We start from the raw sequence: 143,406 nt of genomic DNA, 5'->3' as shown, positions 1-143,406 counted from the left end.
AAGCCTCTAATGCCTCATTCTCCCGTCCGTCCGGCGTTACATCCAGCGCCTGGGGTGACTCATCGACAAGCGCAGCTGCCAAAAGGTGACGTCATCTTCGCCGACAGGTGGAGCTGTCGGCGCGGCGTCGTCGAGCGCTGCTCCGTCGTCAGTCGGTGTGCGGCAGCTAGTGGAGGCGGATGGCTCCCAAGCGGTGCAGCGATTCCGCGCCAGGTGGTTCGGCTCAGCAGAGGAAGGGCGACTCTCCGAACACGAAACGGCGAAAGATAAACGAACTCATGCGTCAGCGGCGGCTGAACGCGTCGCCGGGCAGCAAAGCCAGGGAGGCTGAACGAAGGCGTGAACAGCGTTAAGCCGAGGCATTCGCCTAGCGCACTTTAGGCTGCCAAAGTGCCCCCATAGTTTTGTTAACTGAATACTACTCTACTCCTCACTCTACTACTCTACGCTACTCTACTCTACTCTACTGATTACTGATAACTGATTTATTAGACTTTTCTTGGCACGCTCTACAATTTGGCACTGCAATTTTAGCCGGCAACGCAATAACTGGAAATCTAGTTTTTTTAATTTATTTATTCATTCAATTCCACAAAATAATCTTACTACATGCAGTGGTCAATAGGATGGTTGAAGTTGGCTGCACGTACCATGCTACGGTGTATATTTAAACTTTGGGAAAAGTTCATATTCACGCTATCAATCAGGTGATAGAGAAATGCGCAGAATATAACCGACCCCTATATATAGCCTTCATTGATTAGGAGAAAGCATTTGACTCGGTGGAAACCTCAGCAGACATGCTCGCATTCCGGAATCAGGGTGTAGAAGAGTGTTATGTGAAAATATTGGAAGATATTTATAAGGATTGCACAGCTACCATAGTTCTCCATGAAGTCAGCAATAAAATTCCCATAAGGAAAGGTGTCAGGCAGGGAGACACGATCTCGCCTATGCTATTCACTGCCTGTTTACAGGAAGTATTCCGGGGCCTGAAAGGGGAACAGTTGGGGATAAGAGTTAATGGAGAATACCTAAGTAATTTGCGATTCGCTGATGACGTTGCCTTGCTAAGTCACTCAGGACATCAACTGCAAAGCATGATCAGTGAATTAGACAGGCAGAGACAGAACGGTGGGGCTAAAAATTAACATGCAGAAAACCAAAGTAATATTCAACAGACTCGCAAGAGAGCAGCAGTTCGCAATTGGTGGCGCGGTACAAGAAGCAGTAAGAGATCCCTCTCCGGATCATGAGAGGGAAATAACTAGAATAAGAATTGGGTGGAGCGCATAAGGCCGGTTCTCGCAGATCGTGAATGGCAGTTTACCAATATCCCTTAAGATGAAAGTATACAACAGCTGTATCTTACCGGCACTCGCCTACAGAGCAGAAACGTGGAGGCTAACAAAGAGGGTTCAGCTTAAGTTAAGGACAACGCAGCGAGCTACGGAAAGAAAAGTGATAGGTGTAACGTTAAGAGATCGTAAGTGGGCGAAGTGGGTGAAGGAACAAACGCGGGTTCATTACATCCTAGTCGAAATGAAGAGGAATAAGTGGGCTTTGGCAGGGCATGTAATGAAAGGCAAGATAACCGCTGGTCCTTAAGGGTAACGGAGTGGATTCCAAGAGAAAGCAAACGTAGCAGGGGGCGGCAGGAAGTTAAGTGGGCGGATGAGATTAAGAAGTTTGCGGAGATACAATGGCCGCAACTGGCGGACAGGGTTAATTGAAGAGACATGGTATAGGCATTTGCACTGCAGTGGGCGTAGTGAGGGTGATGATGATGATCACTCGCCGGCGCACTACGCAGCAGCTGCCGCAGACAGTCCGTGCTACATTACTCCGTTCCCGGAGCACTCTCCCTCCTCCTTCCACGGTAACCCTCCTCAGCCTTCCGGGTGGTTCCCATGGCAACCACCCTGAGCCACAACTTCCTCTTGCCACAGTTATACAGAGATGCTTGCGCGGCGTTTCCCACTTCTCTTGAAGAGAAGTTTATTGGACTCATTATTCATACAAAGGGACCATAGTCCCTCACAAAGACAAAAAACAACAAGGCAGCGACTATACTTCGTCTCACAAGATTAGAAATATTATAGCGCAAACAAAGACACGGACAAAAAAGAGAGGAAACACACACACAAGCGCTACCACACAAGCGCTATGAACTACCAACTCGCCCAACAGGAAGTTTTAATGAAGTCTCACAAGATGTTTGCAGCACTACGGAAGGTAGAGCTCTCTCGTCCAATCAGGGCTGCAGAAACGCAGAAAATAGTCCCTCGAATATTTGAGGAGTGTATGACTATTAATCAAAACAATAAGCATTACAACTAAAAACATGATTTGGACAGGTATATTTAAATGGTAGGGAGTGTTTCAATCACTGGTGAAATTACCAGACAAAGCCCGTACGGACACAGCTCTGCGGAGGCCTGCTGCGAGGTAGTGATGCGTCGCCACTTTCCAACATGGCGTCGGTCGAGTCTGTTGTGTCTCCTGTGTGCTCTACACCGACAGTGCGCTGTTTCCCCAAGCAGGCGAAGCAGGTGGCTTTAAATGTTCTTGAAGCGCTTCGCGTCGAGTGCGGGGGCAGTTGGAGTACAAATGCGCTCATCAAGAGGACGGCAAAACTCACGCAGGTGAGCGAGCGAACGCTTTACAAGTGGACAACGGAGACGTTGAGCGCGGGCCGAGTGTTGTTGAACGCGGGCCGTTTAACGTGCGTTGCCTCTCGCGCAGCACATGGGCTTGTTTTGCATTTCGCCACCATCGACACTCGGCTGCCTCGGCACGCTGGAGTAAATAAATTTATATGCACATGACTGAAATTTACTGCGACGCGACAACAGAGGAACTGATGAGAACAGGTTGCGACAAAAAAAAAAGTGTGGCTGGTCCCTTTGGAACGGGCGTCCGCCTGTCCAAAAACAAACCAAAAAAAGAATAAAAAGACATCAAGCGCCACCTGCTATAGGTAGAAAGAAGCCACCTGGACATCAGGTGGATCGAACCACAGGCGCGTAGGAACACACTAATGTAGTGCGCGCCATCCTGATTGGACGAGAGAGCTGTACCTTTCGTAGTGCTGCAAACAGCTTGTGAGACGGAGTATAGTGTCGCTCGGTACAAACAAGCTATGAAACAAGTACACAACGGCGACTGCTGTCGCCGTTCACACAATATCATTCACCGCACAGAATGTTCAAAGGGTCCATAATGTCCAGGCATCGCGGGTGGAAGACAATGCACGCCAACCAAAGCTTTGTACGAAATAGCCGCGTGTCCAGAAACCGAGGTAAATCATATTGATTTAGACTCACATATTTAGTACAGGAAGCGTTTGTAAAATCTGCGGTATTTGGGTTGATAACTAGATGTTGATCACAACCGCCGCGTAGGCACACGCTGGCCGAAAACAATAAACAAGATTCTTAGTAGTGGGCCGGTCATCTCCGGAGCGAATATCAATTTCACCAGCAAAGCAGTGCGTAGGTGCGCAAAAACGCCACATGCGAGACGCCTAACGTGTGCCTATCGAGAACCAGGATGCCCGCTGCTTGCCGATTGATTGATTGATTGCGACTGAGAGAAGGATGAAAAGGAAAGTGCACGGGCCTGCCAACTGGCTCAAGCCGAGCCACCACCGCTGCCACGTGCAGATAGAAGAGAGCTGAAAGATAAGAGGACAGAGTAAAAGACAGAGTAAAGACGCGCGCCGCAACAACCGCGTCCACCGGAACGGACGCTGGCTGAAAAATACAGATACACGGCCGCAGCCCGAAGGCTGCAAACCGAATGCCACATCTGGTTTGCAGCCTTCGGGCTGCGGCCGTGTATCTGTATTTTTCAGCCAACGTCCGTTCCGGCGGACGCGGTTGTTGCGGCGCGCGTCTTGCCGCACTGAACGTGGTCATATAAGCACAGCTTTGAAAATTGAAAATTGGCTTTTGAGGAAATGAATTGGGGCAGTAACTGTCTCACATATCTCGGTGGACACCTGAACCGTGCCGGAAGGGAAGGAAGGAAGGTGGGAGTGAAAGAAGAAAGAGAGAAAGAGGGAAGCCGCAGTGGAGGTCTCCGGAATAATTTCGACCACCTGGGGATCTTTAACGAGCACTGACATCGCAAAACACACGGGCGCCTTTTGCGTTTAAATTGGTACATTGGTAAATTGGTTTTAGAGGAAAGGAAATGGAGCTGTATCTGTCTCACATATCTGGGCGGACACCAGAACCGCGCCGTAAGGGAAGGGAGGAAGGTGGGAGTGAAAGAAAAAAGAGAGAAAGAGGTACCGTAGTGGAGGTCTCCGGAATAATTTCGACCACCTGGGGCTCTTTAACGTGTACTGACATCGCACAGCACACGGGCACCTCTTACGTTTCGCCTCCATCGAAACGCGGCCGCCGCGGTCGGGTTCGAACCCGGGTACTCCGGCTCGGTAGACGAGCGCCTTACCACTGAGCCACCGCGGCGGGTCCTTTTGCGTTTCGCCTCTATCGAAACGCGGCCGCAGCGGTCGGATTCGTACGCGGGTACTCCGGCTCGGTAAACCAGCTCCATAACCACTGAGCCACCGCGGCGAGTGACGTTACTTTCAATTTTGCCGCCAGCGTCCACTCCAAAGCAAAACCTAATATTTAGATACACAACCGCCTCACCAGCTAGCATGCACTACGCCCGTGCGTCTCTCCGTACTTCTCGCACATCGAAGAACTCACTCCGCTCGTGCTCTTTTTGTGCAAGACGGGCCTTACACGTTCCCAAGACATCTTCATCAATAAGGTTTACGCTGACTCCAAATACACCTCATCTACTGTGGCATCACCGCGGTGACATGCTCACCTCGTGGTCTGCAAGGCCGCGCGGACCTTATCCATCTACTCTGGCAGTGTACTGCATTTGAAATGGGCAGAATGGCGATACAGTCCCTCCAGCACACAGATTACCGTACCGCGCTGCTCACGGATAACGACACACAGCTCCTGTTTGCTGCATGCGGGTGTCAAAGCGGCCTGATCAGCACGGTGTAGGGGTGCCGACCAAAGTCCATCTCATCGGATCCAGCCATAGCCAAATCGACAATGCACTTACTCGGTCCTCGATTGTGAGTAACGTTCTTTCCCCGTTTCTTCGTACAGTGGCCTTGTGCCTTCCTCTCAAAATAAAGGAATAAAGGACTTTCAGTCAATAAAATTAGCATATCAAAATACTGACTGATTTATTAGAGCTGTATCTTACCGGTACTCACCTACGGGCAGAAACGTGGAGACTAGCAAAGAAGGGTTCAGCTTAAGTTCAGGACAACACAGCGAGCTATGGAAAGGAAAATGATAGGTGTAACGTTAAGAGATCGGAAGAGGGCGGAGTGGGTGAGGGAACAAACGCGGGTTAGTGACATCCTAGTCAAAATCAAGAGGAAGAAATGGGCTGGGGCAGGGCATATAATGCGCAGGCAAGATAATCGCTGGTACTTAAGGGTAACGGAAAGGATTACAAGAGAAGGCAAGCGTAGCAGGTGGCGGCAGAAAGTAAGGTGGGCGGATAAGATTAAGAAGTTTTCGGGTATGCAGTGGCCGAAACTGGCAAAGGACAGGGTTAATTGGAGAGACATGGGAAAAGCCTTTGCCCTGCAGTGGGCGTAGTGAGGCTGATGATGACGATGATGACTCCGCTTTCCGGGTAGTTCTCCTCACCACTTCACCGTTCTAGGCGCGTAGCGCCAGCGATCACCCTCTCCTCGGGCGGCGCATTTCGCAGCAGCTGCCGCAGACAGAACATGCTACATTTCTTCGTTCCTGGCGTACTCTCCCTCCTCATTTCACGGTAACCCTCCTCCTTCCAGAGCCTCCGGGTGGTTTCCATGACAACCACCCTCCACTCGCGCCTTTCACTATAGCCATACCACAGTCCACCCTTCGGTTAAGCTTTCCTGGGTCCTCGCCATGCCCGCCCCCTTGCACGGTAACCGCATTCCGGGCAGTTCTCATGGTAACCACTCTCCAGTTACACCTTCCTACACTCTCGCCTTACGCTCCTTCTTTCACGTAACCCCGCGTCCTCTTACAGGGTAACTACCTTCCGAGTGGTTCCTACGGCTACCATCCACCAGTCACGCCTTCGTACGCTCTCGGCATACCCTCCTCCTACCACGGTAACCATTCTCTGGTTTGGGATTCCTCCGCTTTCGCCGACGTCTCCTTAGTTCATGGTAACTATCCTCCTCCTTACACGGTAACTACTCTCCGGTTAGTTCATGTGGCAGCCACCCACCATTTGCGCCTTCTTACAGTCTTGCAATACCCTTGTCCTTCCATGGTGACCTTCCTCTTTTGGGGGTTCCTCCGCTCTCACGATAGCATCTTCCAGGGTAACCACCTCCTCCGGATTGTCCCGGTGGTAGCCAGCCACCTACTGGTTACGCACTCTTCCACTCATGTCGCGCCCTCCTTCCACGGTAACCACCCTCCGAGCGGTTTCCCATGGCAACGCACCCACCTGTTACGCCGATGACCATTACATACTATTGCTACTACTACTACTAGGACGACGCGAAACCCTAAGCAGCTGTCACTGTAAAAATTATTTGGTAGCAAGTTCTCGCTGTAGGTTCCTATTGGTGTTCTCTTGGAACCTTTCTAATGTTACCGTAACGACAGATGACAGCTCTAGAACGGTGTGGGCGTTAACGACACTAAGCTGCACACGGGCTGTGAGGGACACCGCAGTGGAGAGTTCTAATTTCGACCACTTGATACTTTTGCATTTGATGTGCACTGACATCACACAGCACACGGGTGTTTTTGCGTTTCGTCTCTGCAGAAATGCGGCAAGCTCCGCTTGGGTTCGATCTAGCGACCTTGCAGTTTTAGAAGCACCGTCAGTGTAAAGTTGAGTATACGTGGATCTTCCATGCCCTTCGACTGACATTTTGCCGAGCGGATTCAAGTAGAAGTTGAAAGGTATTCAATTAAACTACAAATCATCCTTGATTTTACCACGTCTCTCTCTGACCACGTCTGCAGGGCAGATGGCGTCTACGAGCATGGTGTTCCTGGCTGTGGCCATGCTGAGGGCTGCAGCGGCGATGGCAGATGAGGATGCGGAGTTCCGCGGCGGGGCCGGCTGGCAGCAAGGAGCGGGCTGGCAGCAGCCATGGTACCCACCCGTGCACACCCCTCCGCATGGTGGGCAGGGCTGGAAGCAGCCAGAGCACCCACCAGTGCACACCCCTCCGCATGGCGGGCACGGCTGGAAGCAGCCAGAGCACGCACCCGCGCATACTCCTCCACATGGCGGGCACGGCTGGAAGCAGCCAGAGCACGCACCTGTGCATACCCCTCCGCATGGCGGGCACGGGTGGAAGCAGCCAGAGCACGCACCCGTGCATACCCCTCCACATGGCGGGCACGGCTGGAAGCAGCCAGAGCACGCACCCGTGCATACCCCTCCGCATGGCGGGCACGGCTGGAAGCAGCCAGAGCACGTACCCGTGCATACCCCTCCACATGGCGGGCACGGATGGAAGCATCCACAGCACCCACCCGTGCATACCCCTCCGCAAGGTGGGCAGGGCTGGAAGCAGCCAGAGCACCCACCAGTGCACACCCCTCCGCATGGCGGGCACGGCTGGAAGCAGCCAGAGCACGCACCAGTGCATACCCCTCCGCATGGCGGGCACGGCTGGAAGCAGCCTCAGCACCCACCTGTTCATACCCCTCCTCATGGCGGGCACGGGGGGAAGCAGCCATCGCACTCATCAGTGCATACTCCTCCACATGGCGGGCATGGCTGGGAGCAGCCATTGCAACCACCCGTGCATACTCCTCCGCACGACGAGGACGATGGGGAGGGAAGAGGAGCGAGTGGGAAGCAGCCGTCACACCCAAGCTCCTGCAAGTACAGGCAAGTGGTTCCCTTGATGCTGTGACGGGCCCCGGCAGCTTGTTTTACTGCCGCTTGCTTTGGGCCACTTGGTACCGCCCACCATTGCCGCAGCCTTCTATGGCGAACAAGTGACCATCCCCTGTCAAACTTGTCCCCCATCCCAGCCAAAACAGCACACACAAGCATTACATGGTAGCGCCAACTCCAAGAAGCACAGTCATGTCGCATGGCCACAGAGAACACATTGCCAAGAGCGGCCACTGCCCAGTCCGCATGGATACGACCAAAGATTAACGGGATAATATTTGGTTATAAGAGGGTCTTAGCACCGTCGCACGGGGTGCACCACCTATGGCAACTACTACCGCATAAAAAATGTGGCCATACAAGTACGGCAAAGGCAACGGTAGCAGCAGTGTATTACCATGCTAGTCGTACAGCTGTCCGGCAGTGCTAAAAATCAGTAGCCGAAGAAGTCTGCTTTAAGGATGGGCGTGAGGGGCCATCGCCACGCTCTCCTAAGCGAGAAGGTTTTTCAGAGAAAAGTGCAAGGGTTGCAATTTATTTTCTCCGCAAGCTGTAGTGTGCATCTTCTCCTCTTACTGTCCTGGGCTGCCTGAGTTAAAAAACTTTGCTGTTGGTTTAGCTCCGCTTAAACCTAGTGCGTACGCGATAGCTTCATACGCATGGTTACACGTGGTAAACTGAGCATGCACGTTGTGCTCAGCGAGGTTGCGGTGCCGGCGGCGGCAGCGGCGGCGCACCTGTGACGTCACGCGCGGTGTTCTGTTGCGCGGCGCATGCGCAGTAGCGGCTTCGACTCGACCCGGTGACCTTTGCTTAACATGGCGCAGTGAAGCTTTCGCTTCAAAAAGTGTCATATGTAAACAACTATGCTTTTTCTGTGCGCTACAAAAGTGTCTTCATGGATAAACAACTCACACAGATCCGTCACGATTCTCTGCATGAGAATTCATTGCCGCATGCCCGGAATACATAGACCACACGCTAACGCGGCTCTGCCCCTCTGTGTGCCTTGCTGTGCGCAGGTGTTCGCTGCGGGGTTGCGATAAGACCCAGTGCCACTACAAATGCGTGCGGGGCGCCGAATGTCCGGCTCAGGGCGGTCTGGATGCACGCAAGGGTCAGGGCGCCGAGATCAACGTCTTCAAGCCGCTCACAGAAAAGGTGGACGCTTTCGACTACGAGCTCAAATGAAGCCTGCAATAAAGTGTTGATTGCGAAAACACGAACGACTGTTTACTGGAGAGAAAAAAACCTACCAATTTTGCACAACCACCTGAACATGTGAACATATATCCCAATGGGCATTGAAACTCCGATAAACGTCCTGAGGACGTTCAGGGCGTCGTCGAGACGTCTAAGGGAAGTTCAGTGCCCATTGGGTAACTAAACACTGAGTTATTTTTCTGTCTTCCATTTTTAATTGTTCTAGTGGTCCAAGACCGTTGTATTCGGGTTATTAAAGAAGCCTGAACTACAAGCTACGATCTCGTCATTGTCTGAACAGCAGCAGCAGAGTGGAGCGAGGCGCGACTGTGAGCAGGCAGCGGAGGCTCGGGGAAAATATACAGGGGCACCCTAGTTACACGGACAGACTTAACCGCGGTTAAGGCAAACGCGGTTAGGCGTATCCGGACTCGAGCGGCGGTGCCAAGCGCGCGCGCCGCCTCTCCTGTCCGGCCATGGTCAGGGCATTGCTCGACACGCCATCTAATGGAAATAGTTATAGCCTGTAGAGTAGCTATATTTTCTCCTGAGAGATGGCAGCATCATATCGTAGCAGAAGTACATTTTGATAACGTGGTTTTGAAAGTCCCGAAATGGCGCGAAAACATCGCAGTGTGGTTGAAATCCGCCAGTCACGTTATAAAGAAAGTTGTCAAATGATTTCGTCGAAAGTGAAGACAACTTCAGAGACGAGGAGAGGTATTTTGTCTCCTTCGACAGAACAATTTACGTCAACAGCAAGTTTGGATAGTGAAACTGACGAGTACAGTAGTGCAACCCGCAGCGATAGAGTACTTCGAGAAGTACTACACCCCGAAGGACTTCTGTTCAAGACATTGCGAAGCAGAATAAATTTTGTAAATAAATTTCTGTGACCAAGTTATCCCATGGCACTCTTTTTCCTGATGAGGGGCTGGAGGCCCAAAATAACACTGACCGGAGCAGTAGTGAGAGTGGAAAGCATTCCTTGCCGGGAAGGATTAAAGAGCATAAGCTTTACACGGCTTGTATCTACTGCCACATAGCAAGCGGCACTTACGCTAGTGAGCTTCCATTTTAGGCTGGCTTGTGATGCGCCACCAGCCATCTTTGTATATGTAGAAGCACTCCAACCAAACCGGCGTCGGGGTTTGCTGGCAAACCCGCTGCGGAACGTCGGAAAGCTTCAGGACTCTCTGTCTTAAAAAGCAACCAGACCACGTAAATCTGACAACTGCATGTGGATTATACGAAACGACCACTGTAGCAGACGATTATAAAAGGTATCAACAAACAACATCCGAAATGAGTAATATTTTGCTGTGAAATTTCATTTCATGGTTGCTTCCATTCTGCGAAAGAAAGAAATGAATTATCACTTTGGTAATATTTGCAAGCATTAGAAAAAATCAAAGAACAGATCCGCAGTGCAGCTTCGTTATTCAATATGTTGCCAATATTTTTCTATTCTGTAGGTAACGGGGCTACTTGTTCAATCCGGAATTTTGCGAACACCTACAAGTGAGGTTCCCATAACACCGTAGTTACATCACATAAAAAGCCACACCTTTTCAGTGCTAGGTGTAGTGAAAAGTGTAAGTACACAGATCAGCTTGCAAGCATGCCCCAGGAGTTAATACTTTCTGACCTTCAGATCAGTAACAATGTTTCTTGCGCGATGTCAGTGCGTGGTAATCAACATTGGATAGTCAAAACTAATCCGGAACCCTCCATTACGGTGACCCATTTTTTCTTGTTTCGCTCTGTTTCATCCCTTCCCACAGGGTGCAGATCATACGTCCAAAGAGAGAGAGAGAGAGAGAGAGAGAAACTGTTATTACGCGGGTCATTTCCTGATAAATTATTTGAAAATTCAATTAGTGGCTTTTGAGGAAACGAAATGGCGCATCTTGGTGGACACGTGAACCTAAGGGAACGGAGGAAGGTGGGAGCGAAAGAAGAAAGAGAGAAAGAGGTGCCGTTTAGGAGGGCCCCGCAGCAATTTCGACTACCTGGAGATCTTTAATGTGCGCCGACATAGCACAGCACACGGGCGCCTTTTGCTTTCCGCCTCCACTGAAACCTGGCCGCCGCGGTCGGGTTCGAACTTCGAACCCGGGTACTCTAGCTTAGTACTAAGCCGAGCGCCTTAACCACTGAGCCACCGCGCTCGACAAAATTTGGCTCTTTCGACTAGTTACGAGCACTGGAGGCGTTGCTTTGCCTGCATGCTTTTCGAAAGTGCATGCATGCATCTTGGCACGATGCAGCAAAATGTTGTGTCACAGCGGCGAGGGTAATCGCGTTTTCGAGATTTTAAAAACTGATATGGCTGGTACTAACGGCAGGCTACAAATCTCTGATTGCAATCAGGTGCCTATCGGTAATAGTTAATAAGTTAAATATTTTTTGACCTCGGCCAACACTGGTATAAGTAGGCCACAAAAATCTTCTGTTTACCTCAAAAGCCCTATTTTTAAAAATGAGGGATCACCTTGCCTGCAACACCCGTTATAATTTCAGCTATAACATGGGTCTTTGTAGGTTTATAATAAGGAGGCTTACCAAACGACTGTTTACATTACAAGAATACTACCTGTATAGCATGTATCTCCTTATTTATAACCGCAAATGACTTCAAGAAGGTTATAGACCACGATGATATTGTTGTGTTTTTGGGAAACCTGCTATAAGCTAAATGCTAATAACTGTGTACTGTTTTCTCCGTAACTTATAGGAATACATTGCACACACTTATTAGCATTTAGCTTATAGTCGGTCACACTTAACACTCCGTAACTGGGCCGCCGTGGTGGCTCAGTGGTTATGGCGCTCGGCTGCTGACCCAAAAGACGCAGGTTCTATCCCGGCCGCGGCGGTTGAATTTCGATGGAAGCGAAATTCTACAGGCCCGTCTATTGCGCTATGACAGTGCACGTTAAAGAGCCGCAAGTGGTAAAGGCCCTTACTACGGCGTCCCTGATAGCCTGAGTTGCTTCGGGACGTTAAACTCCCATAAACCAAACCAAAAGTTATTTGCATACAGTCATAATGAAAAGCTCAACGGCCTTTTAAAACTACCGTAGTTGAAGAAATAATCATCCTAGACTCGGTACGCACTCAACCGCACGCTCGGTTTCTTACGCCGTCATTTCACAGCTGCAGACAGTTCCATTAAGCTTCATTTGTTAAGGACGTTAATAAGACCGAAACTAGAATACGCATGTTCTATATCGGATCCTAATCAAATATCTCTAATTAACACTTTATATTACGTTCAGAACAACGCCGCCCGCTTTATTGTTTCAAATTACTCACGAACAGCAAGCGTGTCTGCACTAAAGTCAGCCCTTGGTCTTCCAGCTCTTTCTTTGCGCCGTAAATATTATCGCTTATGTCTTTTCCAACGGATTTATTATACTAACCCTATTCTCCAAAAATCACTTACTGCTTCCTCCGTCTTATATATCCTCGCGCATGGATTATAGTTTTCAGGTAAGAATCCCGCACTGCAGAACCACCCTTTGCTTGAATTCATATATTCCTCGAACGGCAAATGACTGGAACCACCTCCCTGCCTTCATCGCTGGCATCACCGATGTCGAACATTTCAAAAAAATTACTTGTGGTTTTGTATGACCCTCCTCTCCGTAATACCTCCGGGCCTTGAGAGTATTGAAAATAAATAAATAATTAAACTTTTTAAGAACATTTGTTGTTTCCTTATACCTGAACCTACAAACACATCTTGAGGAATTCCGCTACACACACTACAATAAAAAAGAAAAACCCTGCAGTTCATTGCGGTGTATACTGGTCTTCCGACAGGCAGTGCCGCACTCCCAGTGTGCAGCCAATGACCGTACACGTGTCTCTCTACTGCTGTACTCTCGGGTTATCCGTTCCTTCCGAGGGTAAGGAGAAAATGGGAGGAGGTAGCAACCCGGAAGAAGAAAACCAAGCAGGTTTGTTCCCCCGGTGACTTCTTGTACGTAGACTGTGAGGAATGGAGCCGGGGGAGGGGAGGGGGGGTCACGTCTGGTCCGACCGGCCTGCTGTCCGATAAGGCACGGCTCCGGCGAGGGGTATATAAAACAGCCGGAAACCAAGGCCAAGCCCTCCTCCCGGCCCTCTCCAATACACGGATCTAAGCGGTGAGTCAACGGACTCCGTCACTGCCTCTTTGGGCTTCCAAGCCCAACCTATAAAACGTTATCTTTCGTATGGTTAATTATAGCCATCTTAATTTTTCTCACAGGTAGATAATTAGTAGCTTAATTTTTTACATAAGGGATGTGGCAACTAATGAGAAGGTATGTGGACGGACGGTACTTGAAGCGGGTGGGTGCAAAAAAATTGATTTCGTCGCGTATTTACACTTTAAAAGACTGTTTATCCTGAATTTCCGTGGTAGCAGGTAACCGGTCATTAGTTTTTTTTCTCTAAGATACCTACAGATTAAGTGTGAGCACCCTTCACAGTCTGTCAGGCATGGGCAAGTATCGAAGATACGTGTATCTTCGATACTATCTTTTGATAAAATTTGTGTATCAGTATTAGGCATCGCTTGCCAAAAATGAAAGTATCGGATCATCGGTATCGAAAATGCATTTTTAGCGTATCGCGTACCTTAACAATACTCGATACTCAAAAGAAAAACTATGCCGTTCATTCTGAGCCTGCTGTGAGTCAGACTTTGGGCCGGCGGCAGTGGCTGAAATAAACACTGAAACGAGGGGTGGAGTACAGTTATAAAGAGACGATGCCAGTGCCGCTGGCGCCGTCAGTTGTCATTATTTCTGCGTTCATTGTTCGATATACAGACGACGTATACTTCGCGGCTTACAAAGGTGGTTCAGCTTAAGTTGAGGACAACGTAGCGAGCTATGGAAAGAAAAATGATAGGTGTAACGTTAAGAGATATGAAGTGGGCAGAGTGGGTGAGGGAACAAACGCGGATTAATGACATCTTAGTCGAAATCAAGAGGAAGAAATGGGCTTGGGCAGGGCATGTAATGCGAAGGCAAGATAACCGCTGGTCCTTAAGGGTAACGGAGTGTGAATCAAGAGAAGGCAAGCGTAGCAGGGGGTGGCAGAAAGTTAGGTGGGCGGATGAGATTAAGAAGTTTGCGGGAATACGGTTGCCGCGGCTCGCAAAGGACAGGGTTTTAATTGGAGAGACATGGGAGAGGCCTTTGCCCTGCAGTGGGCGTAGTTAGGCTGATGATGATGATGATACTTCGCGCTTCTGCACACTCGGTGCCAGAAGGAATGAGGAGACAGACTCATCGCTGGGGTAGAAACAACACCCTCTTCGCCCTTGTTACAATTTGATTTATTGGGATTTAACGTCCCAAAGCGACTAAGGCTATGAGGGTCGCTACAAGTTGTGGTGGTTGCCAACAGAAATGGACGACTTCCGCCGTTATGTTCATGTTCTTACGGAGCACTCATTGTTTACTTTGTTAGCCCGATAAAGTTCACGCACTCTTCCGCACGAGGTTCAATGGGGTCATCAGAACCGGCAGCCTCAAATACAACAGCTGGTGCATTCCTCCCAGTGAGCACTAGAACGTCCCATAGGCGTCCTGCAGGGGCTCTAAACGTCCACATGACGTTCATGGGAGTTCCAGTGCTCATTGAGGGTGTTCCTACAAAAGTTTTATTAGCGCATTCTCATGCAGCGAGTTTAATTCTTCGTACATATTAAATGTGGCGGGCGCAGATGATGCTCGACGATTTGACTCGAAAGCGCCGATTGAATGACACTGAGATAAAACTCGTACGAGTATGTTCGAACAGCCCTCGATGATGCTTTCCTTGACCTAATAAAATGGCATCAATTGCGCTCTCAGAGAACAGAACTAAGCGACAAAAATAGCATGATGGTGAGCTGTACATAGTCGAATTGGAGAAAATATGAAATAGAAATGGAACAAATGAAGCGCACATGTCAGTATCACCAGCAGGAAATATGTTATGCACCAACTTCCTTACGTGTTTAGTTTGCCAGTGATCCCGTAGTTCTTAATATGACTAACCAATTGTTGTGTTGGAAAATGGTTGCATCGGGTGTCGCCTTCGATTAGAAAGGTTTCAGCGTTGCTTGTAGTTGTAAGCACTACCTCTGCCAAGAGCTCTTGGGTCCGCTGGACCACACCATGTTTCTTCTCCTCCTTCTTGATTATTAATCCTTTTGAGGCCTCTTTGGCCTACAAATCACTTTTGCCCTGCCGTCATTTGGCCTTTTTTTTCTAATTGGTTTTCCTAAAAATTTTCTCTGGGGCGTTAAAAATGGTCTATAGGCTGTCTATAGACTTCCTGTATGCTCTATTGCCTTCCCGTAGATATTTCCTTTTGTCAGTTGATTCTTGCCTACAGAAAAGTCTACTAAAATGCGTAAGGTTATATATAAATCTATAGATCAATTGTCTATAGACGGCCGATAGGATTTGTATTGCCTATAGACTACTCTATAAAAAGTCTATAGGCTTCACAGACGGAAGTCTCTGGACAGTCTAAAGCCTGTCTAAAGAGATATTTGTAAGGGTTGGCCCTTTTTTCTTCTTCAATTGGTTCTGCCTGCGATCACTTCAGGTTTGGTACTGGCTTCATCTGACATTTGTCTTTTTTGTTTTTACTTCTTGAGAGTTTTACAATGAAGGAGCTAAATACTCACGCGCTTCGTAATTTAACGAGCACGTGCGTGCGGCCTTACGAGAGCGGTGACGATTACTGTTACGGTAGCGACCACAGTGGGCTAGTCATTGAAATTTAAAAAAAAAACGAGCATTCCAAGGTAGCCACGGTCGCATGTTATCGTACCAACCTGGCCTTGAAACCCTGAGTTGAAAATCTTCCTTCAAAGGAAAAGCAATGGTTGAAAAAATACTTTGCCGCAACACGTGCGCTCACTGTAGGTTCATCTGAGGTTCTCTTTAAACCTTCCCAATATCAAATTAACAACCGATGGCTGCTCGAGAAGTGCGTGGGGTTTAACGTCCTGAAGCTACGTAACATGAGTTGTGAGAGGCACTGCCCCAGAAGGTTTGAATTTCTAACATTTCAGGTTCCTTAATGCGCACTGACACTGCGCAGCATACGGGTTCTTTTTTCATTGCACCTCCATGAAAAGGAGGCTTTCGACATTTTGTACAAAGGCTGCAGGTAGCAAAGTAAAGTGCACAAAGCTGTGGCCACCCCCGCAGGAAAGATGACGTCTGCGAGTGTGCTGTTCCTGGCGGCGGTCGTGCTCTGGGCTACTGCGGTACTGGCTGAGGACAACCCGGAACCTCGCGGCCGCTACCCTCCGCATGGAGGCGTCGGCGGGGGCTACCCATCGGGAGGGGGAGGGTACCCTTCGGGAGGGGGAGGATACCCATCAGGAGGAGGAGGATACCCCGGTGGACATTACCCCAGGCCCTGTCGGTACAGGCAAGTGGTTCCCTGGACACTATGACGGTACCCGGCTGTTTGCATTACTAGACACCTTTAGCATACCCTGTACCGTGTTACCGTTACCGGTACCGGAGTACCGGAAGCCTGCCCACCACCGTTGAGCACGCTCTGATTGTTCCCGATGCCGAGGCGCTCGCGCAGCTGCCGGGTACCTGGCTCCATCTAGCGCCGTCAAGGAAATTTGCGCATGCGCATTGGCTGCGCACGGGCTCATGGTACTCCGGTGCCGGTAACACGGTACACGGTATGCGAAAGGTGTCTGTTGCCGCTTATTTTCGGCCACTTGTTGCCTCCCACCATTTTCGCCACCTTTCATGGTGAACAAGTGACAATGACCGCAGTGTAAACCTTGTCCCCCACTCCTTCATACCTACAGCACACACATGTGACCACAGAAAAACGTATAGTCCGGTTACATTGCCACGTACAAGGAGCACATCGCCAAAATGGCCATTGCCCAGTCCACATGGAGATGATCAGTCGATTAACGGAGGAGTATTTGGTTATGATAGAAAGTTTTAGCACCGTCGTTCAGAGTACGAGAACTGCGGACACTACTACCGTACCGCAAAAGTGACTATGCAAGATTTGCAACTCTAGCAGCAGCAACGCATTGCAGCCGTAGAGGTGCCCGGCCATGCTGAAATCTGTTGCCGCACAAGGGCTGGTTTAAGAATGGTCGTGCAGAGCAATCGCCGTGATCTCCTATGCGAGAAATGTTTTGTATGAAATGTGCAAGGGTTTTAAATCATTAATCTTTTCGCAAAGGGAGTTCAAAAAGTTCATTGCGCAAATAGGACGGAATACATCCCTCTCCAGCAGCTGCCTATAATTCCTCCCCTGATGCGGACGGTGACGTTTAGCCATACCTGGCGAGGGCGTAATTAAGTTTGCCATTGTGAAAAGTTTGCTGTGGTCCGGGTATCATAGAAGCCGTCCCGGCTTCTATGATACCCGGACCACAGCAAACTTTTTGTCCTTTCATGCAGCCTGGCGGACGTCCCGTCCGCCAGGCTGCATGAAAGGACACTTTGGTAGCGGAAACACAGCCCAGGATACAGAGATCAGAGGACACACGCACATGCGCTTGTGCGTATCTTCTCGTCTTACGTCCTGTGTTTCGTCTGCGTTGCAAAAGGGTATTCATGTATAAACAACTCGTCCAAATCCGTCACGCTTCTCTGCATGATAATTCACTGCCGGATGCCCCGTGTAAAAGGGACACAACCTGACGCGGATGTATATTTCTGTGCGCAACGCTGTGCGCAGGTGTTCGCTGCGGGGTTGCGACCAGTTTCAGTGCCACTACAAATGCGTGCGGGGAGTCGGCTGTTCGACTCTGGGTGAACTGGATGCGCGCAAGGGTCTGGGTGCCGAGATCACGGTCTCCAAGCCGCTCAAGGAGAAGGTGGACGCGTTCGACTACGTGCCCAAGTGAAGCCTGCAATAAAGCGCTGATCGAAAAAACCCGAACGAGTGTTCACTTGATAGGAAGAAAAAAATTGCAGATGTTGAATGCGATTCATGCGGCAAAGTATGCATTGGCGTTTGTGTTCCGCCCGGACGGAACAGCAGCCACTGCCGTTGACGGGTTCAGACCGCACCGGAGGGTGGCGTGGTCCATTCCACCAATCACCGTGTGACACGCCGTAGCCCCTCTCCACTCACGGTCCAATCGAGCACGGGCAATGTGACACTGCATACCCAGAGCCATATATTCTCTCATATATGGCTCTGGGCATACCCCTTTTCCGCTCTCCCCAACCCTCGACTCTGTTTGGCGACCGCGAAGTCCCTCTCCTCACCCTCTTTCTTTTTTCCTCTCCTGAAAGTGGAGAGAGAGGTTTCCCTCCCTTCACTTTGCCTCCAGCCAACATAAGCTTCACAGGCCAAGGCCAACGACGGACACGTTTTGCGACATGGGCGTTCGTATGCTAACGCAATAAAATACAAGACTGCCTAATTTTGGACGGCCAACTGAAGATATGAACATAGTTAGGAACTGAGAGTTATTTTTGCGCCATCCTTTTCGAATCACTCTAGTGGCTTTTTAGCTGCGTTTGTTTTGGGGATACCTGGCTTATGATAGTGCTTACCGCGTCTAACTTTATGTGATGTGTTGCGCGTGTTGTGCTAAGAAATAATCTCTAATTTGATCAAGTGGTCAGACACGGTTGTTTTCGGTCCTTGAGGTATGATTCCACTTTTCCAAAAAAATTTTAATAGAAGATAAAAACACAAAATTAGTTGCTTCTTTTAATGAGAACTTTCTGTTATTCCAATCAGAATGTTAAAACAGCGAAAAAATATTTTAAAGAATGTACTCAATACACATTTGACGACAGCATTGCTGACGTTAATACAGGTCATCGCAAGTCGAATTGTTACTGCTGGTATACACCTAAAGACAGGAGCTGTGCAATGAACGAAAATAATTATGATAGCTCCAATTGTTAGGGTGTTATAGTGGATATTTTTCGTATATGAAACTTTTGAAAAAAAATGCAGCAGTAAGAAAACTAATAGCCCGATTTTTACTTATTGATGCCCATTGCGCAACTTGATATATCAGGAATAAGTCTAAAGCGGTTCGAAATTGTTGGAAGATGCATCACTACTACATTCGACTTGTTTGTTATTATAACGTTTATTATGATGGACTGAAAAATACTTCGTAATTGTAGGAAGCTTTTCAAAGCACTGTTTATTTTTGCGCGTCCATAAAGGTCACCCAGTCGGTGCGAGACCGGTCGATGCGATAAAATTCAGCTCTACCTCATTTCTCTAAATCTTTGTTGGTGATTGGAAGACAAGCAATTCTGAAATAGAAAAGACAGCACAAGATATACCGATCGAGACACACATGTTTATGTGGCAGCCAAATTTAAACTTCGCGAAATTACGACAGCCTACGGAAAGCCGAGTAATTTGGGTGAAATTTCTAATTACAAACCAGCTTCGGAAAGTCTCCCTGATGCAATTGCGTTTTGCCGTCTCACCGTTAATCCTTCACCCCACGCGCCATTTGGTGTCCGACACAGTCCACTACACATAGAAGTCCGAGTCAAAAGGCACAGAAAAATTGTTCGAATCACGCTTAATTTTAATAAGAGGAATCATTTTACTAGGTCTCTTGACGGGACGAAAGCATGGCTTCGAATACTTACATGTCCAACAATTTCGGACAACAATTTTGAAAATTGTGAGGTACTTTTACGGAAATATTGAACGAAATGATCCATTCTTCTGATATGTAGCAAAAATTTTCTTTTAATGTGTTTCCATTGACCGCATCGAACAACTAAGACACCCATTTTTGTCGCTTTCGTCGATAGTAAAAACGTCAATAGAAAAACAAAAAATTCAGGACGGCCTTCGGTTGATTTGCGGATATATTGATTGTTATTGTGAAATGTTACATTATATGCGACAATTGCGTTCATAAAAGGTTTCTTGCTCACAAATGGTTTTGCCCAGAATTGTTGGGTACGAGAGACCGAAATGACGACGTTTCGGGGTACCAGTATTTTCCTTTCCTGACTTTAATCTATAACGGCAATGGCTGCTTGGTTTAGGCAGTTAGGATTTCAGGTCTGCTCAGCGTTCTGTCCCGTTTGAAACGGTGGGCGCTGGGTGCCACCATGTTGCATATACTTTAGTGCGAAAGCTAATATTGGCCTCGTAAACTGGAAAATGGCGAGAAATAAATGAGACTTTAAACGAGGTTGACTTTGGCCAAGTTGGACACCTTGTAGCCCGGCTCCCTACCTACTTGATAGAGGTTTGATTTCAACCACCGGCCCGCAATCTTTTTCTTTTTGTTTTTTCAGCTTTTGCTTTCTTAAGATGGCGCTCTTTGAACTTAGATGCCCTTGCGCCAAAAAAAAAAAAGAAACTAGCATCATCATCATCTTAAGATGAACGGCTGCATCCCTACGTTGCTCCCTCAGTACGAACCTCAGAGCCCCAGGGATGATTCGTGGCTTGACTGACGACTAGCCTGTCTGCATTTAGCCTAGAGAAAGGTTAATGGCTATGACACAGTTAGTCTCTAAAATGACGAACTTTAGATGCGAAAGGACGGAAAACCACTTAGAATGGCACCGCCATTTACTTCCCACCGATCATCACGGAGTAAGTATGGATCTCATGTCATGGGTATGAACCAACCAGCGGGAAAAAAAAGTCTTGTTTTCGAGTGCCATTTTCCTAGCAAAAAATTCAACTTTTAATAACGAATCCCAGTTAAAAACACAACAGAAAGGGTTCTGTCGTCATAAAAGAATTTCTCCAATGATTCTGTCGATGAACTTGTCGCGCAACAAGTTTTTATAGCAACAACAAGAGTTTGTGCAGTTACTTTAGGAAAGTACCACCGAATTACACACCACAGAAAAGTACTGTAGAAAGAGCTACAGTACTACACGAAAATGCTGCAACACGACAGAAAAACCTGTCCTTACGACAAAACGATAAATCATTTCGTTGTATTTCTGCCATTGTTCTGTGGTGTTTTTTGACTGATATAAACATAAATAAAGCAAGAAAGAGGCATATGATCCGTTTCTACCAAGAAAAAAAATAATGAAGTTATCGGCAGTGTACCCTTTAAAAATAAAAACTATCTCGTTGGAGGAACCTCAACCTAACCATGGTCTACAGTATGCACTCAAAAAATAAAAAATAAAATCAAATAAAGCAAGATGGAAGTGACATTTTGTTTCACCGTAACGCAGACGTATATAAACGCTTCTCAAACTTGCACAAGCCTTTAAATGTCTCCCACCTATCGACATCGTACATACTGTAAATGCAAACTCTCATTCATTGTCTTTTGCTATGAAATCAAACAATTTAGCTTCAAGCTGCCCGCCAATGCTCACCTTAAATTCAGTCAAAAAACCATTGTTGTTCTTATCGCCAGTCTGGAAAAAAAGGTAACACCACGGAAATTACTGCTCTGGTACGATTGCTGCTATAAAGCTATGCCATCGCTATGACACTACAGGTCAACTGTCAATGGTGTAGCCAGGAATATTTTTCGAGGGGTATTATACGCCGCCAGTAAAAAAAAAAAGACAGAAAGAGAGCCTGCGTGCAAACAATATCTTAATCATTTTTCTGCTTTATTAAAGCCGAAGGGTTAGTTGTTTCGTTCACTGCAATATCTATATAAATATATGAGTGCGCGCAGGACTCCGAGGACTTGATTCGTAAAGAACATTTACTTTCTCACAAAAATAACACTCGTACGAAATATTGCGGATATTTGCAATTTTTGCACACGCTATACAAGAACACAAGAGCTTCCGCTCCGCAATAAAGTCAGCTACTGCGAACGGATGGCATTTGTCAAAACTTCTACCCCATGCATGTGAACCTGCGCCCTGCCGTAGATACGCTGTAAGAAAAAAACTCCACTTTTTATTTTCGCGATAGTGTATGATCATTTCAAGACAATGCAAAGGATGAACAAGTAGGCTGACGTGAAAAGGTATGTTTAATTGGGTGAACTGTCCCTACAATTAAAACGAGTGCCATACGTCGTGCGAAGGCGAAAAAGAGTGACTCTTTCTCCAATAATTTCCGCTTCCCAATAGAGAGCCCCTATTTGTAGATCCATCTTTTCATAAATAAACCGACACGCTTATTTTCGTATTTACAGTTTAGTATGTCGATGCGGTGTGTAAAAAGCATAGGTGACAAGAAGGACGAAATAGGGGGCAGGGGGGACGCATTGCTCAGAAAATTTCGGGGTGCTGTTCTGACACCGAAACAACCCCCCTTGGCTACGTCTCTGTCAGCGTCAGCTGTAGTAACACACGAACTCACAAACAAGACTGGCTGCTAAAGTTGAGTGCGTAACATTTCAGTCGCGTGCTGCGCTTTTAAAGCAAAATGGAGTCGGTGGTTCGCAGCCCAGCTCTCACGTAACCATCATCATCATCAGCCTAGCTGTGTGCACTGCGAGGCAAAGACCTCTACCACCAACCCCTAATTAACCATACCCTACGCCAACTGCGCCAACTTCATCTAAGAAGCTTCCTAACCTCCACTGCCCACCCTACTCTAACGCCCTCTGCTGAGTTTGCCTTCCCTTGGAACGCACCCTCTTACCCCTAAGGATCACTGACTGTTTTTTTTTTTGTAATACATGCCCCGTCTATGCCCATTTCTACTTGATTTAAGCTGAGGAATCAGTACCTGCGTTTATTCTGTGCCCAATTCTTTTCTCTTCCTATCTTTTGGTGTTAGCCCTATCGTCACCCTATCAATGGCTCGCTGTGCTGCCTGCAGATCAGTTTCGTAAGTCTCTATGTCTGTGTCCCACAGGATGGGCAGTGGTAAGAAACAACTATCATATATTTTTCTCATCACGGATATTGCCATGTTCCCATGCACAGGGAACATGCCAAATGGACTCCACCTGATTCTTATCCTCTGTCACAAAATTCGGCGCATTTTTAAAAACAAAGAAACAAAAACAGCGCCGCGCGGATACATCTCGCCAGCGCGGGTCGTAAAACGGGGGACAAGGAAACCCAGGAGAGCTAATAGCCTTGTGTGTGTGGCTGCCCCCTCCACCACTGCTCGCCGGAGGGAATGAGTCAGCCATGACGTTGATTTTTCTAGAATGTCGGAGGTGCTTCTACTCCTAACCGGCGGAGAGGGCGTAGCCTTGCGTGCGCTGAGACATGTCCCCCTCCTCTTCACTCGCACGTAGGAGGCGGCGCCACGCCAGAAATTACGAGATGCTCCTCGAAGCGACTCCCGGCTTTTGACCAATGAGGACGTGCGGCCGGCGCGAGAAGGAAAAGGAGACTGCACGGCCAATACTGTGTGTATGTGCGAGCCGCGTAGAACAAACAGACGCGGACCAAGCCTTTATAAGAAGGGCGCTGACCGCTGTCAGCTTAGTCCGAGCCGCCGTTCAAGCTTCCGAGAAGCGCGCCCGCTCGACTCCCGGGTAAGCACACTTGCCCCAGTCACGGACCAACGAGGCAGCGCGCGCCAATCTGCGAGACGGCATCGTCGTGGACCTCTGGTCGTCGGACTGTCGCAGGGCCTGGTGAACAAATTGTGTTCTGTTTGTTGCCTCTCTCTTGTGTTAGTGCACTTTAGGTGCAATATTTCCTTTGTTTTGTATTCTCTCTTGAGTGTAACTTTTGTCGAGTTGCATTGTTTTGTTAATCACTTTGTATGTGTTTGCACTAGTGATTACGAAATCCTCTGTATCGCCTCTTAGCTGTATAAACTTTGTTTCGTTTGTGAACCTTTGGCTCCGACCCATTCTCTGGCTTGCGACCGGCGAAAGCTGGGCACCAAACCACCAAAAACTTCTTGTCACTTGGTAGCTGGTCTCCGCTGACCTTGCCACGCCGAGTCGAGGTCATCTCCTTCGAGTCCGAGACCGCTACCCCCCCACGCTCTAAGGGTGTCTGGGAACTTCTCGCTTAAAAGTGCGGGAAGTTGGGTGACATCCTCAATCTATGATTCAAGTTTGCTTAGATAGGTAAATGTTAGTCCCTGTGGAGATTAGGAGGGTGGGAATATGGTAACAACAGTAGTACTAATGCCTACACTAAAATAGAGTCTCGCTTTGCTTGAATAAGATAACAGTGTTAGAATTAGTATAAAAAAGGCACGCTGTCACTAATATGGGGGAAGGTAAATTTGCTACAGCTATCTAACACATTATCTGACCGCTCAAGTAGCCTCAGTGTGATGTTATTCGTGAATGACGCGTGTGATTGGTACCGCTAGTACGAAATGGGCTAATGCAGCGGGCACTGTCGTTGTGTTTGGTCAGCGATCGCGGGGGGCACGAGGAGTCTCAGAGGTTAATCGACCCCCTCTCTACACGTGGTTGTCCGGTACACACGCACACCTGCCTAGACGCCGAAATTCGTCAGAGCTAACAATGCTCTGAACGCAGCTAGTGGTGTGAAATAACCAATAGTTTGAGATTACATCCAAGGGGCCTACAAAAAAAAGCAAACGCAGCAGTGGCTGGTAGATAATGCGGCGAAGTGATGTACTGAACGTATGCAGCAACGTAGGTTTTGCCACCACCGTGGACTTCACATCTGTGAAGGGGAAGAATAATATAAAATCATGGCAGAGGCAGATTATGGGCTTGAGAAACTGCCGCGCATAGTGAGATATCGTTCACTCGTTATCATTATCATCAGTCTGACTACTTCCTCTGCAGGTCAAAGGCCTCTCCCACGTCTCTCCCATTAACCCTGTCCTTCGCCAGTTGCGGATACCGTATCTCCGTAAACTTCTTAATCTCATCCGCCCGCCTAACTCTCTTCCGCCCCCTGAAACGCTTGCCTTCTCTTGGTATCAAAAAGTTACATTTAACGACTGTTGGTTATACTGCGTTCCCGTTATATACCCTGCCCAAGCCCATTTATTTGTTTCCATAGAACATCATTAACTCACGTTTGTTCCCTGACCCCTTGTGTCCTCTTCCTGTGCCTTAACGTTAAACCTATAATTATTCTTTCCACAGCGAGCTGTGTTTCATCAATTTAAGTTGAACCCTTTTCATCAGAAGAATTCTAGTTTGGGCTAGTTGGTTCATGATTCAGGAGGAAAACGCCGCAAAAAACGGGGACAAAAGAAACAAACACGACAGGACCAGCGCCAACTCGGGACTGGCATGTAGACACGGCGATGAGGTTGACACACACAATGGCTGGTTCGGTGCGAGAGCTTCGAGACAGTAAAGGGACCATTGTAGAAGAAATATGCTCAAAAACTCTAGTTTGGGCTAGTTGGTTCATGATTCAGGAGGAAAACGGCGCAAAGACTGTATGTTTCTGGCGGATAGGTGAGTACCAATAAGATACAACTGGTACATACTTTTCTCTTGAGAGAAACAACACGAGACCTTTCAGTTGTCCCGACCGGGATGTTGGCAATGACGGACAGTATTGCTACGGGTCGACTCAGAGAAGATGAGGCAGACGAAGTGAGAGGGCGCTTGGCGCGTGCTCGGGCTCAGAATCCTGGGCAGTGGCCTATGTTTTGGCATCCGGTGCGCCCTGTGCTTGTGTTGTGTTCAGCGTGAGTGCACCAGTGTTATGCGCGGCGTGAACGCCTCCCGCCACGTAACATCTTGGTGGAGGTGAGGACTTTCCCCTTCCTCTCGTTCTGGCCTATTCCATCACGGAGCTTCGCAGCGGTCGCTACACCGGGACCGCTACAATGACGCAGCCCGGCGACTCGCCAAGTGCCACTGCCACTACATTCATGGTCATGGCTCATCCCCGTGACCCCGACATCTTTTCCAGTGCCTCAACTGAAAACGTCGAGAGATGGATCTCGATGTACGAACGTGTCAGCACCCATAACAGGTGGGACCCCCCCGTCATGCTGGCAAACGTAATTTTCTATTTATCTGGCACAGCAAGGCAATGGTACGACACCCACGAGGACGAACTAACGAGTTGGGACACCTTCAAGGAAAAGCTTCGCGCTCTGTTCGGACCTCCAGATGCTTCGAAGCTCGCAGCCCAAAAACACCTTGAGTCGCGTGCTCAGTCCTCCAGTGAAGGTTACGTCACGTACATACAAGTGTACGTACATACACATATTATCCGAACTTAACGTAAAAGGGGTAAATGTCATGCTCATTACTCGTGAGCTGAAAATTTCAGATAAAAAATAGGGCGACATATGCGCTTAGTGTGAAGTACAATGTGGATTTAAAGAGAAAGTTTGTCATTCAAGCATGCTTTCACGCTATCAGTGCCAAACCTCCTAAACATATTTGAAACATTCAACATGTTTCGGGAGGAAAATACTCGGGCTGAGAGGAAAGGGGCTCTCCTAAACACAAAGCGCTCTCCGAAGCTTGAAGAACTGCAGGAACTTACGTTGTGCTTCTGAAGATTTTCCTGGAGGCAGCCCGAGAGTATCGAGACCTGCGAGGCACAAATCAGAAACTAAGGTGCGAGATCTGTTGGCAGCGGACCGAACGTAGGACGATAAGGTCAATTTGAAAATTGAGCTAGAGGCTTTAAAGAACCAGCTTCCTATTACACTGCGTCTTCGTCGCCAGATCGCTTAAACATTTATTCGATGATTATTCCGTTTATTGCGTTAGCATTATAGCTCACCTTCCCGCTAAAGCAGTTGTTGTGGGTGCTGTTTCCTGGAGCGGATGAGTGTGAACAGAAGGTGGAACGAAAGGTGAAATGGAGGGGAGAAAAGAGGGAGAGGAGAAAGGTACAAGAGGATGGATAGAAGATAGGAGGGAACCCTTTGAAACGGGGTGGTGAAAGTTGGCTCCATGCTCGGCTTTATCTTCATTTAACTGTGTCACTTGGTTCCTCTAGTGTCACAAATGTATGTATGTATGTATGTATGTATGTATGTATGTATGTATGTATGTATGTATGTATGTATGTATGTATGTATGTATGTACGTATGTACGTATGTACGTATGTATGTATGTATGTATGTATGTATGTATGTATGTATGTATGTATGTATGTATGTATGTATGTATGTATGTACGTATGTATGTATGTATGTATGCATGCATGCATACATGTATGCATGCATGCATGTATGTATGTATGTATGTATGTATGTATGTATGTATGTATGTATGTATGTATGTATGTATGTGGTTTGGTTTATGGGGTTTAGCGTCCCAAAGCGACTAAGGCTATGAGAGACGCCGTAGTGGAGGGCTCCGGAAATTTCGACCACCTGGGGTTCTTTAACGTGCACTGATATCGCACAGTACACGGGCCTCTAGAATTTCTCCTCCAAAGAAATTCAACCGCCGCGGCCGGGATCGAACCCGCGTCTTTCGGGTCAGCAGACGAGCACCATAACCACTGAGCCACCGCGGCGGCATATGTATGTATGTATGTATGTATGTATGTATGTATGTACGTACGTACGTACGTACGTACGTACGGACGGACGGACGGACGGACGGACGGACGGACGGACGGACGGACGGACGGATGGATGGATGGATGGATGGATGGATGGATGGATGGATGGATGGATGGATGGATGGATGGATGGATGGATGGATGGATGGATGGATGGATGGATGGATGGATAGGAGCACCCCCTTCGAAACGGGGTGGTGGCAATTGCCACCATGCTCAGCTGTTCTTTCTTTATTTTTGTTCAACTGTGCTGTCAATTCTCATTAAGATTCGCCGTCTTCTTTACCTACGGTTTCCTACACTTCTAATGCTGCTCAGGAATAACGCCCCTTGCGGGAGCGAGAGGAAGTAGCGCTCGCGTTGGAGCGTGCGAATGAGTGCGAGAGGGAAAGAGATGCGTCGGAGAGAGAGCAAAGGAGTGCAAGAGGGGGAGAGAGAGAGAAACAGGTACGCAGCAACTTAGCGCCTCTAGCGGAAGCGTACCCAACGCTCGCACCAGCGCTGGCTCCAGCATTTGCAATGCAGATTCCCAATTCCTAGTCTAGCCATGCCGGCCGTGCTGAAGCGCAACAAAAAAGGTGCCAAGATCCATGATTTCGAGTGGTTTAAGTGGAAAATGGAGGAGATAGTAGACCCCTTTAGGTTACCGTGTACCCTGTTACAGTTACCGGATTACCGGTAGCCCGCCCACCACCAGTGCGGTCGCGCTGATTGGTCGGAATGTGGGAGGCGCCCGCGCAGCTGTCCGTTACTTGGCGCCACCTGGCGCCCTCTAGGTGATCTGCGCATGCGCACTCATGGCACGCTGACTCCCGGTACTCTGGTAACTTCGGTAATGGTGATACGGTACACAGCACGCTAAATTCGCCCAGTGAAGAGAGCTTTCAGTGCGGCATAAACGGCGGCAAGTCCTTGCTGCACGAGCAACTGAGTGGCGAAATGCGCACAAGCGAAATGGAAAATACGAAATTAGAAGGCGAATATAAAAAAATGTGATTGGCACAGACGAAAATTAAAATTGTACTGCTGACACAGAAATGCCGCTTTTTTTTTTTTTCAAAGTACAATAAGTAGCCCAGAGAACAGTGGCCAAAACAAGGCTTTACAAACAATTGACTTAGTTTGCACTAGTAGCCGCAGGTGATAGTTCAGGTGATTGTAAAAATGTAGAAGACATAAGTATGACGTAAGAGCTCTGACTATGCATCATATGAAATCAGAGACAGATCAATACGTTCATGCCTTTCTTCCTTTTGTTTTAATTTCATTAGCGAAGTGCTCCTAGAAGTGAATATTACTTGTAGGCAATCCTTCCTCACCCTTGGAAGGACTATAGAAGCCTAATTTTATTGCACGTTTTCTTCTTTAAAATGCTGCGTTAGATATCACAATACATGGATCACCGCGGGGTGTTCGTCGACGACCCCTAAATGGTTTGTAATTGAATTTCTCCCTTAACGCAGCTTCGGCTTCGTCAACCTAACGATTGCTGTGGCGTGCATTTGAACTTTAGGTCACATGAGGCCGAGAAAAACTGCAATATAAACGCCGATACGTTGTCTTGACTCACTAGAGCACTTAAACCAGTCTGCTTCAAGAGCTAGAATTACAACAAACGACGTACAGCAGTTATATTGCAGTTTCTTTTGTGCCTCACATGACCTGATGTTCAACTACACGTCGCAACCATCTTTCGGTTGATGAAACCGAAACAGCGTCAAGGAGAAATTGAAATGTAAGTTATTTAGCTTTCGTAGGGCGAATGCCACGGGGTGTTCCATGCTAATGTCTAACGCACCGAAAGCAAAAATTAAGTGTTTATAGTTCTTTAAAAAACCACTCCACGTACTCTCAGCTCGTTTGGGCAAAGAGTTTGTTGAGAAATCAGCAGGGTGTCAGTGCTTGCATAAACTTTTCTTCTCTCGGCTTCTCACTCTCAGTGAATTGGCAGCCATTAATTTGGAAAGAGGACCTGACCTCCGATGCTCCGAATAGCTCGAAAAGCTTTCTTCTGCCATCAAACGCGTTTTGAACTCACTCTATAGAGGGCACTTACTTTCACGTAACCCACATATCTGGCCGGTAAATTGGTAAATTGGTTTTTGAGGGAAGGAAATGGCGCAATATCTGTCTCACATATCTCAGCGGACACCTGAACCGCGCCGTAAGGGAACGGAGGAAGGTAGGAGTGAAAGAAGAAAGAGAGAAAGAGGTGCCGTAGTGGAGGTCTCCGGAATAATTTCGACCACCCGGGGATCTTTAACGTGCACTGACATCGCACAGCACACGGGCGCCTCTTGCGTTTCGTCGCCATCGAAACGCGGCCGCCGCGGTCGAGTTCTAACCCGGGTACCCCGGCTCGGTAGGCGAGCGCCTTACCACTGAGCCACCGCGGCGGGGGAACTCTTTGTGGGGTCTTCCGGCACTCGTGACCATGGGACGCGGGGCCTACAGCAGCAAAAGATCTACGGCCGCCACCAAACTCCACCACTCCTACGAAGTGCATGGCTGATCGCCGCCTACAGTGACTGTGCACAGTGGTAGCGGACGCAACCAGAAAGTGCACTTAGAATGCCTAGATCACACTGTGAACACCCATCAAAACTGAATACATCTGGCGCTGAAGACAATTAGCACAAGCTTCTTAAGCTTGCTTAATAGCAGCTGCTATAAACAAACCTGCAATCAACGAAATGGTGCACAGTGCAGTACAAACCAGTCATGCTATAACGATCGCAGGCAGAGATAATCACTCAAACAAAAAATAAAATGAAAAAATGTATCAGATAGATGACTAAATGAACAGACAGACAGACAGACAGACAGACACGGACGGACGGACGGACGGACGGACGGACGGACGGACGGACGGACGGACGGACGGACGGACGGACGGACGGACGGACGGACGGACAGACAGACAGACAGACAGACAGACAGACAGACAGACAGACAGACAGACAGACAGACAGACAGACAGACAGATAGTAATGGAAAGGAGGACGGAAAGGAAGAAAGAAAGGAGGAAAGACCAGTAATCGCCTGCGGTGATGCACTTACGGATTCCTTGTCAGTGCAGTACATTCCGTCTGGGACTCTGGGGGCATTCTTGGTAACGCACCTCATGAGTTCCTGGTTTGCCATTTTCTGGTTCATCTGACACAAGGACCAGAAACGAGGGTAAGAGAGACGCGCCAATGCGCAGTGTTCTGCATATTTTAGCTCATATTGCTGCTGTTTGTTGGAACGAGACACACGAACAATTTCAACTTTCGTCCTCTTTTCTCCTTGTACCGAGCAATTTTTTACTTCTCACGACTGAAAACCACCTGTTGGCAGTTTTTGGCGGCAGTGGTGTGCAACATTTCCTGATGTAGAGTCGCTTTCAATTCAATGAAGTTGATCCTCCTTAATTGAATGGAAAATAGGATTCGCACATATGCTGCCTCGGCAAATGGCTTCCCTTCAGGACAGCAGCCCGCGTACCATATTTGCCAAAAGTATTTAAACAACGGGGTTTCTTTGTCAGCCGTGTATGGAAGCACTTACGCTAGCTGTAGACCAAAATGATTCGAAAGGTGAGGAGACAGGTTCTTTTTGCATTATATAGATTTAGAGCTAAAGGGGTGCTTAAGTGCTCCACCAGAAGGTGAATGAAGGAACCCCGTTACTTGATTAGTTTTTGCAGAGGCGGTGTATAGATCCAGACGCACATACATGAAAGGGTAGGAGGTCAATTTATGCGATAACATTGCTGAATTGCAGTTAGGCCTAGGATGATGCGTCGACTGTGAACAGTGTGCCGTTTTTGCCAAAAGTAACCGAGCAACCACGTCGGCGTCCGGATTGGGCTTGCAGCCGAATGGTGGCTCCGGCCGCCGACGCGGCTGCTCGGTTACTTTTGGCGAAGACGGTCCATGGCTGATAGCGCGTCGTCCAGGTCCCCTCTTTGTAGTGTCCTTCGGGTGGTTTTGTGATGCATTTCGAACATTGCTGAAAAGGGGTATGGATATCTGGAGTAGCAATTGCAGAGTAGGCACTTTGAAAATTTTGGCGACAAGTTCGTAAACTGTTTATAATGGTAGCTGCTTAATTTCCTTGCACAAAAACGATGTTAACATAATGTTCTTAGTGCGTGACTGGGCACAAAATGCACAAACATGAAAAAAGGGCATGCTGTAAAAAAAGAAAACCCTTCAGTTACTCTTAAACAAAAAAAAAACATGGTCGGTTTACTAGAGACATTGCTAACTTGCGTAACAATTTACGCAACCATATTATACCTATATTGACTTGCTTGAACATTTTCAAAGTATAGAGATGTAATTGGTTTCTTCGGATTAAAGGTAGGAGCTTACTTTTTCTTTGCTTCTTGTACTGAGCTGCATAAATTTTAAAAAACAAAAATTTGCAGCCTACTGTGACGTCGACAGCACCTTTCTGTAACGTGTTTGCTGTGCATAATTTACGAAATCATCATATGTGCCAGGCTTCTGCCTCCTCCTTTTAAATGCAAAGTACAATGAGCGTGAACTAGTTTCGTTTGCCTTCGCTCCCATTTGCGACATTTCGTACTTGTCGCGTGCGTTATGATGCTGTATTACGTGTACCCATTTGAACCAACGTCTCTTTTATTATCCATCCCTGTCAGATCATCCAGTTTCCAGTGGAAGAAATGTGGAAACCTGGTTTAACGACTATCCACTGTATGGCGCGCTCGGGGTAAATACCGACTCTATGTAACTCAGGCTTCTGCACAGCGAGGCGCATTCTACAACTTCCACGACGGGCCCTTACAAAGATTCCTTTAAACAGTCACTAGACTGCCCGTAGACTATTGTCTATAAAGTCTATAGACTGTCTATAGACGAAGCCTGGGAAGTAGTGTATAGGCAATACAAATCCTATAGACAGTCTGTAGATTTATGGCCATGCACTTTTGGTAGACTTTTCTCTATAGGCAGTCTATAGACTGGCTATAGAATTTGCATTACCTATAGACTATTGTCTATAAACAATCTATAGTATTTTCTAGTAATGTCTGTGCACAGTCTGCACACAGTCTATAGATTTATGGACATACATATTTAGAAGACTTTTCTCTATAGACAGTATATAGCCTGTGAGAAGAGAAAATGAAATATCTACAGTAAGGCAAAATAGAGTCCATAAGAAGTCTATAAGCTGTCTATAGACCACTTTTATATGGGCCGCGCAGAAAGGCTGCTCCCTACGTGGCCAGCGCATGCCAGGACAAGCAGAAAGGCTAGTGTGCGGGGAAGGGATTGACTTTAATTTTCGGCTTTCATGACAGGCGTTGTTAATAGAGGAAGCGTCGTTAGAGAATACCCTTCAAGCGCCAGTCAGCGAAACGTTCAAATTGCAACTGGTGAACGTATTATTCGGTGGTTTCAGCTGATTGGTGGTGGCGGTGAAAAACATTTATGGGAAATTAAGTTTTTTACAGAAAGGTGATTGGGGTAGGACCCTATTGGCCCTTTCCCCTTACAATACTGGGTGGAGCCCCTACTCCGGTGCCCCATTGGCAAGCAACGCCGCCCGCGTCCGTTGAACCAAAGCCTTTTGGCTTTTTAGGTCTTGACAGCCGAGCAGGGCCGCCTCCCAGTCCTCTCTGGTGGGGTTGGGGTTGGGGGGGATAGATGGGTTTGATTGCCACGCCCAAACCATGTGGAAGGTGTCAGCCACCTCCCGACAGAACTGGCACGCGCCATCAAATGATGTATTGAAATGTTTAAGCACCGCCGGGCACAGTACAGTGTTAGTAAGAATTTTGATGAGGAGGCGGTCGTCAGCGCGATCCACACCCTTACAAGGGGCCGGGTAGCGCCGGTGCTCCTCCTTGTAGTAATCGGTGATTTGTTCGAATGTAAGGGCCAGATTGTCTGATTGGGACAATCTGGGACAATCTGGGACAAGATTGGGACAACCTTCTAAGGACAGGGAGATAGCCCGGGGAGAGAGTGCGCGGGCGGCCTGATCGGCCTGTTCGTTTCCCTGGAGTCCCTGGTGACCGGGGGCCCAAGTCAGGTTGCGTGGAGTTGGATCTTCGCATCGACAGCTATATTCCAGTATGCGCCAGGCAAGCGGAGGAGCCCAGCCCAACTCGTAGTTCCGACAGGCCCCTCGCGAGTCGGTGATGATGTGCTTTGACTTGGAATTCGTGAGAGCCAGATCAATGGCAATCTCCTCCGCGTGTTTTGCGTTGTAGGCTTTGAAAGTGAGCCCGTTAACTGTGTTTGTGTTGTGTACGACTGCGGCCGTGTACCACCCCCCATGGTGTGGGCCGGCAACGTCCACGTAATACACGTGTTCTTGGTTACCATAGTATCGCGCCAACGCTTCCGCGCGCGCCTGGCGACGACCGCTATGGTCTTCTCTGGACATGTTGCGGGGAAGGGGTCGGACCCGGAGGGCGCGTCTCCAGGGTTCTGGCACTCTCTCCCTTTCCTCAATGTGGTAGTCATGTTTGATGTGTAGCCGGTCCAAGAGGCGGCGACCGGACGTGGTCTGTGCAAGACGCGTGTATTGTTGACTAAGTGGGCTTCTCGAAGCTCCCTAAATGTGTTCACCACGCCCAAGGCCAGAAGACTCTGGTTGGACGTGGTGACCGGGAGATCGAGAGCCCGCTTGATGACTTTCCGCAGGATGACCTCCAGTTGGTCATCATCGTGTTTGCGCAGATGCAAGTAGGGAGTTGAGTAGAGGATTCTACTCGTTACGAAAGCATGGGCAAGCCGCAGTGCATCCTTGCTTCGTAATCCGCCCCGCTTGTTGGAGACCCGGCGGACCATGCGGCCCACCTGGTCTCCCACCGTGCGAAGTTTGGCTAGGGTGGTGTCGACTCTGCGTTGGTGGTGTATGAAGAGGCCAAGGACGCGGAACTCCTTGGCCTCCCGGATCGGTCCCGAGGGGAGACTGATGCGAAGCGGTGTTGTGTCCCGAGGGGAGGGACGTAAGTGCACAAATTCTGATTTAGCTGGGGCGCACTGGAGTCCGCAGTAGGCCGCGTAGTCGTCGACTAGGGTCGCCGCTGCTTGCAGGCAGGACTCCATGTGGCCCAGGTTACCTTGCGTGGCCCAGATTGTAATGTCATCCGCATAAAGAGCGTGATGTATCCCGGGCAGAGAAGACAATTTGGAGGGAAGACGAAGCATTGCCAAATTGAAGAGCAGGGGAGTCAGGACCGCGCCTTGAGGTGTTCCCCTCGAGCCGATGGTGTATGGCCCGTGTTCCGCATCTTGTATGCCTATATAGGCTTGACGGTCTGTAAGAAATTGTCTTATGTAATGGAATGTTTTGTGGCCACAGTTGGTGTTACTGAGGTGGTCCAGGATTCATGTTTGACGTTGTCGAATGCGCCTTTAAGATCCAAGGCCAGGACCACCTTCTCGTTGTGGGGACATTCTACAGGATCTAAAATGTCGTGGTGGAGCTGCAGAAGTATATCCTGTGCTGACTTGTGAGGACGAAAACCAAACATAGTGTCCGCGAAAATGTGCTGTGTTTCGAAGCTCATTGCAAATGAATGGGGATGTACGTACGGCTAAAAATACGCGTGAGAAATCCTTCTTCAACAGCAGCGTCTTGGTGCAGTTGCGGATGACCTGTGTGACTGGGAGACACAGAAAAACATGAAGGGTATGGAAGGAAAAATTATAAACGTGCTGGGAGCAATGTAAGACCTGCGCAACTGGGCGATGTGAGCGCTTTCTCTCAGCGCGCCTAGTTTCTGTCGATTTCAAAGAAACCCGAAGCTGCCACTTCTGCAGGTCACAAAAGAACGTACTTTTTTACTGCTTGCTCGGGTCACCCCTAGCTTTAGTGCAAAACAAACAGTTTTCCGTCCATATCCACATCTTAGGAAAGGCTTTTCGTTAGCTATCCAAACCAAAACATCACTTGCTATTTCCTTACAGGCATGTACGAAATTCTGTAGTAATCACTCCATTTATTGGGAACTCTAATTGAAATGCCAGTCTTTGCCAAACTAAACGCTCTAGGGATCATGGAACTATTTTCTCTTTCGAGGATACACGTGACTGCAGAAAAACTGGAAAAAAAAAGTTCATCTTTTCTGCGGTGGCGAAATTTCACGGCATAAAAATGCAGCCTCACAAACCTTACTGTTTTCACACATACTTCTAACGCTATGTAACATGTAGAACGCACCCTACTTCTGATATGAAGGATGCAAATTTCTTTTTCCCTAGATGTCGCCCTCTAGGGAATGCGAGACAATTCGTCTGCTAAAAATTTGCTTGAAACACATGCACTGAACGCCTTTGGTATGACCTGGTTCTGCGCGTGCGTTGTGGCATGTGCGCGTTCGCGGCTGCGGCTTGCACCCGTAATCAACACGAACTGCTCATGCGCACTGCAAGATGGCGTTTTGTTTCCAACCCGTGAAACGTGGAGAGGGTAGTGGAAGAGAGGCGCGCATGCGCAGAGTTCGTTGAAAGAGGCTATATTCACCTCAAAAGAAATAAAATCACTGTTATTTGTTGCAACTAATAAAAAAAAAACCTGCGTGAGTGTACACGGCTGTGTACAGAGCAGCTCAAAATGGTTAATCAGCGCATTACGAATTTGCACTCCGGGGCCCTAGTAGCATGGAGCGTTTGAATAGCGCGCCACTACTTTCTCGTCTACAGTTCGCTCCGCGCGACTACTTTTTCTGTACCCGGGATGGAGGCGAAACGTAAAAAGTGCGCGCGTCGTGGGGACTATTCGACCCCCAGGTGGTGGAAATTATTCCGGAGCTCTCCACTACGGCGACTCTTTCTTTCTTTCTTTCTTTCTTTCTTTCTTTCTTTCTTTCTTTCTTTCTTTCTTTCTTTCTTTCCTTCTTTCCTTCTTTCTCTCTTTCTCTTTCTTTCTTTCTTTCTTTCTTCCTTTCTTACTTTCCTTCTTTCTTTCTTTCTTTCATTCCCACCTTCCTCACTTCCCACGACGTGGTTGAGGTTTTCACCGAGATATGTGAGGCAGTTAATGGACCTTTAATTTCCTCAAAACAAATTTTATTCTTCCTACCGATTAACCTGTGACAACTCCGGGAGCGGATACAAGGCGCGTGAGCCACACAATTTCTTTTTTATCTTGGATTGCGGTGAGGCTCTCTCTGTGAGCCCTCAGGCAGAGGATTCTCCCGCAGCATCTGGTACACACCTCTTGTTAATCGTTTATCTCTTCGTCCAGTATGTACACTGTGAACACAATTACGCCTTAGAGGGGGGGGGGGGGGGGTCGCAAAAGAGGTGGTGGTGGTGGTGGTGTGACACTTTTATTAGAACATCCTTTCTATTAGGTGTTCAGTAGGTCCTGGGCCAAGGGGACGAGGGCACGTTGCAGGTTCAGGTCCCGGGAGGCAAGCCAGATGGGCCACGGGGGGGGGGGGGGGGGGGGGGCGGGTAAGGATAGGCGGGGGACTGGAAGGCTACGTGGCACTGTGTAAGGCAGTGTTCTATATCTGCATATGTGTGTGTACAGTTTGGGCACTGAGGTGTGGATGTGTGCCGGTACAGATAAAGTTCGGCTGGTGTATGAAGGAGATTAAACTATTTGACGAAGAATAGGAAGGTGTCCTCTAGAGCACTACTTTTTACAAAAGGAAGAGGGCCAGAGGAGTGTTCACTCCCTTTTTACACCTTTTTGTTTAGATTGTATGAAGAAATGAGTGCGGTATTGGGTGCCAAAGACAAAGATGCAGAGAACAAAGGACATAGCTCGCTGCGCTTCTGCACGGTCTTTGACTCTCCACCCTCGTCTTTGGTAGGCGCAAAGGCTCTTGTTCCTCACTGTGCGGAAGAAAAAGGCTCGCCACACTGAGTGCTGAAACAGACACCGGTTTTCACCACTTACGCTGATTATTTACCATGATCCTTACTGTTCGTATGAAAACCCTTATGTAATGCCCCGACGGGAGACTTTTAAGGTAATAACCTGAGCTGAGCTTGCTTCAACATAACATAATAGCCTGCAAGACGATATGTGTTGGTTTACCTGCCTGCCTGTTTAACTGCCTGTAAATAAAAAGAAAGTGACGGCAGATGCTACTCCTGACGGCGATGTTTACAAGAAAATAAGCAACACCACTAAGGCACCTGCTGGCAGACATTGGTATAGTTCTAAGTTAACACCAAACGTAAAAAAAAAAATGAAATTCTTTAACGTTCACTGTACATCACACTAGCCTGCCTACACAATAGGGGCTGTTCCGTGCGTCACTAGGTTTACTCGTCACTTACACCACTGGCACTCGTACGGTGCAAAGGGCTTGTACTCGATCCCGCCGTTGGCGTCGGGAAGAGGCTCTGCCTGGGCCTCCGATGTTGATGGAGCAGCAAGGAGAGCTATAGGTGCGATAACAGTCAGGATTTGTGTGCCAGCCAGACCTGCTGGATAGATGGAAAGTAAGAAATAGGTATTTATGCATTTGAACGGCGTGTTAGGGTTAGCAGCTGAGTTATTCGCGCATGATAGCTTTGTGGTGTTTGCCATATAATCCTCGGGACGATAATTATCAGTTCATCCCGGGTAAGAGCCATCGTAAAGTTCTTCTGGTATTCGTATAGGTTTTCCTCACATGCATTCGCAACACAAGAATAGCAGGAGGAGTTAATTTATTTTCATCATCACCATCATCATCATCATCAGCCTGACTACGCTCACTGCAGGGCAAATGCCTCTCTCTCCAATTAACCCTGTTCTTTGCCAGCTGCCGCCACCGTATCCCCGCAAACTTTTCAATTTCAATTTCAATTTTCAATCTATTTTCCCATGTACACATGGTGAGGGCCGAGGGAAAAAAGCCAGAAATTTTGGCTTGACATGCCCCTCGGCCCCTACATTGCAGGGCAGCAGGTAACATAAATGTTTTAAACAAATAGCATCTCAAAATGCAAACAATAGTTATCAAACATGGTTTTGCGTATTATTAGAAAAATGACAAGGAATGAAGTGTACAACAAAAAATGGTAACAAAAAAAGGAAACAGAAAAATACACGTCATCGAACAACAGGAATTCGGTTACTCAAATTAGGTCAACACTATACGGAAACCAAAGAGATAAAGAAGCAGTGAAAGGATAAAGAAGCAATGAATCTATAAAGTGGCACATACATCGTGTATAACTTGGCGGCATGCACGTGAAAGATCAACTTGTGCAGTTTGAAACTTATTTAGAAGACGGGGCAACGTGTTTGCTAGACTATGTGTACCATATATTGTGCGGCAGGTTCGAATATGCCACAGTTCGCTGTGTCTGCTAGGATAAACTTGTACATTTAGTGAAAGGTGTGCCGTGTCACGCAAGTAATTCATATTTTGTTTTATGTCCTTCTTGTATCTTTCAGCTAGCCTAACATTATACATTTCAGATACTTTTATGGCATTGAACTGGTGGAATAAATCGCATGTGTTTATATGAGAACCGACATTAAGTACTGCACGCAGAGCCTTCTTCTGTAAAACATAAATCTTATTTTTATTGGCACCTGTAGTTGTTCCCCAATCTAAATGCGCATAGTTCACTTGGGACATAAAGAGCGAATTATATAGGAGAAGTGTAACTTTGCATGGAAGTAAGTGACGATGCCGGTTAATGATACCTGTGACACAAGAAAGCTTACTGATGATAGCATTAACATGATCGTCCCAGCTTAGCTGGCTGTTGAAATGAACCCCTAATATCTTAATATTATCTACAACCTCTATCGTTTCCAAACCTAGCTTAAGATCGCATGGTAGAATAACGTTTTTATTTTTTGGTTTGAACATAAATGCCTTAGTTTTAGTTACATTAATTTTCAACAGATTATTAAGGGACCACTGATGGAGTGTACTTAGTGTCCTATTGGCCTCGTTTATCACATCTTCACATGCGCTTGATGAGAAATACAGTGAGACGTCATCTACATACATAACGCACTTCACATGCAGGCATTGATTAACGATATCATTGGTATATAAGTTAAAAACAAGCGGTCCAAGGATACTTCCCTGAGGTACGCCAGCAGGTACTTTTTTTACTGAGGATCGACAGCTATTAATATCAACAAACTAAAAGCGATGTGCAAGATATGACGTAAGAAGCGCGTGAACACGACCCCTGAAACCGTAGTCGAACAGTTTTGTCAAAAGTATGTTGTGGCTGATGTAGTCGAAAGCCTGCCAAAAATTTATAAAAACGCCAAGGGCAAGTTTCTTTTCCTCGAAAAACTGTAAGAGGTACTTTTTTGGCTTATTAATGCTGTCTCTGTAGATTTATGTTTGATAAAACCAAACTGCGAATCTGTTATTATTTGGTGTTTGTCACAAAAGCATGATATTCGCGTGTGGATAATTTTTTCCAGTCCTTTAGAAAAGGTTGGCAGCACGGAAACTGGCCTATAATTTGAAACGCAAAGCTTATCACCTTTCTTATAAAAAGCTGTCACCTTAGCAATTTGCATGCGCCGTGGGAACACTCCGTATTCCAAACTTAAATTAAATATATGTGCTAAAATTGGTGCTAGAATATCTAACACATGCTTCACAGGCCGTATCTGCAAATCATCCGCATCGTGGCATCTGCTGTTCTTCATGTTCATGAATGCAGTGAATACTTCGGAAGATGTAGTTGGACTTAGATACATAGAATCGCTGCTTTGACTAATGCGGGCATCACATGGCATGTTTGACGAACTTAGGTATTCTCGCGTGACGAAATATTGATTAAACGCCTCTGCTAGCTCCTGCCCATTTACACTTCGTCCTTGAATAAGTACTTCTTGAGGAGGGCTAGTCTGGCGTGTGCGTAAAACAACGTTGTTAATCTGGTTCCATAACTTTCGAGAATCACCGTGGCATGATTCGAATTTGCCGTAGTAATACGAATCCCTAGCACGCCTTAACGTTTTGTTTAGCTTATTTCTGAGGACTTTGTATCTTGCTAATAGATCGGGGTCGCGTGTATTTATGAAGTCTTGGTACATGTTTTCTTTAGATTGTATCTCCTTGAGCAATTGTGACGTCATCCACTCCTTGCGCCCTTTCCGAGGTCTTACGTGCGCCTTGTACGGAAAATGTGCAGTGTAAAGTGCTTTAAATTTATCAAGAAAGCTTTCATAAGTGGCTTCCACGTCTGTCATAGACAGCACATCAGACCAAGCTACATCTGAAACAGCCTGTCTGAAAGAAGCAAGGTTTTTCTCAGTATCGCTTGATGAAAGCAAGCACGCGCTGGTTTGTACTTCATACCTTCCTAATCTCTTCCGCCCACCTAACTTTCTGTCGCACCGTTATACCCTTAAGGACCAGCGGTTATCTTGCCTTCGAATTACACACCCTGCACAAGTCCATTCTTCCTCTTGATTTCGTCCAGGATGTCACTAATCCGCGTTTTTGCCCTCACCCGCACTGCCCGTTTTCGGTGTCTTAACGTTAAACCTATGATTTTTCTTTCCATATCTCGCTGCGTTGTCCTTAACTTAAGCTGAACCCTTTTCGTTAGCCTCCACGTTTCCGCCCCATAGGTGAGTACCGGTAAGTTTGCTCAGAGATAAAGTGTTATGGACATCGATAGGTTGGGGCCCCAAAGCACTTTTGCACTCCGACGTTTACCCTTCCATAAACCCATACATGCGTTCGCTAGACGATAGCGAGCGTGTCGGAAAGGCGTAAGCGACGACCCTCGGTAAACAGTTACAGAAGTCTCAGCCCTACAAGAAGACTCCAGCAATACCTTTCAGATGCACTAGCCGACAATTTTTAAAGACACTGCGAATTATCTCGTGGTAAGAATAAAAAGTTATGGCAATCCACGAAAAAAAAGAGAAGATAGAGGGTGAAGAAGATGTCAGATTTAGCTCAGAGATCTATAGGCAGTTAACCCGATGATATTGAGCACGCAAGGAATTATTGGCTAGGTGACGCTTGTCACAACCACGATAGAAAGAGGAGGCTAATAATTATCTATCTATCGTCTTCTAAGAGACTTCCGGTGAAATCCCACACTTTCCGCAGTACAACGCACATCGCTCCGCTGATTGCCTTTCGCAGACACTACCCGCTTCGATCAGGCCCATCTGGCTTTAGAGAAGCCTTGTTCCTAAAACAGCAGAAAACGTTTACCCAAAATACGGCAAATCCGCGACTACAATTCGTCATTCGACGGATTCCTTGAGCTTTCGCTGCCTCCCGTATCCTGGTTCTTCGTCTGCTTCGCCCGTATATGCTTTCTTTTCATAGTTCTACTAATTTCTGCCACATGGCTACTGTGTGCGACTAGAGAATCTTGCATTATCTTACACGTGCCTCGCCGCGGTGGCTTAGTGGCTACGGCGCTCGGCTGCTGACCCGAAAGACGCGGGTTCGATCCCGGCCGCGGCGGCTGAATTTCGATGGTGGCGAAATTCTAGAGGCCCGTGTACTGTGCGATGTCAGTGCACGTTAAAGAACCCCAGGCCGTCGAAATTTCCGGAGCCCCTCACCACGGCGTCCCTCATAGCCTCAGTTGCTTTGGGACGTTAAACCTCAATAAACCAAACCATCTTACACGTACACATGCATGCTCGGCCACTTTGCGTGAAGTGTATCATCTTAAATTGACTGAAATGCAGCACATATATTAGACTTCGTGTCTCTTAAGTGATAGCAGTGGTGGACAGGGGAGCGATAGGGATGTTAGGGAACATTACATGGGAAACGCTGAGCATTTCAGAAGAGTGAATTGTTTGCAGTCACTTAAGATATGCAACTAAAGTTAGTTACTTGCGTTTTATTTTATTTTAAAAGTGAAGAATAGAGTCAATAAAGAAGTGTCCTCCCCGATGGAAAAGTTCAATAAAATCCTCCTCTTCAGACAAGCGCCCGTAGACGGTACTAGCAGGGCAAAGTAGTAAGAGAGTTCGTATCCAGGCATCGAACCACGGTCCATAAACACCCTAGCCCGGCGCTTCTCTCCGCATCATGTATGACTAGCACAATTACATTGAAGTACAGCCTTTGACAAAAGTAACCAGACTGCATGGTTTGCTTCTCATTCGTATAGTACAACCCTCACGGCTTCCATGAAGATCAAAAAGTTCTTTGAAGGTGATAACAGGGGTTCTCCTTACCGTACAGAGATTTAGAGCTTGAGGGATGGCATAATAGCTTTACTATACGGCTGAGAAGCAAACCATGCAGCCTGGTTACTTTTGGTGAAGAGTGTACATAAAAACGGACCAGGAAGCACAGGCGGGACAAGCTCTCTATGCTAAGGCGCTGTGCGAAAGATGACATTACCTTTCATCTTGAAGCAGGCTTCAAAGCTTTACCCGAATGTCAGAGAACGAAGCATAACAGGAACATACGCGGTCATAAAATACGATGAAAACCACAGGAAGGCTGTAAGTAAATGCGCTATTCCCAGCAAAACAGCTGGTTGAAACTGGCCAGCCTCATTGTTGAGCTGAACTAAAGCCTTATGCACAAGTGGCTCTTCGGGAACTGATGAATAGAGAGGCGCTGCCCGTGAAAATAAATGCAAGCACTTCTCCGACGGGCAGTCTAGCTTACAAAAAAAAAATAAAATAAAAAATAAAACAACGACTCAGCAGGGAGCATCGGGCCCGAGTAATGTGCATATTATGAGATCACATCTGACAGAGTAGATTGAGACCCTAGGTTGGGACTCTCCAGCACCACTAATGTATCGCGGGTAAAACAAGTGCCATCAGCACTCGGTGTTCCCAGGTGGTCTCCGTCCCAAGTACTGAGCGAGACCAATGCTGCTTTGCTTTGGTGATCGGACGAGAAACGGCGTATTCAGCATGGTATGGTCGTCTGACAGACAACTTTGGAGCATTGCCTTTTCACCCACTTTTTACGTAGGGCAGGACGTGGATTTCTGTCCTTTTTACGGAATGTTTGTCGAGCACACATGCCAGTCGTGCGCCGCTCTTTTACGCAGTCAGGCTTTAGAAATACGTTGTGTCGGTGGAAGGATGTCGAGCAGAACCCGTATTGCATAACCCGGTACCCGAGCATAACCCGTATTGTTTGCCAGAACCGGATCCGAATTCCGAACAGGTATTTTTTTGCCATCTTCGAACTGAACCCGAACCGGTCGGTTCAAGAGGAACAGTTCCGAACCAGTGCGCTACATTGTTCCACCCCAGGTTTTGTGCAACACAGCATACTTTTTTTTTTCGCAAAAAAAAATCCGGTCAGATTTACCCCTGAGAGCTGTGTTAGGCACTGCGATTTGATTGACAACTTTATTTAAACAATGGCATTTACCGGAGCCCTGGGTGGTCCGCCTATTCCGGCCGCCCACTGGCCTGCGCCGCAGCGTGGGCCGTGCGAACCAGTCCTCGTTGCTGGTCGGGGTCCTCGCTGTGCAGAATGGCCTCCCACTGCTCCAAATTGGGATATTCGGAAGTCTGTCTGTAGCAGGATTGAATTGGCATGCCCACACCATGTGAAAAGCTTTCGCTATTTCTCCACAGTGTGGGCACTCTGGCTTGTAGAGTGAGGGGTACCTTTGGTGGAGTTTAAGTGGGGCTACGAGAGTGTCTGTTTGTAGCCGGCGAAGAGTGTGCTCTTCTGCCTTGTCTGGAGTTTTGTGAGTTGTAGACGAAGTGCACTTCTATTATGCGCATTTAATAATCATTAAACATTTTACAGCAGACCGATGCAAAATTTTGAGTTTATTAGCCTCCCCCTTACATCCTGTTTTGTTGAAAATTTTAAAGGAATTGTTAAACTGCTCGAATTAAACAGCATCAAGTATGAAAAGCTTTCCGTTTTCTTTGTCGCGTAATACCCTTGTAAAGAGCACAGGTGCTCTTACGGGAAGTGCGCTTCGGCATCCCGAGTGACACTTGAGACTACGCGGCGCTAAGCGGGAAGGCAAAGTGCACTCGTAGTAAACGAAAAAATGACTGAACGTTATCAGTGGAATTTTTGAAGATGTAGACGAAAAAGAAAAAAAACTTAAAAATTGACGTTTTGACGTGATAGGGCAAAGAAAATAAGCTTTAACATTTTCTAAAAATGTAAAGAAAAATTGAAATAAAAGAAAAGCCAAGACCAGCCAAGACTAACCAGAATTTTGACAACAAACAAGATGGCGGCGTGCAGACGAGTTGCATCTGATCGCGTTCCTTTGTTGCGTTGCTTCGCTTGCAGCTACAATAAAGAAATATTTTTTTTTTCAAAAACAGAGTCATATCAAGTAAAATAAACTTGTGAGTACTTTTTATGCACCATCCATACTGTGCCTTCTAAGTCGCTGCTGTCGAGGTTACGCATTCGGCCCTCAAAGTGCGTTCCCTGAACGCACTCCAACCGGAGTGCACTCTTCGGCGAGTGACACTTCACTTGCGACGTTTAGATTTGTCTAAGTGCACTTATATTTAGCGAAACTCTCCGTAAGTGCACTTAACTTGCCCGCTTGACAGGCATATAACTCCTATGTGTGAAACGTAAGTGCAAAGACTGACACACGTCGCGCAACATTTACTTTCCAAGTCATTCATTGTCTCCTGTAGCAGCTACAGGTTAAAGACTGTATAAAATCGCCCAGTTCTTTCAGAATCTGCTGGCAGTGTGTTAAATCTGCCTGCAGTGTTTTTGTTGCAGGCGACGGCTGAATCTTGGATGACCGTTGATGCCCGTCTGGTCATTTTCTTGTCTTCTAGCTGTTTTACTTTTCCTCCTCTTCCTCGTGGCACAATTCAAATCTCCACCCAGAGTGAAGCCGTTACCGCACCTTTTCTCCCTTTAAGCCCTCTTTCTCATTCCCCATACGAATAAGTGGTGTCCAGGAACAGTCTCCTGCAATGTTTTCCATTCATTTTTCCTCACTCGCAGTGCAACTCTGGTCGCAAAGCACCTTAAATTAAAGTATAGCAGGACGAATATGGAGCCAAAGTAGATAACTAATGCTATAAAATAAACCGAAACGGTGCATAGTTCAGTCACTAAGACTCTTAAATGCCCGTTGAGGAAATCAGAGGCAAAGAAATGGTTGCCCTCTGAATAGAAATCCCAAATGCGCCCTGTCTCAAACGATGATTGACCGCTTGAAACCAGGCTCAGCTAATGAAGCACCATATTGAAGGCCTTTGTACCAGTTTGCACACCTTAATTAATTCAACAAGCAATGACGGTACTCATTTACTGAGATTCTTTTAACCTTTTGGCTTCCTGTTTACTGGTTTTTACTGCTGGTTGATTGTACATTTTGCGTTGTTAAGGGTATTTAGCTAAATTTGACTCGGATTTTCTGAGTACGTGTTGTCACTTCTGCATGTGTGCATGTGAGTGTGTGTAGGTGTGTTTGGGTGTCTGCGCGCTGCTCTCCAGGCGCTCACATCGGACTCCCGGCGGTCGCAGAACGCCGCAGAGCCACTCCCACGGGCTGACGTCACCCGGAAATGAACACGTCACACGCAACCCCTGCTTATCTCCCACTAGAGCGTTGGAAAGCGGCGTGCCGTTGCCGCCTTCTGATGGCAACTCCTCTCCCACCCAAATGTGACTCATCACGATCGCTGAATGCGGTCGGGATCAGCGAAAAATAAAAGGAACTGTAAAAATTGTAATGTCTGGAAACTCTTGGCGTCAAATTCTTTTGGAGTGGCTTTGTCCCTTCCGACAGTTAACAAGGCTGCCGATGCATTCTGCTATTTTTCGATTACTCAGAAAACGAATGGTTATTGCGAACTTGAAGGCAGATGGAGCTCTCATTTTAGCAGCACGTTTTTTGCCGTACGGCACCCCGGCTGGCGAGTGCCATCGCTTGCTACTTTCAAAACGTTGTTTAACCGACTTCGCACAACGGAAGCAGTACATCCACAGAGAAGAAGACGTGACGGTGTATTGAGAGAAGAGTAAGAGACCGACGCCTTAGCGCACATCAACTGAAAGCCAGAGGTGAGCCTAAGAGAAATCGTTCACGCATCTCAAGACATTATCGGCACAGTTCTGAGTCCTGTGCAAGTATCAGTTTTGGTGCGAAAGCACTCATACCCACGTCAGAGCCGAGCAAAAATGTGTCTTGTGCATGTATCGCTCGTTGCCATAGCAACTGCCGCTTGGCGCCAAGCGGCAAGAATTTGGCCCGGGCCACACCCGAAATTTGACCTTGGCCGATTTGGACCAAAATCGATGTACAACCATATTTGATGGTGCCCGACACAAAGGTGACCTCCAAATTTAGCCAGGGTAATTTCCAAAAAATTGGTCGAGGCCTCCCCCAAAAAGTAGTTAACTTTGAGATTTGCGCCATCTTGTTGCTATGGTGTCGCGGAGTCACCAGTTACGTCAGAGCGCTTCCACACGTCACACGTCGGTTTAAGCGGAGTTAAACCCCGACTAATTTTTACCACTACCACGTATCTCTGCATCAGGGGCTCACCGACAGCGACTTCATGCGGAGTCTAGACCTCCGGAACTGGTGTCTTATCCGGTGCGACCGGGATGAAGATTTCCTGAATAAAATACGTACAGTCTTTGCCAAAAGTAACCAGGCTGTGCGGTTTTCTTCTCAGTCGTATATTAACGCTATTATGCCACCCCTCAAGCTCTACATCTCTGTATGGTAAGAAGATCCCCTGTTCTCCCCTTCAAAGAACTCTTTGATCTTAAGGGAAGCCGTGAGGGCTCTACTATACGAATGCGAAACAACCATGCAGCCTTGTTAATTTTGGCAAAGACTGCACGCATAGTCTATGCCAAAAGTAACCGGGCACAAGTGGTTTGTTTCTTTACCGCATAGCGAATCACTTACGGAAGCCCTTAATTTAAGCTATGAATCTGTGTAAACTGTGAGCCCTTTTCCTAACGTTTTGACAGCTTTTGGCCTTTAGGGGGGCCGCAACGACTCTATTATACGGTTGAGAAGCAAAAATCTGTTGCTCGGTTACTTTTGGCAAAGGAGCTACATATACCAAAAATCTGAAAATGCGCCTTGCTACCAAACTAAAAAAAGGAACACAGCACTCGAAAGAAAAAGCCATTTGATGCCGCGGTGCTGTTTTGCAGTGAGACCTATATTTTGTCGCTTTAAGAACCGATGTACCATTTATCGTTTTCCATATAAATATGGCGCATACTGTACTTGGATAAAGCCTATAGGTCATCGTCGTACACCCACCATGCTCATACGTCTAGTCTGTGTACCTCCCGGCAAACGAATGCGGCAATAATTAGGAGGTGTGTGTTCGGACTGAGTTCTAAGCTAGAGGTGAAAAAGAAAATGGAGGGGACACTTAGGAACGGCCTTAAGGATTTGACGCTATAGAGTAATGGGCTAATTCCCACATATGCAGAAGGTCATTCTCTACTTCACATTCATAGATACCTGGCCGTCCTCATACTCCTCCGTGGCGCAGTGGTGCAGCGGCTATAAGCAATGCGCCACTGCCCTGCGATGGCAGGTGCTCCCAGCGGTGGGCATTGTGCGCGGCACAGGCTGCTCTTCCCGAGCGACCAACCATTAATCTATCTGCCACCTGCCACGGTAAGCAGTTTGCTGACAACCAAGTGGGCAGGTTGTGATGACGCCGCAAAGTCACGTGACCCCTAGGTGGCCCACCTGCCTCCTAGGTTGCTCTCTGGGGACCACCTAACAAGTTATGCCCGTGATTTTTATCTCACGACGCCGACAACGCCAACACCGAACTGGTGGTAGGAGAGAGCTCTCATTCGCAACGAACCCCGCGTTTGAGGAAATGTGCAGCAATAGAGAGGCGAGATAGTCGAGTTGGTATTACATCGCTATAGGCTAACAACGCAGATGACGCACAATATGAACGAGGAAAACAGAAGAGTATCCTGCGTTACCGTATTGCTTCTCCACGTCTTTCGGACTGCTTTCAAATTACTATGCAGTACCAGTCCTCTGCTTCCCTTGCTCTTGTCGCTCGTGTTTTCAGCTATTGGCTTAGAACGCTGAAATATCAACTCGCCTCAGTGTTGCGTTACGTTTCTGTTAGGGCGGGCTCTTTTCCTTGTTTATACCGGGTGTCCCAACTAAGATGGACCAAGATTTAAATCAAAAGCGAACCTTTCCCGACTGAAATCAAGCGAGCGTTGTTACGATTTACGCAAAGTAGCTGATAGTATTTTTCTCATGCACCTGCTTTAATAGTTAGTTGACAGTTATTATTTACCTTTTTATTATGTCTTTGTACTCTTAGGTTTAAATAGGAAAGTTGTCGAGAGCCATAAATATAGTCCGACTCAGGTCCTTCCGAAGAAGTACCCTTAGCGTAGCCGTTTTTAATCGACAAAGACGACAGCTCACAAAATTAAATATATGTATATATATATATATTATATATATATATATATATATATATATATATATATATATATATATATATATATATATATATATATATATATATGGACAGGTTGCCCACCTTCCGGTGGCCAGGTGAACAGCCTGCCGATTTCAGACAAACTAATAATGAGGATTTACTTAAAGCTTAAAGAGACGGGCAGCTTCACGAAGACGCTACGCAGAGAGGGGGCCATCAGTGAAGAAGCACACACAGAGGCTTTGGCTTTCGTCGTAGCCAAAGTTGGAAACGTTCATGCATGATTGCGCGATGCGACAGCTGTGCTATGCACTTCCGAGTCTTCACTGACGAGAATTTTAAAGAAATCTGAAATGCACCCGTAACACCTCAAGCTGCTCCAAAAGTCAGAAGGCAGAGAGACCTGCAATGTCGACTTGACTTGGTGAAACTAGATCTTGGTGAAGACCTGCGGAATACCGGACTTCATTTACAAGGTGCTTTGAAATGATGAAGCTAAACTCTCCAGAAATGCTCAAGTCAACGTTCATGACGCGCATTACTGGAGCTATTACTGAAACCCACACTGGGCGGCGCAGTCAAAACGCCGTTAACTGTGGTCATTCGTTTTCTGGCGTGGGATCTTTGACGGAAGAATAATTGGACCCGTATTTCCTGACCAAAGGCTCGCTTCGCAGCAGTATTTGAACGACATTTGCGAGGCTTGAACGATATGTTTCAGTTATAGATTTCTCCCGCAACCTCTCCTTTGCACTTCTATTGGCCGCTGGTTTCAGCACAATGTGGCCCCGGCTCACAGCAGCAGCCTTGTACGGACTTGGCTTGACGGAGCCTTCAAAGAACAGTGGGCCGGGTGACATGGACCAGTAGCTTTACTGCTCAGAACTTCTTGGATTATGCGAAGGACCGTGTGTACCGCAACCCGACAAATGCTCCACAAGCACTGAAGACGGAAATTGCGGCACTTTGCGGCGAGATCTACACCCGCTAGTGTCATCAAGAAGGCTGCAGCGAACGTGCTAAAGAGGTGCCATTTCTGAATTGCCGCAAAGGCCGACTTAATCGAGCACATTCTTTACGCGAATATCACTGCGAAAAAACCCCTGAAACCCCCGTCCATTACAGATGTCTGCGCGAAGCTCCCTTTTTAGGGCGCTAACAAGCCACGTACTATCGAAAGCAAAGGCCAAACCATCGTTCTGCTCCTCTTTTAATAATGCGAAAACATTATATTTCTCTGTCACGTCAGCAAAAAGTGTCCGCAATTTCGTCCGCGTGATTACGTCGTTATCAGAAGGCGGATGTGTGAAAATGTGTTTGTGTGAAATAGTGTGCGATAAAACGTTGCTGTGAGAAAAATGTCGTCGATGACATATAATTGGTTGATTAATTAGTGGCGAAAACCGGGAAAAATACTCTTGGACGTCCATAGTGTGTGGACGTCAACATAGCCACGGACGTCGATACAGTACATGGACGTCAGAACAGCCTCAATAGAATGTCAGAACAGAACGTCGCTATAAAATGTGGTCGTTTTGCTTTCGCATTGCTCCATTGCCGGTCGCCGCAGTGATGTTAAAGTTTTTTGTTTTTTCTTCATGAGAAACGCCGAATTTTGCATTTTTCAGCGGGTTAATATGCGTCACTGCTCGTTACTGTCACGCTTTTAAAATGCAAACACACGATATTGTCATTGTTTTTCCGCACGCATTCCAAGGTCCTGTATTTTGTTAGCCTGAGTGAGCAAATATCGCTACAGAAATGGGCGTCGCGAGTCATTTCTGCAACTGGTTGCTGGCCTTTATCTCGGAACCATCGCAACGCGAAGCTCTGTCGTGGGCAGCACATAAGGCGTAAAGCAGGGGCGCTTCACAAATTCGCGGATCAAGATCGCTGTAAGCGCGGTGCATTCGAGCGCACGGAGCACACTGTCAGGTGGTATTTATTGAATTTGGCGGGCACTTTTGCCGAATAAAGAAGGCTACGCTAAGGCTATTTAGTCCGCAGAACCTGGGTCTGATCATTCTTATGGCACTTGAGAACTTTCCTATTCTCGTCTGAGCGTTTAAACACATATTTAAAAGTGAACTAATGTCGACTAATTATTAAGGTAGCCGACCCCCCAAAAAAACTTCTAACTGATACTTTACATAACTCCTAGCAAGATTTACTGTATTTCTGCTTTCAATGTTGGTCCATCTTAACTGGTACACCCTGCATAAGCAATGTGTCCTGCGTTTAGCTTCTTGTCCTACACATTTCACGCTCACTGCTCAAAACGATGATCTACGAACTGGCCGACTCACATTACTCGCCACTTGAGCTTTCAAATCCAACTCCTTTATTCAACATTCGGGGCACATTAACTAACAGTTTTAAGTGGGATATTTGGCGTTGCAACATAATGAAAGCATAGCAGCCCCGCCTAATTGTTCGGCATTGTGGTTTGATTCCAGGCACCCGTGCTTCTCGTTGTGAGGGATAGCAGGCTATCTTAACCAATTAGTTAAGTTAGTTAAAGGCTCACAACCGCATCTAGGACTGTTTTAGTCTGCAGGTCGACGATTGGAGAGCTACTTTCATCTTCTCACGGCATCGTTTGGTAGTCCCAGACGTTACTCACATGTTCTCGCGCTGTGAAGTTCTCATTACTATAGCTTCAAACGAGGCTTGTTGCCACGACTTCAGGATACTACAGTGTACAGTGTCTGTACATTGTACAGGAAACGGTGTGCACTGCACAGTCTGTTCATTGTGCAGAAAACAGGACAAGACGAAACCAAAAAAGGATTGCACGCGTAAACTTAACTTTCTACCACGGCATCGCAGAGCACACTGCTAGAGTTTTCTATTCGCTTTCTTTTATTTTTCAAGTTTCTTTCTCTTTTTTCTGTTATTCACCATATGCGTAAAGTCGAGAAACAGGACATTAAACCACCAGTTGCAACAGTCGTTATCCGGCTTTCTCAATCCAGCGCAGTTCTAACATACAAACGAGTTTTCCTCAACGCCAATTTCGAAACCACAGTTTCATCATGGATTCGAACCTTTACCGCGGCTTCAGACGCGCCTTATACTACATCCAGTTGCCTGGTCCATGCCCAGAGCGCCACTGCTGCTTATCGGGCACATTCCGTCGCGTCCTCCCACCAGAAATAAAGACGGTCGCAGCAAACTTTGATCCGAAATTTTCACTCTCTCCATTGACCGGTCATGTGTCGCGCCATATGCGAGACGCGACCAAACTTTCTCGGACTGAACTCGGGGAAGGGAAGATGCAGCACGTGGAAAGAAAGGGTAAGCTGGTTGGCATCACGATGGGTGGTTCCGTCCGGTCCAACCGGGCGGTCACGGCCGATAAGACGACGGCCCCGGCTGAGGGCGTATATAAGACGCGAACAGACCAAGCTGCAGTCAATCTACGCAGCTCAACCCTTCAGCCCACCGAGCGGTGAGTCCGGCCGCCGAGTCGCCCATCTTTGTGTGGTCTCGGCCGACCTGCGTACAGCTGGCCTCAGATAGCCGGGCTGTCCTGGCAAATATTGAAGGACTTCGAAAGAAGGAAATGCTATTTATTGCGGCGCAAAAAAAGTATGAGTAGAGTATATGCAGCTGGCGTAGGATAAGGTTAACTGAAGAAAAATGGGAGAGGCATTTGTCCTGCAGTGGCCAAACTCGCCTACGCCTAGTAAATAGCAGTTTACCAATATCCATTTATCCTTGTGTTAATCTGCGCAAAGTTTCCCTGAATATGTCGCTAGATCAACTGGCCCAACGTTCTGCTCTGCTAAGAAAAGTATACAACAGCTGCATCTTACCGGTGCTCACCTATGGGGCAGAAACGTGGAGGCTATCAAAGAGGGTTCAGCTTAAGTTAAAGACAACGCAGAGAACTGTGGAAAGAAAAATGATGGGGGTAACGTTCAGAGATTCGACGCGGGCGGAGTGGGGGAGGGAACAAACGCGGGTTAGTGACATCTTAGTCGAAATCAGGAGGAAGAAATGGGCTTGGGCAGGTCATGTAATGCGAAGGCAAGATAACCGCTGGTCCGTAAGGGTAACGGAGTGGATTCCAAGAGAAGGCAAACGTAGCAGGGGGCGGCAGAAAGTTAGGTGGACGGATGAGGTTAAGAATTTGCAGGAATACGGTGGCCGCAACTGGCGAAGGACAGGGTTAATTGGAGAGACATGGCAGAGGCCTTTGCCTTGCAGTGGGCGTAGTCAGGCTGATGATGATGATGAAATTCCACTTTTAGGGGAGCGAAAATTTCTTCGAATTAGGCGTTTGAAGAGGAGCATTTGATTAAGGGTTGTCTTTAAGCCCAGAGTAAAAACTTCTATTTGAATGCAATACGCAGCGGCATAACGAATGTCGCGCTACTACATACAGCTATTAATTTACCCCAGGTCGTTGTGTACTTATTGAAGTACGGAGGCGGAAACGAAGATCCCTGATTTAGGCTGCGCCGCGGTGGAATGATGAGCCAACCCAGCTGATGAGACTGCCTTTGTCACAACACCACGTAAAGGTCGCCCATCGGAGTTCTTCTGATAGATGATGACGTCACACGTCGCTCTCGAGCGCGGAAGGCTCGAACAGTGTCATTCCAGGCAATTTTCTAAATGCTGATGAAGAATGCAGTTACCGTGGTCTAGACAACTTGAGGTGAAATATGCGGAAGAGAGTGAACGAAGCACGGAGAACTACTCAGGAATGATCTGCGTGTTCGTACAGGTTAGACAAGTCCGCAGGGCATGTTTGCCCGTTTGTAGATTGATTGGGGTTTTAGTTTTTGTTTAGATCGTTGTGATGATGGGCAGGACATTAGTAAACAAAAATCGACACGTTAAACAAATAATTCAGGACTGAATTTATTCAATTGTGTTTTTTCACTTTGTTTTCACAGCGTAATGACGCCTATGAAGTTTAAGTGTAATTAAGGCCTCCGAAGGCATAAAATAACTGAGATCTGGCTGCTGGTTTCTTAATTCACATTCCGGCTGTAGTATGTGGCTATAGGGTAAGAGTTTGAGTAAATTTAAGCAATAAAGAAGTAACTTTATAGCAGCTTATTATGATTGGTGTGACCCGAAGTTCACTTCTACGTCTTAATCATCGTTGGGCTGTTGAAGCCGAAACATAGTATGCAATAAAAAATTAGTTATGTAATATTTGCGTACAATAGACGAATTCCAAATTGGGATACGGATATGCCAATCTCTTAGTACCATTGTAAAGAAGAAAACAGTCAACAAAATATTATGTCTCTATTAATTCAAACATACGTTCTTTGAGTCTCTGTTAACACTCTATTTGAATTGAACAAGTACCTGCGCAAAATAAGTTTTGTGAGCTTAAAGGTGCCTTACCTGCATCTGGACGCAGTCGGAGAACAGTTCTCTTGTCGGAAAGTTTGTCAGTGGACTGAGTCTGGACCCCTTCATACCCCGCTGAAGTTTGTGCTTCGAGAACTGTTCACCCCTCCCTGTCATTTCTTTAGCCTATCTCTTGTGAAACGTTACGTGTGACGTTTTTCACTATTTCTTTGGTTTTCGTTCTGTGTTCTATGAAAATCTATGTGATTTTATAGATTTTCATGTTTCTGCTTGAAATCTGTGCGTACTATACGATAAACAACACATACCGAAAGACCGCAATTAATGCGAGCTGTATATAAAAGCCATAAGTATGATACGAGAATCACGCGAAAACGATAAGGAAATCATGTGAAAACTATAAGCAAGAAGTTTACAGATCATGCAAATTTCCGTCTTTTTTTTTCTTATTACACGCAGTCTATATTCTCATTGTTCGATATGTGCAACTCATGCGGAACGTTTCAACAGGGAAGCATCTCTTGGCCAAGCGGTCTAAGCTGAACTACACTGCTTGCCGTACGCACCGTCCCTCGAGAGCGTTGTAACCATTGTGCAGTGAATCCAAGATGGCGTCAACCAGTATGCTGTTCCTGGCGGCTGCCTTGCTATGCACTGCTGTGATGAGCGAAGACGTGGCCCAGCCACGCGCCTCCCCGACCAAGGAGGAACCACTGACAGGAAAGATCTTACCCGCAGCGTATCCGGGCCACGGAGTCTACCCAGGCGTAGTGCCCGTAGTGCCGCGACCCTGCCACTACACGTAAGCGCTGCTCTGACGTACAGCTTAAACGCTGCAAAACGCGCCATCGACCATAAAATTCGCCCATCGGCTGCAGAGAAGTGACGTCACCAGTACAAAGCATTCCCATTGGCTAGAGGGAAGCGACGTCACAATAGGAAGCGTTGTCATTGGCTGGAGAGAAGTGACGTCTCTAGACAGGAAATGACATCAGTTCCCGTCTGAGGGCATCATTTCCTTCAATCCAATGAGAATTTTCCCGTCTTGTGACGTCACTTTCCTCCAGCCAATGACAATGTTTCGGCCTTGTGACATCACTGCCCTTTGGCTTATGGGAAGTGACATCACAAGACGGCAGCGCTGTCATTGGCTGGATGGAGGGTGACGTCCCCAGACGGGAAGCGACGTCACCAGACCGGAAGTGATGTCACTTCCGGCAAAGGGCTGCAAATGCTATCACATTGCCAATATATAATAAGGTTAGGTGTCCCTGCGATTAATTTACTCTTCAACCAAGCCCAACTTTGCCGGATGGATGGATTTTAATGGCATCCCATTTTAATCAGGGAAGGTGGAAGGGGCAAATGCCGCCTTTCTTGCTGAATTCAAGTGACTATTTATGTTATTTATAAATTTGTCTAAAACCTGGAGTCCTTTTCTAGATTTTCCATTCGAAGCTGTTTTCGTCGTATGTTCTATGCTACAATAAATGTCTCTGTTCCAGTGCATGAAATTATAAGAGTTTGCTCTTAAGTCAACCAGTTAGCGCCATCTATCGGATAGCAGTATCGAACATCACCCAAGTGAACGGAATTATTTTCACTTGCAACTGCGAGAACATTAAATAGTACGGTGAAATGCTGCGTCAACAAGCTGATAATCATGCGGCATCCTTCCTGTGCAATACAATATCTAACTTGTAAAATGGCTCGCGCATAGTGCGAACAAATGTTTTACACGCCCACTGCACTGGCCAAAGTTCTTACTAAAAATAAAAGCGCTTCTCTCGATTTTCTCCGTTTGTTCTAGCCCTTTGATATCTACTGACCCCGAGGGATTCTTACAGCTATTTTTTCTCTCTTTTCATTCGTCTCTCTATCGCCTTCTCCCAGTAGAGGGTCGTCCAGCAAAACTCTCATGCCGTTAACTTCCTGCCTACTCTCTTCTCCTTTCTATCACAGCGCAGAAGTAGCTCACTCCATAATATTATTAAATAACGTTTCGTCAGTAACTCTAACCCAAGGCTTTTATTCATTAAACATGATATCCTAACATTCGCTTCATGGTTACTTTATTTTTTTTGCATTTGCTTTGTTACTCCCGCTTTTATCTTTCTACTTGCTTCCAGCATGACTACCTTCGCTTTATTTTTTCTCTTGCTCATGGTGCATGATTATTTGACTTTTTGTTTAGTTTAATATAGCTTCCTTTTATTGTGTGAACGGTGATGTTTCTCTCTTGAACTGAAATGCTTGATTTAAATTTTTTCATTGTAGCTCTACGGTTTAGTATGTAGTCTTCAACTGATCACTTTTATAGACTTGTCTGTACGCTGTCAGTCATTTTACACAACTCCTTTGTAGATAGGGTGATAAAAACATTTTTTTTTGCATTACAATCAACCGAGATTATTGTTCAATGGTGGTGGTACAAAAGATATGTGGAGCTTCAAAGTTTGGTCAAGCCATTGGGTGAGAGGGCGCGCTAAATGACTGTACGACACCTCCTCGCCGTCATCACTGACATATGTACTCCCATCTTGGATTGTAATCCAAGTGACCCATGTTCCTGCCCATATATGTAAGCGCTTTCGCAATAATTACCCGCGTACACCTTCGTCGGCAACGGGCTTTGTGCTCTAGGCTTTGCGATACAGTTTAGGTAGAAACGTTATTAGACCCTGTGGCATAACCAGTAAGTGGCGGTAGTATATGTCTGCCCTGAAAATGTGAGCGCATTGCTGTAACGCTATCTCTCAGGGCTTAGTCAGTCCATTCTCGCCAGGCTTCGTCACGCCCCCTAGCGTGCGTACTATTTTGCGGCGTTAAACTAAATGTATGCTATTGCAACTCTTCGTTAATTCATTCGGGTTTAACGTCCCAAAGTACCTCAGGCTATGAGGGACGCCGTAGTGCAGGGCTCTGGAAATTTCAACCTCCTGGGGTTCTTTAACGTGCACTGGCATCGCACAGTACACGGGCCTCTAGAATTTCGCCTCCATCGAAATTCGACCGCCGCGGCCGGGATCCAACCCGCGTCTTTCGGGTCAGCAGCCGAGCGTTAGGACCACAGAGCCACCGCGGCGGCTTCATATTACAACTCTATTATCCTTATTACTAGCCGTTGATGCTAACGCACTTGGCCGCTGATGTGACATCACTGATCTTTCCTTTGTTGGGCGCAGGTGTCTGCTGAGCGCCTGCGACCTGTACCAGTGCCACTACAGATGCTCGCCCAACGTCAACTGCCCCCTGGTAGCCATCGCCGGCCGCAAGGGAGGCACCATCAAAGTCACCAAGCCACTCAAGGAGAGGGTGGAGTCCTTCGACTACGTGCCACCCCAGTGAGGGTTGCAATAAAGTGCGCACTGGGCGAATACGATTCATTGTTCATATTCAAAACCGCTGGGTTTTCTCAGATGCCGTGCTGTGTGGTGGGCTGTTCTGGAGTCTTGGCGCCACGCACCAGTGCTGGTACTGGATATTGATTGATTCAATGAATGAATGAATGAATGAATGAATGAATGAATGAATGAATGAATGAATGAATGAATGAATGAATGAATGAATGAATGAATGAATGAATGAATGAATGAATGACTCGCTCACTCACTCACTCACTCACTCACTCACTCACTCCAATCAATCAAGCAATAAACCGCTGTGCTTCCCGTCCTCGCACCAAATTACAGGACAGTTGTAGTGTGAGAGGGCCGAAGCAGGATCACGCGATGTGTGATCCTACTGTGCAGAGTTATGTAGAGGCGTGTTGGGAACGTCGGATCTCCTTTCTTTCTGGGCCAATTAAAAAGTCCCTTAGGGCAGATTTATGGATTACTAATACAGGTCTAATGGCAGCCTGATTCATTTGAAAAGTAAGCTTTTATGAGCAAGATAGGAGCAAATAATGAGAAGTTTCGCCATCACCGGCAATTTCTGCCAGTCCATTGCAATGACGTCAGTTGAGACTTGTATTTTCCACTGAACCGAAATCGAAGGATTGCACGCCTGAATATTAAGAGAACTTCCACATGGCTATCGTTTGTATAATTTTATTGGTCAAAGAAGGCGGTAACAACCACTGAACATTCAAAACTAAATAAAGGAGGCTCCAGCGACACTCGTGGTCGTCATCAATGTCACAAGTTTGAATAGTAGTGGCGGGGAAGAATATTTTGAGAATATTCCGACGCTAGTTCCAACTTCCAGAGCAATGAAAGCAGCGTTTTCATACGAGTGGCAGCCAGAACTGTGACGATAGATCAAGCTGACCAGCTATCAGATTTTGCTGAGAACGAAAGCACAGTGGGATTGTTTTCATTGCTTTTTATTTACTTGTATTCAGCGGAACATCTTTTTATAAGGGGCAGACGGCGGGGCCGTTACCTCGCTACGCTATGATTGGTAAACTATAGAAGCAGCCTGTGTCAGAGGTAAGCCTCGAATGGATGTTGCAGGAGCGCGGCGCAGAACCTGATCATGCTGATAGAGCGCTTGAGAGAGGAGGAAAGCACTTTCCCGGTCCTCACGTCATCTCACGGATGCTCTCCAGATGTCGTTGATCTTTTTCGGACTGGAAATTCATGAAGTGCTATCGCTACGAATAAAAAATAAAATTAAGCTGGCGGCACTCCAGGCACCGAAATAAAAATTTACTCGTATTTTCTACCCGCCTGCATCCTTCGGAAACCCTACGCAACCTGTGATGCGTCGGTACCGCATACTCCCTACACCAAGCGTTTAGTTAGCGAAGGAACTAATCATATTCTTTTTATTGCTGCTGTACCGTAAACCACGCTGAAGTGGCCTGGTTATCTTGGCATGCAAAATGGAAATCCTAGGCTTGCATTTAAAGTAGCGTTTGTGAACAGCATGACCTGTTTTGGTTCGGACTGCCTGCGTCGCAATCCTCGTTTTTGTATAAATCACCATCAGCCTGACTACGCCTACTGCAGGACAAAGTCCTCCCCCATATCCTTCCAATTAACCCTTTCTTGGGCCAGCTGAGGCTACCTTATCCCCTCAAACTTCCTAATCTCACCGGCACATCCGGATTTCTGCCACAACCTGCTACACCTGTCTTCTCTTGGAATCCATTCCATCATCCAAAGAGACCATATCTTGCCTGCCCATACCAGTTTTATCTTCTGGATGCTGACAATGATTATTAGACGGAAGCTGAGATGTTTTTTTGAGAGCTCTAGGTGATTCAACGACTTGAATGTATAAAACACTTAACTGAAGTCTGCCAGTTAAGTAAGACCGTTTTTTGCTAAAAATTCAAATGGTGACGCAATCACCGATTTAAACCGAGTGCTGTTCAGGCTTTTCCTCACTCTGTCACAGAAATATGGATGGATGGATGGAAAAAAAACTTTATTGTTCATAAATTTCAAGTGTTCTTGACCCTTACGGGTCATTGGGCGCCGTGGTCGATCCTTGGTCCAGGATGCCGCAGTTGACTGCTGCCATCGTGGCTGGGCGTACGAGAAATCGTTGCGCTTCCTCGTCCTCGCTCGCCAGCAAGTGCTCCCACTGCATCACATTGGGTGGTTTATTCTTGGCTCTGAGTCTGCACTAGGGCAGGTCCACGTGACATGCTCTAGTGTAGGTTTACCCTGACACGACGGACATTCGTCTACATATTGTGTAGGGAAAATTTTCTGTATTTTGTGCAGGTGCGGGTAGGTACCGGTTTGTAGTCTGCGCCAGTCTACCGCCTCCTCTTTGGTGAGCCTTTTGTGCGGGGCTGGGTAGCGTTTCCGCTGACCCCTGTAATGATCGAGTATATCTGAGTACGGGGGGGTAACTGGGTCAAAGGTGCCTGTGGTGCAAAGTGCTGAGTCTGCTCGGTTGACGTATCCTCGTGCTAACTCGTCTGCTGCCACGTTTCCCCTCATCCCCTCATGTCCGGGAACCCACACTATAACAAAGCTTCTCGGTATTTCTGTTTAGACACAAAAACACTAAAAAAATACGGAGAAGCTTGTGGTGACGTCACTGTGGAGAGGTGGCTGGCTGAGAACGGGAACTCTACCAAAAGCCACCTGCCACGTGTCGCTGTTGGTGAAAGGAGGCTTCGCACACACGCCGACGCCGGACAGTTTTCGCCGTCATGGCTTTCCTAATGCTCTTTCAGTAAAAAAAAAATAACAAAATGAATCCACACAAAGCTTGGGGATGAAGGAAACAAAACAGAAATAAAGAAATGAGAAAGTATTCAACACGGAATGGCCGTGTCAAACAAACAAACAAAACAAAACAAAAATATGTGACTCAGCCCACACAGTGTGTTAAAGATTTATAGCCCTCCGAGCAGTCCGGCTGATGCCAAAAAGCGTAGGAAGCTCTTTAGGCGGGAGAAAGTAGAACCGTTGTTGTGTTTGTCCTCAAGAAGACAATGGCGCGTACCCACTGTGGGGGATTGGCCAAGACATAGGCCGCGACTGACAGGTGCTCAAAAAGGAAAAAATAAAAGAAAAGAAAAAATTAAAAAGTTAACAGTAGAATCGGCAGCGCTGGTGTCTCTGTCTTTCTCTTCTACTCTGTGTCGTCCAGTGCGCTGTTCAAGCTATCAGCCTGAAATGCTTTCTGCATAATGAGTTCAGAGCAGCAGTAATCGCATCGTCAGCGCGTGGCGGGCTTTTCAGGCTCCCAATAGGTGACCGCTTGCTACAGAAGATGTGTTGTTTGAAAGCAGGGAGTGATCCGTAGCAAGCAAATCGGGTGTTGGCACGGAAAGTCAGCTAAAAATAACTTCTGTACGGGGTAGGGTGTCCGAGAGGGAAGCTCGTATATTTCTTTCTCCTACTTAGATGCTTTTAACGCGGTAGGTTTAAAGGCCCATCTCCATGGACACATCGGAGGCGCACCAGCGCAGCGCTTACGCGCCCAGCGCCGCACCGCGACAAGCGTCGAAAAACACATGCAACTCGATGGCCTGTCGCGGCTACCGCGTTCAGCTCGGCTCGGCGAAGCAAACGGCGCGAAGGGCCGTACCGGATGCCGAGAGAACTGCGTTCTCTGATTGGTTACACCGACCGCAAACCAGCGAGTCACTTCCGGCGCCGGCGCGAGCGAGGCGCGAGCGAGGCGCGAATATCTGACATGGACAGATATTTGCCAAGCGCCAGCGCCGGCTCGCGTCGGCGCGTCGCGCATGCGCAGTCCGGCTCCGGCGTACGCTGGTACGCGTAGGCGCTGCGCTCGTGCGCCTCGGATGCGCCCATGGAGATGGGCCTTAAAGGCCCCGTTCTCCAGGAAATCTGCCGTCGGCGTTGTGAGCGAAAAATCACCAGCATGACTCTGGCAGGTGGTCCCCAGAGAGCAACCTAGGAGGCAGGTGGGACACCTAGGTCACGTGACCTTGCGGAATCATCACAGCATGCTCACGGAATAGTGAGAAAACCGCCCATCGTGGCAGGTGGCGGTTAAATTAATGATTGGTCACTCGGGAAGAGCAACCTGCGCCTCGCAAGGCCCCCCCCCCACTAGGAGCACCTGCCATTGCAGGGTATTCAAGCATCGCTTAACCTCTGCCCACCTGCCATCGGAGGGCAGTGGCGCATCGCTTAACCGCTGCACAACTGCGCCAGGAGGGGTATGGGGACTCCCATGGATGTGTGCATGTATAGTAGAGAACGATGTTCTTCGCCATATGTGGAAATTAACCCATTACGACGCTATCGCATCATAACCTTAATGTAGAGCTTAAGCGTCCCCTCTAGCTTTTTTCCGGCCATTAATGGCTGGAGAGTTTGTCACTTAACCTGACTAGCTGCGTTTATTTACGGGTTCTCTCAAGGTGATCCTCCCAATTCGTATCATAATCGTTATTATCATATTTGGCGTCCGTATGTGTAAAAAATCTGGAACAAGGAAACAGCGCCGATAACACATTTGCACCTTGTACGTATTTTTCTTCACTTTAAGGTGTTTAATCGTATGTCCGTCATTACTTCCTTCGGTGCTCTTGTAAACCTCTTCATAACCCTAAAGAGACAGGAGAAAAGGAGTTAGTGGCCTTTTTTTGTGCAGTTTGCAAGCGCGGGGTAACCACCGTTGTGAGAAACATATTTTTGCTGCCGAGAAAGAGAAACGTTTAATGCATAGAATGGTGGGGTGGGCCCACATTCCAGGAGCCGATTGGCTTTAGGTGACGCTCTTGCTTGTTTCAAATATAACAGAGAAAGGCAGGCTAGTTAGCGGCTAGCATTAGAATGCATCTTGGGACCACACAAAAGACAAAGGGCGAGGAAGAGGCCAACTAAACACAGCGCGGTTTCTCCCTTGTATCCGCTATGCACCCTGGCCAATCCCCCGCCGTGGGTATGTGCCATTAAGCCTGAGGACATAATCATTATCATCCCTCGTCCCTTGTCTTTTTGCGCGGTCCAAAGATGCATTCTAAGGCTAGCCACCAACTAGCCCGCATTTCTTTGTTATATTTGCTACTTTCTAGTTCAATGGGGCCTGTTCTTCCTTCCGCGCTCTATCCTGTTGGTTAATTCCTCGTCCCTTGTCTTTTTGCATTGTCCCAAGATGCATTCTAATATTGCTTGTTTCACCAGCTAATTCTGGTCTTCAGAATGTGAGTTGCACAACGCCGACCCACTAGTCCTCAGTTGTTGCTGCCGAGACCAGCCAAATTTTTTTCATTGCCTACTTCATTTTTCTTCGTCACCCCTTTTGACTTCATCATCGCCATCATGGCCTATTCCTCGTGGGCACGCCAGGAACGTGCGCTGAGAACGAAACCAGCCATGGCCCAGGCGAGCCGTCGCTCGGGGTGCGCTGCACCCAGCACCGAAGAAGCCTCCCGGGGTGTCATTCCGTGGGTAGCCGACACCAGCTACTTCCACTGGGCACCGGGCAGCGAGGCGCGCCGCCTGGACGCACCCAGCTGCGACGGTGGCGCCGACTCCTCAGCCACAGGAGCCTCGGGGGCCAACTCCTCCGCCGGCCGGTTCCGGCCTAGCCGCCCATTCTTGGCCTGCACGGTGGCGGGCCTCATTGGGGCAACCCTATTGGCGGCTACCATCTGCCTCGCGGCGAGCTCCAACTGGATGTTGCTGTCCTCAGCCGTGAGCGACGCCGGGGCCGTCAGCGGGTCTAATACCTCCAGGGAACGTCGGGGACCGCCGCGTCTAGGCCTCTTGCTTCGTCGACAGAGCGGGAACCGTTCCGGGTCGGCTTCCGAAGAGACGAGGTCGTTTCAGGCGTCCTTGTCCACGGAGTCAGTCGAGGGCTCGCAACCACTCGCGGATTCGGCCATGGCGAGGGGCAACTGGACAGAAAGCACCGCGGCGACAGAGTCCCCGACTCCCCCGACGGCCGTAAGAAAGCACTGAGACAGCCGACAGGGTCTTAGTCCGCGACGTCGCCTTGATGTCAGTACAAAATGCACGTGTCATCTTAGGCATTTGCCGAAACGGTCTCTGCGCGCCGCTTATTTCACGTGTCTTGAGTTGTACCATCTCACCAACGGCTGCGCGTCACAGGTGTTGAATAACGTCATGGCACCTTATACGGTAAAGAATTTGCGCTGAGCGGCGTTGCGTACGTGTTGGATGTATAAAGGACCAGCTCGTGCTATTTTTCTGCCCTTCGCAACAAATTCGCAAAAGCCAGTTTCAAAACAGAAAGCCAGTTTTAACCATTCTACTAATTGACATTGGTCTGGCACGCACAGCTCGTAGCAGATTGAAATAGCGGTGCTGGCGGCTGCACTCATGAAGGAGTAAATTCCGTATACCTTAACGTAGACCTATTCACTTAACGTCACCTATTCGCTATATTAACGTGACCTATTCGCTTGCATGCTATCACTAAAAAACGTGGAAGCATGAAACAGATGGTGTCATTTTCGTTGCCATCCGGCCCTCCCGAGCGTATTAGACGGCTTTGCTATTTTCGTACATGAGCACACTCAGTTACGAAAGGACTCTCCTTCCATCCCATTTGAAAAATTTCACACTGAAGCGTTATACCTTTCTCGGCCTATTTTGCATCCCTTGCCTTAACTTTATCTACGTTTAAGCGCATGTCTCACGGTAAATGGTTGCTGTGTGATGAACATACTTTCTTTTTTCCTTTGAAGAACTGGCCGAATAATCGGTGACGACATAAATACGTCAGTCGAGAAACTAATAATCCGTTAGGGAAGTAGTATCTCAACCAACCATTCATCAGCAAGCGACTCATAAAATGGACTTATCTATCGGCTTGCACCGGTTAACTAAATAGGAAATTGGTTAGCCTATTAGTAGTCGCTTCCCTAGCTTCTCTGAGCTCGCTTACGGGACGTTGCCTAACCCTTCCTGCAGGCCGGTGCCTGTGGCGTGGCTTTCTACACGTACTGTCCCATGCTGCGGGACGAGTACCGGGCCTCCACACCTGACCACATGTGCGTGCCGAGCGGTTCCGACCGCGTGGCGGTGTGCAACAGGGGTCGCAACCGGTTCGCCAGCCTCGAAGAGTGCCACCGCGCCTGCGCTCTCCTCCAGGGACCCACAAGGGAGACCTGCTACGAGCAGCCGCTATTCACGGCCTGCCACAAGTGAGCTGTTCGCACTGACTGGGAGAGGCTTAAACTTGATGTCGATAGTTATTAGGGCAAACTGTTAATGACCGCTAGCCGCTAGTTTTCGTGGCGAAGAACCTGCCACATCTGAAGTGGTGCACTGTCGCCTCTTCCATAAAATATGAAGACGGGAGGGGAAAGATTCTGGAAACGGACTTGGCTGCGTCTGGGCAAAGCGCTCATCATTGGCGGGGTTTAAATAGTGCCTTCACTCCAAGGAAAAAGGCCTGATGAAGGGGAGGAGGGCAAGAAGTTGGAAGCGTGTTAGGTAGGAGTCGTGCCAGTGATGGACGCTTTGACCAGACGAAAGCGGATGCTCTTGTCGAAACGTTGGCAAGCACACTGAGGCTTTCTCCTCTCTTGTTGACTTTGTGCGTGTCAAGAAACCACCTGTCGGCCCTTTCTTTACCATGGATAACGTGCGAAGGCCATCCATTAGCTCTACCACTTTGACCTCCCACAGGTACACGTCATGAGTGGTCCCGATAACTTTTGACGAAGCTTTGACACTTCGCGCTGTAACTGTTGCGGAATGTTTTCTAAGTAGCGCACTTCTCTGTCACGTGACTTTGGGCTTTGCTGCAGCCGTCACCACCAGTGCGCTGGAGCGGTGGCACGCGCTACTACGTTGATCGTTTTCTCGCGCCAGCGGTTACCATATCCGTACGTCGCTTGGCAGCAAAAAAGGGTCTCCTTCCAGTCTACAGCAAACTGGAAAGCGTGTCCATAGCTGCTCAGGCACCTTGCGATACTCCAGGTGGTGACAGCAGGAGTTGACTATTGACTGTTACAGGTGATTGTGTTTATAGCTATGTAGATAAGTCAGGTACCAGGGAGGTGCCTGATTTGTGGTCCTTATTTAGCAGTTAAGTCTCGCTACTGTGGAGCAATTGCCGGAAGACTCCGCAAGGCTAACCCCTCCAGTAGCTTGCAACAACCTCAAGCACTCAACGGACGTGTCCCATCGCAGACAGGACGTGGCCGGGGACTGGTGGTACTTCGACGGGTTTCGGTGCGCCGAGTGGAACTTCCCTCACGGCGAGTGTCCGCTCAACAGGACCGGCGGCGGCGTGGACGTGTACTCTTCCCTGGACGAGTGCCGCGCAAAGTGCGAGGGCGACGCTGGGGGAAGACGTCGCTGCCGCCCTCCGGCGTCGGCCACCTGCGACACGGGCCAGCTACGCTTCCCCTACTTTGCGCGCATCCTGCCCAGTGGTCGGGGACTGTGTGCCAGTGCGACCCTGAGCACACTGTTCACGCACCGCTGTCTCGTCGGAGCCAACCGCTTCGACAGCGTGGCGGCGTGCAGGGAGACCTGCCTGCGCCAGTAGTCGCTGGTGGCCCCTAGTTGTTTATAGGGACTGTATATATATAGGGACTTCTCTGTTGTGCGCGCTCTACTCCCCATGGCCACCACGATGCCCGGAGTCGGGCGCCACGCTCGACTCATTTCGAGATGTGGCAAGCCAATCCGCGCTAGCCGGAAGAATTAATAAAATGTGTACATTGGGTTACAAGAAAGGGTACTAGAACTACTTCGGCCCATTAAGGCGACAGTGTTAAGGAGCTTGTGTCGCAGAAAATGCGGAGTCGTCAGCGTCTTTGACCACGAGCGAAAAATCTGCGAAAAATTCCAAAAGAATCAACCGAGGCAGGTGGACCACGTATGTCACGTAACCTTGTGGAGTCATCACAACCTGCCCTCCGGATTGCGAGCAAACTGACCGCAGTGGTAGGTGGCAGTTAAATTGGTAGCGAGAGGTTTCCTGCCAGGAGCAGTATGTGGATGGATGCGATAATGTTAAGTAGAGAATGGCCAGTTCTACATGGTCGTTAACCTATTTAAGCTGTCACGTCGTACCCTTAAGGCGGAGCTTCAGTGTCCCCACTAATTTTTTTTTGTTGATCATCTTCAGCAGCTATACTTGCGCAGGAAATGAGTTGTTTCTAATCCGTCTTCATTTTCTCTGCTTCAAATAGTTGTGAAGGGAAGGAAGGAGAGGCGCATTGAGGGAGAATAAGTGGTACAACTTCTGCAGTTAGCATATACAGTTCATTCATCACGCAGCTGCACTAACAAATTGTGGCCGCACTTCAAGCAAAAGAACTGTTTTTTAACGTTTGGCGACATGTTAAAGTAGTGGAGGAGAGTGGACCTAAGATCACTGGAGACTCCAGCGAACGTTCTTGAGTATGATTGAAGGCCGAGGGCCGCATATTTGGTAAACATACAGTGCTCGCCTTCTATGGAGGCCTGAAAGAAGCCTCACTAATTCAAGATCAATTACCAAATCACGCTGTCCCCAAATCCTAATTGTCCTTGCCCACTCCGAGCAAACCGACTCCCCTTCTTTACAACCAATCCTATATAACTGCTTGTGTACACTTAGCCTTTCGTTCTCAAGTTTTTTTTTTTCGGAAATATAAGAAAAATTGAAGGGTGGATTAGGCAAGCGGCGCTTTACTTTACTTGCCCAACAACATCGCAGCCGTCAGGCGCTCATCAAACTTCGCCGCAAATGTCACCAGTCATCTTTCTCTGTGTTAAATACTTGCTCCTCATGTTAATTGTGCCAACCTGTTAGGTAATACCCCTCATCGGGATTTTTAGGGTAATAAAATGAAGCGAAATGAAATAAAGGCGTGTACTGTGTACTACGTACATTTCTTACGGTTTCTAGGCGGTGGCCGATCTCTTCATCTGTTTCTTTTATTTTTCTAACTTAACTGGATGCCGAAACTGCTACTTATTTAGTGCCTGGGCCTAGTTAAGCTGCCCTAGTTAAGTTTTTGCGCAAGCAGCCATTTCAGGATTGCCTAACATTTGAAACAAACCGAATAAGCTATTTCTTCCAACTCGTACGGTGCTTTAGAGTTCAGACGCTTTTTTCCCCTTTAGTCCTCCCTTAAAGGTGCACTGAAGAAAATTCTGAACTCGTCTTTTTGTCGCGGGAACTCGATCTACACGTTCCTAGCATTCTTAGAAACTGCGACTTATTGCCCTGTGTGGCCGATTTCCCTAATTAAATCGAATTAACGTCCGGCTCCCGCCTTTTTTTTTAAATTCTCCCTCGTACGGTGGGCGGAGTCGACCAACGCGTGGAGTGCCCTTCAGCCAGCTCCGTGGAGGCTTTGCTTTCGCTTCATTTTGTTTTTTAGGTTTCCGTGATTAAATAGTTTCATTTGCAGATAATATTGTTACGTGCTTAGCACGCACGGAAGCCTACCAGCGTCCTTCAATTCTTTCTCTTCCTTTCTCCCTGCTGGTCAGTCCTTCATCTTCTGCTTCTTCCGTCGAGGCTCTGTGGAAGCACGTGACAATATAATCGCAAAATAAGCCCGCAGAAATAAAAATACGCGCGAACTATTTGCTTGTACGGAATACTACATATTACTCCGCCGATGGCAGAGCGGCAAGCCGCCACGGGACTGGGTGAAAGGCACTCCCCACGTTGGTCGACTCCGCCCACCGTACGAGGGAGAATTCAAAAAAAAAAAAAAAGCGGGAGCCGGACGTTAATTTGATTTAATTAGGGAAATCGGCCACACAGGGCAATAAATCGATGTTTCTAAGAATGCTCGGAACGTGTAGATTGAGTTCCCGCGGCAAAAAGACGAGTTCAGATTCCTCTTCAGTGCACCTTTAATGACGCCCCTCTGTACAAGCTACAATGGTCGAGCAAGTCACTGTGCATTTTCAGTGCTTAAGCTATTTCCTGATGGTTCGCTGCGTCCTCTGACGTCGCCTATGCTTGTTATAAGAAGTGTTCGCGTCTTCTGTCTAAGGTATGGTACCCCAATTGCTAGCTTTGCAGCACAACGCGGATACAAAGAGGCTTTCATGACAACAGGTAACCCTATTAAAAGGGTAAAAACTACTGTCATTGACTTGTTTCCCACATGGCAAGCAACGATTCGAATCCATTTCCAGCGATTTTTTTTTTTTTTTGCTGTTCCAGTGTCAAAATAACCTGGTTGTTATTTGCTGGCTTTCTGGAGAATATCACAGCTACCGCATAGACTTGAGCGCGGCCAGCAAAAAGCCTGCAATCTTTTTCTTTCCTTCAATATATTTGTGGATAGGCCCGCAGAAAACGACTTCGCACATGTCCCATCGACGCGTTATGCTGCAAACAATTGCTGCTTTAACGTTTCACTTTTGAAGCCAGTGTAGGGAAGTACGGGCGCGGGTTGTGTTGGCAAACAAACTTGCTGGAACTTTTCATACAAGTGGGGTAGAGTTCCAGCGAAGAAATTGCTTTGATCTTGAATGCTTACAATTAACATTAACTGGTTTAGTACGATGGTCTTGCTTGCTACTTCTTGCACCCGTGGTGTCGTATTCCTTTCTTTGCCTCCGGTCCTCGTCCTTATGCGCAGTTTCTAACCTTCCCCTAGCATTAACTGACCTTTAGCACAGTCAACTTAGATGCCCAGCATACAGTATTGTAGCCAGGAAACCCTTCAGAAGCTTTCTTTCGGAAACAATTAAAATTGCTTCAGTATTGTTCGATTCTCTACATAACGATGCCCCCAGTAATAACGGCTTGCAACAGTGCTGCGCTGTCATCGGCTTCACTCTCGAATTGCACGTACAGATGCTTTATTTGGAAAGTGTTTGCGCGCCGATTTTCATTCGCGGCAAACCCTGCTACGTACTTATCATCCCAGAAAGGAGGACAGAGAAGCCTGGTCGTGAAAACAAGCGTAGACATTGTGTGTGCGTGGCGTCCATTCTTGTGTACTTCGACGACGTACTGGCCACATTGGCTGCTAGCCTCGTTTATAATAAGGCACCAGTCGCTAGACTAGTACTCGCCTCAAAGGAATACAAGTTTAACTCTTCACGAACAAAGAAATATTTTTTATTTCTCCAACCTAACACAACTCATAACAACAGTAACTCCACTGCATAACATAACGAAGTAGATAGACACCGTAGAGATTCTTTGTTACCGTGGTCACGGGCGTAGCTGCCGCCTTGAGCTAATCCTCAGCCTACCACCGCACGGTTTCGAGAGCAGTGGCGTACTTTCCTGGCGAAATGCATGCTGCGCTGCTGTGATCCATGTCGCTAGTTGAGAATGATTATGATCGACGTGTACTTGTGTGAACATCGTGTGGATATTGGCTTGTTTAACATATGGTGGTTTAAGGCTCGTAGAAAGAATGTTTCGTTTTATAACGGTATTAAATTTTGTTTGATTTTAATTGTACCTCTCAACGCGGCTCCCTTGGGCACACCTTTGCTTGTGATTACAGCACGTGGATCTCTTATGAACAAAGTAGTTAGTGCTGCTGAGTATTTTATGTGACAAATCTTGGTTCTCAACAAAACCGTCCTACTCCTGCTCAGTGAAAGATGCCCCTGCTGTAACCTCGCACGGACTCTAACAAAATCTAACTTTCAAGAAAACATAACAAAATGCCTTACAGCCTCAAACAATAGTGTCGTCGCATGTCGATGCATAATGAACAGAGTAAAATTTATTTCTATGCGCAAAGAATGCTCAATCGCAGCCACTACTTTAGAGTTTGGTCGCTAGCACTTTTTTCTCCAGCGCATGTAGCGGAAGTTCTGAACTGTTCATAATGGTGGTAACTGGGACGCATGTTGAGATCTCTTTTATTTATCTTTATTTCGCTCGAAATCCCGACAGGCATGCCGCCGCTATCTCCATCGCAACATTTCAACCGTTTCCTGCTTACGCGGCCGTTAGAGTGTCACTGCAGGTATATGAGCACTTCCACTGGCATTGACATGCTGTTGATATTGACTCGGCGTTAATGCTCACACGCAGCGTCAATTCCGTTTGTGCCTGTACTTTCTGACCCGCGTCTCTGCCTTTCGGCGAGAAGGGACGATGCTCACAGTTTACTACAAAGCCTTAGTGAACCGAGGATCGACATGCAGGCTTACGAAGCTAGCAACACTGTCCGTGCTATTCGATTGAACCTGTTCACCCTAACTTTCACCCCTTCGAAAGTGAACCTAGAATCGGAATTTGCTGCGGCTTTTCGTGGACATCCGCCGAGTCGACAAGACATGCGGTCTGAGTACACCTCTGAGCACTGTGGCGTACTTTCCTTTTGAGTGTGTGTTCGTGTGTGCGGGTGCGCAGATGACAATGTACAGGGCGAGCGCAATTCCTTCTATCAAGAAGATGCGCGCACGTGTCCTTTCATTACGCTGCGGCGGCACTCTTCTTGCTGCAGAGCTTCTCGTAGCCTTCTGAGCTGCAGGCGGACACGGAGCTGTCGAACGCCAGCTTGATGGGGCACTCGAATTCGTGCACCGTGTACTTCTGTAGCCACTTGTCGTAGTAGCACTCGTAGAAGCGGCTGCAGTCGGTCGGGTGCCTGAACAGACCCACCCGAGTGCAGGCCACCTCCGGAATGGTGGACATCTTGGAAGCCTTGTCCGTGAGCTCCTGCTGCAGACCGTCGGCCGGTACCTTGTTCGTGGACTGAATGTTCTCGACCAGAGTCTTTCCCTTGAGGAACACTGAGGACTTATCTGGAGGTGGACTGTCCGCAACGCTGGCTTCGGACTGTTGAGCGGATAGTGGCTTCTGGACCTTGTGCGCCAGCAACTGAGGGTCGAGGATCTCGACCGGAAGTGCCGGCTTGGAGAGGACGCGAGCGCCCGCATGCGGCAGCTCCGGTGGTCCCTGGTCGGTGGCGATGAGTTTGACGGCCTGGTCGTCCTCCTCTTCGAGCAGTTGTTCGATCGGAGTAATGACCGGGTTGGCATAGCTTCCCGGTCGCATCCGTCCCAGGACGGTCTGCAGTTCTTGGATGATGGACTGCGGAGGATCGTCGAGCGGAGCAGTGTGGAGGATTGGCTTGACGTTTGTGATAAGCGGGTCGCGCTCTTCGACAACGAGCTTGTTGACGGAGTACTTTGCGGCCGGCTTGCTGACAGCTGTGGTTGTGGTAGGAGGTAAAGGAGGAAGCGAAGGAGGAGGCGATGGAATTGGTGGAAGTTTTGCTGTCGGCTTGGTGGGAATGGGCGCAGGCGGCAGTGCGGGAGAGGCTGGCGACGAGTAGGCAGGAGCCGTGGGCGTTGGTGGTTGAGAGATCGGTACCGTATAAGTGGGCCGCGGTGGTGGTGGAGGAGGTGGTGGTGGTGGGGGTGGAGGAGGAGGAGGCGGTGCCGGTCGCCTTGTCTGCGCAGGGACTGTGGGTGGAATTGGTCTGATAACTGGGACAGTCGGGGTCGGTGGCCTGGGAGCCAGAGCCGCAAACGTCGGGGCAGGACCGGCAGGTAGGATTGTGGGGGTTGGCAGCGGAGGAGGGAGCTTGCGTGCGGGACCAAGGTTCTGTCCTGGAGAGAATGAGAACGAAGGCTTCTGTGGTTGAATTTGTGGTAGCTGAAGTGAGGGCGGTGCTGTGTAACTGGGGCCATTGTACTTGGGAAGTTGCTGAGAAAGCGGTGGCTGGCCTAGTGGCGTAGGAGCTGCCGGAACCAGAGGTCGGCTCCTGGTGTTGGTCAGTGCGTCGAGTGAAATGAGCTCGTCGTCGTCCCTTCTCGGTGGTGGAGGTGGCGTTGTGTACGTGTATTGAGTTCCTGGTCCACCAATGGCAAATGGAGGAACAGTTCTGGTCTCGGGTGGCTTGGGCACATAGCTCAGTGGTCTGGTTACAGGCAGCGTCGGAACCGTGGGTTTTGGTGGGTCCGGTGGGCGCAACGGGAACATGTGGTGGCTGTCTCCGTAGAGGTAGTTGGAACCAAACATGGTCATTCCTTGCCTGAAATTGGTGTTCATGTATGTAAGCGGGTTGAAGAGGTACACATTTGCCGTGCCGAAGGGCAGTCTGGTTCTGACAACCTGCGTGAGCCCATCGTAGCGTGGATTTTGCGGTTCCGTATTGCCAAAGAGGAAGGAGCTGCCGCCTGCCTGTGGCTTCTGCGTTTGGAAGTATGAATCGTCCTGTGGCCCTGTTTGGAACTGAGGCGCCGGTGGCAGTGTTTCGTATCGGATGCGGGACGATGGTCGGACAAGCGGAGGCGAAAACGCCTTGCGTTCGTAAGTTCCAGCATAGCCACCATAGAATGACGTGGCAGGGTTAAACCTCATATAACTGTTGTAAGGTCCAGATAGGGGCCTCAAGCCTGAGTCAAGTTGTGGAGGATACTGGAGTGGTCGAGGCAGTTCTTGGAACGGCCTGTAATACTGAGGAAGCTGCGGTGGTCCGGGAATAAACGCTGCACTCGATCCAGGACCATGGACAATGTGGTGACGGTAAAGGTTCGAGAGTGTGTGGTCGAAGTTTCTCTGCACCTCTGGTGGTCCGTACTGGACGCCAGGAACCTGGAACTTCGGTGGCGGTGCTGGAGGAGGTGGAATATTGGCCGCTGGCACCCTATACGTTCCTGGCGGGAGCTGGCCAACTGCCCCGTAGCTTCCATCGTGGCTGTACAGAGTGGGGCCGGCTGGTTGCTGGAGCACAGGAGACTGAGTTCCCTGAGGCACGGTTACTTGCAAAGCTCCGTAGCCGCCAGTTGTCCTAGGGACCTGCGGCGCTTGTTCGTACTGCGGTGGCTGCCCGTAGACCTGTTGTCCGTAGTAGACGCCCTGTCCCTGAAGATCCGGTGACTGGATAAGGCGAGCCTCGATTTGAATCTCGGGGTAGTGCGATCCCAGTTGACCTTGGTAAGCGGAAGGCAGGAAATGAGCAGGAATGTCTCTTGTCTGCACATGCGACGGCCGGTGGTAGGCGCTCTTCTTCACAAGCGGGTGTATCCTCTGCTGAGCCAGGGGGGCGGAAAGATGGATCTCGGTCGGGATCACGCCCGTCGGGACGGACACACCATGTAGGCCGAGAGGCTGAGGCCTCTGTACGTGTCCCGTAAGAAGAGGAACACCTCCGCGAATGGCCGCCGAGCCAGCGGGTCTGTGGTAGAATTCTCCGGGGCTGAACAGCGAGGGTCCGAAGAGGGCCTGCTGAACAACGCCAGAGTAGCCCTTGCAGCCGGGGGTGACTGCCTGGTAGTTGCAGCTGAAGGTGTTTGGGTCGAAGCCGAGGCCGTGTGGGCAGCGCATGTCGAAGGCCATAAGGGTTCCGTTCTCGTACGCATCGTCGCAGAAGTAGAACCAGCGGCAGTTCTCGGGGTCTTGATAGTAGCCCACTCCAGGGCATCGGAAGGCCGACTTTGGAGTGGTGGCAATCTCTCCTGAGCCGTGGCAGGAGTCAGACCACGACGGCCAGTTGCAAACCTGCGAGGAAGGTATTCCGTCAAATAATAAAAATTCATTTGCAACTAAGCGAAAACTTCATATTTCCTTCTTAACTGTATTGAAGTTGATGAATTCTTATGGCGTAAGGGCATGCGCGGTCAAAGAGCTCCGTCACACAATGTTTTTCTTTTACTTAAGGTCTGGTCAAATACCCATTCCCCAAGCATTTCACCCTAAAGAAGCCGAGCATCACGCAGGGGAAAGCTTGTACCCATTGTTTCACCGGCGGGTATCTGGCGGCACTGAGGATCGAACTCCGTCACTCTCGCATGTAAGGCGGATGCTCACACAACTAAGCCACCGCTCCACGGTTCCTGACTGAATTGTGGTAGAACACGCCGTACGCAAGGAAGAAAACCTCACGGCCTGGAGCCTACAAAACCTAGGACTGTAAATGCTGCTGCATTATCTCTCTATTTCTCCTAAGATATGGTATACTACTTAAAAACCACTTCTATCAAGTTGACTCACTTACTTACTCCCAATGAATGGACGGTGTATCCATTTGGAAGTTCAGTAAGGGATTTTCATATGTTCATTTCATAGGAATGCGAGAATTTTCCTTTGTGCTTTTCTTCATATTGCATTCATTCGTATAAAAGAAACAGTGATCATATCTATGTTTCATCAAATTAAAAATTAAGGTGCTGGATTGTTGGCTTGCGTGTAAGATTAATAAATATGAACTTGCGCCATTCTAAGTGAATAATGACTGACTGCAGGATCATAGATGCCTACCTTCTCTTCCCAACTGTCCAACTATCGGACTAATCACCCGTGGCATCAAATTAAACTGACTACAACTAAATGATGAAACGCGTAATCGCTTAACAAAGTCCGTGCCTTCGGACGTACCTCGATTTTCTCGTCGAACACAAGTCCCGGCGGACAGTCGAAGATGAACACTGTGTAGTCGTGCTTGCGCTGGTCGTACTTGACGCAGCGGAAGAACTTGGAGCAGTCTCCCGGATGCCGGTAAGACCCAGCGCGGGTGCAAGTGAAGCCGGCGACGCTGTAGGAGTTGAGTCCGTCCACGTGCAGGTTGTGGCCGGTCTGGTCGACGATGCGCACAATGCGGGTCTCGGTGTTGGTGGCCACGTAATCGAGCTGGCCGCCGGCGCCATGCAGACCGCCCGTGATGCCCTCGTGCAGGCTGTGCAGCAGCGGGAACTGTCCCTGTCCACACACGGCACGCGTGTCGTCGTCGTTGACGGCGTAAGCGTAGACGCCTCCAAGGTCTTGAACCTGGACATACTTGCCCTGCGACGACGAAGACAGTCACGTGGTAAGGGACCTGGGCTAGTCTTCGTTCTTTAACCCTACTAGTTACGAGGGACAAGACCCTAGTCAAGATCAAATCCCGAGATACTGTAGATATGCTATTCTGTTCAGCGGTCAACAGCCAAGTCGTCGGTGGACTTTGAATCAAAATCTGACCACGATGACCTGCGGTCACTCTCTGGAAGTTTGAAATTGGTGGCGCCGCCGGTGAGCTGGGTATTCAGCGACTTGGGGTGCCCTCCTATGTTCTTTGTATGCCATATTCGCGTTTTCAGCAGCCCTTGACAATTCGTTTCAATGCCACAAGTGGCCTGGCACTTAGCTGACGTTCAAGCTTTGGATCAATTTCAATTTTTAATGCATGAACCCTGTGGACAGTATCGCAGCTGAAAGGTATGATCAAGGAGCTCAATGGCGTAATCTGACCCGGCCCGAAAGATGTACAGTCGGGGAGAAAAGTCTCTGGACCACACGTTCCTCAAACGAAGCTTATAGCTCTACTATTAGATGGTGGCTGGACACCACGCTTGTGGAGATGAAAGAACAAAATTTTGACTTTTACCTCCACTAGTGTGGGTTCCAGCCGCCAGCCGCCACTATCGGCTTCGTTAGAGGAACACGTGGTCCAGAGACTTTTGTCCCCGACTGTAACGAGCACCCGTTTGTTTACACAAATGCTCACTTCACGAAAAAGACAGGGACAGTGCGTGATGGGCATTGTTCATAAAGCACCAGTACGCACACTATACCTCATCGCATCCTGCATCCTCGCGTGTGCACTAATTGCCTTTTTGAAACACGCGTTTTTGACAAATGAATTGTGAAATAAAATTGCAAATAAGATTAGGCCTTCTTGCATAGTTCGTTTCCTGATATATTTCGTTCCTATATTTCCTTATTTTCCAGCTCAAATGTTTTGTTGTACGCGGTTTCGAAAGTGCATCTGTTTTTTTTTCTGTATCTGTAACTGGCTTACTTTGCCTCCTGTCATATGCTTTTGCATTAAAATAACCGTTTTAGTTTGCGTGGGTTGTTGTCAGCAATGATTGATTTTGCATTTGTACAAGTTCAGACTCTTTGGTATTGTACAGGTGGAAGCTAGAAATTCCAATAATTCTCCAATAGCTCAGAAATAAAATATTCTAAAGGTATAAAAATCCTATACGCGAGACACTGCGCTATCTCCCGCGCATGCGCGGTGCCCATTCGCAAGTTTGTTTCTTACACTGCACGGGAAATTCCTATTGCACACTTGTGGCTGTTCCGAAACTGCACTGAACATTCAGTAATTGCGTTTAACAATTTTCTCTTTTAACTTAAATCTCATGACATTCAGTGATATATTGAGAAGTGCCGGCAAAGCTTGCATTCACAATCAGTTCTTACACTCGATCGTTGCTCTTCCGACAAACTCCAAGCAGGCCTGGCGGTCTTACCTTGAGTCTCAAGCTGAGCTCGTCCTCAAATCCCATGAAGGCGTCTCCGCTGACTGCGTAAGGGGCTGTCAGGTCGGCGTCACGGGCAACGGTGAAGTTCAGGTTGTGCTGCAGGGCACAGAACTGCGGAGGAGATAGGAGAGAAAAAGAGAAAGCGTGAGAGCATGCTGGGGCCGAGAGAGAGAGACATTGAGGCAACTAATATTTATACTGCTATATATTATTAAAAAATTATATTTGTACTCATACGGTTGCCGATCGAGCCCGAACCCGGCTGAAGTTTCAAGCGCGCTCCACATGCAAGCGTGCTACAAAGACAGGTGGCGCTGCATGCCCACGCGGTCGTATAAATGAGGGCAAACAAGTGAGACTGCCTGAAGTACGAGCAAACAAAAACACTTTATATACAAAAACCCGGAGCTGCGACGCATCTAAAGGTTCCATCGCACGCCAAACACGACACCACTGGCCAGTACACGTCGTCCCTCTGTTTACCGCCAAGACAGGAGTCAGGCGGGTGGCGTCCAGAATAAACTTGCGAACCAAACTTGAGCAATAATGCCGCGCTAAATATAACAATGAAAAACAACTACTAAAAATTGTCTAGCCGCTATTGAATACCTTTGTGCAATCTTCAGTTTTTTCTCTCATGTTGCCAATGAAAAGAATACCTTCATGCACGTTTCGGTTCTATTTCGCATATTGCCAATGAAAAGATGTCTGTCAAGTACAGGCGTGAACAAGTCCCTCTATAATGAGGGCGGCACAGTTCATGGTCACGCCCCTTCTTGTCTTCTGGGTAGCAAGGAACAATATGTTACAAAATTTTCGCCTCCTTTACCGTTTCTATTCGAAGCACCGCAGTCTTTATTGCCCACCCCCACGGCTATGCTGTCAAACAAAGCAAAGCTGCTATAGACGCTATTTAGCTGTACCTACATATACTTAAACTGCCTGATGTACCGTGTTTGCCAAAAGTAACCGAGCGGCCGCGGTGGCAGCGGGAGCGCGCTGTCAGCCGAGAGACGGAGCTATCTTCGGCGCTGGCCGTAGCTCCCCGGCTATGAGTCCAAACTGGTTGACGGTAGCCTGCTCCCTCGCTCAATATGACAGCCCTCCAAAGGCGCGAAATTGCTCGATGCGCATACTGGGCTTCGATAATCCGCCTCTGGCTACCCGCGGGCTGCCTGCGGGCAGCCTGCGGGCGGCCAGACGGCGGCGCCAGGCGCTCTATTTTCTCGGGCTGCTCCGCGCACTTCCGGTGGCTGCCCAGAACGCCTTCCTTTTTCTCTGTTTGGGTGGTTTCGGGCTGTCAGCGGGCAGCCAGACTCGCCAGGAGGATTTTGTGCTGGCAGTGCTCGGGCAACTAGCAGACGACGAAGAGGTGGTAGAGCTCGCGCGGCCATTTTTTTATGGAATAGAAGGACCGCGGTTCTCCATGCGATGTTTTGCGTGATGCAGGCGCTTGTTTCGACTAGGCCACGGCGCATATCGTCTGTGTCGCCTGCAATGGCACCTTTTGCGGTGGTTTTCGCTGTTTATTTATATGTTTTGCGTGCGTATGTGTGATCGTCTCACCACCTCGCAAACACAAATGCTCGCTTCATATTACGATCGCATACTTCTGATTCACATAATATTTAGCCTGTTAATTTCGTGCGCCAGGCTGTTATTGCGATGGCGTTCGAGGCCTTTCACGAGAGCAGCCGCAGATTCCAGGTCCGAGTACGCGCTCAGACGCATGCATATATGCATGTGCTGAAAGTGTTTTGCGGGGTATTATAGTTGAGCGCGATATGGCCTTCATTGCGTTCGCCGCAGTGCAGAGGCAGATATGCTTTGAGAAACGCTTGACTGAAACATGTCCTTTATTAAAAGCCCTCACGAGCACATTGCTCGAGGGATCTTTGCGGGCATATATATGCGGCCATACAGTTACTTACGGCAGCCGATCGAGGCGAGTGCCGATTCTGTCGTCGCAAACTGTTGTAGAGCTTGATCCTCGGGCCTTCTGCCACATATGTTTAAAAGATCTGAGAAGTACCGTAGGCGTGCATATGCTCGCGTTTGGCACATTAAAGATATAAAAAGAATCTCCCAGCGCTGATCATGCAAGCACACGCCGACACGCAGGGCTTTACTGTAGCGCCTATCATTCCAGTGCCAGTTCTCTACTGAAAAGCTGTGGCATTACAGATAGGATACGCAGCCAAATTTGTACAGTACACCCGCTTGTTCTAGACGAACGTTCAACAATGCTGATATGCGCTTTTGTTGAGATTTTGCGTGCATTCCTTGCCCGCAGCAAAAGCCGGAGGCCGACACACTGCAGTTGAACGGAACGTATCCCGGTTCTTTTGTAATTACAGCTTACAGGAAGCAGCTCACGAGCGTAGAAATCGCAATGACCACAGCAGAGACACGCAGGGTCGATCGTCTACGGTCATACCGGTCATCCTTACTGCGCAGTAAACAAACACGCGGTAATCCGAGAGTACGGCGTGTCGTTTGATAAGCAACGCGCGGGCAGTTTTCTCTCCGTTGAGGTGTCTACTGATACACGTTAGATTGCGATTGCCAATCGCATGCTTTTGAGGACTTCTCGAAGCTTACAAGCACACTGTGCACCGAAGTCATCCTCTCGCATTGTCGTCGCCGATGTATACGGGTGCGAGCACGATCAGCTGTGTTCTGCAGTCTGCGCGGCAGTCCTCAATAACTTCAGGTCGTTGTTTTCGGTCCCAAGCAGCCTATTTCTGCCGTACGCGTGCGCAGCAATGAGACTCAGCCGAACGCAAAGATACGGGGCTACGGAGATCATCTGCCCTCCGTGATCCGCGTATTGCTTGCCGCCGTGATTGCCGACCGACTGGTTCCGGTGGCCGCAAGCCCATGTGACCGTGATGCGATTTCCTGTCAGAGGCGAACTTTCTGGCAGCGAGCGGGCTGCCCGAGCGCGTTAGATCGAAGAGGCCCACTGCCTGCTTACTGCTTATCTTCCAAGCAAAGAGGGCGAGCGCGCGGGACTACGTCCAAGGCGGATGCTACGTCAGCCAGTTTACACTTGCAGCCAGGAAGCAGTGGTCATCGCCGGAGATAGCGCTGCCACTCGGCTTAGAGCCCGCTGCCGTCGCGGCTGCTCGATTACTTGTGGCAAAGACGGTGCAGTAACTTGGTGTCCAAGCTGTTTTACCGGACGATGCTTGTGGAATGCCGCAGTAAGTGAACAGAATCTTTTTCTGCTCTAGTCGGGCTACATGCGTATACTGAACAGTCACTAACGGGCTCAAGCGCATAGCGCGTTCTCAGTACAATTGTCAAATTAAGCGTGCCTAACATACCTATACAACAGCTTTATCTTACCGGTACTCACCTATGGGGCAGAAACGTGGAGGCTAACAAAGAGGGTTCAGCTTAAGTTAAGGGAAACGCAGCGAACATTGGAAAGAAAAATGATAGGTGTAACGTTAAGAGATCGGAAACGGGCGGAGTGGGTGATGGAACAAACGCGGATTAATGACATCCTAGTCGAAATCAAGAGGAAGAAATGGGCTTGGGCAGGGCATGTAATGCGAAGGCAAGATAACCGCTGGTCATTAAGGGTAACGCAGTGGATTCCAAGAGAAAGCAAGCGTAGCAGGAGGCGGCAGAAAGTTAGGTGGGCGTATGAGATTAAGAAGTTTGCGGGGATACAGTGGCCGCAACTGACGAAAGACAGGGTTAATTGGAGAGACATGGGAGAAACCTCTGCCCTGCAGTGGGTGTAGTCAGGCTGGTGATGATGAACACACCTGCGGGTGGTTGAACTGGTAGGAGTCGTCGTGTCCGTGGTAGAGCGGAGCGCCGACGGTCGCCACGTTGGGGTCGGCCAGGCGGTAGGTCATGCCGAACATGGGCACACCCACCACCACCTTCTGCCGCGGAACACCCATCGCCAGCACCAGGTTCACCAGGGAGTCCTGCGTCGCAGAAAGGTTGAACGTGAACGGCTGAATCGTTACACCGAGGCATGATGACATCCACTTTTCCCTGACAGGAACTGACATCACATTTTAGCGTTGATTTCTTCGACCTTGCCACAAGCCTCTTGCCGGGCTTGTGGCAAGAGGGGACACAAAAAACACGAGGTATAAACGCATTAACAATCAGATGACCTGCAGCATCTGAAGTGTTCTTTTTTATTATTCGAGATGTTTGCCATTAGGTATAATGTAAAAGGGAAAGGAAGTTATAAGAAGGAGTGTAAACAAGCCTCGCCTAAAAAGTGGCAAAAGTTCACGATAAAGCGATTATCATGAGTCCACTTGCGATAGTCGCCTGCAGCGTCCCATCGCAGGCCTACCTTCTTTAGGCTTTTCACGAATATGCACCAACAAGCCCAGCTTCAAGTACTCCTTCTTTAGGAAGCGTCGTCTCACGGAAGCTGTAGCCGGGCAAGTCCACAGCAAGTTTTTCGTCACACTGGTCTAAAGTGTTCTTGAAAGGCAGATTGTTAGTTGCACTCGTGTGGGAGTTCCCATTTTGTGTAGTTCGAAGGGAAAAAATTGTTTAAAGTGAAATATTTAATTTTGGGCTCGTTCAGGCTTTAACTCCTGAACTACTGTTACTTTTTTCGATTGTTTTCTGTCTTTTTGTTTTATGAATAAAATAACGAAAGGAGTTAAAGAACGAACATGCTGCTTATTTGCAGTAGTGTGCTTGCTCGTCATGCAGTTGCCCCTTTTCTGTATTTTTTATGGGATTTGATTGTAACTCTTAATCAAATCGTGGTTAAATTTAATTATCTCCGAGTAGAAACGGCATGCAGTGTTACGTTTAGCGTTGCTATAACGATGCAGTATGTGTTGAAAGGTGAATGACCGCTTCTCTCCGCTTGGAAAGTTATTGGAAACTAGAACTAAAAGCAAATGAGACGCCTACCATCTTTTCGTTTCTCTGAGGGTTCGTTAAAACGGCCTTGCTAATTTGAATAAATGTGCGAATTGTATGTAGGGGCATAGAGTAATATAGAAGTAAAGAGCGGACACTCCCGTAGGCCCCAGCGGCCGACTTTTGTGCACAGCGCACCTAGCGGACCCGGGGAAACGCACTGGCCTCAGAGATGATAGGCTATAACAGGAATCTTAGAGGCTCTACTTTCATTGCGTTTTGTGCGTTCTCCACTCTCGCGGAGGAGGCGGTGTCACATTGCCCAGCTGAGCAGCCGGCCACCAGCGTGACGATTACGGAGCACGCAACGATTATCCAGGTTTCGACGTGCAACGCTCGTCAAAAGCGTTTGGCTTTGATCGCTTGCCTGGACGCCGCGGCGAACACGTCACCCACAAGCCGCAAAGGCGTTATGCCACGCATCGCGTGCGCTTGGCAAGCGGCAGTGAACCTACTACGTGCATTCTGTCAGGGTGACAATGAGCGCATCAGTCACTCCGCAGAAGGAAGCCAAGACATGCCAAGACCATACTCTTTTTCTTTTTTTTTATTTGCACGTTCAGTGCCATCTGGCGGAAACGGGGAACCGCCGAACTCGGCCGCGAAAGGGCCCGAGTGTCCGCTCTTTACTTTTATGTTACTCTATGGTAGGGGTGCACATCTCCTGTGAGCTGGTGAGCTCTTTATGAAAGAATACGGCAAGCTTCCACCTTCATGAAAAGCCGGCCTACCCTTGCTGGATCGGCCGTTCCCTGTCATGCACACAAGGGCTATTATTATTACTGCCTCTGACCTCAAGCTATAAAGCAGTCCGTTCGGTGTACTATAGTCAAATACAGCTCAAGCTTTTCCCCGCGGCTTTTCCCCCTCAAAGGACGCCCTTCCAGCCAATGGCCTCGGCTGATTCTAATGACCCTGCTAGCGTGACAATGCATGGTGTTGCAGATGAAAGGGGCTAGTCGCCTCCCTCTATAGTCAGGGATAGTCCTCCGTTTCCATTGTCACGCCGCTCCCTGCATTGTCACAGTAGCACATTTACGAGAATCGGTCGACGCCATTGTCTGGAAGGGGAGTTCTTTGACGGGGAAAATCCACTTCACTCTTGAGTTGTATCCGGCTATAGGCCAGTTGTAATTTGATACACTGCGCGATGCAACTAGCAAGAACACTGCACTTATAGCAGTTCGATGCATGGTTAAAAGGTTCCAGTGACTGATGTAGCCGCATCCATACCGTGTTGTCCATGGCTCCTCGATCTCCGTGCAGAGGCGCAGGGTGGGACGCGTACTCGGGCTGACCGTCGTGGAACATGAAGGCTGGAACGTTCACGTAGTCAGCGTTCCTGCAGAGGCAACGGGATAAACGGGAGAAGTGCTTTAATCCAGGGCCAATACGACCAACTCAAGAACGAAAGCGAGCCTAATAATACTTTAAAGAAGAAGCGAAGCGAATAAAACAAGTTGCAGGTTCCTAGTCCTCCTGTCGGAACGATGTCGTTTGTCAGATTTCATTGGTAAAAAGAGAAATTTTTTCCTCGAAACATTTTTTCACTGCTCATGTATCTGTCCGCAACATCCTGTTCAGTTATCTGCGACTTTGTACTGGCGTAGCAAAAAAATGGCTGAGGCTGAGCTTAGGTTAAGCCTAGTCAGATGCGAAGCATATTGTCGCCGAGTTGCATATCGAGCACGCCGCTTGGCTAGACGTTCTTCACGCTCTTCATCAGTCTCTGTAGCACGCCGCAACTTTTGCTTCTCATTCCAACGAGCAGCCCTGTCTCCAGGAGGCATCTCTATCCCGTGTACGCCTAGCAGAGGCAGGCGCACCCCCTTGTATACCGCCGCTCCAGCATCACGTGTTCACTACAGCGCACCTAGCGGCAGAAGCAGGAAACACATTGGTCGCGACGCCTCGCGCGACGGCGCGAGCTGGGGCCCCGTTTCTCCTATGTCGTTACGTCACGCATCACGTGGTCCTCCTTGGTCGCGACGGCGCGAGCTGGGCCCCAGTTTCTCATCTGCTGTGACGTCACGCACCACGTGGTCATCCTTGGTCACGACGAAAGGTCAATGGTAACGACACCGCCGCGCTCGAGGAGCTGGGTTGGGCTATTTTAGTATGCTTGGCATAAAAAAAAATGCGAGGGCCCTTTGGCAAATAATGTGTTGAGAGGCGAAAGCCGAGGACAATATGCCGTGACGACTTCCGGTGGATGTGACGTCACACCGTTCCCGTGGCTACATCGATACCCAAATTATACATCTTTCGGGGATCTTAAGTGTTAATTACGCTTGATTACACATTTTTCCCATCTAATTTGGCACAAGTCCGGCGTTTTTCCGACCATTCTGTGACAATTTTCACAATGTCATGACTTCCGGTGGATGTGACGTCCCACCGTTCCCGTAGCTATATTGAGGTCCGCGCTATTTCGACGCTATTTCGGCATTTTCGCCCATAATTAATTGACTAATTAATATACAGTCATCAAGCTTGGCTCCTGGGTTCATTTTTTCCTCCTCTATCCGAGGCAACCATTCGTTTTATTCTATCTTCTTTAGTTCCAGAGTTAAACGCGTGTGACACGCTTTGTTAACGGACAACAGTATGAGCCATTAAAGGATTTCGCCTTAAAAGAGAGAGCACCTATGAAGCAGAATTCCACATGCATTCGTAACAGCGGCGGAGCAGAAAGGCAGAAAAGAACAGTGACAGATTAGAGAAGCATTGAAAGAGGTAGGGTGCGAGGAGGAGGAGGAGGAGGAGGAGTAACGGACCTGACCAGTGTCCTGAAATCGTAGGCGTGGTTCACGAGGTGGGGCTCCTTGGCCACAGTGACCGTCACGACCGGGTGTCGGATGGGCGTCTCTTGCCGGAAGTGCTGCAAGAGGGGAACCGCACCAGTGTAACTGAGCGAGCCACACGCAGCGGCTGGCGTCAAGCGAGGACGCGGAGACGGCAATGCCAGGACTTGAAATGGCGCCAACAGACTAGGGCCGAAGGCCTGCGCGTCGCGCTGCCGTTCGAGCGTTACTCTTTCTTCAGACGCCCGCCAGATGGAATCTTTTGCGGCGCAGACTGAGTGGCACGAGTTCTACAAATTCGTCCCTTATAAATATGGCCCATAGAAGGTCTATAGACATCTTATAGACTCTATTGACTTTCTATAGATATTGCTTTTTGTCTATTCATAGTCTATAGAGTGTCCATAGACAAAAGTCTACTAAAAGTGTATGGCCATAAATCTATAGATTGTCTATAGACTGTCTATGACATTTTTATTGCCTATAGACTTTTTTTCAGGATTTGTCTATATATCATACAGATATATATCATACAGATTGTATGATATTCTATGATGAATGATCTATGAGGTTATTGCATCATAGAACTTTTTTTCAGCAGGGTAGACAGACTATGGACTTTATAGACAAGTCTATAGACACTCCATAGACTCTAAAAAATTTTAAGGGGTGGTTTCAAGCCGCAAATACATGCAAACATACAGAGATGCTACCCACGATGAAACGGACTAGCCGTTGGTTCGAAACACCTTGTGTTAGCGCACCGAAATGACAATTCACGCGAATTAAGAAAAATTCTTTCCTGCTTAACCGGCAGGTTGCCTTCATCGTACTTTGCCTGAACATAGCTTGGCCCAAGTAGAACAGTGCACTTCTCTGACGATAAGGCAGTCGAACCCTATAGACTCTCACGCTGGCCATTTACCAGGCTGAAATCGTCTTAGCAGCGTTTCGCCTGAATATAATCACGTGGAGGTGGTGTAGCATGTTGCTTAAAATTTCAACCATGCAGGCTGCATTTGATCGGTAATTAGGTGAAGACTGTCCAACTTGGCATTGATTTGTTCTCCTTTAAATCACAATTGCTTTCAATCGTGAGAACGAGGTATGCGGCACCTACTGTTGACTGAAAATACCACTTTATGGCACATATAACACTGAGTCTGCGTGCTGGGCAATCTCTTTGAAGCTTTCTGCGCTGTGGTTTACTACACGCTCATATTACGCTACTACACACCCACACATTACTTACACGTTACATTACACAATACTACACATTGCGCTCTACTACAATGTACTTGGGCTCAGCACTTCAAAGTGCCCTAGCGCCGCTGTTCGAAAGAGCTGATGCTCATTTGAACAAAGGTTAAGGAGCCTTTATATTTTACTAACATCAGATCAGTCATCGAGTATGCCTGTGCTGTATGGGACCCTCAGACCGGAACACGTTGTGCTATTCTGGAGCGAGTTCAGAATCATGCAGCGCGGTTTATTACTAAATGCTATAGTTCTGATGTTCGTAGTAGCTGCATTAAACAGGATTTGGAGTGGAACTCCCTTAAGGAGCGCCGATTACAGATTAAACTAGGTTTTCACTACCACATTGATTTTAATAAAACTGCCATAAACCCTAAAACATATTTGCTGCCACCCTATTTTACATCGAAAAGGTGCGATCATGAATATGGAAAATACGCGAGACACAATGTCGTACTGATGCTTTCAAGCACTCTTTATTTCCGCATACCACCAATAAATGGAATAAGCTGCCTCATGCTGTTGTTGATTGTCTATCTGAGAATGCTTTTCGAGCACTGTTGTCGAGCGTGCGGCGTGCGTGAATGCTCACTTATACTTTATCGCCTTTTATCTCTTTTGCATTGGTGCCACCAGTAAACCAGATATGTGTACACACAGTTGATGCCACTACTTTTTTTTTCATTTTCTTCTTTATTGCAATGTATTACTGACTGTGTAGCCCATGTTGTTTGTTTGACATGTATGTACGTATGCATCCCCCCTGCAATTATGCTGTCACGGCGCAGCAGGAAATTCAAATAAATAAAATAAATGCAGTATGTTCTCAGGTTGCATTAACCGACCGAGGTTTCGGCCTAATTCGTGTGGGGAAGCGTGTGACTCACGTGCAGGAACTGGCCCAGGACGGGTCTCTGCTCCATGGCCACCTGGTAGTCGACGCCGTGCAGCTGGTAGTCCACGTCCAGACCCCTGGGCTTGGTGGGAGCCACGGCGTGGGACACCTGCTGCGCCAGCTGCACCAGCTGCTCCTCGTTGGGCACCTGCTCCACGTGGTCCAGGCCACGCAGCTCCACCATTGGCACCAGCTGAGGGTTCCTCTGGCGGAGCACGCCCAGGGCCGTCAGGTTGCCTGCGCAGTGAGTAAGCAGTAATGAACGTACTCTCCCAAATGCACTGCAAACTGCCAAGGTCAGCTGGAGGTGAGAGCGGGGTTGACATAGATAAATAAGTTAGAAGAAAGGCAGCCATTGCTACATCTCGCTACCCTGCACTAAGGTGAGGGGGATAAGGGACAGCAGGTGAGAAGGACAATGAGGAGCGAAGGTATGCCATATATACAGAATTACGTATTAAAAGCCCATTAATGCCCCTTGAAGCCAATTACTTAATGTATTGCTGGCGCAGTCCACAGGATATGTGGGTCATGGAACAGCGAAGCCACAGTGAAAGCATCTTCGCCTCTAAAAAAGGCCTCAGGTGCAGCTGCATTACGCAGTTATAGGTTCCATTCGAATATAAATCCCGGGAAACACACGCCTTAGTGACGATACACATGCAAATGAAAGGGTAATTCTGTGACGGGACAATAAGTCCACAAGTATAACGTTGGAATACTGGTCGGCTCACAACAGTTTTCAATTCTTAAGATTTCATTCAGCTCATATTTGTTCGCCTTATCGGATAAAGACCATTGCCGTTTCTAGCGCGCCAGTAATGTCATTGCTAATTGTAATGTGGAAACACGTCAGCGTGGATTTTTTATTGTGCACATCCAAACACAAATAAAACACAGTGAGGACTGCCTGTCGTGATCTTATTTACCCGGTCTTTCGTATTGTAGAAGAATCATCCTTGTATCGTAATAGTATACTGAAACAATTAGCCCACCGATCAGTCTTGTTAATTTCTACCTTCTGTAGTCTTCATCAATTCATTGTATGTTGTCGCAGCGATTGTTTTTTTTATTGGAAGACCTGACGTGTGGCATAAAAATAGGCTGTCAATAAGTTAAAGTAGCTTTCCCTTATTTTACAGGTGCACGATCGTTTTAATCAGCAGACCAATCAGTCTTGTTAAACAATCACCTTTGTTGTTTTCATCAATTCATTATTTATTTTCACACAAAACGTTAGTTTTTTCCCTTCGTCCTTCTTATTTTACAGGTAGACTATCGTTTCGATGCGGCAGCATTCAACGCCTCATGGGGGAAAAGATATGACGCCGGGCATATCTCCCCATTGGCAGTAGGGCCGTAACGCCAACAGAGGGATAATTCTCATTGGCTTGAGTGAAGTGACTTCACCAGAGTGGATAATTCCCATCGGTTGGAAATAACCAACGTCACCAGATCAGAATTCACGCCACTCCCTGTAAAGGCATCAACAGTTTCTAACGTTGTGGCACTGCAAACACTTAAAGTAATTAGGTGCCCCTGTGAATCTTTTTTTTTATTGTAAGCGCGCGCTCAAATCATGCATGCCGTAGAAAGAGCCAAATTTGCTTTCTTGCTTTCTTCCTTTCTTTATCATCTTTCAAGTAGAATACTAAAACGCTTGCAAAATCTGCTGGGACAACAGTCGAAGCTAGTATAGGCCCACTGTACACATTCGTTATCTCGGCAACAGAATATACATAAAGCTCAGTTACACATGCTCAGTCAGCTATAAAATGGAGGTCAACCCTCAGGTTCCGGCATATAAAGATCGGCAAACACAACCCTAAATCTTCAAAAAGTAGAACCGCTTAATAGAGAACCGGAACTTGGTAGCCATTTTATTTCGAGTGGTACTGTGTTTCATACTTTCTACCTGTGATATTGAATTAAGCCTTGTCGATACGTGTCTGGGGTAACAGGGTAGTTAAAGTTAATATTGCTTGCATTTCTAGCAAGCAATTATAAGCTAGCTTCTCAGCAAGCAAACATTTGTAGCAAGCATTCCTAAATTACCGAGAAATCTCCTTTGCGCAGAAACCAATCGGTCGGAGGAAAGAGGCTCACCGTGGTCGAAAGGTCCCACCGACAGGTCCCCCTGAATCTGCAGTGTCCCGTAGACGACGTGCGTGCAGAGGCAGGGGTCCAGTTGGGACAGGTCGAAGTGCGGGTCATCGGGCCTCACGTAGCACACCACGCTGCGGGTGGGCAGGAGGCTCTTGTCGCACACACCTGCATTCACCAAATGGGAGGTCAATACGTACGCTGTGGGTGCAAAAACAAAGATCGACAAGAGACAAGATCTTTATGAAGTCCTCCTTTATTCTAAAAAAGGTAAAGCACCATGAAGCAAATGCGAGAGCGAGAAACAATCAGAATTCGCTAACTAGCTCGTCAACGAGGGCTTGCCAACATGCCACGTGCACCAGGCATGGACGTATATGTAGGGTCGTCGGTGAGCAGTTAACACGACCAGCAATCGCGGTCATTTGAGGCTACGGTTATGATTCACAGCATGCTTTCTTTCTTGCGCACAGAAAGAATGCCTAATCGGATTTACACCGAATACCGGCCTTGGAAGATAATTTGCATGTTATTTACCGATGACCGCGGTAGCATGCAGCCATCACCCCTGTTGTTCCGACTAAAGAAAGCCTTTGTAGGTCAGCACGAAAGCATTTCATCAAGGCATGAAGGGAATTGAACAAGCAGTCTTTCATGAGTCTTCCATGAAAGGTTTCATGAGCATCTCATGAAAGCTTTCATGAAATAATAAAATCACTGCTGATCTCGAATGCCTACACGCCCCCTCTTTCTGAATCTAACTTCGAACGGTTCGGGACGATTTTGCACAGTCCACCTAAGCCGCATTGAAGGAAGTCGATTTGTATTCCATTCACTAATTCCTACAACAAGCTTTTAAAATAACCTTCGTGGTCCGGCACCGATGAATTGCTTCCGGGAGCTTCATTCAGTTCGACTAGAATGCCTTCCAGCCTGCTTCTTATTACTATGTGTCTTAATATTATCGACGCAACTAAGCATCGCCTGGCATAGCTGGGATGTGCTGGCCTTCAACCCATTGCGAACGGGAGCCAAGCAGAAGGATTAAGACCCATTATTCTTCGAATTGCAACGGCTGAGCCCCTGCTGAGCTTTCTGGCTTACGCCGGCACCTCTTCTAAATGTCGCTGCCTAGGACGTAAATTGGCGCCATCTATCATTGAGTTCCACAAATGAGTTGAACGGCGAGAACGTTACAACTATTCTCAGCAGGATCCGAATGCGCAATAATTCGTGTGAGAACACGTATGCGGGAGTGCGTGTGTGGCTTGAAATGTTAGAGAATTAATGTGAACATCATTACGTTACCTAATGCGCATTGAAATCTTGGCACGACTCAACACCGGAGCAATCCCATGCTTTACGGCTGGGTTGAAATGTGGTAGCGCTGGCAGTGGAAGCATGACTCGGGAACGCTGAGGTCAGAGGTTGGCGCCGGTTCAGCCCAGGCCGAGCCATTTCCACTTGGAGTCTCTTCTTAAAACATTCACGTAAGGTTCCCCCGCTGTCTTTACAACACGTTTTCGTTGCTGTAATGCGCGTCCTGAATCTTAATGTCAGCTACCGACATCATGTCCTAGCATGGCTTAATTCTTTTCAGCCCGCTGCAGTCTCAGAGATGACCGGTGGCCGTTCATCATCAGAGCAGTCTTATGAAGATGCTCCACTGAGTTCGCATCCCCCCAATCCCCCCGCCCTGTTTCGAAGCATGGAGAACGCTTCTTGATGCATGGCTGCCCGCTTACACAATGACACGTTAGTGAATTTGATTTCACACGCAGCCAACCCTTCCGCCCCTTGAGTGTAGACTGCAATGACAGAACATAATTCATGGATTAAATTGCTCAAACGAATATTCAACGCCTGAAGCCGCTTCTCTACGTTTCCCGGATGCCAAAAAGACCCGGGTCGATGGGGGTCGCGACTAATTTAGTGAAAAAATTAATTTCAATTCCTGGAAAGCTCAGGAAGTAAGAAAAAATATAGGAGTAGGGTCATACATTTAATGCCTCCTTTCCCTCGATGCATTCAATTGGCTTGTTACCATGGCTTAGAATTGGCTGACGAAGACTACCTCGCTCTTCAGCTAATTTATTACAGCCTTCAGGTACCTGATGGTCATCGGAAGTTCTCTTGCAGAATTGGCAATGCGTCGCTACATGCTTAATATTTTAAGAGAGTATACCACTAAACACCAAAGCGCTACATTGACAAGAAATATTACGCGAACGTACTGAATTTGCCGAAAGTACAGAATGCAGATGCACTTCCTTCAGTCTTTATGCTTCGCAGCAGGGGGTCATTAATGTGAGATTTCGACGTCGCACCTGTGTGCCGCGCAGTAAGGTATTCGAGGAGGCCGCATAATTTAACAAAATTACATGCTCCCGTCCAACAAGATGTATCTGCCTTTTTCGATTTGTTCTGCCTAAATTATTTGCTCCTTTAAAGGTACATATAATGCCTATGTGTAGTAGGCTTTACACTTGACGGTAGCATTCCATATGCCGCAACCTGCGCGTTTATACTGTTCTCCTGCATAATTTTTTTTCCTCTAGGCCATTTATTTGTTCCCAGTGAAATGATGAGATCGCGTTTTGAGCTCTGCAATGCTGCAATGTGGCAGTGCTTGGTTAAATGGAAAACAGCGCCCTTTGCGAGTCCCGCTGACATAGCGAGTCTTGGGATGAGCGTGGATTGGTGGCGTCATCTCTCGGGAAAATCGAATACTAGAGGAGCATGGGGCATGGTTTGGTGGTAAGGTGTCTCTGGCCTGCTCGGTTGATCCAATTTTGTGCGTGTGCGTGTGCGTGTGCGTGTGCGTGTGTGTGTGTGTGTGTGTGTGTGTGTGTGTGTGTGTGTGTGTGTGTGTGTGTGTGTGTGTGTGTGTGTGTGTGTGTGTGTGTGTGTGTGTGTGTGTGTGTGTGTGTGTGTGTGTGTGTGTGTGCGCGCGTGTGTGTGCGCGCGCGCGCTAGTTCTACGTATCCCAGGCAGCCGCTGAGATTCGTATGCATGATAGCATAAATTGAATACGGAGCCGTAAGGAATCATTAGTCCATTAGGAAATGATTCGCCACTTCCCTGATGGAGGCACGCGCGCTTGTCGAAGCTTTGGCTAGACTGAGGGATTCTTCACTCCTCGTGTTCAAATTGTTTTCTTTCTACGTAAGTAATGTGCACGGGAAGATTTTCGCCGGAGTTAGCGTTCGACAGGATGCCTTGAAAGTGAGGGCGGTTTTTTGTTCTTACGGAACAAGCTAGATGATCACAAGTGAAGTACTGAGCGGGGCTAAATCCGCTCCATATGTGAAATTATATCAATGTATGGCATAAGCACGCAACTCGTAGTGCACACCAGCAGAGCGCATCATGCTTGTCCTTTTTTACTTCTGTCTTTTTGTTCGCATTACGGTGGTGGCGGTTATGTACACTCCGAGATGCTCATGTCCAGGATGAGTTACCATCTATCCCAGACCATGGAGGAAGGAAAACTTCCTTTCTATCCTTCCTCCATGACCCCGGACACATATCTTACTGAGCTCACAGTATACTTTTCAACAGATAGACAGATACTACTGGCTTCCTCTTTGAATCGGGGCGGTGGCAGGTTCCATCTTTGTAAATTAAAGTGGCTGCTTTAATAACTTTGCACTTCTTCCTTTTCTTGGATTGAATCCCATTCTGTTTATATTTTGCACCCATTCGAAGCTATTTTCTATCTTCTAAGCTATATGAATTTAATTTTTGTGACGATTCGTACAATTCTTCTATTCTGCTTTTACTTCATCAGCTATTGCTCTTCTGTGCTGCTTATGTGTTAACTTCTCTTTCACTACCAGCCTGTCCTCTTTGATATCTTGACGTATCTATACCTTCAGCGTCTATCAGAACATGTTTACTGTTTTCTGCAGTGCTCCCGCATGCTATGCAAATGCCGGTATGGTTTATTGGTTTATTGTGGTTGAACGTCCCAAAGCAACTCAGGCTATGAGGGACGCCGTAGTGGAGGTCTTCGGAATTATTTCGACCACATGGGGCTCTTTAACGTGCACTGAAATCGCACAGCACACGGGCCACTAGAATTTCGCCCTCATCGAGATTCGGCCGCCGCGGCCGCGGGCTCGCGCCAGCACCCAGGGAATACTCGGCCATGGTACAAAACTATAGAGGCAGAAGAATGCGATATCCCCTACTGCACAAATAACGCAGCAGAGAGGAAGCTGTCACTTGGAGACAATTACAAACAGGCTCTTTCCCAAACCTACAAATACTAAACAAAATGCACCCTACGATATACGCAGACAAATGTCCCTGGTGCGACAAAAAACCTACTCTATATCACATCACATGGGCCTGTCAAAACATAGACGGGGTCGCCAAAATACAAAACCCGAGTGCGGAGCAATGGGAGACTCTGCTGTCCAGCGACCGCTGTGAATACCGACAACGTCTGGTACAGCGAGCTCAACGGGCGGCAGTGGCCAGCGGAGCCCTGGACTGAGGGCAACCGACCATTGATTAGAGGCGGACGACTTCGGCAGAGAAGGCTCCTAGGGATAGAACCAAGACGTCCCTGAAGATGCCCCCAAACCGCAGGAAAAAGCATTAGTGAAAATAAAGTTTTCCCTTCCTTCCGCCGCGGCCGGGATCTAACCCGCGTCTTTCGGATCAGCAGCCGAGCGCCGTAACCACTGAGCCACCGTTCATAATCCTTTCTACATTGGCTAGTCCTAAGACAACCTGATGTAGCCTTAACTTGAAAGGCACTGCCTCTTGATTTGTCATAGGGAGTTTCCTTCCAGATTTCGCTCATTCCAGCACTGTGTTCACGCAGTGGTTCTTTTTCTCCCATTTTTTTTGCATCTTCTTAACCGCCTTGGTTTCGTGCGCTTTGTTTTGGTTGTTCGCCATAACTTCCTCCTCTGCTGGGGCCTGCATAATCTGTCGTAAGCTTTCTAGTACCTGCCCTTTCTTTTTGTCCTTACTCGAAATTGTCTGCGCGATCGAATACCGGATGGTAGGATTTCCATTGAAGCAAAATTCGAAATTAAGAGCCCCGTGTACTGCGCGATGTCAGTGCACCTAAAGAACCCCTGGTGGTCAAAATTAACCCGGAGCCCTCCACTAGAGCACCTCTGCCTCCATTTCTTTTTTCTCTTCTACTTTCCTACGTTCCCTCATTGCGTGGTTTAGGCATGCATTGATAGTGAGGCAGTTACTGCGCCTTTCTTTTCCTTTTAACCGCTTTTCATTTTTTTTTATAATAAACGAATAGTACGAATCAAAACCAAAAGTGACTATTTCAGTTGCGGGTAGTCCACCGCGCAACATTTACCTGCTCCTATTCTCTCCTATTGTGTGATTGTACGCGTTTTTCATAGCTCAGAATGATAAGGTTATCGCAGCAACCGTAAACATAAGCGAGGAAGTGTCAGGAAATGTTTCGTTCTCTTACCGCCAGGCACTGGTTGCGAAAGGCACAAAGGCCACGACGCCAGCGCCGCCAAAAGGAAGGCGGCGAGTACCGAGTTCGCCGCCATCTTTGTTTTCAGGGTCGCCCGCTGAAAAGAGAAAAAGAAAAGGAGTTGATGTCATGAACAAAGTGATCCGTAGGGCATGCGATTTTTGCAATATCAAAAGTGAAAAGACGATTTGTCATCGCGATTAAGCCTTGTTAAACCAAGCATCAACGGTATACTTAATTGCGACGTATTCGTAGTGGATGCATAACGTGACGACATTGAGTCAACGAAATAGAGTGCAGTCTCATTGTTGCTAGTAAGCTGATTCGATCAGTTACGTCACAGCAGATTTTTCGCAGTAGTTTTCGTGCTCATTTCCAACAACTATGAATATTTTTTTTTCGTGCAGTCTCGATCGGCAACCATCGGATCGTGCATTTTGGTACTCTGGTCTGGTGACTTCCCGTCCGGTCTGTTACGGCACATCCCTTCAGCCAATGTGGAAATGTTTAGGACCGACGACACAATTTTTTCCCGATGAGGCTTTTATATCGCATTAAAACTGGTGGGACTTGATGTAGCTTAGTAGAGTTGAGCTGGTGATGGGTTAGCCTTGCGATTGTTCGGCCTGCTAATGATGTCATAATACAGTAATTATGTAATTGATCAGAAGCGGTGGCTGATTCCACGCACGTCACCAGCTAGTCGTATGGAGAAAAAACTGCATACGAAAATACAAACGCAATATGAATGCAGCATACCAACTACGTAACACGTGAGCAAGGCTCAGAAGGACATATAACAAGTTTTCAGAACAAGCTTTCGCGGTCGACATTTTGGTGTCACCTTAAAAGTAAAAGCCCCCAGAACACTTCATCGCAGCGTGCCAACTATAAACTCTCGACTAAGTCGACAACATATGCTGCCGCCATCTTGGCTCCAGTTGACCTTCCTGGAGCATGTAGTGTTAATCCGTGTCAACGCGACGACGTGTAAGAGCAAGCGAGTTTAAACCGAGGTTCACTCGTTAAGGCTGCAACCAATATTCGGACCAGCCGGTGTGCCTTCAATAAACAAGCGCATTGAACATTGTAGTACACCTTCAAGGATACTACGCAAATGCGTGCGAAGCTATAAAACTTCCTTTTGGACAGAGTTGTGGCTATGCTATACCACCGTTATATGGTGGGCGAAGAGATTTATAGGAACCCGTCGAAAATTTATGGCTAGTGCTTGGCGCTTGTTTCCTCTAGACATCCACACAGTTTATGGAGTGCACCAAGACTGGAGCCAAGAAGCTGTGGGCAACAAGTGCATACAGAAGACCTGCTACCCCGTAAGGAGAAACTAGGGAAACTGAATAAGAGCAGCCTTATCGCCAGAACGGGAGAGGGTACGCTTACGCATATAGTTCCTTCTCTCTATCGACACTCTTCCACCTGGCACTGGAAGGAATGACAGACCACCGTCCGGGGCACCGGGCCTTACGGCGCCGAGTCTTTACCGTAAATGAGGAGAGCCCGCCAACGACACCTGGACGCATAATCCCCAGCTTCGCACCGCTATTAATCTCTCAACTTCCGCGTTCGAAATTCGTTCGCTACTTGTGTTTCCATTTCTCCGTCCCCCTCCGTTGCACCCGGCGAGTAAAACGTCCACTCTCTACACCAGCAAGCCTGTCCGCAAAGTTTCACGTTCTTTACAGCCGTGGCCAGCTAGCTGGCGCAATCTCTACGTGACTCCTGGCTTCCCTTGATCGCTTAAGTCGTCCGAGCCGGCCGCGGCCTTGACATGTCGAGAGTCCGCGGGGTAGCGCTTATCGGGAACATCTCCTCGCCTTATATCCGCTTTTCGCATGCTTGCGTATTCTCCGCTGTTCAGAATTTCAAAAAAGAAAAGCGGCACAGGAAAAATAAAAGTAAAAAATCTCACAGAGCTTCGTGCACGTGGCTTGTGGCCAGCCGCAAAGCCCTACGCGCTGCCCCTGTAGGAGTCGATCGGTACTCGTCCCATAGGAAGTCGTTTTTCGTCGGCATCTTGCATACATGCAAAAGCCCACTGAGGACACAGGAGACCCCGTCTCGGTCCTCGTTGTACGTCGGGGCTTTCATTCGTCATGCTTCTTTACAGTATTTTTAACGTTGCAATCTGTTTAGTTATGCATGACCAACCGGTCCCCCGACTTCGGCTGATGCTGTAGAAGAAGAAATGAATGGAATGAAAGCAAAGAAAAAGAATGCTTTCAAGCTCGTTATCAATGACCCGCTTTTTCTTAGACAAACACCGACCGGTAGACACATTGATCTTGAAGCATCTCTTTGCTTCGCATCAGGCTCCACGGGTAAAGAGGCCTAAAAGATGCGGAGGCTTTGAAAATCGATTTGTTTGCCGTTACTCGTTCTTACTCCTGCGATCTGCATAGCGGACATCCGAGATGAATGCAGACGCTTCGCGTTCTCAATGCACTTCGCCTTTCTGGCTCTTGATGCATGCGTGTTCGGAGAAGGCGCGCATTTTTCACTGGTTTGTGGCGACGCGTGATAAATGTTCTTGGAGAAAACGTAAGGCACAGAAGTTGTTGGTGAAGAGCTAGGCAGGCCGATCCTCGAACCGCCTACACAGAAGTATGTGCCCAAGAAGCCTCGGGTCTAGCGCGTTCTTCAGAAGGCGACTTGAATCGATACCCGTTTGACGTTCGAGGCCGTACAGTGGCTTGAGCGATGGGTAGGGAGGCGAACCATGCGTCATGAAAGAGCGTGTACCTTAAAGACAGTGGCATTTTGGACCTAGTCAGTATGTACGTTTACACTTTCTTTATTCATTTTTAAGCACTTGTGTACTCCGTCTGGGATCTTATTCAGTTGAGTGGAAGCTACAAGCCCGAAGAGACAGATATCTGGAACGCGTGGTTGGCTCTGGAGAGCGCAAGAACAGCTCACATGTAGACAACGTCGCCTCAAGTTCATAGAATCAACTCATTGCGAACATGCTCTGAAGTGGAGTGCAGAAATATGAAGTTCTAATTTGCCATAGTTTTTTTTTCAGCCCATTTGGTGGACGCTAAATTGTGAGGCTTTAGTAAACGTGTTCGTGAAAAACAGGATTGTGTTAGCTCCAAGAAATCTAAAAGTATGCCTCCATCAGCGTAATAAAGTTCCCGAAACTACCTCTAATAGCTCCGCCTAGAAAAATCACGCTACTACTACTAGCTACGTATACAGCTGATTTCAGTATGCCCAGTAAAACGGAAGATGTCAAAGCTCGCGTATAAAAGCTCGCGTACCTGCATCACTCCATGCTGCATCCCAGAAAAGCCCAGATTTCCTGTCATGCTGCATCCCAGTCATGCCCAGCTTTCTTGCACTTTCAACAACTACAGCATCAGCTCTGGCCCACCTTTAGCGAACTCTGCGCAGTTCAGCTTCGATATTTTAAACTTGTGATTTTTTAGAAAACTGAATAGTTCCGAGAGATTCTGCGCAAACTTAGTGATTAGCATGGCCGACCATTTTTCCGCGCTGCAAAATGCGACCTACAAAATGCTTCCGGCGCTCACCCCAACTATTTCCGATGGCAATAAGAAATTAATGGGATGCACCGAACATTCCTAGTTCCTGCGGTGATTTTGACGGTTCAGCGTCATGCGGCACGTGGTGCTATCCGTGCAAACTATTATTTATTATTTGGAACATACTGCTAGCCTCTTTCGAGGCTTTTGCAGGAATGGGTACATGCTTGTTTTCGTTTTTTTTAGGTAGGTCACACAAAAAAATAATTCACAAAGAAGGTTCACACAACTAAAATAACATTGTAAAAGGGATAATCATGGGAGACAGTTTCAAAATGCAAAACGCAGTATTAAACACAAAATAAAGCACAGTGTGAAAAAATATTTCTTCGAAAAAGTAAAAGCAATGCTTTACTCAAAAATTCAAATAAACAGTTATGACAGGTGAGAAAGAAAACTACTCAGAGATTCAGAGCTAACAACATTTGCAGGTAACATATTCCATTCCCTAATCGTTTGACCAATTTTTTTGGGCTTGTTTTAGCTGCCTTGCATCACTGGGCGTACAGCATATTCACAACATTTGCAGGTAACATATTCCATTCCCTAATCGTTTGACCAATTTTTTTTGGCTTGTTTTAGCTGCCTTGCATCACTGGGCGTACAGCATATTCATAAGGCTAACTGCGGGGTGACCGTTACAATGCGCGAAGATTGTAAAGCCTGCAAAGCGGTTTCGTGCGTGAACAGTGCACCTAGAAGAGCAAAGAGTACATTCGAATGAAGTAGTACGAAGTGCGAACAGCTCGCTACAGAGCAGAAAATGTACAGCAGCGCAAGGTAGTTGAATAAAGAATACCGAGTAGTAGTACAGAGCACAGACAATAGAGTGAAGAAGAGCAAAATTACATAAATGGCAGGTGTAGAAGTTCAAAGAGCAAAATGATAGAATATAGTTAATGTTCCTTCCCTCAACCCCATCTGGTCTTCATCGATCCCCAATGGAATAAAGTTTCCCTTCCGTTCCCCTGCAGGATTTGAAGCGGTCGTGACCAACAAATCGAAATGTCACGAGTGGCACGACAGTCAACCAATCACCGAGTTTCGGTACTATCACAGTCTCGTATTTGGAGACGCAGCCAATATGGGGCGTTTTGCAGCTGGCATGAGAAGGCGGTTCTGATTCTATCGTGCACGCATGACGAGCAACTTGAACATATTTTTCAATGCGCTGAAGCTGAAACTAGATGAAGCGAAGAGATCTCCAAATTTTGCAGGCATTAGAGCTCCGAAATGTAAAACTTGTCCTGCTTGGAGTTTGGTATGTGACAGCATCAAACAAGTTCGGTCATTGCAGCGACCTCATTTCAGCGGAGTTGAAACTTGCTGGTCTCAGTAGTTGGTTTATGAAACCTGCGTACGCTGATGAAAAGTGAATAACAAGTGTAGTTCGGGCTCATTCGTACCAGGTAGCGTATTTCGTAACAATTATTTTATATATTGATTTATTTTGCTTATTAGCACGTGGTCGGCCCCGTCTGTGATTCTGGACCAAGATACTGCTCATTAGCAACCAGCCCTGCCGTCACAAGCAGCCCTTATCAGTGATAAAGGGCGAAACGTAATAATTGAGGAAAGGAGTCAGAAAAAAGACTGCTCTTTAATTTTATATTTTGTACATCATTCTATAGGTTCTCTGTCTGGACGAAAACGAAAGCCGATGCACAGGGGTCCCCGAGTGAATCTGCGAATACCTATATAAATGCATTATTCAGAATACGCTTCGCATATCAGTGCTATTCGTGTATGTAAATTGGTGCGCAATATCGCGTTGTTAGTGGTCTTTGCTATTCAGGCCTCGGATGCCGGCTTATCTTGAAAGCAACCGCTCAATGTGATACTTACGGGTGGTACAAGCAGTCCTGGATAACAGAGAGCATTCTAGTTATTATTGATTCGTTTTTGCGCGAGATCGAACAAACACGGCAACCGCTTCACGTGTAAAGCGGCAACTGCTTCACGTGTGTTCAGGACAGGAAAACTTAGTGCTGAGAGGTACATGGCCGCGCTTGCGTGCAGAGCTTAGCGCATGCGCGATCACGATATTAGGCTTATGCTTTCTCTAGGTAGGAAGAATTTAAAGGAAAAATAGAAGAAAAACAGTTCCTTGGTTCCTGTTGCACGACACATCTGCTTTCGATTTTATTTATTTATTTATTGGAATACGTACAAATCTCCCGTTGGGAATTGGTGTAGGGGTGACAAATGTAAAGTGAGACTTAAAAGCACTGTTACACATACAAACACAGTCAATGTAGCAAGGAAGCACTGCAGCAAGAAACAGCCTCATATGTATACAGAGACACACGAAAACATGCAAAATAAAAAAAATGTAAATGTGTTAAAAGTTGCCGCATTATAGGAGCGTTGGTGGAGTCTGCGGTGATACGGTGGCCGCAGCTGGCAAAGGACAGGGTTATTGGAGAGACATGGGAGTGGCCTTTGCCCTGCAGTGGGCGTAGTCAGGCTCATGGTGATGATGATGATAGGAGTTGCATCTAACAACGCATGCAAAAAGCCATGCAAAAACATTGGCCAAATGAAACATGACGCAAATTGTTTAACTACCAGCCATTTACGGTTCGTAGATGTGCTCTAAGAGCAGTTGAAAAGTCATTCTTTTAAGTGACTATTTCGTTCATAATGCTGTTCCATTCGCTTATTGTGCTTAGAAAGGAAGATCACTGAAGCACCGATGTTCGACAAGCTATTTCTCTCCAATTTTACGACTATGATCTCTCTTTTCTTAAATGTATGTTGGAGGTTTCTGGACAATGAATTTTTTTCACTTAGAATATCGTTTAAAACATGTACAACTAATTTACAGCCGCATTGTTCCTTTACGCCCTTGCGAAGCACGCGAGTAAAATAAATCGCGTATTCAGCGTTCCACTTGGAATCCGTAATCTCTTTAAAACATTAAACTTGGCGCTTATTGCTCAAAGTCCTTCAGCCGCACTCCTAGACCAAGTGCGCAGGTGGTTCGTCGAATGTTTACGGTAACAGTTGGAGGATACGAGAACGCTTCGCAATTCTCTGCAGCCAGCCACGGTCACGTGGGCAGTTATCCAGCCAGTTTAGACAGGCGGCCAAACGGTGTTCGATTCCGCGAAGCGCCATGAGCGATGGATAGCCTGCAAAACCGGAGCCGCTAAGACCTAGCAGATTGCCCACTGGTTACGTTACTGCAGCCTGATGTTCAGGTTTTTGTGCTGTGGGTGCGGGACGCCTCAGTAATCGGTGCCGACACAGATGAGCCCATTGTTCTGGCTACGCGGGGTACTGGAAGGGTGCCATGGCGAAGTGCACATACTTGGCACCATGGAAGATAGGCACGGTGATTTGAATGAGGTCTAGTTTGCTAACCACCCACAACTTCCGTCTTTCTATTCATGAACAGACAACCTCATTTCTAACAGGATGTATTCGGAGAAGAGGTGATGGTGTTGGCAGCACCGCCAGGTGCTCTATTTTTTGTTTAGTTTTTTGCATTTGTCCACGGCACAAAAGCGTTTATTTCCTTATGTAGTTACTTTTCATATACACTCATTTCTTCACGCCCCAGGGGTATTCATGTGCTCGACTATCAATATCAGTTTATAAAAATTGTTAGCGAAAAGTAAAGGATGGGTGCGAATAGCGTTATTGGGAAAGTGAGTAGGAAGCTTACAGTGGTGACTTAGGTTGGAGAGAGTATAAAAGAAATGTTGTGTGGCCTGTTCCACCGTCGCTAGTCAGGCGTGAAATGTTTAAGGTTTGCACCTGGGGTCAGAATTCGTTGTGCCCGTCCAACTGAGTGCTCATTACCATTGTGCTGATCTTTCTTACAGGGAGGTCCGGAGACTGTCCTAATCCTTCCACACGCAATGTATGGTGTAACAATATAGCGTTTGCTGCTCCAAGCCGCAGTTGGTGCTCATGACTGCATGGTTCAAATGGCAGAGGGCAGTGTTTAATAGTGGGAGGTTCGAGTTCCGGGTCGCTTTGTGGTGGAACCCTACTTCCTCTATTCTACTCGATCATCAGCTTTGACCTGCTTTCGAAGGAGACCCACGAGAACTTGGCAGGCAGGCACCCTTTAGACTATGTATACATGGTCTCCAGATTTCAAACCCTGCGGTTTGAGCGAATAAATTAACTAATTCGAGCCCTGTTTGGAAAATTTCTGTTAACGTCTTGCTTGCTTTGATCTTAGCTGCGTAAAAAAAGAAATGTTAGCAGCCTACGCCGCAGCGGGACACTCGATAATTTTTCTTGTAAAGTCACTCGAACACTGCCCCCCCCCCCCCCCCCACCCAAAGAAAAAAAAAAATCCCCAATACTTCTCTCCCATACTCAAGGGCACATAGGCTACAGAAAGCTCATTTCCGAGAATGGGGTGTCTCCAGGTTCATTGCTGCGGTGTACTTCAGTAATATATATATATGTTTTTCGGCCAGCAGTCGAAAGTGCAAGCTTTCCAGTATGGTATGGAATGTTGCCGCAGCGCAGTTACTCAAAAAAAAGAAAACAGTCCTACAGCTAAGGAAAAATGATAAATACCAGAAAGCTCCCGAAACGAATTGAACACGAATCCGAAAGGAATCCAAGTCTAGTATTAATGCTCTGTACTTGTTCATTAACGGTCGTGACGAAGAAATCGACCCAGACACTCGGCTAGCCAACATTTTCTCAACATAGAAGGTGTATACTGTTCATTATTTCTTACAATCGCAGGACCAGATTGAAAAAATTTTGACAGGCCTGTGTCTGGAAACAGACTTTTAAGGCAGAAAGCTGGGCTAGTAGGTGTTTGGATTGAGAGGACATAGTAGTAGCGCAAAAAAACAGGGACAACAGGGTAGAAGACGACAACACAGGCGCTAGATGCATTGACCATGGTCCCTTAGCAATTTACTTGCCGTAAAACCCAATCCAACACAGCACGCACACACATAACAACACTTGTTATGTGTTAAAGCTTCTCTTTGCTCGTCCATCGGTTCCAACGGCAACGTCGACACACTGGATTACCACTTGGCGCGTGGCTCGTAGTCTTTGAGCGATTGCGCGTGGACGCGTTTCAATCTGGCGTCACAGTGCGGCCGGCACCGGATAAAAAATAACAATAAGAACAGCAAGACGCTCGGTGGGAAGCCATCGAAGGCCTCCGGTCTGGCTCGCGTCGCGAGGTCACCGTTCGCGCACCAGAGCAACTCGGCCGCGCATATTACATACACGAAGGCGGCACGCCGCCGTGGTTCGCACCGGCTGGATTTCCCCCCTCGTTCGTGAAACGAGCGACGACGACGCGAAGTGCCCGTTGCGGCGTCGACACATTGCGGACTGCATTCCGCGCCCCTTCGCCGACCATCGGCCCGTTTCGATTATGGATGAGCGATTCCGGAGCGAGTACAGAGGCTTCGCGGAACTGTGCGGCTAGCGTTCTGGTTGTTCCAGGACCTGCCACGTTCATACTGTTGTTATGAGTCATCCGTTGTTAAAGAGGGGTTGGGGCTTATCCTGTTCCCCCCTCTTAACAGGTCGTGCGCAATGTAGTGAATCGGGTTTGTTCGAAGGGTAAGCTGGTAACTAGCTCAACTGCACGGCTAGCGTTCTGCTTGTTCCTGGACGTACCATGCGCATACTACTGTGATGACTCATACTAAAGAGGGGGTGGGGCTTAACCATATCGCTGTTCCCTCTTAACAAGTGGTGCTTAATGCAGGGCATCGGCTTTGTTCGAAGGGTAGGCTGGTAACTAGCTGACCTGCGCGGCTAGCGTTCTGGTTGTTCCTGGACCTGCCACGGGCATAGTGCTGTCAAGAGTCATTCTTTGTTAGAGAGGAGGAGGGGCTTAACCACATCGCTGTTCCCTCTTAACAGGTCTTGCGCAATGGAGGGCATCGGCCTTGTTCGAAGGGTAGGCTGGTAACTACCTGAACTGCGCGGCTAGCGTTCTGGTTGTCCTGGACCTGCCACGGGCATAGTGCTGTCAAGAGTCATTCTTTGTTAGAGAGGAGGAGGGGCTTAACCATATCGCTGTTCCCTCTTAAGAGGTCGTGCGCAATGCAGGCAATCGGCTTTATTTGAGGGGGTGGGCTGGCAACTAGCTGAACTGTGGAGCTAGCGTTCTGGTTGTTCCTGGATGTACCATGTGCATACCACTGTGATAACTCAACCGTTGTTAACGACGGGATGGGCTTAACCACATGGCGGTTCCCTCTCAACAGGTCGTGCGGAATGTAGGGTATCTGCTTTGCTCGAAGGGTAAGCTGTTAACTAGCTCAACGGTGCGGCTAGCGTTCAGGCTATTTCTGTTCGTGTCCGTATGGCCATGATGAGTCACACACGGCTAAAGAACGAGCGGGGAACTAAACGAGTAGTTGGCATAATCACATCGGTGTTCGCTCCTAACGGTTCGTGCGCAATGCGGGGCGTCGGCTTTGTTTGAACGGGTGGGTTAACTAGTGGAACTGTGCAGAGCTCTGCTTGATCCCGGACGTGCCGAGTATTGAAGGCTGCAATGAGTCACGCATGGAAAAGAGGAGAGAAGGGAAATTAATGCAAAGACTGGCATAATCATGTAGATCTTCGCCCTCAACAGTTCGTGCCCACTGTACGGCGTCGGCTGTATGGCAAGAGGGAAGCCGCTAACTAAGGTCGAAGTCGAAAAATCCCCTTTGTGAGTTTTAGATGCTGATATCACGCCCGCAAATGGTACCAAGAATGTAGACGAGGGTTTCAATTTGGTCAGTTAGTGACCCAGCCGGTTGATCGAGGTCTACCTCTACCTTTAAACGTAAGCTATCACGCACTGCGTCGCGTTTTATGTTCATGCAGGCGATCTGGTAGAGCTTTTTTTATTTATTCTGCTCTCAGCATCTGGGGGAATATCGGCTGCCTCCATTCAGTAAGCCTGTAACAGTGCGTTCTAGTTCAGTCCTGAGTAAATATCTAGGTTTACATCAACCGGCCGCGCCTGTACACACCCCTGCCCAGCGCAGCCTCTACAAAGAAAGCACTGATTGGTCCTTAACTTCCTTTCTGTAGAGGGCTGTGTCGGTTTCACCTTTCCATTTAGTGAAAGCCGCCTCATTTTTGCTTTTGTTATCATCCACGCCGTACGTCGTGTTCATTCAGTTCCCACCATATTTTCATTAGTTTTCTTAGCCAAACCTCCTAGTTACTTTTCTTTAGACACACTTTTAAAGGGGCTTGAAGTCTGAGGAGTTCCTTTTCTTGCATGTATACAGCATAGCCCGTTTTTCAGAATGGTTTAAATGGCAAGCACAAAACAGAAAACTTGCCACACGTGTTTGAAGGAAAAAGAATAGGGTCACTGACCAAGTCAAGAAATTTTGGACGTTTCGGAACCTCGTACGGGTTCCTTGATCACTGAGCGGGACAGGAAGCGCCGCAACTTATATACGCAACACGTGACGTAACGAGCGTGCGTAGATTGGTGGCATATTTCCTTGCATCCGGTTCATGGTAGCTGGTGTCGATTGGATGGTGAGAGATTCCAGCAGCCGCCGAGATGACACGTTTCTTTCCTTCGCGACGACAGTGGCGTGGTCCCAGTCAATCGCGTGACCATGTTCTTGCACATGCTGTGCAATGGCGTTAGTCGCGTGATTATTATTTCTTACGTCACGTTTGTGTTCACTGAGCCGTCTTGTGAACTTTCCCGTCTCACCAATGTACACCTGGGGGCAGTCAGCACATAGTATCTGGTATATGACGCCTGGATAGTCTTCAATCTGCAGTCTATCTTTCACGTACACGAGCTGGTTACGGAGCTTGCTGGTCGGGATGTGGGCAATGCGCAGGTCGTATTTTGAAAATACGCGCGATAGTGCCCACGTCTTGTCGGTCTGTGTTTCCAGCTTCAATATCCGCTTTTCAATTTTGCAATAAAGCGACTAGGATAGCCATTGCAAGTGAGCTCACGGTGGACCGTTTTCAGTTCGTTCTTTAATGAGTTGTCATCTGAGCAGATGCGTAAGGCACGTGTTATTAAAGATGATACCACTGACGTCTTGTGGCCGGCCGGATGACAAGACATAAAATTGAGGTAGCGGCCTGTATACGTAGGCTTCCGTAGGTAGACGTGTTTGCACCCATCAAACGCAAATATACGACGACAGCCATACTTAACCTGGCCCTGTCCCCCTGGGTACAAGTTCTTCCAGTTTCATGTGGGCCGTATAACGACCAGAGCTCTCTGCTCATATATGTTGCAAAGGTATGCTCCGAAACGTGACTTTTACCTGTGGCCATTTCGCATAAGTATGCATACGGAGGGGCCAGCTAGGGGCGGCAAATAAAATTCAACCTCTTTGTGGTCATAAAAAGGTCACCAAGGAAAAGTCCATCCAATTCTTGATCGAAATAGAAAACACATTTTACGACTTTTTCTTGCTACGTTGGTGTTTGTACGGAAGCAAAAGACGTTTCAGTTTCTGAAAAAATTGCATTCAATAATCTTCCCACCAGTCGATTCAAACTGGTGACGCCTACACCGAAAAGTGCTCCATGATCACAGTTTTGAAGTTAATGGCGGAGTAACCTAGACTCTGAGATCAGCGCGGAAAAATTCATGTCCACGCTGAGTAGTGTACTGCAAAAGTGGCTGGTGGTGGTGGTGAGACCTGTATTCCATTTTTGTGGGGCGTTTTCGAGCTTGTAAAAAATTTGTTTTCAGTAAAATTGGTGTATTTGCTGTTAGAATGCGGTAATCTACCGATAAACACCAACTTCAATTAGTGCTCAGTATCCTTTTAACTTCAGAAGTCCTGAAGTTCATTATACTGCGCACAGGTGTCGCGACAATCTGTCAACTGCCGAGTTTTTGCTCGATCAGAACAAAGGATTTCAATACATGGGCCCTATAGGGAGCTTCAAAAGATGTCCATGATCAAGCTGAAGTTCATTTCACTGCCCACAGATGTCGCGGCAATCTGCCAACCGTCGACTTTTGGCCCAATCAGAACGCCACATACAGGGCTGGGCAAGATACTTCAAAATAGTATCTTCGATACGATACTCGATACCTTTGAAAATTGTATCTCCGATACAGATACAAGATACAGAACCGAAATCAATTCTCGATACAGATACTCGATACTGTATCGGCGATACTTCGATACATCACTAAGATATCAAATAGGTTAATAACAGGTTATATTACGACTAACAAAGTTTACATAACTGAAATCACTGTCTAATAATTCCGGTAATATAATTGCAGAACTTAGGAAATGTACGCGTGGTTTCTGTAACCTTTAGTGTATTTCTGTGGAGCACTTTTCCTGAAAGGACTTATAAATGAATCCGACCGCATGGATCTGTTGAAGCTCCGCTGTCTGCGCACTTGGCCTTGTTAGAACTTTAATTTGGACTAAATCCATATACCAGGTGTCCCAGCTAAATGTAACCAAGCTTTTAAAAAACACGGGGTGTCCTAGCCGTCTGAAACCAAATGAGGGTTGTTTAGAGTCGCGTGACCTAGTCCGCAGTATTTTTTCATTCTTCAAGGTTGACTAATTAGTTAAGCTTATTTAGCTAACTTTTTATTTATTGACTTCAGGAACAAAGTGTCAATGGAAAAGTTGTAGGAACAAAGTGTCAATGGAAAAGTTGTAGATCGCTTCGAGAAACAGCTTACTGAGACATTTGCAGCAATGTAATATTTACGTAAAGTAGTTTTTTTACCGCCCTTTAACCATAACCCGCACAATAAGAAAAAAGCTTCCACATGGCAACTGTGCCACTTCAACGTCCCACGATGGGCCTTAAAGAATAAAATCCATTTTTTCTGAAGTCCTCTCCTCGATGAGACTTTGGGTGCACATTGGGGCAGAGAAGTGAGCGAGCAGCTGGTCACGTGACAACTTTCTTTTAAGGCCAACAAATGAAGCTACGTAAATCGTAACTTGACGGAAACAGCACTACTAGCGGTTTTTCGAGGTGATCTAAAACTTTTGCATTGACACTTTCTTCCTGAAGTTAATAATTAAAAATGTAGCTAATTAACTAATTGATTAACTTTGAAGAGCGAAAAAAATACTCAAGACTAGGCCACGCGACTATGAACAACCCTGAGTTGGTTTCACTGCATGACTAGGACACTTCGCCTTTTTTAAAAGTTTGGTTACATTTAGCTGGGACACCTGGTATATGTTGAAGTGATCGCTTCCGTAAGCAGCCTAGCGAAAAATCATTTAACCCAAAGTTCCTCATACGAACCAGTCTGTGAGCACTTGGCTATATGAATAAACCTGAAACGTTTTCTGTTTTCTGTTCGATACTATAGAGTACTTACCCGATGGCCTGTGCCTTTTATCAAACTAAATGATGCAAGCTCCGTGCGCTTGGGAACCGAACAGTTAGTTTGCCAGTACTGCGATAACAAACTTCTGAAGCTGAAACTATTCTTGAAAAGCTGGAATTAAAACAACAAGTAAAATGGCTGAACGTTTTTATTAGGCTAAAGGTATTCGTTACGTTTACTTGAAGGTCTTAAGTAACAACATTTGCTCGAACCGCCGGTCCGAAAGAGCCCCGCGATGTGGGCGCGCTATAAGGGAGGCAAATGAAAAAGGCCTCTCTACAGGAGCAGACGAGCACGTCGCAGTATTATACTTGACGAAGGCGCCTCTTATCAGTGGATAAGAATGAAGCATAGCCACATCAACTCGAGGATCTTGTAAATAATTGAGAAACTGAAGCTTCACTAACGTCTTCTGAGAGCTACGGCTGGTTATACCGCTTGTCTCTTCAAATGAAAAGAATGCGTCAGCTGACGCATTTTATGCTGCTGGCGCCAGAGATCCCACTGCCTCGCGTGCGGAAGAATGCGCGGCTTGTGTTGTGCTGACATAGTCGACAACAGCTTCTTCTGTAAGCGTCTGAGCATGACGGCGGAAGTCTTCCATTTCTGCTGGCAACCACCGCAACTTGAAAAAGGGGTGTAGAACAGCAGCAACTGTTGCCTCTTCTGCACTCGGATTCATCTTCAAAAGATGGTCAAACCTGCCGGTGAATCCATTCCTAACTCCGAGAAACGCTGATCCAGAAGTGGTAGCTTGGGAGTTAGCTAAAAAGCAGCGAAGGTGCTGCCGCCCGTCTTGTACTACCGCCTGAGCGAGCGCTTTTACAGGTTTTTTTTTGTATCGGGTATCGTAAAATACACGATACACTAAAAATGTATTTTCGATACCGATACTCCGATACTCTAGTTTTCAGCACGCGATACCTAATACCGATACACAAAATGTATCGAAAGATAGTATCGAAGATACATGTATCTTCGATACTGCCCATGACTGGCCACATATCAGTACATGGACCATATGGGGAGATTCAAAAGATGTGCATAATCAAAGAGCTCAGGATAACCCATGACCTCCGCGCGTCTCTGTTCTCGGTGCTCTTACTCATCGACGATATCCTGTCGTTTATTAGGCTCAGGCGTATGCGTGTTTTTCTGGCACCAGAGCGTAGTACGCATTGGGCGCGCCTAACCTTGAGCGCAGTGGCGACCTGCGATCCGCGCCAACAGCAAGGGCAGGCGCCCCACGTTCACACACTTAACTCTCGCGGCAGTCAGATCAAGGGAGATCGCACAAGGTGCGCAAGCGTTGAGAGGATGATTGCCTAGCGTCGCTTATTATGTATGTAGTGCGGAAGGCATTAGTCGCGTGAGTCACGCATCGTACGCGAAACTAACCTTGGAGCCGCCTGCAGCCGAGCGCGTATGCAGAGCATCCCGGGTCTCCTGCATATCGGCGCAGTAGACCTGCTATGTGTGCGCAGTGAAAGCAATATCTCTCAGGAAAATGGCGTCATAGTATGTCGTGGCTGAAAACTCGAGTTCCGCTGCTAAAGGCTTTCATCGCCGGTTGGAAAACGAAACACACTTCACAATGCCATTTCAGGGTCATGTGTTTTGAATAAATCGAAGCCTGAGAACTTGTTATCAAGAGTGTGTCTGTGCGCGTGTGGTTGGGAGGGGGGGGGGGGGGGGGATAGGAGTACGTGTGACTGCTAGTTTTGCAACCTGGAAGAGGCCGGAATGAATTACGCGGAGTTATCTTTTTTTTATAAGGTTAATTGTTAACCCTTGTTCCATGAAGATGGCGTCGTTCGCGCGGAATGACGTCATTGTCAGGTGACCTTCATATGTAAAATGGCATCCTTAGTAGCGTGTCTTTATCTCTTTACTTTATCTCTTCTCCAGCTGACGCTGAAACTCGAGCCATATTACGTGAAAGGCTTACATAAAACAGCTTAAAATATCTCTTAGGTTGGCTACCACTCGGCAACACGACAGTGAGTGAGAGGTTATAGCGATGGGTGATGTATATTATTGTTCGTTCGCTAAGTTTGTCTTCATTTGTGTAGTGGGAGTGACGTCACTGTGTTCAGACCACTGAACGGGGCGAATTGCCATATCGCTTGCAGGCCGTCATGCATGACGTAACTTAATGTTGACCAATCAGCGTGCGGCGGTGTTACGCCAACCCTGACGTCGCCGAACCGGGAATCATGCTCTTAACAGCTGTCGCTGTGAAAAAAAAAAAAAAGATGGCGATGCGACGTTGCCCTGAATCTACCTAGCAGGTTTCGCAATAAGCGCAGCCCACTCATCGCTTATAGCAGGAAAAGAAGGATCTCCACACTCGTACCGGAGTCCAGACTTGAATCCGTGGGAACAGAGCCAATGATGCTATAGTGAAAGCCTCACGCCGCCTTCTCAGCGCCCAAATGTGTCTCGTCAACAGAAACTCTAAACCAGCACTTTCGATGGAGGCGAAACGCAAGAGGCGCCCGTGTGCTGTGCGATGTCAGTGCACGTTAAAGATCCCCAGTTGGTCGAAATTATTCCAGAGACCTCCACTACGGCACCTCTTTCTCTTTCTTCTTTCACTCCTACCTACCTCCCTTCCCTTACGGCGCGGTTCAGGTGTCCGCCGAGATATGTGAGACAGATACTGCGCCATTTTCTTTCATCAAAAACCAATTTACAATTTTACCATCGACTGGTCCCGCCAGAATTCTGTCATATGGCAGAGACCTCTTTCGGCTACCATAGTTACCAGATTTCCAGGTGCTCAAACGGTGCATTGCTGACTGAAAATTTTTATTGTTTTATTTCAGGAAGGTCATGATTCAGGAGCCACCGAGAGCCACCGCGGCAGCTCAGTGGTTATGGCGCTCGGCTGCTGTCCCGAAAGACGCGGGTTCTATCCTGGCCGCTGCGGTCGAATTTAGATGGAGGCGAAATATTCGGGGCCGCGTACTGTGCGATGCCCCAGATGGTCGATATTTCTGAAGCCCTTGACTACTTCGTCCCTCATAGCCTGAGTTGCTTTGGAACGCTAAACCCCATAAACCCGCAAACCCGTAGTATTGGTCTCCACTATTTTTCAACTAAAATCTCAGCACACAAGTTACCATAGTCCCAGATGCTCAAGGGTTTGGTTCCTGACTGAAAATTTTTATTGTTTGGTTTCAGGAAGGTCATCATTCTTACCCGACAGTGGTTTGCGCATTGAATTCTTGTTCAGCTGGACTCTTCGCATACCCGCTATGGCTGGCAGCTCGGAGAATGTGTAACCTTGGTTTTTTAATCTATATTTTTTATTTATATTAAGTATTCAGCGTGTAAAAAAATAACAATACACAAGCATTAGAGCACCGCATTAAGGACAGAGCTCGCTGTGGGCGTCGTTAAAAAAAAAACAATGAGACAGCAAGAAATGGAGGAAAAATATGCTTGGTCAAGAGCGCAACACTTTCACCATCTTCTCTCCTTGCTGTCGGCTTACCCCAGGCCGAGAGTGGAGGCCACTTAGCACCCTGGACGGCCTATCCGCGATGGTCATTAGGCCACCCAAGCCACGCGCCCCTTTGCTGCACTCTCTCGGGGATTAGGGCATCGCCGAGCTCTCGCCGGCCTATCCCGTTACGACACTGGCGGGCGAACGTGATCCATTAGGAAGGCATAAGGCACTCCGTCCTTTCTCGGACGAGCTAAGACAAAAAAGCGGCCCAACTGGCTCGGACGAGAAGGAGTAGAAGAAAAAAAAAAGGCACAGCGAAAAGCGTGCGGCGCGGGGAAGTCACGGTGCCCGGCGCGCTAAAGAGCCGGCAGGGATTGCGAAAAACAACAACGGTAGGAAAGCATACCGGATTGACCCGCGTATATGCTTATGCATAGGTGGGACGTTACGTCGGAGACAGACGGGCTCGTTCGAACTGTTCCATTTGAACACGACAATGTCTTCTAGGCAGCATGTTGTTCGAAATCCCCATCGTCGAAATCCTGACTACGTCAGAACGCTCCTCCAACTAGGCTAAAGTTACATCCCGTCCTTGTACAGTCGGGGACAAAAGTCTGTGGACCACGTGTTCCTCAAACGAAGCCGATAGCTCTGCTATTATTCGGCGGCTGGAGACCACACTTGTGGAGACAACAGAACAAAATTTTGACTTTCACTTCCACAGGTGTGGTCTCCAGCAGGCGGCTAATAGCAGAGCTATCGGCTTCGTTTGAGGAACACGTGGTCCAGAGACTTTCGTAACCGGCTGTAGGTAACAGCTGCGTCCACGGCATCCTTGCAAACTTTCTGATCTCGTCCGCGCGCTTTTATGAGTTGTCGCCCAATGTTCGAAATCATACCGAACAATTCTGGAGAAAAGTATTTCTCAACAGAATGGAAAGCTGGGCTAGTTGTAGGTTGTTCATGATGAAAATTTGTGGGCGTGAGCAAACAAAGGACAGAGAAGAAACCACAGGACAAGCGCCTTTTTGTACTAGAAATATAGTACTGTCCTAATGTAATATAATATAGTACCCGCATATATAGCACTGTCAAAACTATTAATTATCGTCAAAAGCATTCCCCGTATTGGTTTTTCACGGCAGTCTTAACTGTTCGATGCGGGGGACGGAAAAAAATTTAAAAGAAGCATTTTGCTACTCATCCGAAGAATGTACTATTGCCTTCAATATTTCCAGAAGAGTATCTTGCAATTTTCCAATATTCAAAATTTTGGCCGAAGAGTGTTGTACATGGGTGTGCTAAAAAAAAAAGCTTGCACGATAATCCATGGGTAGTCATTCCTTTGCTCAGTATGTACAATCGCGCTCAATATGAGTTGCAACGCGCGGTCATCGACAGGGGCTCGTTCCGTAGTGTGCCTCCTCCAAACAGTCGCTCGAAATTCTAGGGGAAACTGCTGTTCCAGGAAACAACAGCACCCCCGCTCAGGAAAAAGTTTCTCCCAGAATTCCGAGCGACTGTTTGGAGGAGGCACACCACGGAACGAGCTCCGGTCGATGACCGCGCGTTGCAACTCATATTGAGCGCGATAGTACTGCCTTTTAGTATCCTTTCTCTCAACGAAGCACTCATCTATTCATCGACGTTATTATATACGCTTGTAAAGCCGAGGGCGGTCATTTATAAAACAGATGAGTTCAGACTTGCATTAATGAGGAGGTCTCCCACTGAAGCACATATATTAGAGCGCTTGTTGTACTAGCGACGTTCGCCAGTTAAACGCAGCTAACGGTCCAGAGATACGTCGAGCAGGGGTAGACTGACCTCCGAACAAGCGCACCTGAATAGACGGACGGACAAAATGAGTGCGGCCAGGAGACCCGACAACGGCTGACCGGACTAGTGAACTTTCAAACGTAACCGCATAACGAATCCCATGCATTAAAAAACAAATGCGGTGCGATATGAAGACCTTCTGACTTTGCCTTTTTGTTATTTGCCCACCCGTAACCACGGCCGGCTCTTGGAAACCGGTCACTCCGCTTAAGAGCGCAAAAAAAAAACAGAAAAGCCGAATAAGGGCTCTTACCACGTAGCGGCTTCAGCGGCTGGACGGGAAAACGGGCTTGAAGACGTCTCCGACGCTACGGTCCCGATAGGCGATCGCAGGGATGCCATTAGCCCGCTGCCCTTCTCTAAGCTGTACCGAGGGTTCTCTGACATCGCGGCCCGCGCACCGCATTGGATTGCGTAACACGAAGGACCGAGCGATGGAGCAAACATCGATATACCGATCAAAGGGTACCAACTCTGTATGCTGTTCGAAGAAAGGAACCTCTGCCGTCAAGCGGAGGCGGCCTTCAACTGTGCGATATCGACGTGTGATCTAAGAGCAGTGGGTAAAGACGTACTCGGCTGAATGTCACCGCTGCTTTGGCAATTAGCCGGCTGGCCTTTACAGACATGGCCCCACAACGTTCTCCGTCGCACCACTTAATCCAGCTGGAAATATACGCATTCCACTAAAAGCTCCCCCCGGAATGTTTTTTTTTTTAAGTGTATAAATCGGGAGGCGCTTCGTATTTCAGCTACTTCTTCTCCCGTGCGCTGTACCGCGTGAGGCCGAAAACAAGAATGAAATGATACACTAGCGATGTGCTGCCGGCTGTCACGCACACCTCAAGAATCAATAGCATTATGTTTATTTATAAGGAGGCGGTTGTTCCCAGCACTTGTATCCCAAATATGTCGCCTACCCCTTAAAAGCAGCATTCCGCACGTTATACAGGCGTCTCATTATAGCCCACAGCTCGGTTGTACTTGGCTATACTTGGTCCCGAGTTTCTGCAGAGGAGAGGTCGTTAGATAGTGAGCAGGAGGCGTGAGGCTCAGTGTAGAGGAGCAGTCTCGACCGCTCTCCGGACCGCCCTCTGATTGGAGCGGTAAGATCCTTCTATCACTTCCGCTTATCATTGAGCGGACTGATCTGACCGTGAGTGATGAAACGTGAGTGAGGAAACGACGCATAGCCATTTTTGTTTTGCAGCGACATCTGTTAATGGCACGATTCTCGGTTGTACGATGTTGGCGTAACACCGCGCCATGCTGATTGGTCAGCATCGAGTGACGTTAGTGAGATGTCCTGCAACACGTTATGGCGATGCGCCACGTTGAATGGTCCGAACACACTGACGCCACGAATGAGAGCGTGTTACTTCGCGCGCACTCTACCAGGGAAGACAGATGATGATGAATAAATTGTATTCTATTCGCCACCGCAAAAATGCTTGCCTTACTCACGCGTCATAACCATCCTGCCAGTTTTTTTATAATGCCGAAATATAGCCTATGTCTTGCAAGCACTACTGCCGCCCAATACTGTGTCTGAAAATCATGACGACACTTTTGTGTCAACGAAAGAAAGGCCTGCTCGATAGTAATCCTGGTTCAAGGTCAAAAAGAGTACACTGAGTACATGACCACTTATAGGTGGAAGGTTAGGTTGCCCATGTTATCTGGGTTGTGCTTGGAAGAAAAAGAAGCAGCAGAGGGCGACGAAGATAGCCTCGGTTGAATGAATACGCAGAATACGCGGATAGCAACACAGGTCCAAGGTCACGCGAATAAAATAGAAGCACGCAGCGTAGTGCGCATTGAATACACCACCCCGTATAGCGCACACTACAAGCATGACCGTGCAGGTAGGTTACGTGTAAGTGAATGGATAGGCGATCCGTGTTAACCTGGTCAGCTGGGAAGATGAATAAGTAGAAGATGAAGAAGAAGATGTTGGAGAAGGAAAAAAAAAGGGGTCGATGATTGCTATGGGTTCAATGGGATGTCACCTAATAGAGGTTAGCGCTATGAAGGCTTTAAAAGAAGCACTTTATAGAAAATGAAGGGTAATACCTCCGTTTAGTCTGCATTTTCTTTCTTTTTTCTTTTAAGCGGCAACACCACCGCGGTTTCATATACTCCAGTTGATCGCTCTCACTAGTCGTCGCCACTTATCCGCGAAGGAGAACAGAATAAGTATAACTATCTCGGTCGCTTATAACAGGGAGAACACGGAAGACATCTAGTCGCGGTCATCCCGGCGCGTATGCGGTCACGAGCCACGCAGCGAGGTCATCCGAGCGATCTCAGTCAGCCGTTCACACGGTCGACCCACCGAGCAGCCGCTGGAAGAGCGGGGGACGGACGAGGGTCAGTGAAAATCGGTCGCAGCGAAGGAACAGCGGTTGAAACAAAAGGCTCACGGAGAAGGCGTGGAAGAGTGGTTCGCCGGAGGCTTCCCGCCCATGGCTTCCGGCGAGGCTGGCGCGGACGCCTCCAGGCTCGTCGTAGGCGCCAGCGGAAGTTCCACCGATATATACCCAAGGCTGCCGATGGGCTAAAAGATGATCTGGTTGTGTAACTAGACAACTCAGCATGCCAATTCCCGTGACTGCGTCCTGGCTCAAGATCTGTCGGTTCGTTGTTAAAGGGCACAATAGGGTCAAGAATAACACCATCTGCCGGGCTAGTTGGTTGTGATCCATATGTATCAGCAGCGCGAACACAACACAGGAAGAAGAAGGAGAATATAGTACAGAGCGCTGAACACGAAATGTACTTGAATAACACCATCTGCCGGGCTAGTTATGGATCGCAACCAACTAGCCCGGCAGATGGGGTTATTCAAGTACATTTCTTGTTCAGCGATCTGTACTATCTTCTCTTTCTTCCTGTGTCGTGTTCGCGCTGCTGATACAATAGGGTAAAGGGGCTTCAGATGTACACGGATACGACTTCCAGTTCTTGCGACGGGTGCTTAGTAGGAGACGGTTTAGGATTTAGAGCTCACACACTTGGGAATGTCAGGACCCCTGTAACCATCAAGGCATTCCTCACATTCCGAGAGACGCAGGTTTGAGCACTAGACTGTAGACTTTGTTACAGACCGTAGGACGACTTGGACAAATTCCACACTGCGAACTGAATTGAACTTTCGTTCTGATTTCTCGTACCCTCCTTTTATCCCTCCCTCTCTCTGTGCAGGGTAGCCATTCATGGGTAGCCATAGATAATCTGTCTCCCTCAGCTCTGTCTGTCTGTCTCTTGCTGAAAACTAAACAAAGGCGATGTGCACTCAGTGTCCCCCTGTGCAGGGTAGCCATCTTTGGGTAGCCAGGGATAATCTCCCTGCCTCTACTTTCGTCTGTCTCTCTTGCTGAAAACTAAACAAAGATGACATGGACTCAGTAATAATGACGCGATGCAGACACTTGGCCGATATGCATTATGTGGCTTATCTGAAATATTAAAGCTTCGAATGTAGCGCTATATGCACTGCATCCAACAGTTATTAAGCCACTGAGATTCATTAAGTCGCGTAGACTACTGAATTCTTTCCAACGAGCTCATTTTCACCGAAACTCTTAGAGAGACGAGCGGTAACACACAATGCCTCGCGGTTACAATGCTGCACTGTCCTCCGCCCTCCGTCTTACGTTTGGCCTGACCCCTTTTGTACCCCACTTAACAAAGTGAACGCCACGCAAAACAGGTCCTTACGCGAGTATATGTGATGAATGTCCTTCTGAGCGTGTCTGTCGCCAAAGTGAGAGTTAGTCACACAGCTCGAGGCCCTGAGAGGCCTGCATTCAAAGACGGCCGGTTCCGGGGCGGCCGAAGAACGTTATCGCTCCCGGAGACCAACTGGGTAGGTGCTCAGTTGCGAAATCCTCTCGCTTAGTCGTCGAGTGCGTGCGCCAAACCCCTTGAATGGTCTCTGTGAATGGCGCTGAAACTGTGACCTGCATATGGTTTTCAGAGATAACGGGCGCGTATTGTTTCACTGCGCGAACGCCTTGTAGCGAGAGTGGCCTGAAGAATGCCGCGAAAAAATGTAGTCCTGTGCTGCTGCTTTTTTACGTTGTCGAAAATGGCGCTCTGAAATGAAGGTGGGATTTCAGCTACGTACGGTTCTCTAAACTGTTGTTTGTTTTACTACTCCGAAGCAGGAATGTCCAGATTGGCGACTAGCACAATCCCCCCCCCCCCCCCCCCCCCCCCCCCCCCCCGCTTAAACGGCGGCCGCTATCCCTTGGGCAGCGGCGACGTCTTCAGCCAGCTGGAGGAGCTTGATCTGTGTCCCCGGGTCGGGGCTGAGCATTAGAGCCTCCCAATGATTAGAGTCGGTTTCAGTTTATTTAAACGAACAAACAGTACATACACATATTTGTTAAATACACGAGGAAGTCCCAAAGCCAAAGGCTGCAAAGGGGACGTCCAAGAGACCTCCAGGGGACCTCCAGAGTCGGCAATGAAGTGATTCGCGGGTAGGGACTGCGGGCAGTTCCAGATCATATGACTTAGATCGGCTTTGCCATGGGGACCTAATCATTTTTTTGGCAATTTACGAGGGGGTACCCAAAAGAAACCGGACTTATTTTTGTTTGAACTTACTTGTTCACATTTTCAGCACAGACCTTCAATATCCTTCAAAGTACTCTCCACTTACAATGATACGCTTGTCGAATCTTTCATTCCATTTTTCAAAACATTGTTTAAATTCATCTTTTGTGGTGCTTGACAGTGCCTCCGTCGTTTTTTTCTTCACCTCAGCAACATCAGCAAAACGCTTTCCATTCACCTGTCTTTTCATTCTACTAAACGAAGAAAGTAGCACGTGGCAAGGTCGGGTGAGTATGAAGGTTGAGGAACAGAGGTCATGCCATTTTTGGTCCGAATTTTTCGTAGAGACAGGGCTGTGTGAGCAGGGGCATTGCCATGGTGGAAAAACCAGTCACCTGTCTGCCACAAATCTGGCCGCTTCCACCGCACACTGTTGCCCAATCTTTTCAAAACATCCAAACAGAAAGCCTGGTTAACTGTCTGACCCTGCGGAACAAATTCTGAATGGACGACTCCTCTCAAGTCGTAAAAACAAATCAGCATTGTTTTGAGGTTTGGTTTCACCTGACGAGCTTTCTTGAGGCGAGGTGAATTTGAAGTTTTCCTTTGGCATGACTGTTGCTTTGATTCAGGATTTAATTCAGGAACACTTGAGTTGTCCCCATAGCATCGTCCTTGAACGTCTTTCTGAATATTTCAAGTTTCCGTTCCACTTTTTCCGAGAAAAAATCAGAATTTCACCGGCGCACGCTGTTCACGAAAATCAGCCATTGCAAAAACGACACTCACACAAAACAGTCGTCACTCTAAAACTCTGCCTAAACTAGTCTGACCTCCTTCAGCGACGGCACTCGGCTTACTGACTCTGAAATGTTCGTTCTATGCTCTCCTAGCGGCAAAACGCGGTACCGCAGAAGCTGTGCCGATCCAAAAAATCAGTCCGGGTTCTTTTGGGTACCCCCTCGTATGTGCGAGACAATCACGACTATAACTGTTTTTCATGAAACTTTGGGGGAAAAAAAGCTGCTTTGAGTGCTAACTTCGGACTTTTGTATTGCTTGCTCGTAAGTGCGTCTTTCAGCACACAGGAAAGGCCTATAAGAAAGGGATAGCTAAATAGGCGGAAGAAAGGGTGTTGCGTGGCAGCGTCCAAAACACTTGCCTCGCCAATGTGCGAACATTGAGCACCCAAGAGCAAGTAGCGGCTAACAGGCGCGCCTATGTTGAAGGTTCTTGATCATCCCGTACCTCGGTGCAGCGGCCTTGCATCACTTCGCGTCTCAATGACACCATTCCGGCCACTTAAAGAAGCACCTCGGCTAAGCTGTTCGCCATAATGCACTGCTCAAGGTCGCGTTAGTATGAACACAAGGTCATTAAAGTGGGACCAGCGGGTGGTACCATTGGTACACTGATTAGAGGACCACCTAATTGGCGTAGAATGTTCGGAGTGGTATCAAACGATTCAGCGCGTTACGGAGAATAAGATTATTAGTCGAATCAAAGCGTAGCTTATCATAGGGCTTTGCACCGAAGACTTTTGGTTCCCCAAACCATGACTTCTTGAAACTTCTAACGTTCATTACGACCAAATTAATTGACATAGGACATTCGAAGTGGTCTCAAACGATTTGTCTTCTTGCGCTGTATACGTTAGCATCAAAATGTAGATATCCGGATATAACGAAAAGTTTACACCGGATATAGCCAAGATCGGTAATGAATTAATAAGTGCACAATGGTGTATAACCAATGGTGTATAATGGTGTATAATATGTTATAACGAGCTTAACACCAAACAAATGCATGCAACGAATAATCATAAGCGCTCCAGAGAGCTGAGCAGGATGGCACAAAGGCTTTCGCCTTGGTGCACGTGACTTAAGTGACTTAAGTGCTCGCCCTGAAGCCTTTCCCGATCACTGCGTGTGTTTGTTGTTCCGTGACAATGGGCCCTTCTCTTTGCACTTGCTGCTCGTACGCTTGGACTCGCACCGGATACGCGAGGGTCTCGTTTCGCGGCCTTGACTGCGCGTTCGCGAGCGTCTCACGTCGCCGCCGGTTGTAATGGCGGTTGCGTATACGATGAGGCTAATTGATTATGCGCGGCTGCGCGAGGGCGAGGCTAGTCGCAATTAGCGTTCCTTATTCTCGCGCCTCTGTGCGCCGCGCGCTCGGATGATGGGATGATAGCGTGGGATGGTATGTGTTTACCTCTCGCCGCTTTCTTTCTTCGTGTTTGAGATGAGAAAGAGAGAGGGAATGGAAATGTTGGAGGAGGAGGAGAATGGCACCTCTAACGTTTTCATCAGAGGAGAATTGCATCATAAATTAGGCGGTGGTATTTACCTTCGCAGCTGCTTTGTTATGCAAGGAGCGGCGGTGAAGGTAAAGTGAAGTATCGCCGATGAAGTAAGTCCTGTGCCGATCATGTCTAATATTCTTGGACCAAAAATTTTGAATATTGAAAAATTGTAAGGTACCCTGTCGAAAAACACAACAGATTTTCCTGTAGTATTTTGGGACCTGTCAACAGAAATTGTTGCAGTAACAACTGGATTTTCTGTAGTATTAAGCAGTCTCCTGTCTTAACGACAAAGGCTGTTCTGTCTCAGCAACAGAGAACTACGCAATGCTACAGAAAAACGTGTCGTACTACATGACGACAAAAATTTCTGTGGTGTTTTGGGGCACGCTCTGTCATGTTTTTCAACTAGATGCTGTTATGGGAATAATGAAGGTAATGGTCCATTCTTTCGATGTGTACCAAGATCTTGATTTCAAAGTTTTCCATCACTCGCATCGAGCAGTTAAGACTGCCACAGAATACCAATGGGGAATACTTTTGACGACAGCAAGAACGTTAATAGCAAACAAATGCAAAACTGCCGGCGGGAGATCTGCGGATAAATTGACTGTTATGGTGAACCCTTTACAATACATGAAAAAAAAAGCGTTCATAAACTCTTTCCTGTTCAAAAAGTATTTTGTCCGGAACTGTTTGGTATGAATAGGTTTTGAGGAATAAGAAAAATACCGACCGCAGTGGCTCCGCTGTCACGGCGTTCGGCTTCTGAGCGCGAGGAGGTCTCGGGATCGAATCCCGGCAGAGGCGGGTGCGTTTTGATGAGGACGAAATGCAAAAGACGTCTGTGTGCTATTAGATGTCAGTGCATGTTTAAGGTCCCCAGGGGCAGAATGTCAATGCAAAGCACTCCATTAGGACTTCCCACGCGTACTCCACTGTATCGGTTTTGGTATGCAAAATTCCATCCAATAAAGCAAGCCGCCATTACAGTCGTCAACGAATTCAACGCGATAATCCAATAGCGCGATGTACAAGCATATAAGACATATCTAAGGATATCTTGTGACCATATCTGAGCCTATATCTGACCATATCTGATCATATCTTCAAGCATATATGATCTGGCATATATGCCCCAGCAGCATCTATGCACTCCCTCCTCATATGTTTGGCTCCGTGCGATGTCCACAGAGAGCAGAACACACGCAAGGCTGAACACTCCGAGTACCACACCTCATTGTTTGGCCACCGCACATGGCCTAATCTGTATTTTTGTGGATGCCTAATTCCTGCAGCAACGCAATGAAGCGGCTATTACAGCGTTCAAGCTTTAGAGGACACCAGGTGAGTAGCCCCAAGGCCACCACTTAAAGGTGCAGTGGTCAGAATACGGATGCCGCTCTGAGCAATGAATCTTTGAAGATGGTTGGGTCATGACTCGCTCGAAAACGTGAATGATGCCTATAGGCAGGGCAAAGTGACACCTACTTAATTTACCAGACCGGCAAAGCGGTAATCAAACCGCTCGAAAAACTTCACTGCACGTCATACTCGCTACCAACGTGACCGATTCGGCGCATGCGCAATTATGACGTCATATGTCATCTTGGCGTAGTGTTGCATGTGGCCTCCGTAGACAAGAGTGATGAGCGTTGCGAAAGAACCCAAGCAGCAAAGGTATAATTGGCGCAATATTGGAAATGGATGGTTCCACCCTGGTCCTCTGTCGGACCGACGTTTGCCAATACGTTTGCAATATTGGGCCAGTTACCTATGCTGTTTGAAAAGCCACACGTCGATAACTTCGAGCTATTGGTTGTAGCAAGGAACGTGACCAGACTTTATCCCAAGCCTAGCAACGTGCGGACCATGGAGTCGGTTTGAAGTCATGTGAAGACTAAGGTCAGAGCGTATAGAGTGACTCCTATAATGGACTGTGTACCAGCCTGCGACGGTGTCTTACCGCAACGTTGTCCCAAGCTTCGACAAAGCTCCACAACGCATGCACAGAGCCCGATTAGGCCATAACAACTAACATGTATCAATTACCCTTTCTCAATCAGCCAGTAATGGCCTTCACTGACGCTGCGCTGGTCACTGAACAAAATGCGAGACGACAGACAAATAAATCATTGAGTGGAGCAAGGAACTCTGTTGAATCAGCAAGTTCAGAGTACTTAAAAACAAAGAGCAAACTGAATGGAGGAGCGATTACTTACACAGTTTTCAAGGACATCGTCAATGTTCGTGCTCATGGGAGCCTCAAGAAAACATATATAGGCGATAAACGAGCCAAATTCCAGAGAGTTATCTGCACCTAGTGTATAGCACCCCATCTCTGTCTTCTTAATAACTTTATGATCCAGGGTGACATCTGGACAGGATATGATAGAGAAGCGACCCATGTATGAGTGCACATAGACGATGCATACGTGTCTGAAGCTATGACGTCAATCAATTCAACCTCTACACGCTTCTCTCTTTCATTGAAAGAAGAAGGAAAACGTGGCAGGACTTGCCGTATAGAGTTTTGAACGAGGTTGGAATATTAACGAACAGAAAAGAACGACCATGGTGTGAAAAAAAAGGCGCTGTCTTGGCTTGCAATCTTGCACCTGAGTAAAAAGAAAGGGAATTAAACTTGCTCAGGACAGTCGGGAACTTCAGACACCTGTATCCTACTCTGCCGTCTTTTGAAGATTTCACCACCATCTTTCAATCTTGAGACGAGCTTCTAGACTGTGATAAGGTGACTGTGTGGAGTATCCATTTCTTGCGCAGTCGCCTTGCTTCTAAGTGACGAACAGATGATCGATGGAAGAGATACCGCTATTTACTTTTTTCTGCTGTATTCAGCAGATTATTTTTCCTCATTAGCCTTGCTACACTCGAATATGTGAATCTACGCCATATTTATTCTTGAACTTACGCCCTTTGCCAAAATTAACCTACCAACAGGTTTTTTTTTTCTCAACACTATAGTAAAGCCTTTATGGCACCCCTAAAGACCGAAAGGTGTCCGAACATGAACACAAGGGTTCACCTTACTGCACACAGATTCAAAGCTTATAAGGGCTGCCCCAAGTGCTTCGCTACGCGGCTAAGAATCAAACCACCGCTGCTCGGTTACTTTTGGGAAAGACGGTATGTATCAGGGGCAAAAGAAATGAGCTGAGCGAATTATCAACTGGGTACATCACTTACAGTGTTAAATTACGCACACGAGTATGTTGCCCTCGTAACTTCTTTCACTTGTTCAGAACCATGACTAGATTGTTTAAACATACTTCTCAGCCTAAATTATAAAGCTATAAATGCGCCAATTACAGTTAAATGCCGAACCTTCAACCGGCTGACTGAAAGTATTAGTCTGGTACCTACCAGGCTAAAAAACTGTTTGGTAGGCTGGTTGTTAGACTTGTGTGTTATGGTACCTAGCCTGACACCTAGCCTGGTGCCTAGCCTGATACTTAGCCTGGTGTCTAGCCTGTATAGGCTGGCTGAGGTGGCATACCACCGTAGAAATACTATGTAGAGGGGGATGGAGACGAGAACGCAGCTAACACGCTTGAAAATGTAGTACCAGTCCTCATTAGCATCTCTACCATCGCACCAAGCAAGTTGCTGAAGAATCGCGTGGACTTTGTTTTCATGTTGGAGGCGAATATACAGTATGCACAGGTCAGATGCGTGCCGACTCTCCCTGGTTCCGTTTATGCGTCCCACAATTCGCAACTTCCACACGGATCCGGCGATTTTGTTAGGCGTGGCGAGGACATCGCGCGAGACCAAACAGTGCTCGGCTCTCGACACTTGAAGATTGTACTGCCAGACGCACTGTGTGTCGCAACTGCGGTGTGAAGTGGTTTCCCATTCCAGATGCGATCTCTAGCCGTCGCAGTGAGGCGCGACAGAAGACGCCACTCGCATACACCCGACTTTTTTACACGGCTGCCCGAGCCACTCGTTACCCGCAAACCAGTGCGTGCGATTTCCTAATGGCCCCGACACGGATGCATTACCGCCCGCCCGCCTGTGCCGACAGCTCTGCAGGATACGGTTTTCCATCCTGGTAGTCTTGGGGTATTTTTTCCTCTTAGTTTTCATCCGCGTTTGCGTGTAATATTCTGGCTTTTATTTGCTTTACTTTCGCCGTTCGCAAACGAGTGAGCTGACGTCTACTAGCTGTAGTACAGGGCCGATCACACTAAGCGGGAACATTTGAGAGCGTGGCTCCAGTATCGCGCGCATATGGCGCACTGTCACATTTCTTGGACGCTGTCGTACTAGGCAGCGGCGACTTGCATTGCACGAAGCGGAAAACCACGTGCTCAAATGTTCCCGTTAAGTGTGACCAACTCGGTACTTTCTACGCGGTCTTGCGCTTTATGTGCTGTTCTTCAGGGAGGGTAACAAGGAAGATGTGACCTATTAGAAGTGCACTAGAAGGGAATAAAAATGAGGCAGGGGGAGTCAGAAGATCAGATGTGAAGGTGAAATTAGGACATACGCGGGGACGCGCTGGGCGAGTCTGGTGACACACGCAGCTAATAAGAGATAAATGGGAGATGCCTTTTACAGCAGTGGAGTTAGTCTGGCTGATAATGGCGATCCTTCACAGAACTATTGCATATCGACAAAGTGAGAATTATAATAACAGTGTGCTTAAATTTTCTATAGGCAATTTTAGACTACCACAGTTGCAGGATGAATAGCGCTTTTAAGCATATTTAGTGGGCAAACACCCGTAAGCCGCCACCTTCGATTTAATATACGTGACGCACGTTAAGAATCTGAGAAGTACAAACCCACTACCTCTATCGCAGGTTAACTAGTTGGGAACAAACATGTCCTTTATACCAAAGGAGGTCGAAATTACTGGTAACGAACTTTCAAGGTAACCGACCTCTTTGATGTTAAAAAGGAACTCGGTCTGTTGCGTACCAGCAGCTTCAATTTACTTGTGTCAGGAGCTTGTATCAGATTCGTGTTACCTTGACCCAGTCTACAGCCTAACGCCGACCAGAATTATAATTTCACAATACAAACAGAAACTCGGTCATTGCACAAATACGCCAGATTAAATACCGATAATATACTATAAAACACATTTCTGAAGCTATAGAGCAAAAGCTTCGAGCATTATTCGAAAAGTGTGCTATTGTCGCAGGCTCGCAAACCGACCATTAAGCTCTGGATGTTGACGGCTCACGTTCGCAGCCTTTCACTGCATGGACACAAAATTGCGTGGACGCTTTGGCAACTAAAGTGTTGAGAGGTGAAAGCCGAAGACTCTATGGTGTGACGATTTCCGGTGGATGTGACGTCACACCGTTCCCGTGTCTATATCGACACCCAAAATATACATCTTTCGGGGATCTTAAGTGTTAATTATGCTTAATTACACATTTTTCCATCTAATTTGACACAAATTAGACGTTTTCCCGACCATTCTGTGACCATTTTCACTATGCCGCGACGACTTCCGGTGGATGGGACGTCACACCCTTCCCGTGGTTATATCGACGTCCGCGCTATTTCGACGCAATTTAGACGTTTTTGCCTATAATTATTTAACTAATTAAACTACAGTCCTCAAACTTTGCTTATACGTTTATTTTTCCTCCTCTATCTGAGGCAACCATTGGTTTCCTTCTATCTTTTTAGTTCCCGAGTTAAACGCGCGTGACACGCTTTGTTAACAGACGACAGTATGAGCCATTAAAGGCTTTCGCCTTAAAATTTGTTCTATAGTGTGTACACTACTAAACTCAGGGGTCACCAGGTGGCAGGTGTGATGGGCGAAGCCGGTAATATAGTATAATTTTCAGCTGTTTGCTTTATTAACAATGCCATTAATGATATTGCCACTATCACTTCTATTACCAATACCAACGTAATAAAGGTCATTAGTGTTTTTTGCATGAGAAGCCTGAAAGCTCTTCAAAATCCGATGTCCAAGTTCTTTTTGAAATTGATCGTTGCGCCATCTCTGAAGTGGAAAACGTACAGAAGTGCCTAAAAAAAGACGCTAGAATGGCATGCATGCCTTTAACCTTTCGTCTTTTGTACACATTACGGCCCAACAATGAAGAAAAGTTTGCCTCTGAGATGATTTCATTACTGTGGACAACATATCCACCAGTTCTCCTTGAATTAGTGGCACATATCTTCCTCGCATTCCATTACACGAACGCATTAAGTCCACAAACAAACATGCGTTGTTATCCTTCGATTGCTCCTTGAGTGCGGATTAACGGTCGCTCCGCTCATAGCTGTGTTCGGTCTTGTGAACACGCAATCAGGCTGGGCCGATCGGGTCATCGAAGCTCAATCGAAATCGCGAGCCGGTAAAATAACCCCGGTGCTCTTTTTACAGCCGCCGTTTAGGGCGAAACTCACAGGCTCCATGCAAAAATAATGCTGGGGCCCAATGCTTAATGGCTGTGACACAGATTAAACAAAGCTGATTCCGTGAGGCGGATTCCGCCCGTCCTCTCTCTACCGCTTTTCGTTTTGCGCGCTTTCAAGTTCTTGCGGTTCCCGTTGCAGGGGAAAAGGGCTTTTTTAATCCAGCCGCAAAAATGCGTAGCACGTACTCTGGCAGTTGCTGCTGAGGCATTTGCATACTCACTTCGCTCGCCGAAACGAGAAATACGCGACGCGGCAGGCGTATTGGAAATCGTGCTCGGCTGTATAGGTTTTTCGCAAGCCTAAAGGCATTGCGGCGCCTGTGTCGTCTGCAACGCATTCGTCTTCTGCGACGTCTGCTACGGTCTGCTCGTGCAGACGAATAAAACGGCGGGCTCGGCTTGTTAGCGACGATGAACCAATTCGCAGTGTTTAAAACATGCCGTTTAACTATTTCGATTTTGTTGCTGAACAAAACGTTTCTTGTTGTTTTTTAACTGTTCTCAACGGAGAGAAGGGAAGGATTCACTTTGTTAGAGACCGCAGCAGTAGCAGCAGTTTAAAAACTTTTATCTACAAAAAAGTGCCATCAGGTTGTCTCCCCTGAATGAATGAATGAATAAAGCTTATTGAGTACGGCCAGGAACGGTGGGTGGCTCCCCCTATATATTCCAAGTAGTCACTGGACTCCACTGCGATCTCTTGTTCCAAGAACAAAGCAATAGTTGAGCTTACATTTGGTCGCTTCCAAACTGATGCGCCACGTGGCGGCAGTGAAGCTAACTAATCTTCGGCTTACTGTCAGAACGAAATCGGTTAAAACCCTTCTATTATTCATAATAGGGTGCGTGTGCACGTTGATCTCTGAAAATGCGGCACTGGAGATTGCCGGATTACGACGCAGAGTTTCGCAGAAGGTTTGACTGCGGAATACGTTAGAGACCGAAACTGAGGAGTGGATTAGCTTAATTCTGTGGGCGAGCTGATTAGGCAGGTTTGTATATCAAGCATGAAATATTCAGCAGGCGTAAATGTCATGCGTAAATGACGCTGAAGTTGAATAGCCCGATCTCGTCTGCAATTTTCGATAAAAGTGGAATGACCGGCACTTTGAGATTTGAGTTGCATGGTGAAAGCGACCGCTGCTGCCTCACGGCTGATATCAAACTGCGGGTAATATAATTGTCGTAAAAGGGCAGGGGAGTACAGCTGTAAAGGACATTTGTACAAACACTTCTAAAATATATTATTATGATCCAGTTGGTGGGTTAGAGCCATTTTGCATTAGCCAACAGATTATGTTCGATCGGACCTGCAATAAAGCGCATTTTGAATTTGGGCTAGTGCTAGATTAGGTGTGGGTCAGTTTCAATCATCCGTCAGAATATATTGGTTCTATATTTCGACGGCCAGCAGATTATTTACCACCGTTTTCGAGCGGCCGTCAGTTTATGTTGCTTCATTTGGGGCCAGCCGTTAGTTTGTGTAGGATCCGTTCCGGAAGGGCCATTAGTAATGCGGTTATTAAGAAATACGCTGCCGATACAATTAAACAATAACTATTTTAGGCTGGATTCATTTTTACGAAGCTATCAGCTACGATGGATTCATTTTGGCAAACCATTGCGTTATGACGGATTCATTTTGGGCCTCATATTAGGTATTGTCCGATGCATTTTTGTTCAGTTATAAGTTATTTCACCAGGTGCACAGGCAATGCCATTAGTAAGATTTTAAGTTAGCTATAAAGGTCACGGTACTACTTTACACGAAGCTTACAGCTCCGTTGAGTAACTGACACCAAAAATGAAATATAAATGCACTGTGAGGCACTGGGACGCAACTACATTCCAACTTCTGAAAAGCTGTACGAACATTGAACTGCCATCATATGTTCGAACTGGGACCATTGCTATGAATGGTGAATCTTTGAGCGGAAATAAATTGAAGAAATTTTCTATCATTCCCTTGCTATGTACCCATAATTGTTGTGTATCCTGGCATTATTACCACCTATGTTTCTCGTATTTTCAAGCAGTTAAAAGACATAGTGACCTCAGCTATTAATGCTATACGCGATTTAGTATTTTCATGCGCAGTACATTGTATAGTCAACAGAACAACCCGTTTGAAGCACGCCTATGACAGCCACTATAAAAATCGTTCAGTCCAACACACGCTCACAATTAGTGCCTCACTCATGTACCACCAAACCTTCAGCACAGCAAAAACCTCGTGTTCCCGCGCAGACAACCAATTGAATGTCGACGGGTGAAACTGCGTAAAAATTCCTTCCTTTGATTTTGTTTGCCTTAAACAGTTCAGCAGAGACTAAACGATCACTGCACCCAATGGAATTTACCGCGCTCCGTGCCCTAGGATCTGCAATATGTAATCGCCGCTGATAATCTGGTCGATACACATCTAGTATGTTCACCTTTCTTGTTCCTTCCCACCCGCTCCTGTATGGAATGCTGATCGGCTCTGAGAGTAAATAAAAAAAATCTGCGGCCACCCGCATTGGAGCAATGCGAAAGCATAACGTCCACATACTAGTCCGTGGCTGTTCTGACGTCCACGTACTATATCGATGTCCATGGCTAGTTTGACGTTTAAGCGTATTTTCTGCGTTCATTCGAGTTTAATTGATCGACTACTAAATAACCTCATCAACCAAATTTTTCCCACGGCAACATTTCATCACACAATATCTATCACAATCACACTTTCACACATTTATCTTCAGAGAACGACGTAATCGTGCGTACAATATTTGCAGGCACGTTTTGCGGACACTTTTTAATGTGAGAGCGTTATATACGGCTCTGTCGCGTCAGCACAAACTGTCCGCAAATTTGTCCTCACGAGTACGTCGTTCTTTGAAGATAAATTCGCGAAAGTGTGATTGTGACAGATGGTGTGTGATAAAATGTTGCCGTAGGAAAAATTTGGTTGATGACGTACAGTCGCGGGCAAAAAAGATTAGCACACATGACGGAACACCAGAGCGCCGGAATGACAACGCGTGGCGCTGCGGGTGATGAAGAGGCTGATAACGAGAGTGCCGGGCCGTTCCCATTCTACAGTATTAGGGGGGTTCAGTGGACTGCCACGGACAGCAAAATTACTGGCTAAAAGCAGCGCTATCATCTATTGTTCCCTCTAGTTCCTTTTGACAAACCATCGCGGACATAAAAAAACAGTAATAAAAAGAGGCCATCTTTGCTCATGATAACCGAGCCAAAATAAATGCCGCAAGCACAGTCACGTAGGTAGGGTAGGCACTTCAACGCTCGGGCGGTGCACGCTTGATAAAGCTCACTTCATGCCACCCCCTCTCCCCCCCCCCCCCTACACTGCAAACATGGAAACGACCCGTTAGGCAGGTCTGCGTACCGCAGCGCCGCGTGGTGAGATATACAAATTCTGATCACCAATGATCTGTGCTAATATTTTTTGCTCGCGACTGTACAGCTAGATAGTTAATTAAACGCGAAAAAAAAAATGCGAAAAAATACGCTTAGACCTCAAAATATCCGTGAACGTCGATATAGTACATGGACATCAGAACAGCCACGGACGTCGATATAGTATGTGGACGTCAGAACAGCCACGGACGTCGACCTAGTATGTGGACGTTTTGCTTTCGCCTTGCTCCAATGCGGGTCACCGCAGTGATCTCAATGTTTTTGCTCACGCGACATTGCAGTATAATGCTTTCGAATTAATAAAGTCAAATGAAATTAAATGAAACTGCGTTCGGCACGCAGGACATTTAGTGCACCGGCCCGCCATACGTGTCAGGGCTGCGGGTGTGACGTCCATTCGAAAATTCCGCATACCAGTGACTAAGTGACACGAAGAAAAAAAAAGAAAATCGAGTCGAGATCCTTATTTGCGCACTCCTGCCTCGGAGCGGTGCAAAGGCGTCGCCACCGAGTGATGGGGTCGCTGGCATCGCGAAGGCCGCGTCACGGTCAGCCTTGCCGTAAGGCGACGCTGTTCGGGGAGACACGGCGAACAGAAGAGAAAAAGTTACGCTCGTGCGAGATGTCTATCGCAATTAATAACTCGCCCAGCATTCCGCTCAGGGCGAAACGAACGTCCGGTCGCGTGCTTACGAGAGGAAAACAAGACCGTGAATGTCCCCGCCTGCTCTCGAGTCTCCCACGACCCTTGCATGGCGTCCGTATCGCTGTACGCAAAGCACTTCGATGCTGGACTTGCTGTACAATCTGACGCGATTTGAAGGTGATCGCTTTAGGCCTAACCAACGTAGATTAGAGTGCTCTGTCGGAGTTTAATGTGGCAATAAAGATGAAGGAAATGCGTGAACTTAGCTAGGCGATAGAGTTATCTACCCTGTACGGTTATTTTCATCGGAGAGTAATTTGCGACAGTGGTTGCTCATGGAGAATAATTTGCGCCGCTCCGAGCAAGTGTATGTTGGTTCTCGTTAGCCGGAACTACCGCAATAACCTTCAAATTGTTTTAGCTATGTATTTTAACTATGTATTTAACTTCGTGAAGTAACTCTATTTGAAGTTAGGGAAGCCGGTAGTATTGCTATGGCTGAAAATGTTCAGGTCACGTGGTTTTTCGGACATGCCGTGGCGCACTTGTGGTCTGCCTGAAGTTTTAAATATGTGTGTATGGTGGATGGAGTCATAGACTCCACTTCTCAAGACATTTATGTTTGTTAACTGCTGCAAGTGCTCCATTATGAAATTCGACGGCAAACCGTGTAGCCTAATGAGCTTTTAAGGCGAAAGCCTTCAATGGCTCATGCTGTCGTCTGTTAGTAGAGGGTGTCACAACCTTTGGCAGCGTGTTAACTCAGGAACTAAAAAAGATAGGAGAAAGAAAACGAATGGTTGCTTCAGAGAGAGGAGGAAAAATAAACCTAGAAGCCGCGTTTGATGGCTGTAGAGTAATTAGTTATTTAATTATAGTCAAAAATGTCAAAATTGCATCGAAATAATGCAGACGTCGATATAGCCATGGAAACGGTGTGACGTCACATCCACCGGAAGTCGTCACGGCATACTGTCCTCGGCTTTCGCCTCACAACACTTTAGTTGCCAAAGTGTCGTCGCAATTTTATCCAAGGTTGTACACGGAGTCGTCACCAATAATTGACTTCGAAATGTTTTGATCTAAATTTATTTTCCTATCTTGCAACAGCGGAATGACCGGGCGCCATTATACCGATGCCTTTCAGCTCAGTGCAGAATGAAATGGCGAAAAACAGGGAGCGGGAAAAACAGGTGTCGAGTTCCTGAAACAAGTTTCAGATTCTAGTCTCCAACGAATAATTCCAAGATGCTGCTGTACTCAAGCGAGACAGACTCTGAAATCAAAACCTCCGCGGTGCCGCTAGAAACGTGGCTCTCCTGGCCGAAAGAGAGCTCCTAATTATATGTTGCAGTCTTGGAATCTATCCAGGAAGCACTTTGCTTTTTAGTGCGTCAAGGAGAAGGGTTTTGTTTCTGGTTACTTCTCTTCGAGTCTTCTTCCAACATGTTCTCCGCATACAAAAGAATCGCAAAGTGGTTAAAGCTTTACTAACAAGAATTTGCGTCTTGTACTTTCGCATTCACATACTGAGATAACTCCAGCAAGCGAGGTGACTTAACAAAGAGCATGATATCTCTGAATGAGAGCGTGACATTGCTGGGCATGACACCTGCGTGAATGCAGAACGACACCTGCATGACAGTGCTGAGCATGAATAATCATGACACCTGCTGAGTTCAAAGCGGAACCGGATCAAAACGGAGAGAAATGGTAACAATCCCCTTCCCCATTAGGATTAACCTTGGTAGTGCCTCTTGTCTCAGAAGCCACTTAAAAGGATTTCAGTGCATTCCCGAGCATACTTTACAAGGTTCATTAAAATGGCGATCACGTCAAGGCTATTGCTCAAGCAAAAACCTTGAAGATGAAAAGCTCAAACTTAACTTTGAAATCCTCACGCTGTGGACGTTGAAAACAGCTTCTAGGTCGCGCTGTAAGAAACAAGCAACAATAAAATGGCATTCGAAGATAGCGATAAATGAACTTCATCAGTGCCAGACTGTTATATCTCAACAACGGCCGGTGTTGCCTCCAGTTATAAAAGACATGTCTTTCTTGCCTAATAGTATAAGGGCTTTTTTGTCTCCACATGAACCTGTTTATTTGCTTTCATTCAAAAGCGAACATCACTTTATGCGAGTCCTTCAAAAGCTGCTTGTTTACAATATGTCATTCTAATCGCGGAATGATATATGTACCGAGTCGAACACGTATGTGCATGTACTATCGCGCTCAATATGAGTTGCAACGTGCGGTCATCGACCGGGGCTCGTTCCGTGGTGTGCCTCCTCCAAACAGTCGCTCGGAATTCCGGGAGAAACTGCTGTTCCAGGAAACAACAGCACCCCCGCTCAGGAAAAAGTTTCTCCCAGAATTCTGAGCGACTGTTTGGAGGAGGCACACCACGGAACGAACCCCGGTCGATGACCGCGCGTTGCAACTCATATTGAGCGCGATAGTACGTGCACATATGTACACGTATATGTACAGCCTTTGTCAAAAGTAACCAGGCTGCATGGTTTGCTTCTCATTCATATAACAGAGCGCTCACGGCTTCCCTAAAGATCAAAAAGTTGTTTGAAGGTGAGAACAGGGGTTCTCCTTACCATACAGAGATTTAGAGCTTTGAGGGCTGGCATAATAGCTTTAATATACGACTGAGAAGAAAAAAATGTGCAGCCTGGCTACTTTTGACAAAGACTGTACATATGTACATATGTACCGACATATGCACATATGTCATATATGAATGACATATGTACATGTGTACCGGCTCGAACATTCAAAGGTACGCAAGAAGAATAAGATTTTAATGCTTATATTCCAGCACTTGTAGTGCTGGGATACTGCAGTTATCTAAGAGTCTCTGAGTAATTCCTGCGAAGAAGTCTTCGCGTTATGTATTTCCAGGCAACAAGTATTACCGTTTATTACACGCTACACACCACCCTCATTTACATAGGTCAGTGACCTCTCCAGCGCCCGCAGGTACGCCATTCATTTCTACATTAATACTTTTCGCTTGTTTCAGTGCAAACAACGCATTCAGCAGCTACGTGACGATGCCGGTATACAGCGAATTGCCCGCGCCGTCGGAAATCTACGTATCTGATTGCACAGAAGAGCCTTATTATTCATGTCCAGAGGAAAACGTTTAGAAAGGGTTTCCCCCTCCGTGCCGACTTGCGCTGGGCAGCTGCAAAGCGCTAAACGATCCGTCTTCTCCAAGTGGTAGCAGGAAGCGGACAGGTGGGGGCCTGGGGTCGTTCTAGGAATGCAAATCCTCGGGCCATTTCTCTTCGCCAGCCGAGCGAATCCGGGCGCCTGACTGTTGACCCGCTTATTTGCGCGGCGCGGTTACGTCAGGTCAGGTAGAAGAAGATTCTGAGGCAGCCAGAGCTGCGAAGGAGGTTGGTTATGAGTGCATGTCTGGGAGATGAAACATTCGCGTTCCGGAGAGTCACCTCCGAGTTATGTAGACAGCGAGCTCGAAGATCAACAAAACACCCCCCCCCCCCCTCCTAAACAAGCTCAGATATACGCACAAAGATGTTAAGAAAACTTCTAGCTGTCACCACGTCGATTATAGTGATTGGTGATTGTCCTGCACTCAGTGTGGTCATCTGTAGTCGAACACGTACAGTTCAAGAATGCAAAGGCAAATGCCACACCCAACAATTCCGGACAAAAGCACTTTTGAGCGGAAAACTGTTTATGAACGCAATATTTTTCATGTAATGTAATATTTCACCATAACAATCAATATATCTGCAGATCACCCAATGTCCGTCTTGCCTTTTTTTTGGCCATTAAAATTTTTGCTATCGTCAAAAGCGTTGAACATTGCTTTCCTATGGCAGTCTTAATTGATCGATGCGATCGATGGGAACGCTTTAAAAGAAAGGTTTTGCCACATATCACAAGAATGGAACATTACCTTCAATATTTCCATTACAGTATCTTACATTTTTCCAATCCTCAAACTTTTGGCCCGCAATGTTGCACATGCCCTGAAAGGAGGCTCTCTAGCCAAAGGCGCTGTTAGGTAGTCACGGCATCGCGGTTAATCCGGTTAATATGTGGTTAATCTTCTCGCATCTGCCACTCCCCTGGGATGTCACGTTCACAGGCGCATGAGGATTAACGACGAAGTCATGATAATCGGTCGATGTGATTGGCTGGACGACCACCTGTCAAGGCCATTTATGTGGGCACTTTGTGGGCAATGGCAAGGGCATTTATGTGACAAATGCTGGTCAGCCAACAAAGATTTCAGTTGCCAATCAGTGCTGTGTTGTGTCCTTCCTTCAGCGTACCGTCTGTCACGCTGTAACCATGGAATTTGAAATAGCTTGTCCTAACTGTTTTGTAAATCACTCCTACGATCTTGTCGGTACACGCTATCTGAAGAGATTCCAGGTTACGACTTAAGCGCTGTGCAAATGTCTTGTAAGCAAATTAAGGGTGCCGTCTGTTACAAAAATTACTTTAGGCAGTCTATAGACCGTACCTAGACTTCTGTCTATAAACTCTATAGACTGTATGTAGAAAAATCCTAGAGAACAATCTATAGGCAATAAAAGTCGTGTAGACAGTCTAAAGACAACCTATAGATTTAGGGGCATACATTTTTTAGTAACTTTCGTCTATAGGAAGTCTATAGACACTGAATACACAAAAATAAACAAATATGGGAAGGCAATTGAGTTAATAAAGAAGTCTATAGACTATCTATAGACCCTTTTTATAAGGCGGAATGGTCCCACCCTCGGTGGACACCGGAATCAGTGAGAAGAATAAATGAGGGCGTCAGAGGTCGGGAGATAGAAAAAGGCATCGCAGTGGAGCGCTGCGCACTGATTTCAAACCCCTCAGTAAAACAGCTGCCTTGGCTCCATGTCTGGTCGACGTCTTGGTAATCCCACTCGTATCTACACATCTTTTTATAGTTTACGCAGAAGAATCAGAACACGTGGTTTTTAAGACTTGCGAGCACGTTCCAAAGCGATCTCGGCGCCATCGCTGAGTGCTTACAGCCACGTGCTGGCAAAAGCACAGAGCTGAAGATGGCGACACTTAGTAAAGTGAGGCCTCGCTAAGTGCTAAGTGCTCACAACTTGGTGGCGCTAAGCCAGAAGCTGCCACTCGCGCTAGTAAACCAGACTTCGTAGCTCGAACTTTCCTCAACCCCGTTAAATCGGCTCACCACTGACCGGCACTTTTGCCACCTACTAGCCAGGAACTCACGCTTGCCGAAATTTTTGGCAAAGGCCGGATGCGAACCACCGTGGTCTACAAGATATTTCGATAGTTAGGCTGCCGACTCAGTGGTGGATGTTGGAGTTTATACTTTCATGCCAACAAACTTTGAGATCGATGGTATATGGAGTGATCTAAACTATGAGAAAACCTGCCTGTATCCTCTCTGAAGCGCAGTTCAGCTTCTCGGGAGGGCAATAAGAACGCTACCGAAGTCACAGTTCTCCTGGTGGCGGTGGGGCAGCAGGCATAATATAGGGATGCTCGATTTTACTCCGTTTGTATTCCTCTTCCCATAGCCCTTAACTAGATATATATCACGGCATTACTAGCACTGGGATCTGTCCCCAAGATGGGATAGAATGAAAGACTAGTAACCCTTATACTCGTATTACACCCATCCTGAAACACAGTATGCACCCCACCGCGTTCTGGTATGCATATCGTGCTTTTGTCTAACGCGACCTTGCCTTGCAACTGGTTAAAAGCGCAACAAGCACTCTCGTAACAAACAGCGCTGACGCGGGCCAGCCATACACAGCAAGCAAAAGGCTCTGGAGCATTCCGGAGGAGCAGGTGCACTTATTGTCCTGTGCATCCGGATCTGGTTTGTGGCGCGGAGCGAAACAACACAATGACTCAGATGCGACAAGATCGCACTCCGGGTCGCAGACCAACGCTCCCCCCCCCCCCCCCCCCCGGCCTTCTCAAGTGTCGACTACGGCTTCAGGAGTGCTCTCCTGGCCAACCCCCAGCCAAGGAGATCTCCTCCGGGCGCGGCTTCGGCATATCTCGTCTCCACATCTCTTTCTTAGAGCGCGTGCCTTGAAAGTCTCTCGCGATTCTCGCCAGCTCCGAAGAAACCCGTGCATGAGCGCGCGCACGCATATAAGAGACACGCAGAGAGAAACGTGCCCACGCGGGCAGAGGTGGTGTCGCCAACTATGACCTTCCCGCGGGGGGTACACGTCCGCGAAGACAACGACAGTGTTATGGGAGTAAATCGGACGCCCAGATAACGCGAAGCGTTTTCAAGGTGTCTGTCGAGGCTTACAAGTAATGGAGCGACGCGTTCCATTATTTCCGCTCGCGAACACAAAGTGACGTCATCTGGAGAATCATGCTCCAGATAATATGGCCCATCTGTACAGGATCTCAGCCGGTCTACTTTGCTAGACGAGCTACAAGAAATTAAGCTGCAATCTGAAAAGGTTCCGTGAGTAAGTCTGGATCAGCCGCACGGAATATCTGTACAAGATTGCGATGATCTACATAACCTGCTCCTCTCATCGCGTACAAAGAACGAGCACGTGCGAGCCCCAGGACAAAAGAATTAGGGCGCGACTGCTCAAGACGGTGCCAGGAAGAGTAAATCCGGCATAGAATCACTCCTTTTGTAAGGTGCCTGACGGTTTTTCATAAGCTGCAACCTTGCTCTAATCTACCTGCTGTGCTCACGCACTTTAATTCACTCCTTTAAGTGTTGAGCCGCAAATACAACGAATGTTTCAAAAGTAGGACTAAATGAACACTCACCAGAATATGCAGGCTGTGGTCAATGGAATGTAGGAGCGGGGCCCTTTCCTGTAAGGCCCACGCGACGAGATGGCTCGGACGTGAACCGGATGTTGTCAGCTCCTTCGTCGAGGTGTGAAACTTCCAATGAGTAGATCCGCAAAGGATGTTTGCAGAATGTAGCACTTTTCCCGGAGGCTGTCGCTGCGTCACTCTTGGGTCTTACGGTTCAGATATACGATCTTTAACTGGTATGTATTCTTGAAGCACGTGAAGAAACGCTATCTCACCATCTAGGGATCGCTTTTGTTGTAGACGATTTAATAGTAAGTCGCTTAGTCTTCCCTTCCAGCCAAGGCGGCACCTTTGCACCAAAGGAAGGGAAGGATCTTCTGAGAGACCACTGAGGAGGGGGGCTTTAAATAGCTCGTTCTTACACAGTATCCCAGGAATGGTCAAGCAGTAGGCTTAAGCGCTGCTGAGGACGTGAAGAACAACTTCTCGCGACCGGCGACGTCCACAATGTCCAGGACTGTCGATGGCCAAAGTGGTCCGTCCGACTGTGGTCGCTCACCACGCAACGTTAGTTCTGCAGCTCGCAGCCGCGACGACTACGCACAGACACGCACAACACACAGGCTGAAGCAGTGATTGTAACCCTTTCGAAAAAAAATGACTAAGAAAAACCACTTAGGAGCGGTTGCACCTTCTGCCTCACGCACCGCACTCTACAGCGTCCGCATCCTCCCAGAGGTCGTCCCGCTCTGCGGGCTTAGCTGCAGCTTCGCCGCTAGACGAGAGGAAAGGAGAGCGGCAGGGCAGCGGAGGTCCGCCGGAACGGTCGAGGCACGGGAACGACGACGAGCCGACGAGTACGACTCTCACCGCGTCGGAGAAAGCGCCCTTTTGCTCTCTCCAGCCGGCTCCGCCGCGACGGTATTCCCGCTTACCCCCTCTCCCCGTCCAGGTGGTGGCGAGCGGCTTTCCGCGCACCAGAGCAATAAGAGCGAGTGAGCGAGAGAGAAAGAGACCAGGAGGCGAGCAAGAGAAGGAGGGCCACATCTCAGGGACGACGCTGTCGTCGTCGTCATCGTAAGCCTCAGCGGCGCGAAGGAGCTTGCCAGCACCGGCCGCAGAGCTTCGGGATCCCGTCCGGGCGGGCCGCAGCGAGCTAGCCAGAGAGCGGTGAGGGCAGGCTGTATCGGCCGGCCCAGATATTTCTTGGGCTACCTGGCCATAGCATGTTGCGTCTTGGTGTATGGCGTGCCCCTGAACGGGCGTGTCGAGGATTGCCTCACATGCACGTGGAATGCGCCGATGGGTCGACGAGTGGAGAGCGGCATTCGTTTTGACCGGATGTGAGGTTGCGAATGGGCTTCTAGCTGTGTAACCATTGTCCAGTGATCCCCGTCCCTAAATGGCCTGGACAGATGCCCTCCCTTACCATCGCGTTAGTTAGCCTCGAGGCAATCTTGGCAAGCCGGCATCGTCCAGTAGATAGGCTGCGGCTTGCTGCTACTCTTTCGGTGTCACACGTAACTTGTAGCCGCCCGACGACAACGTTTTGGACCGGGACACGGCGAGGTGTTCGGTGTGTGTGTTGGCAGGGCTAATTCGCTCCGCGTGCCCCTGGAGTGAGCACTTGAAACGAGAAAACCCTGTTTGTTGTTGGGCGAGAAAGCTCGTCGTTTACAGGGTAATAGAATAGGGCGTGTGGTCCTGCACACGCGTGTTTATTGGCGGTTATGTTTATTTTTTTTTTCTTTGCTTGCAAGCTGAGGACGCAAAGAATGTGAGACATAGCACATTGCTAGTAACAACAATTCAGATTGAAGGTGAGGGCCGTTGGAGCGTTGTCATCGCCACTGGGCGTATGAACTATTAATAGCCTTTGTCAAGGCCCACATGGAAAGGGTTTTCACCGGTCCGAACTCTGGCAAAAGTCCTACGTTTCTTATTCTTGTTCTGTGCACGCACTGGTCTGTAGACAACGCGTACATTTGGGTGTGCTTGTAGCTTCTATCGTAGCACGTTCTTTGTCTGGCTGTAACGATGAGAGCGCTTCAAGTGATTGGCATTGATCCTGCAGTAGTGCCTAACTCTTATGGAGTAGCATAAATGACTACCGCAGGTACCCCACTCTCCATCGGTCCTGGATGTTTTGATAAATCGGTGCGCCGGATTTTAGAACACAGGATATATGAAGAAGTTTTACACTGATATGATTAGAAAGCTGTGCTAGAAAAGGCATCGAAAAAACTGAAGCAGTACTTTAGTCTTCTGGTGCGGATACAAAATTTACAATATCTTGCGACTCCCGTTCGCTGAGCCGTCAAAAAGATTTGACATCTCCTCTTCACCCCTCCCCCCCCCCCCTTTTCTAATACGGAAACACTCTCTGTGCGTAATATGGCCGGCTTCATTCGCTGTTAAAGATCTTCTTCGACGTTTTCGTCAGCAAACGCCAAGTGGCAACCGGTACCGTCACCCTGATACCTGCGGCGCAGGGCAGTCAAGCGTACACAAGTCATGCATACGTTGGCGTAGGAATGTGAAATTATTGCGCCTTTTTACCAGGCACATTTGCTTGCTTTGACATTGGTCGTCCACGGCTTTCGCTGGCAACTTAACCTCTCTCCAACCTACCCTCCTCCTAGCTTTCCCTCGAGGCATGCAGATCTCAGAGTCTTTCGGTCGAATACCATTCCTGTTCGTGTCATTACTTTCAGGTGTGATTTCCGTCCAAGCTGTAGCACTATCACAGACCCGGTAAAAGAGGTCATCGACGTAAATGGCTGAGCACGTGACCTTGCCATGCTCCCAAGGAGGAGTGATCTCCGCAAAATCTGTGATCTCCACACCCCGACAGCGAGCGGAGCTTGGTGTACAGTCGATGTAGATGTCTCTCCGATACGAATGTAGTCGGTATACGTATATGTCGAACGCACTGAAGGTCGATCCGCGGTGGAGCGCCGCGGTGGCTCAGTGGTTACGGCGCTCGGCTGCTGACCCGAAAGACGCGGTTTCGATCCCGGCCGCGGCGGCTGAATTTCGATGAAGGCGAAATTCTAGAGGCCCGTGTACTGTGCGATGTCAGTGTACGTTAAAGAACCCCAGGTGGTCGAAATTTCCGGAGCCCTTCACTACGGCGTCCCTCATAGCCTGAGTTGCTTCGAGACGTTAAACCCCAATTAACCAGCTTTTATTATTTTTCGTGCTCACTACTTAAGCCGATTTCAAAAGCGACGTTGCGTTGTTCGACACGCGCTGCTGTTGACAGGACGATTACCGCTGCGCGCAATTATGCGAGAAACAGAAGGTGCCTTTTTGTTTAGAGTTCGCTGGCCATATCCCTTTCAGGTCGGCAAAACCCGCCTCTGTCTCCCACCTCTGAGAGAAGCCATGTCTCTAAAATGGCTTCACAAACTGAAGAGCACAGCTATTGTTTTTCGGTGCCAAAGGTACTGGAGTGTCAGGAGCATTTGCAGATGACGCCCACGCGGATGAAAGAGCCTGGCGAAAACTCTGACCTTCGACATTCAAAGCTGTTATCTGAAAACAATAAAGTTGTCGGTAGACAAGCGAAGTGCGTTACCTCGGAATTTCGCACTGTGGTTTTAGCAAGGGCTTTCACACTGCAGATGTGTGAAGGCCCTCACAAGGTCGTCTGCAATGGAATATGCGTAATGTCATTTAAAATTTCGATGGTATGTTAATGAAACTTTTTTTGGTCGGAACGCTTCCGTCAAGAATAACAACTACATGACAAAAACTACGTGAACTAGACGTAAAGTGTTTGCCAGAAGACCTCGGGCCGTAAGGAATTTTCTTGAGGCGCTTGAAAGGACGCCGGTGAAAAATATGAGCTCTGCCTGTGTCAATAGATTAACGCGTCCTAACGACAAAGACGCTACACACTAAACAAAAAAGAGTAAAAATGGAGGAAATTGTTCTCAAGCGAAGGCCCTATTTAAAAGAGAGTGCGATAGAGGACAGCTTACCCCCATATGGGCGTATTCCTGTCTAGAGAGCACTTTCACTAAAAACGGAGATTTTATAAAATACGAAATACACGTGTCACCACCAGCCGATTCGCAAGTCTGCTGCAGTGTGTCGACACAGTTTTTTTTTTTTTTGGGGGGGGGGAGGAGGGGGGGGGATCTGATCCCAGAGGCCAGGCTACTTCGCCATTCATTAAAATGGTGATCACGGAGTCATTAGCGGCGTAGACATAGGCGTCAGAAGTTTGAATTGAGTGGCGTAAAAGCTTTTAAATGCACTTTTCTTGAGCTAATAACCCGTCTTTTGACGCAGGACGAACATCGAAGAACACGTGCACCAAAAGTGAAACGGAGAACGTGAGCGGTGGCCGAAATGCGAAAAAGTGCATTCCAGCGCGATCTATCAGCAGATGCGCAGAAAAGAGCGAGGGGGCGCCGGCACATCCGGCTGACCCACCTCGATATCTGATGCTCGTCTTGCCGCCGACACGGGCAAAGCCGCACAGCTACCATCATTGCTCACCAGGGGCGCTTCAATGCCTCATGGAAGCTCTTATTGTTTGCCCGCATCTGCAGAAAAGCTCGACTTCGGTGGCGTGCGCTTCGTGCTTCGTCAGGGATGCCACCATTTTCAGTATGCGTGACCGCCGTGGTTCGCGCTTCACTCGGCGGCGAGTTGGTTGCGCTATAAAGTATAAACGCTTCTGCATCGGTTTCACTAGTGTGGTATGAAATAAAGAATAGCATGCATATGTTGGCTCTGTTGTGTTTATGATATGAATGTTCAACGGCACGGCAAGGGAGATAATTGAAGACCACTTGCTTCAGCACAGATTGGCTTCCTTACACTTTCTTACACTTACATGGATATATTCTGTATTATTTGAATTACCTGACGTTAATTTCACATCAAACTTGTTATTCTTGTTATTTTTTGTTATGCTTTTTTATTTTTACATGCCTTTGTATGTCCGTTTCACACCACTGTCTCCTCCTCCCCCCCCCCTTATGTAATGTCCCAGACGGGATCTTTAAGGGTTCAATAAATGATGATGATGAATGATGATGATGATGATGATGAAAATTAAACAAATCTCCGTAGAGAATAAGGTAGTCTTTCCTTGAGTCGTCCTCGATCGGTTATATTTTGAGCATGTATTTATATCACATATACAACTCCGCCAAACATGCTTACTATTCTTTTTTTCATGAGCCTCCTGGAGCCAAGCGAAATTTCCAGCGCACTTGCAAACAAACTCGCCGCTAAGTGCAAGCGCGAACCACGGCGATCACGCGGACGGAAAACGGTGGCATTACTGACGAAGCAGAAAGCGCACGCTGCCGAAGGCGAGCTTTCCTGCACGACGCGGGCAAACAATGAACCATTGCTTGAAGCATTGCAAGCGCTTCTGGCAAGCAGTGATGGCAGCAGCGTGGCATCGCTGATGCCAGCGATAAAAGCGAGCATAGATAATCGAGATGGGTCATCCGGATGTGCCCACGCACCCTCACTCCTTGCTGCGGATCTGCTGATAGAGGTCGCTGGCACGCAGTTTTTTTTATGCGAAGCATATTACTAGAGCTACACTACAGCCCGTCGAGCGCGGCGGTGGAGCTACCATTGACCTTTAGCGTGACCTCGTGACACCACGTGACAACATGACGTCACAGCAGAGGAGAGATGGGCTGCCGGCTCGCGCGGTCGGCCGCGGCGGTGGAGGCTCCACATCAGAGGCGCGGCGGCTGACTACGTGACAACATGACGTCAAAGCAGAGGAGAGATGGGCTGCCGGCTCGCGCGGTCGGCCGCGGCGGTGGAGGCTCCACATCAGAGGCGCTGCAGCTGACCACGTGACGCTACAGCAGCGGTATAAAGCTGAGCTTGCCTCGCTCTCCGGGCACTTACGAGGCGGCCAGGTGTTGGGATGCCGCCTAGAAGCAGGGCTGATTTGAAC

The 143,406-nt window shown here is 47.7% G+C and overlaps 5 protein-coding genes across 5 annotated transcripts; 3 read left to right on the top strand and 2 right to left on the bottom strand.

The window, feature by feature from the left end:
- Positions 1-16,333: 16,333 nt before the first annotated feature.
- Positions 16,334-18,016, top strand: LOC149347553 (uncharacterized). The gene is made up of 2 exons (XM_089585609.1): positions 16,334-16,554; positions 17,848-18,016. The coding sequence occupies exons 1-2, from the start codon at positions 16,334-16,336 to the stop codon at positions 18,014-18,016; spliced, it is 390 nt and encodes a 129-aa protein (XP_089441735.1).
- Positions 18,017-24,659: 6,643 nt separating this feature from the next.
- LOC149347552 (uncharacterized) lies at positions 24,660-49,673 on the bottom strand. The gene is made up of 7 exons (XM_089541600.1): positions 49,555-49,673; positions 42,788-42,813; positions 37,767-37,916; positions 35,064-35,134; positions 30,562-30,657; positions 26,466-26,513; positions 24,660-24,665 (listed from the first exon to the last, which is right to left on the bottom strand). The coding sequence occupies exons 1-7, from the start codon at positions 49,671-49,673 to the stop codon at positions 24,660-24,662; spliced, it is 516 nt and encodes a 171-aa protein (XP_089397726.1).
- Positions 49,674-52,095: 2,422 nt separating this feature from the next.
- LOC149347551 (uncharacterized) lies at positions 52,096-57,516 on the top strand. The gene is made up of 3 exons (XM_089585608.1): positions 52,096-52,264; positions 54,749-54,952; positions 57,336-57,516. The coding sequence occupies exons 1-3, from the start codon at positions 52,131-52,133 to the stop codon at positions 57,496-57,498; spliced, it is 501 nt and encodes a 166-aa protein (XP_089441734.1). The 5' UTR covers positions 52,096-52,130; the 3' UTR covers positions 57,499-57,516.
- A 5,342-nt stretch (positions 57,517-62,858) lies between these two features.
- LOC149347550 (uncharacterized) lies at positions 62,859-66,063 on the top strand. Its single transcript, XM_089541599.1, has 3 exons — positions 62,859-63,485; positions 64,476-64,708; positions 65,703-66,063. The coding sequence occupies exons 1-3, from the start codon at positions 62,859-62,861 to the stop codon at positions 66,061-66,063; spliced, it is 1,221 nt and encodes a 406-aa protein (XP_089397725.1).
- A 3,504-nt stretch (positions 66,064-69,567) lies between these two features.
- LOC149347549 (uncharacterized) lies at positions 69,568-138,347 on the bottom strand. The gene is made up of 10 exons (XM_089587195.1): positions 137,472-138,347; positions 94,135-94,240; positions 88,683-88,847; positions 86,569-86,813; positions 84,398-84,501; positions 82,854-82,962; positions 80,483-80,650; positions 76,692-76,814; positions 74,830-75,234; positions 69,568-73,953 (listed from the first exon to the last, which is right to left on the bottom strand). The coding sequence occupies exons 2-10, from the start codon at positions 94,217-94,219 to the stop codon at positions 70,918-70,920; spliced, it is 4,440 nt and encodes a 1,479-aa protein (XP_089443321.1). The 5' UTR covers positions 94,220-94,240; positions 137,472-138,347; the 3' UTR covers positions 69,568-70,917.
- Positions 138,348-143,406: the final 5,059 nt, after the last annotated feature.

This window comes from Amblyomma mixtum, chromosome 4, assembly GCF_055824585.1.
Source record: "Amblyomma mixtum isolate Tamu chromosome 4, ASM5582458v1, whole genome shotgun sequence".
Classification (NCBI taxonomy): domain Eukaryota; kingdom Metazoa; phylum Arthropoda; class Arachnida; order Ixodida; family Ixodidae; genus Amblyomma; species Amblyomma mixtum.
The sequence above is the reverse complement of the archived record's forward strand: the minus strand, read 5'-3'. Positions and strand labels throughout refer to the sequence as shown.

What these genes read in the sequence shown, in the direction of transcription:
- LOC149347550 (XM_089541599.1), top strand. Translation starts at nt 62,859, where the DNA reads ATGGCCTATTCCTCGTGGGCACGCCAGGAACGTGCGCTGAGAACGAAA. An exon ending in CCCCGACTCCCCCGACGGCC is followed by an intron (nt 63,486 to 64,475) that starts GTAAGAAAGCAC and finishes CCCTTCCTGCAG; the next exon opens with GCCGGTGCCTGTGGCGTGGC. An exon ending in CTATTCACGGCCTGCCACAA is followed by an intron (nt 64,709 to 65,702) that starts GTGAGCTGTTCG and finishes GTCCCATCGCAG; the next exon opens with ACAGGACGTGGCCGGGGACT.
- LOC149347552 (XM_089541600.1), bottom strand. Translation starts at nt 49,673, where the DNA reads ATGTCACCCGGCCCACTGTTCTTTGAAGGCTCCGTCAAGCCAAGTCCG. An exon ending in AGCCTGCTTCAAGATGAAAG is followed by an intron (nt 37,917 to 42,787) that starts GTAATGTCATCT and finishes CCATCTATCCAG; the next exon opens with CAGGTCTGGCTGGCACACAA. An exon ending in ACCGTACGAGTGCCAGTGGT is followed by an intron (nt 35,135 to 37,766) that starts GTAAGTGACGAG and finishes TGTGTCTCCCAG; the next exon opens with TCACACAGGTCATCCGCAAC.
- LOC149347549 (XM_089587195.1), bottom strand. Translation starts at nt 94,219, where the DNA reads ATGGCGGCGAACTCGGTACTCGCCGCCTTCCTTTTGGCGGCGCTGGCG. An exon ending in TTCGCAACCAGTGCCTGGCG is followed by an intron (nt 88,848 to 94,134) that starts GTAAGAGAACGA and finishes TGGTGAATGCAG; the next exon opens with GTGTGTGCGACAAGAGCCTC. An exon ending in GAGGAGCCATGGACAACACG is followed by an intron (nt 80,651 to 82,853) that starts GTATGGATGCGG and finishes TCTGCGACGCAG; the next exon opens with GACTCCCTGGTGAACCTGGT.
- LOC149347553 (XM_089585609.1), top strand. Translation starts at nt 16,334, where the DNA reads ATGACGTCTGCGAGTGTGCTGTTCCTGGCGGCGGTCGTGCTCTGGGCT. An exon ending in CCCAGGCCCTGTCGGTACAG is followed by an intron (nt 16,555 to 17,847) that starts GCAAGTGGTTCC and finishes CGCTGTGCGCAG; the next exon opens with GTGTTCGCTGCGGGGTTGCG.
- LOC149347551 (XM_089585608.1), top strand. Translation starts at nt 52,131, where the DNA reads ATGGGTGGTTCCGTCCGGTCCAACCGGGCGGTCACGGCCGATAAGACG. An exon ending in ACCCTTCAGCCCACCGAGCG is followed by an intron (nt 52,265 to 54,748) that starts GTGAGTCCGGCC and finishes ACCATTGTGCAG; the next exon opens with TGAATCCAAGATGGCGTCAA. An exon ending in CCGCGACCCTGCCACTACAC is followed by an intron (nt 54,953 to 57,335) that starts GTAAGCGCTGCT and finishes TGTTGGGCGCAG; the next exon opens with GTGTCTGCTGAGCGCCTGCG.